Consider the following 106,564-nt stretch of genomic DNA (forward strand, 5'->3'; position numbering starts at 1 on the left):
ACCAATCACATTTACATTTACATTTATGGCATTTAGCTGATGCTCTTAGCCAGAGCGACTTACAAGGTTACTCGTATTACAGAGGTGGGTCAGTGTAGTGTTAGGAGTCTTGCCCAAGGACTCTTATTGGTGTAGCGCAGCATAGTCACCCAGACCAGGAATCGAACCCTGGTCTCCCGTATGGTGTTGTAACCCAGTGGCAGGTAGGGGTGTTATCTGTTGCGCCACACCAACCACCAAATCACTGAACTAATGAATGCATTCCGCTAGTTTTTAGTTGCACCCATTGCTCACACATATGTGCAAAAACACACACACAGCTTGTCTAGTTGTAGAGAAGTACTGCCAATAGAATAGGGTTCTCTGGAACAGATAAACATGAACCATTGGTTAATGCCTAATGCCAAGCTTGGCCTAAAGAGGTAAAGCACCCCGGCATTGAGCTGTGGAGCAGTGGAACTGATGCTCCATCCAATACTTTTGGGAAGAGTTCAGGAGCTGATGGAGATGAGGAGGGACATTTCTGGTTTTTTGTTGTTTTTTTTTTTTTTTATATATTTCCTTGATTTTAGAAATAATAATGAATGAGAAGGTGTCCCAATACTTAAGTCCAAAATGAAATTTTCTCCACAGAGCGGAATTATTGGGCAGGCCAGGACAGCATGTTTGCAACATAGAATTTGATCCCAGTTTAAAAGCAGTTACACAAATGATGTAGATCCACATTTAGTTTGAGTTTAAACAAGGTCTTGTCCACGTCTGTCCAGATTTTGGTTTGTTTAATAAGCTTGTTGCTGTAGATTTTCAATAAATGTTAGAAGCAAATATATTAAAGAAGCATGTCAGATACCAAACATTCTCTTTTTGCTAACTCCAAAATAGCAACTTTACAGGAGAAGGAATATACTTTCAATGGCATTCAGCCCACTCCACCAAAACCTTTTAAACCAGAAGACCCTTTCCCTGCACCTGATTCACACAAGATAGGAGTTAAACACATCCTACTTTTCTCACTGACTGAACAGGCAGGTATTAGCCTGCACATTTTTTTTGGTTCAGGTGAAAAAGCAGACTGTTATACTGGGTAAACTGTTAAATAACCCTCTATAATTAAGGAGGGTTCTGCTCTTTGAAAGTTTGTGTTATGAGACAGCGCTGCAAAGCACTGAAAGCTACACCAATAGAGTACCATCAGTGACTCCTTCTGGACAATCTTCAGCTGCTAAGCATGAGTAGGTCACAAGCAAAGTTCTTCGCATCGAACAAAAATAAAAGGTGGGCCATACGTCATAAATGACGTCCAAAAGCTTTTTTTTTTTTTAAATATACAAAGAATAAGAATGTTTTTCCCCCCGGACATCTGATAAGAACTAGTCATGGTTTCTAAAGAAAACTATGAAAACAAATAATTTTATATACTCCACTGCACCATGTCTAATTAACCAGGACTAATTATGTTTTTTTGTAATGAAACATGCTGTGGTTTATGCGCTTTGTACATAGACATACTGTAATGTCATTTATCATAATAACGATGAACATCCTCATACCTAGCCCTAATTAACCAGAGGCCCTAGACTTATTGAGTTTATAGACCTATTGTTCAGCAGCCACTAATCACTTAGTAACTATTAATTATTTAGAAAGTACTGCATTATAACAGTAAGTAGTGTCTACTATGAATTAGAGTAACTATGAATGACCCAATACCTAATTACCCCATTAACTAATTAATCAATAACTTAATTATTCAATGGCTTTTTTACTCAGCAACTATTATACATGAAGTACTAGTTACTAATAGTATATACTAATTATTATTATTAATTAGTCAGTAGCTACTATGAATGACCCAATACATTATTACTCAGTACCTACAAATTAATCAACTATTTTCATGCAGTAACGACTATACATTCAGTAACTAATTGTTCAATTACTACTACTAATTATTCAGTATATACTATTAATTATTCAGCAACTACTATGAATGACCCAATACCTAATTTACGTAGTAATTACTAATTGTTCATTAACTACCAATTAATCAATAACTGAATTATTCAGTAACTACTATGAATTATCCAGTAAATACTACAGGTTATCCAGTTATTGTTACAAATTTAAAGTTTCACTCACTGATTTTTATTTCTTTCCCAGATTCACAAACAGTAAAGGTCCTCAGGTGTGAAGGTAAATTGTAAGCATACTTACAGCACAAGCAGGTTTTCAGGGATAAGTATAAATTTATTTTGTGTACCTTTGCACACAGACTGCGTACAGTACAAATTCAAACCACAAATGATTTCTGACATTTACTATAAACTGCTGACACACAGAAGCAGCAGGACTGCTTTTAGAACACAGTCTCATGAATCTCCACCTGGAGGCAAAGACTCCATTTGCTGTTGGTTTGTGTGTGAGACACTGAGCAAACTAAAGGTAGGGTCTTCATTTTGAACAAGTCCTTTATATCCTCCAAAGGTCAAAGTCACCAGCAGCAGGCTTTCTGCCCTCAGGCCAGTGTGGCCTAGTCTACTTTTTAAACCGATCCAATGCAGAGAGCTTCTCCCGTTTCAGCTGTTCCTTAGCACTCTCTTTCCTCGCCTTGTCTTTTTCCATTCTCTCCTCCACTGTTTTCCGAATTTCGTCCTGCAGGAAGAAGACAGAACCCACAGGTTAAGCAGAGAGTAAACCAGATGTGTCCATGCTATTGGCTTTATATTAAGACCTCTAACTAATTGTAAGGATAAAGCTTGTATGTATGTAAATATATATAAAAAAAAAAAGTAAATACCCTTTGATCCTCATGGGCTACTTTATTCTTCCTCTTCTCCACCGCTCCAGCTGAACTTCGGCCTCGCTTCCTCATTCTTGGCTTGAACTTCTCATGGGCTAGTGGGTCATAACCCTGGAGCACATATACAGAAAACACATATATAGACAGAAGGTGACATACTTCCCCACTACTGATATGGACAATATAGATAATACCGAAACAATGTTCATATTTGAAAACTATTAAGGTTCAAAACACTTTGCTAAAGATTTGAATAGAAAACTTAAAAGGTTCTATATTCTATTTAAAAAGTTATGCTGTCCAGGAAACTGGCCGTAAAAGTGCCATGCTCAAACACACTACTACTGTAAAGGAAGAAATACAGTTAAGACTGTAGTCTGTTAGAATCTTTTACATAAATAATATAAATAAAATATGTAAATATGTGCCAAATGGTCTGATTCTGATGAGGTTATGTTTTATTGCAAGAGAGTCTGTGATATTTCAGGCTGAATTTGTTACAGAATTTGAACTTTTTTTCCTCTTATTTAACAACAAAAGATAATAGGCATCACTGAAATAAGGACCATACTTAACCATTCCTTTTGAACCACAATATGATTCAACATCAACCTGAAAAGGCTGTAAAAGATTTTCAGTTTTGTAAAGATTGCTTGTTGGTGCAATGGACTATCTTGTCTAGAAGAAGGATGCCACTGCACCAGTTTGGTCAAATTTTGTTTAACAATCAAACATATTATACCAAACTAATTGATCTTAACAAATGATTAAGTTATATTAATAAGCCACCCCAATTGGTTATTATATGGTAATTTTATTAGAGTCAGGAAGGCGTTCAAGATGAACTCAAGGTGAAGTAAATTATAGGTAGCTAGTGCAAAGAGGTACACGGGAAAAGCATCTCTCTAAAGAATTCTAAAGAATCCCTGTAGCTGAGAGGAGTAATGAAAGAGGCGAGTCGGCCATCCTGAACAAGCCTTGGACCTAGTGGTATTTTGACCAAAGCAGGTCACAGTAATTTTTTTGAAAGAAATGTGAACTGTGTTGCCAGAGAACCATTTGCATATTACGCATACAGAACCTTGTTTGTCAGTGTGAACCTCAAAAAGCACATACAGCTCATTAAAACCACACTTCTGCTGCAGAAAGCAGCTTCCTTAGCTGACGCAAAGCTTGCAAAAGTGACTGCTGATAAGGCACTTGTCCACCAAAGCAGGTGCAAGCTCAGTGTGAGACTCTCTCACCCTCCCATGTAACCACACACCCACACAGTAATTAAATTTGGCTATAATACCTGCCCAGCAGAGGGTCTCCAAGAATAAAAACTAGCATCTGCCCACCCTGTATGTCAGTGAATTAGAATATGAGCTAATAAGTATGAACCATAAGCTCCTTATTAAACTGAGACTGATGCAATGATTAGGAAATGCCTGAAAATACAGTGGTAAAATAATAAATACACAGACAGTGAAAATTTTAATTAGCCATGTCTGTGCACTCACCATAGCCTCCACTCTCTCCTTATGTTTCTGCTCAAAGGTAGCCCGGTCCACTTTACCCAGCACCCCTGGGTCCAAGCTGATCAGCTCAGGCTGCACCTTCTCCAGCAGAGCCTTGACCTCCCATTCCTGCCTCTGCTTGGTGCTGCGGTATGGGTTCATGTCCATAGCATCGAAGTTTGGCTCACCAGCACCTAGAGCAGATCCATTTGTCACTTTCACTGTCACTTTTCAGCATGAAAAACTGAAATATCACTGGGATAACAGAGACTGCACATAGTGCTAAAGTTGGATCTCATCTGGTCGCTGGGGATGCATTTTAATGACAAGTGTAAACAGAATCAGGTCAAAGTGTATCCAGGTACTATCCGGATACAAAATGCACATTAATGCCTGGTATAAACAGGCCTTTAGTGTTACGAAGCTTTTGAGAAACTCTCAAATAATAATAATAATAATAGGTCACATAAGTCTAAGCCTAAAATGTCACATTTAAACCCTGAGTATTTCTGGTTTTGTCCATTTTGTCCAAGTTTGGAGTCTGGAATTATTACAGCAGTGAACTTCACATAAAGCTCAAAGTCAACGTCATTTGTGTTATGAAACATTGTATTGATATATTCCATCACAAAAAATATATATAAATAACATTCTCACAGTGACCCCTTTACCCATTTTACTGTACAAGCTGAACCATTCTATCTGTGTTCAGACTGTATTACATGCTGATGATCATAATGAGAGAGTACAGATATTTATTAATGGATAGGTGTGCATGCTGACCTGGCACTATCATACTGGTGAATCCATCTGCGTGTCCAATACCCAGCACGTCCTCAAAGGGGCAATACCCAACGCCCCACACTGTCCCCCTCACCCGATGGGCCATGTAGGGCTTTGTCATGGGACCACCTCCACAAACATCACGGTACACCTGTAAATAAACATGCAACAGTTTTTTCACCAACTTTCCAACTGTCAGAACGTCTATAAAGTAGAATATACTGCCTAATATTAAGTAGGCCATGCACTTGTTCCACCACAACAGATCTGAGCATTTGAGGCATGGACTCCACAAGACCTCTGAAAGCGTCCTGTAATATCTGGCACCAAGACATTAGCACCATATCATTCAAGTCCTGTAAGTTGTGAGGTGGGGCCTCTATGGATCACATCACTGAGCTTTGGGCACCCATGACCTGGTCACATGTCAGAGGAGAATCAACACGATTTTGAAGTTGTTATATTAAGGTAACAATGCTACATAGTGAGCTATTAAAGTTCATAAATGATAAAGACTATAATTATTATAAAGAGCTAGTATATCAATCATCAGCTTTCTTGTCTACTGATAATCAGTATCAGCCCCCAAACAAATATAAGTAGACTCCTACTAAGAAGTGTGTAAATGTCCCTAAACTATATCTCTAGTGGAAGTGCTGAGTTGTGTGTGAAACTGTGCTCACCACCTGTACAACACTGCCAGGTTCTTAGCTCAGTTAATCATTAGACACTGAAATTACACAAGAGAACGGCCGTGTTGATCAAACTTTGTTGTCTCTGCAAATTAGGACTGTCGCCTACGTGTTACTGCTCAATTTATTACCCTCCTCTACTCCACCCATTTATAGCACAACACAACAATAACATGGCAGTGTGTGTTAAACTGGTATAACTGTAACAGCCCCCTCTTCTGTTTGAAGACGACACCATTTCATACTGGACATTGTAACCAACCAAATCCATAGCCATCCAATGTAACTGTAGTTAAGCAAAGGTAGGTATAAACTGGCAACTCCAAATGTGATCAGTGTGTACTGCAGTACTACACCTTGACTGTAAGCACAGAGTAAGGTGTGTATGTATATGTGTACCTGTACTATATCTCCAGTAGCAGCACTGAGCAGTCCTTTCTGGCTGAGGGAAAGGCAGGAGGCTCCAGCAGGAAGGAAGAAGGAACGAAGTGGTTTAAACGCTCTGATGTCATAGACTTTCAGCTTCCTGTCCAGTCCTGACGTCACCATGTACCTGTAACACACATGGCCTCAACTGTTAAAACACACTTTACTGCACACTTTAATGTGTATCTACAAATAGCGGTAAGAAAAAATACAGTGCAGGGAAAGTTATTAAGTAAGTAAGATATTATAATATAATAATAATTATACGTATTAACATAGTATTTTTTTAAATCTGCCACTGCTGTGTTTTTTTTTGCATGTCTAAACATTGTCCTAAATTTCATGTATTGTGAAAATGTATTAAAAATATTGCTACAATATCAGTATTGTACAATATTGTCCACCCCTAGCATCAGCAATACGTACGTTCCAGTTTTGTCCACTGTGAGGGAGCGCACCCCGCCCCGGTGACAGAGCATTTTAACAAGAGGCTCTTTCTGATTGGGTGACCAAAGGCTGACCGTGCCATTGGGGTGGCCGAGGTGAATAACTGCATTGTAGGGATTCTGTGCCATCACATCTAGCCGTCCACACCTCGTGGGGATGGCAGCCACCTCCTTCCCCACAGACACATCCAGATACTGCAGGAAGCCTGTGGCACTCTAAGGGAGAGAGAGAGCATGAGAGAGAGAGACACAAATCACACACAAAAACGGTTTACCACTGAAGAAAGTGAGGAAAGTCATGACTCCATGTATAAAGAAAGTGATAGAGAAACAACATTGAATTTAGCTTAGAACATAGCAACTATTTATTTCCCAAATGTATACCCTGTTTAAACCAACAGAATCAGTTTCATCTTATACATAATTGAGTTTTAGACTAGATGATCTTTTTTTTAAATGAATCTTTCTTTTAAACTGCATGCTGAACACACAACTAAGAAACTCAAGTTAAACTGGGCTGTTATTTTAGGAACAGCTCTTGCTTTACAGACTTTGGAAAAAAGAATAATTGAAGTGAATAATAAAGTCTTCTTACCAGTTTTAGGGTTTAGGGATACTTTGTATAAACATGCCTCAAAGACTACCCTGCACTTATTGGATTTGGTTTATCATTCTGCTTTTAGATTTATAATTACATGTGCCAGTTGTTTTACTCCATTATGACAAACTCTACGAAACGGCTGATTGGGTTCCACTTTCAGCAATTATTGGTCAGCTTCCTTCATACGTGTCTGAATTCTCATCAACAAACAGTCTTTATAAAGATTTATGCTTATAGTACTAAAGTAAGGGCATGAGTCATTTTACTGACGTACCGCTGTGGCCAGCAGAAAGTGGTAGGGGAGGAACTGCATGCGCAGAACATCATTGAATTTTTTGATGCAGTGCAGCTCTATGCCGTTGGAGTCGTAGATGTGCAGCCATTTCTTCTGAGCCACAGCAAACATGGCCTCGGAGTGGAGCCACCTAATGGACATCAGGGGGGAGGGGAAAAAATAGCACAGTGGGACAGTAGAACTGTATTTTAGATGAGCTCATGGAAAACTGAGTACAAGTGAGTGAGAGATGCCTGTGTGTGTGTGTTTGGCATGTTTGATGAGATTTGTTAATGATCTGTGCACTTACTTCACATCTTGGACTGTTTCCATGACGTTTATCTCACACATAAGGTTCTTGGTCTGCCATTCTATGCAAGTCACATGACCTCTCCTTCCACCTAATAACAAATGCCTGAACACAACCAGATCCAGTTTCAAACCAAGGCTGTTAAAGTTAGTTTGGTCAGAGCATATTAGTGCAGAATAAATCATTTTAACCCCGATGACACATTTTTCTAGAGGGACCCATAAAAACATCAATTATAGTTAAGACCAAATGTGCAAGTGCAGCCTCTTGTTTAAAAGCCTTTAAATGATCTATCAAACAAAACTTTCAGCAGTGCTGGACAGTGTCGTGGGAGACCCATCAACAACCAGATACCAGCAGTGGAAATTTTGCACAACCCTAGAAAGCCTCCACTGTATATTAGAAACACACAAACTCTATGAAAATGAGGGCCTTCAATTCTGGAACGAACCAATGAGCCAAGACATTAAGACATAATATGCTGTCGGTCCTGTTAGTGCCTATCTGGCACCAAGAGATCAGATTGGATTTGTGTGTCCGGACTGTATGGGTTGCTGTGGTAACAAAGTAAGCTCTGATGAGCATAATGTTTTGGCTCATTGGGTGTATATAATACAGTCAATGATAATGCAACGCAAACTTAATAAACTATGTGATTAATCAGGGTTAGCTATTTGAATTGACAGTATTTTTACACATTTAAATACACATCTCTTTGCAGCTAAGGGGAACCTAACACACTGTCTGCACGGAATTGTCATCAGTTGATTTTCCAAGCAACATATTTAAAGAAAAAGTTTACTACCACTCACCGGCCAGTCCTGCTGTAATCTAGTCTGTAAGGTCCAAACTGGGTCAGATGCAAGTTAAAGTACTGCGGAGACAAAGAAACAGAAATGGATTTAAAAGGATAACTTCACACATAAAAAAGGACCAAAAATAAAACAACACAACTGAAGACTGTCGTCTGAAATCAATCGAGCTTCCCAAATATAAAAATAAGCTACCCTCATGTGAACAGCAAGGTTCGATAATCATAAAGGTCCTAGTTGAAAGCTTAGGACACTACGCTAATACAAGGTCCAGGACTGTATTAGCAGGAGTATTGGAGCTGGGATTTGAACATGAAACAGTGATTCTTTAATTAGCGGCACTTGTGTGTTCCCAGACTATAAATAAATTCAGATTAGAAATACATTGACAAAATAACAGTCTTAGGTATTACATAGAAAATTACATGCCACCAACCCAAACTCCAATGAAACAATGAACTGCAATAAATTAATTTATTTTTTGAAACCATATACTACAGTCCCCAACACTGCTGTCATTGCTGTACTGCAACAGCCTATGATTTCTGTAAAGAATTTATTTAACCGTAACACTTGTGTCATAAGTAGTAATGTTACTGCATATGTCAGCCATCTGGAAAAATGAGTAATTTAAACATGTATTACATGGAGTATATTCAATATGTGTCATTACCAGTTACAGTTAATATTGTATGAAATCAGCATCTTTTTAACTGTTTAGAAATTAAAGATAAATGCAAACGTAACTTCCTAAAACTTTTTTTTAGTCAATATTATCATAAGCCATCAGCTATAGCGAACATAAAAAAGTAAAGGATGAAAAAGTAGGTGACCCTTAGGAATAATCTGGATTTCTGCACTCATAGCAAATTAATATATAATATTCAAATTCTATATAAGCTCAGTTTTGGCCATTATTAAGTCTTTACTTTAAAACACATAAGCACTTTTGACACAATCAAATAAGCAAAAAGTATCATGAGTGTTTTACTCACAATACTTCCAGGACTCTTTTTGCCATCATTACTATGACTAGTACTAAGGAGCTATTCCGATTGTTTTCAGTAGTAACAGCCCAGTGTCCTAGATTCACTCAGTATCACGTCTTGCCTTTGATCCAGAAGTGATGTCCACAGCTTCTGCTATGTCTTCTTGTGAGATAGTACATGTGTCTTCATCTTCATCTCCCTCCAGAAACCTTTTGACACAAACAAAGTCCACAAGTGTGTTATAATGTTGACGACAACAAGCTACAGTCTAGCTCATAATGACAGAAGAAGAATCTAGAGTAAGTTGCATTACCCAGCATCCTCTGTGAGCAGGAGGTCATATCGTGCAGCCTGTTTCTGAGCCAGGTCAGAGCCTAATTCTGACTTGGTGAGGGTTTCTTTAAGCTTCGATCGCATTTCTGCAGGCTGAGGCCAAGACAACAAGGGTATATTAAACTGGATTTGTTTTACTTGCACAAACGTATATGTATGTGTGTGTATTGTGCAACTGTTATCTACAAAAAATAATAATACTCGATCAGACTTATGCCAATTGGAGATTAAATATCTGCATCAAGGACAAGAACCACTTCAAAGCCCATAAAAATAAAAAGCTTTCAAAGCAGTTTGTCCTGTACTTGATTTTGTGGATGCGAGCTAAAAATAAAAATATGCTCATATTATAAACGTTTTCATTTTAGCTGTATTTTTAGCTTGAATAAATGAATGTACTCAATATCAGATTGCAAGGCACGTGTAACTCACCACTTTTAATTTATTGCCTCTTTGAAACTTCTTCAGTCGCTCCTCTGGGATGGGGGCCTCACCAGGGAACGGGTCACTTTTCTGAAGAAATGATGAGAAAGCGATGAGTGCAACTGTTTTTGATGTTTTTGAAAATAAAAAATTATTATCAGCATTACAGATTCCTGGCAACATCACTCAATCAAAAAGCAAGCTGTTATAAGTGCTGAGGATCCGTATGGAACTGCAGTTTTAGGGGTATTCAAATGCAAGTCACACATTTTATTTGACACAAGCACAAGATATACAAAAAGGCCACAGTAACATTAAACATTACAGCTTTACCAAAATTTTACAGGAACACACCAAGTATAAACACAAGTTTTCAAATCTAGAAAAGACCTAAAAGAAAATAATTTTCTTATAATAGGTTTTTAAAGATAAATAAACTGTTCCAAACTCAATGGTCTACTCACATTCTACAGTCTTGAGAGTGAGCTTTTCCAGTTTAAAGCTGGGGGTAGATTATTTGCTGCACAAACTGGTGACTACAAAGGGAAGCCAGATAGCTCAGTACAGCGTCTCCTAATCTATCCAAGTCTCTAAATTAATATTGGGCTTTGGGTCTTTTGCAAACCACAGTGATGGAAATCACTGTTGTACGGAACTAAAATACCCATTAAAAGGCTAAGATTAAGGAAAACTCCTTAATCTTAATCTAAACAAAATTGTACAATTGCTTTTGGGTTCATGCAAACATGCAATGCCCAGTGTTCAGAATGTGTTTTTGTTAGTTCTGCAGCTAACAAGTGGGATGTGCTGGTTTTTACTATATGCAAACTATCCAAGTTGTCTCCTGAAGATGGTTTAGTTGAGTGGGTAACATATAGAAAAATATAGAGTTTGGGTAACTTCCATTGCAAACGACATTAGCCTTTAGACACCGAACATCTCATGGGTAAGGAAGAAGCAGTGTGAATTAGATTTTTCAGTGAAGCATTCCATTAAGGTGCAGGTCAGGATGGAAAAAAATAAATAAATACCCACCCCTGATATGAACTTTCCATCAGTAGTTCCTTCCTTCTTCTTCTTTCTCCATCCATCACGTGTTGGCTTGCTCTTTTCTTTAGCTGTGTTCTCCTGCTCTGCCTCATCACCGCTCTTTTCTCCCTCGCCATCCTTTTTTTTACTTGCTTCCTGCGTTTCTTCCCAGTAGCGCTTAGGAGCCTGAGATAAAATAAGAACGAAATGAGTAAGAAAACAGCGGGTAGTACAGGAAGACACATAAAAATACCATAAGACCTTCAACATCTTCACCGACAGTGGTCTTGTATGAGACTGTCTCGTCTAAAGAACATGCTATTCACACGCCATTAGAACAAACACATTTGCTATGTATGCGGATGACATTACAGTTCATACATCAACAGACCTTGCAGAGATTTTGAACAATGGATTAAAAAAATATATATTTCCTAAGCAAAAAGAACAGTATTGGGTTCAAATATATCACTGTGTGAGGAACCTGCACTTTACAATTCATACATAAAACACTGATAGAACATGTAAAGGTAAGAAAGTTACTCAGTGTTATCTATCAGTTCGTTTTGACCAGGACTATGGACTGTCCTGGTCAAAATGAACTGATATCATTGTTAAGAAAATGTAGTAAATACTGTAGCATGCACTGAATAAAGAAGGTTGTGGGAACCTTGGTTCTAGCTTAGATGGAGTACTGTACCACCAATTTGTCAAACATCTGGAAAAACTATGCTGTCAACAGGACCTGCCAACAAATGTCCATATAGAACAAAGCCGCAAATATTAACTTTTATTTTTTATATATAGTTTTAAAGACCCATATACACTAATTGTTTCACAAGACAAGTGATGGAAGGATGATTTGTAGTACAATAGACTTATACACTTAAACGCACAACTGTATACAGAGCAACTAGCTAACAGAAGGAGTCACCATACTTCCTCATTAAAGTAAATATAAAATCAACTTAAAAAAAAAAAAAAAAAAGAGTAAAGAGTCTCCCAGGTCAGTTATACAGTTAATCATTGCTATTATATTAATTATTTCTTACTGGGTTGTAGTGTTTTAAAGTGATTGTCCTTTAAGAATATTCACATTTATTTTTAAAATATTTGTTCTTTTATGGGATGCATTTTAACTTAATTGTGATTTTTTTTTTACCCCAGAAAGAACAACGTGTAATCTAGTAAACAATATATAAACAATAAACAAATGCATTTCAGACCATAAACACGAACTTACAGTATGCCAGTTACTATATTTTAGGATAGGTTGTGTCAGGCACTGCCAGCTCTTACACATAAGTAACTATATGCATCTACAATATTTTCAGAGTAATCATATAGTGCTGAAGCTGTCTGCTTACTTAAAACCCCAGTTCCGCATTACATGGAGCAGCAGATACACAAGGTAATGTTACTCACACTGCACTACAGTATAATGCAGATATTTAACACCTAATTTGACTTTCACATTTAGTTTAAGCCTTAGGTTTAGCCTGTGTGAGGAGCTACCGCTAATCAACCCCCGCAGTCACTTTTACTTCTACTTCAACCACAACGTTCAAAGCAACTGTGCCGATTCAGATCACGAACAAGAGAACAAGACACCGCAATACATGATTATATACACTGAGTTAAATTCAGCCTGAAACGCACACATGCCTTTTTCTTCTTCTCCACGTGTGTTCTCTCCAACGCTGCCTCACTGGGCTCCGCCATCTTTGTTGTGTATTTTTTTTTTTGTATTTCCGCCGGTTAACCCTCTCGTTTCCGTTCCTTTCCGAGGAATCTTCAAGTCATGTTGTAAACGTTGTATTTACGAGTTGGGCGAAAACACGGCACCACAAAGTCGTATTTGCGAGTGGGAAATGTTTTTTTTTTGTTGTTTTTTTTTGGGGGGGTTTTTTTTTCATCATTTTGTGAGCCCTGGTTTCGCAGTTGGAGACGTGTGAAATGCACATGATGAAAACGGTATTTTACATTGGATGTATTTAAGGTTTTTAGCTAGAAATAACACATGAGGACTCTATTTAAAATATAAGTCTGTTATCCAATGAATTGTTAAATATTTTGAGCAGATGCAGGTTTTGTTCAACTTCTTTAGAACATTTTCAGACTGGATAAAGTTGATAAGCATTTCTAGATTTTCTGAATTTTCTGTGCTTTTAATACAATCTAAATGTGGCCATCTGATAAATTATATTTTAGTCCTTTCTGTTAATGAAAATATATCGTGACATATTAAACCTGTTAAACCCGTCATAGTCTTATGTAGTCGCTAGATGGCGCTGTAACACAGCATAGTTTTGTATGTGGTTCAGTATAAACCACTGTTCCTTAATAAAGGCACAGTGGTTTACTGCAGTACACCGTTTATATGTAATGCATCGTATTTCTGTTCGATAGTTCTTACAGCTATGCTTTTTTATGATTATATGAGTTTAATGAGAGGGCAATCTCACTGTAGAAAATGCTGCAGTGCTCCTCCGTGGTCGCTAGATGTCGCTGAAACACCGACTCGTTTAATGCTAGTTTAATATGGTTTACTGCAGTTCAGTGTTTAAATGTAATTTTCTGTAATTCTGTGCGAACAAATCACTTTAGTTTTCAAGAACAATAAAATAAAAAAATAATGCGAGCAAAAACGATGGATTGGTTATAGACAAATGACGTCTAGTAAGTGATCAATTATACTATTGATTGAGACTATTGATACTGAAGCTAAGCTTTAGCTGGTAAATGACTGAGCAGTCCAGGCTCACTTTTTAATAAAATATTGTGAACATTGTACATGTAAATATGTTGTTTTTGTTACATCACATAAATTATGTATATTAAATTATGCATTTAATCGTGTTTTTTTTTATAAAATGAAAAAACAAATTAAAGACATTTGAGATTTGGACACATTTGATGAACTGGTAAAACACTCTGCATGGTCTCAATCTTCAGTTTGCGTAGTAATGTGACACTCGCGCGCGTGGGTGGGTGTGTCTGTGTGAAGGTTGGAGCGAGAATGAGCCGCACTTAAATAAACAGTGCTGTGGTGCTGCATAGTTCATGCCCCTAAGGGCAAAGTCATGAGGGTATAGTATTTTGGTCGCTCCCTATGGCTTGCGTGAGACTGAACGGAAGGCCTCGTTTTACTCTCGCCGTATCTGCAGGCCGCAGTCACGCACATTCCTCTGCCACACCTGTATTACCATTCTTTCTCACGCACTTGTCTGTGCACATGCACGCGAGCGCTACCCGCTAACCCTCATGCTGTTAGCACTGTAGGATCATTTGCACGCACACTGGCTGACTGTCTCCTTAAGCAGTCAGTTACACTGATAGATCACTGATAGATCATTAAGCTATAGGCACAACATCCTTTGGCCAAGCTGCACAGTCAACTAGGTCACTCAGTTTTCCAGAGCACTCAAAAAAGAGGCCTAGAAAGGGGCAGAAAAAGGGCCTGCGCTGAGAGACGGGAATGGACACAGTGGTGGGGGAGGGACAGAAAGAAGAAAGAAAGATTTGTGGTTTGGGTAGAAAAATCACTGCAGCTGAGAAGTGAGCAGAGAGTGCGGGCAGGAAGCTTGAAAGCCAAACAAGGGCGTTTTGGGAACCTCGCCACCCTCATGAGACCCTTATAGCATACTGTAAAGTTACACAACAGGCCTCTGAATGACCAGTGGCCTGAGCAGTACAACAAAGTTAACATTAGCATCACCACTCTAATTAATACTGATGCACTGATATGGGAATTCTGGGCCAATAGCCGATATTTCTGATGCACATTTATGCTGATATGTGCAGGATTGATATGTTGCACAATATGATGTCATTCTAAAATGTATATGGATTAATACCATGTAGAAATTTAGAAGAACTGTTGATTGACTGTGCCATTAATGGAGTAATGGATTGCATAGCATTGCAGAGTAAAATGCATGAGTTGGCATTGGATTATAAATGCAGTAAAATGAATAAAACCAGTATTTTAATGCAGGAGGCCTGCATCGCCTAAACAGCCTGCTTTTCCAGAGACAGTTAGTATTAAACACACTAAAGTCATGGTTTTACATCGCTGTGTTTATTAAAACATCTCCAAAGCTCTCCTCATGGGAGTCTAGTATTATTTCTCGTTATCATTCACCGCCTGGTTTGGAATATCAGTGCTTAATGATGTTGGAACAGGTGTGCCGATGGTGGAATTGAACACATCCACATGCTGACTTATGGGAGCGTCCAGGAAAAATCTGGAACCAAGCGTTGTTCTCCAAACTAGCTCACAAGATCCCGACTACTTTCTTTAAAATGTCCTCGCATCTATTCTAATGTGATCTGGAGTTTAAGGTGCCTAAAGCCTCTGCACAGTTTTTGATATCATTGCGTCTGCAATAACAGCCATACACTTGTCTTTAGGCTTTATCTTCAGTACCTTTAGTTAGTGAATGTAATCGTACCACATTAGTTCGGCAGTTGTTGCTATGCCTCCGTTCACTCTGCTAATCATAGGTGTGTTTTGGGCCTAACATGCAATAAACCAATCAGCGTGTCACTCGCCAATCCCTTTAAGAGTCGAGTGCGGCCTGACTTTGGCGGATTTTGTTGCCAAGCTAGCAATGAGCATTGCGATGTGCCTTGTGTATGGTGTGAGATAGGGCCCCTGGTATATCGATTTTATTCAGAAACAGTGGTTTTATATTATTTCTGTTTTATTTCTGTAGGATATTTAAACATGTTTTCTAATCCAGTGTCTGAATATTCGTAATTATCAGAAGTTCATTGCTCTTCAAAAGGACGTGACTGCATTATTATACTATTATATTATCATTATATCAGTGGCATAAAATGGTCTTAAAATGACACATCGTTTATCGCAAACATCGTTTATCGCAATAATTTCTGGGACAATATATCGTCCAAAAAAAAAAGTTATTATGATGGGCCAATTTTCAACACACCTGACCTAACCAATCAGGGCTGGGTTTGCCAAAAGCCTCTCAGCCCATTGTTAAATGGTAGCATCAGCATCACTTTAAACATACTCTCAGCCCATTAGGATGATCTTATTACAACAAAGCTCTTAGTTCCAATCCATTAACAAGCCCTTCCTGAGTTGACGTTGTGTTGGAGAGGGAATTCTCCAGGACCAGGATTGGAAACCAAGTGGTTTAATGGAACACACACACTCATATGCAAAGTTTTAGGCACCCCTGGCCAAATTCTATTAGATTCCTACACAGTTTTGAACTTTTCCTTCTCAGGCACACCTGATTCAACTCACCTGTTAATCGTCATGTTTGGTAGGTGTGTTAAAGCAGGGAAATCAGCAAACTGAGCTAGACTCAGGCCCTCTGTTCCCCACTCTTCCTTTATGGAGAACACTCCTTTGCACAGTTTAAAGCACTATTACTGTAGCTGTCACTGTTATGTAATCATAAAATGTTACATGTGCAAGGTTGTGGCACATTTAATGCTGTGTTTAAGTTGTTTTTTTTTTCAATATGTTAATTTCAACAAATAAATGGACATTGTGCTTTAAAATCTGCCAAACAAATGCTATAATTAGGCCTGTTTCCTGTGCAATTCCTGAGGATTAACATATTTTCACTTCCAAAATCAGCAAAACATGTTCAGGGTTTAGTGTGACGTTATTGTGACAGTGGGAAGCTGGAGTTGATTGAGTGTGTGTGTGTGTGTGTTTTGGAGTGGTGGAAGTGGCTTGTGGAAGGGCGGGCCAAGTCCGCAAGTGCAGAGGCGAACAGAAAGAGGGGGAGGGGAAAGTGGAAGAACAGTGCAAGGCGAGCGAGCTCCAAGCGTAAAAAGGAACCTATCAAAAACAAGACGTGCAAAGAGAAGAGGGTCTGAGAAGGACACGTTTGCATCACCTACTTCAGTCATGGAAGGAATTGATTTGCCTTCGGTGAGGTAACATGAGGATACAAAAATCTTTCCCTAAGATGGTTACTGGAGATTTTAGAAGTGCAAACTGTCAGAAGTGGATCACATATATTGATGATGCTTATATGGACAAGGCTGAGGGTATACATACCAGCAAAAACTGGACACTGGGACGCTGATTGTCCAGTTCTTTAGGCTTGGTTGATGCATTAAAGATCATTGTCAAATACACCCTTGAAAGGGAGGTTCTGCAAGAGTTCTCGAGTAACAGCAATGGATGAATTCTTAAACTAATGGTTACATGTTTCTTTATATGAGCTCTAAACCTTTAAACAAAATGCTCCACCAGTCTAAGACCCATTTTTCAGTAGTCCAGTGCTCCTGTATATAGAATAGTAAGTTACAGCTTGAGATCAGCTGAAACTGCACTGCTGAAATGTTAATGGATAACGAAGTCGATCCGAAACAGATCTAATAACATAGGAAATAATTGAAATGTTAATGTCAGTACGTTGTGCATGAGGTCCACCAATGATCCCTAGAGGTTAGCATGGGGTTAGCATGAGGCAGTGATGGCTCAGCGGTTAAAGCACCAGGCTGCCACTGTTGGGCCTGTAAGCAAGGCCCTTGCCCCTTCCTGCTTCCTCAAGGCACATCAGCCCACCCCTCTGGGCATGTGTGCTCAAAATCACTGTGTGTGTTTGATCACAAGTGTGTACTGTATGTGTGTTCACTGCACGGATGGGTTAAAGGTCGACACAAACGTTGATTATGGTTGTCTACTCAAATATGCCAAATATCTAGTTAATAAACTGTGCCTTTTTTCATGTCACATTTGAAGACGATGAGTCGTCCAGATTTGATTGAGTATAAAGGCATCTCTATGGTCCATTACTTCACTGACAACTGGGAGAAAATTCAGAACTTCCAGGCAAAACCAGATGACATTGTCATTGCTACTTATCCCAAAGCAGGTGAGTGGGGTTCATTAAGGAGAGACTGTTTGACCAAGAATGTGAACATGACTAACTATAAATGAAGGCTAGGTTCACCTAAAATCTAACTTCTAATCTTCATGCAGTGTAGCCTGTGAGACATTAAGGTGTCTTGGATATATTAAAATGTATGGGAGGAGCTGTCTTAGCTGTCTCCTCCTTTTTAACTTTGTCATCTCTAATTCTAGTCTCCACTAATCATCACAAGCAGAAGCTACCTGAACTCCAGCCCAAAGTTCTCTGAGTTCTCTTCCAGATTTTCAGTCTCTTCCCAAATCATCATATGCTGACTGCATGGTGCAAACTAGCATAAGGTTTTTAGTACTCACAAAAATCTAAACCCTTCTTTATTATATATATATATATTATATCATCTTGGCCACCCCCTCTAAAGAAACAGCATTGAATAAACATATTTATGCTCACTGGAAGTAATATATAATTTCATAGGGGTCTACTGTACATATTGGCAGATATCCATTGATTGAACAGAATATCAGTGGTTTTGTATGACCTATGGTACCTCAAACACCTTCATATCCCTCTTCCTTTAGGCACAACCTGGGTCTCCTATATTCTGGATCTGCTCTATTTTGGGAACAAGGAAACAGAGCGTCAGACATCGCAGCCAATCTACTTTCGAGTACCTTTTCTCGAGATGACCATCCCTGAACTGCCTTCCGGTCAGTGGTCCTGATCACTGTGATATAACATACAACATGAGCCTCGTCTTCTTACTCGTGCATAAGCCAGCCATGACACTTGTCTTACTGCTTGTTGTTTTGTATAAACTAGTGGTGCAAGAAAATGTTATGTAACACTTTATCTGGACATGTATACACTTTCTTACTTAACAGAGTATCAGTAACACATTAACAACATATCAGTGCAGTAGCAGCAGTGAAGTCTCTGAATAGACTTCTGTTCTGTTAATGCACTACTGAGGTTAAGTAGATGTGTTGTTGACATGTTACATCAAATAGACTTCTCTTAACCTCAACCCAAAGCCTAATTCTAACCCTCATCCAAGCCCTAATCCTAACCTTCCCCTCAACCAAAAGCCTAATCCTTAACCTCACTCTGCCCCAATCTTAACCTTAACCTCAACCCAGGAGCCTAATTCTTACCCTCATCCTGGCCTTAATCCTAACCTCAACCCAAAACCTAATCCTAAACTTCATCCTGGCCCTAATCTTAACCTTAACCTTAACCTCAACCCAAAACCAAATTCTAACCTGCATCCTGGCCTTAATCCTAACCTCAACCCAAAACCTAATCCTAAACCTCATCCTGGCCCCAATCTTAACCTTAACTTCATCCCAAAGCCTAATTCTAACCCTCATTCTGACCTTAATCCCAACCTCAGCCCAAAACCTAATCCTAAACCTCATCTTGGCTCTAATTGTAATCTTAACCTCAACCCAAAACCTAATTCTAAACATTATCCTGCCCCTTATCCTAACCTTAACCACAACCCAAAGCCTACTTGTAAACCTAATTTTGGATCGAATCGTAACCTTAACCTTAACCTAAACCCTAAGCCTAATTCTAAACCTCATCCTGGCCCTTATCCTAACCTTAGCCGCAACCCAAAGCCTAATTCTAACCCTCATCCTGGCCCTAATTTTACCCTTAGCCTCAAGCCAAAGCCTAATCCTAAACTCCAACCTGGACCTAATCCTAACCTCAACCCAAAACTTAATCCTAACCCTGGCCTCTTAATCTTAACCTAATCCAGTTAAGATCCAGTTCCGGACTGGTGTCAGCAGCAGGTCTATAACAGCTGCTTGAGGATGTTGAGATGGTCTGTATTAGACCTTATAGATTATCAGTGATTTCACAGAAGAACTTTTAATTATATCACAATATATGGAATCACAACCCCTGTATCATGATGAATATAGCATTGCCAGGTTCTTGCCAATGCACAACCCTACCATAAACCAGCCTTGCAATGTCCTTAATAACTAGTTTCATGGAAAGCTTTATCATCCTTTACTAGGGGTGGACCTGGCAGACAAGTTACCCACCACTCCACGCCTCATTAAAACGCATCTTCCTGTTCAGCTGGTGCCCAAGTCCTTCTGGGAACAGAACTGTAAGGTACAGTATGAGAATCTTCTTCTTTGCATGGTTTCAAATGCTATTCCCAATGGCAATGTCTGATATTCATTCCTGAACAAGGATATGCATTTAAATATGTATGTACAAACATATATAATCTTGCTCTTAGTAAGAGATTCAGTCAGAGGTCGATGTGCTGTATGGCTCTGTTTATTGAAATCCACAGTAATAGTAATAAATCCACAGTAATTAAAATCCACATTAATAGTAATAACACTGGCAAACTTGCTGGTGCATTTACTGTGAAAACGGAGTCCAGCGTGTTTCCTTTTATAAGTCCTACAAGCTCTTATCTCACAGCAAGAAGCTCTTATCTTACAGCTACCTGGAACTAGGTGCCTTTGGAAGCAGAGGCCAAGTTGTATTTTCAGGGAATGTGGGAAATTGTCCCCCTACCTGCATTAAGATCATATCTCTCTTAGAAGTAGGACTTCTGAGACCTCTATGTTCTAGAAAGATGGGAATGTACTCTTTCAGTGCTGATCAAGGACTGCTTTGTCCACCCACAAATGAACTGTTACTTGTACAAGTGAAAACCTGGACTCTGATCCACTCTGGTTCTACTGTCAGTGTTAATAGTTATCTCTATCTCACTCTCTCTCTCCAGATTATTTATGTAGGTCGCAATGCGAAAGACAACGCTGTGTCTTATTTCCACTTTGAACGGATGAACTTCATACAGCCTGAGCCGGGAGACTGGAACACTTTTCTACAGATGTTCATGGATGGAAAGAGTGAGTGAGATGATTAGGGGGGAAATGAGTGTTAATGATTACTGCACATGACAGACATAAAAAATCATCCATTTTGGCCTTATAAAATCAGGAGGGGGAGAACATCTTACCCAAGTGAATTAATAATATTGGTCAGGCAATTGTGTGTTGAATCACAATAACATAACATAGTAATTCTGGCCAATCAGGATTAATAATAGTCTGTGGAATATGACAGAATCTTCCACCTAACAGTTGGGGTTACACATGGGGGCCAGTCCATTCCCTGCCCCTATACTCTAATTACCCACTACACCACAAGCTCTTTAAGGTAGGCACCTCCTTTTGTCAGCATGTCAGAAAGTTGTGTATTTGAGCACCCCAATGACATAGTTTGTTGATTTTCTGACTTGTTAAGACTAGTAATTAGAAATTAATAGCTAGTGACAATACCTGAGTGGAATACATTATCTGACTGTACTCAAAATTAAGCAAATTAATGTCTCCAGAGCTGGAGAGTTTAATAAAAAAAAAAAATAGCAAAGCACTTCCAGTTCATAATTTCCACTGTCCGAAATGCATTGGCAAAAAGACCTGCGAGACGGTTTAGCCAACACAGTAGTGTTGGTGCACTATTTTACTGTGCAGTGTTGCTCACAAAAAATGCCCTGCTTGAAAGTCAACAGTGGAGACAACAGAAGGAAACTTTGTCTGTGATCTCATCACAGAAGTCAAGCTCCAGATCAACCAGAAGCCTTCTGAAAACAAGTAGTGTGCAATGATAAAGTACAAATGGAACTTTTTGGCTTTAATCTCCAAAGCTATGTTTAAAGAGACAAGGCAGCAACATTTGATAAAAAGAACCTCTTACCAACTGTTAAGAATGGGAGTGGATCTGCCAGTGGCACAGGACACCGTGCACATTTTGATCGAAAAATGGATTCTTCTCAATAACAGCCAATTCTAAAAGCACATGTAACCCAAAAACTAAAGGTAGAAAGTGACTTCTACAATATAACAATTGACTGAGAATTATATTGACATAATTGCTGCCACTATGACCTGAGGATTGTTAGTTCGAACCCTGGGTCATGCTGCCCGCCGTCAGCAGCCGGAACCAGAGAGAGCACAATTGCCTTTGCTCTATTCAGGTGCCCTTGCTCTCTCTCTCTCACATCACTTCAGTGTGATGCTGGCCAGCATGGGCGGCTACTAGTCGATACATCAGAGCTGGGTACCTGGTGCTCTCCTTCGAGTGTGGTGGTTGCCCGCTGATGCTGAATTGGTGGCAGTCGAAAAGAGGTAGAGGCTGGTTTCACATGTGTCTGAGAAGGCATGTGTCAGTCTTCACTCTATCAGTGTCAGGAGCACTGAGGGTTGGGTAATTGGATATGTAAATTAAATTGGGGAGGTAAAAAGTGGGTAAAACTTTAGAAACATCATAAATATTAATGCTATTTCAAAACTTACATAGATGAACATACTGTAACGTCTTCCACTTTATCTTTCAGAGGTGTTTGGTCCTTGGTATGACCATGTGTGCGGATACTGGGAGAAGAAGCAGACATACTCCAATATTCACTACATGTTCTTTGAGGACATGGTGGAGGTAAGCTAGCTTGGCAGTTACATTTGAGATGAAAGTGATACAAATCTATTTTACCAGATATTGCCATGTTATATTGTTATAATAATTGCTGTAGGTGTAGAATTGAAGCTTTGAAAAAAATCTTTCTTACCTAGGACACTGGACGTGAGGTGGAGCGCTTGTGCTCCTTCCTTGGTTTGTCTACACCTATAGAAGAAAGAGAGAAAATTACAAAAGACGTTCATTTCGATTCCATGAAGAAGAACAAAATGACCAACTACTCTACAATCCCTATCATGGATTTCAAGATCTCACCATTCATGCGCAAAGGTTAATATGCTTTGAATCCCTACGGACACATTGACCTACTTTAACCTTAACCCCTTAAAAAGCCTAGGGCCCACTGGCTGGCCAAAAAGTGTTATTACAAACGTATTATAAACTTCTATTACCAAGGAAAAGCCCCACCAGAAGTCCTTGTAGTTACTGAATAATATGATTGGCATAATATGCCAGTGTGTAATAAGCCTTTCTCTGTTAAGAGGTTAAAAGATTCCAATGGGCTATTATGGGTCATTTTTATTGGTACACCTATGCATAGCAATGGAAATAAGTGGTGTTTTGATCAGAGAGAGATGGGTCCCCAATATTGAGCCTTGGTTTCTCCCAAGGTAACTTATTCCACACTGCATTATATGTGTTCCTGGCAGCAATTGTCTTTTAGTTAGGACTTTCCTCCATTTATTACAATTCATACAGCACATTATTTAAAAAATGTCGCAAACTCCCTGGAACATTCTAGTTTATTGTAAGGAATATTTGGAAATGCAGTGCTTTTGCAGTTTCTTTATAATGTATATTGAAGAATCAGTGTAGACATGTGACAGCAGTCACAGCAGTGGCCTGAAGGTTAGAGACACAGCCTTGTAACTGAAAAGTCGCCAGTTTAATCCTGGCTGACAGGACACCACTAAAGTGCTCTAGTGCTTTAGCAAGGCACCTAACCCCCAACTGCTCCCTGGGCACCACAGCAAGGACTGCCCACCACTCTGGGGAAGTGTGTGCACTGCTTAGATTGGTTAAATGTGGAAGACAAATTCCTGTGTGCAGCACAAATGGTTAAATGGCGAATTAGTGGTCCTTCTTTTCTCTTCCTTCTTCCATCATACTGTAGCTGCCATGTGAAGCCAAATAAGTGTGAAACAATATGAATTTTCAATCTACATCTATTCATAGAAACATCTATGAATGTCACCATCAGGAAACATAGTCAAAATACAGTTATAAATTAGCTCACTGTGTCAGATCGGAAAAGTAACTTGAGGAATGAGTTTATTCAATCTTTGGCTTAATTTTCCTCTTCCTATTTGTTTCTTAAAGGTAAAGTCGGGGACTGGAAGAACCACTTCACTGTGGCCCAGAACGAGCAGTTTGACGAACACTACAAACAGAAGATGAAGAACACCACCCTCCAGTTCCGAACAGAGCTTTAAACCATCATGACTCCTGCACACAGTACATTGCATGCTAATCCAGTTCACTCAAGCTAACATTTTTTGTCTCTGTGTGATTTTTTCATGCTCGTTCTTAAAACGCTTATCCACACTCACAAATCTCATGTTGACACAAATTGGGTATTCACAAACTGATCCTCAAGGTGATCCACATTTTTGGTCCAACCTAATTTGCAACACATGAGAATGAAGCTAAAATGTGGATCGTCTGAGGGGTCCCTTACATTTACATTTACATTTAAGACATTTAGCAGACGTTCTTATTCAGAGAAAAGTGCTTCACTGATTACTCAGAAAATGCCATACACTACACTTCACCTGAGTACCGGAAGAGGAGGAAAAGGTGAGTTTTCAGTCGCCGCTTGAAGACAGCGAGCGGCTCAGACTGTTCGGACACTCAGGGGAAGTTCGCTCCACCACTTCGGTATCAGGACAGAAAAAAAGCCTGGATGCTTGTCTTCCTTGAATCTTAAAAGGATCCCTTAGAACCACTACTCTCATGAACCTTCCACTGAGAGGTTTTGCTGCATTCAATTCTTGCTGTGGACAAGCTTTACAGTACACAGAACAATCTGAACATAGCCAAGAATGTGCTGAGAGGGGCTACAAGGGACAGTCTACAAAAAAGCGGGAGAGAAAGAGATTGAAACCAAAGAAAGAAATCAAGTGACCAACAGAGTTGGCAGACAGCAAGACACCCATTAACATCAGCGTACTGTAAACACCACCACCACCAGTAGAGTCCAAAAGCATATTGTAAAGTTACACAACACAAAGGTACCAAACCAGCTGTCAAATGATCAGGCGCTTCAGTAGAAGAACAAAGTTCATATTGTCTTTATGGCTCTATCACAGGCATTGCTTTATTACTATCTTAGGTACCTATGCTTAAATGCATTAATATTCGTATTGCAGCATTTCTCATTGGTTTAACAGAACCTAATATATATATCTAAGGTTTTCAGAGATTTGAGAAATGACTTTGGCAGTGTGAGGTTGATGTGTCCCGTAGAGGGGCGGTACACAGCACAACCACAACTGTGGCGATTACAGAGGCAAATGAAAGATAAGCTGAGGTAAAGTACAACTGCTAGAGAAAAGAGTGTCAGGTATAATACACCAAAGAACCAAAAGGGAAAAGGCAAGAGTGCAATAAGAAGAGGGGGAAAAAAGGCACTCGTATGCACTACCTATTTCATCATGGAAGGATTTGATTTTCCTCAGGTGAGTTGACTGCACCTTTACATATAGGTGTGCACTGTAAACAAGTGCTGCCATTAGTAGATATTTACTAATATACAGCATATATGGTGTGTTAGTGTATATTCCTGCTGTCCAATGAAAAACATGCATCTCCAAAATGGTGACTTTACAGGAGAAGGCAAAACCCTTCTGAACTTTGAATGTTAATTAATGTGAAATAAAATGTAGAAAACTGACAACAGACAAAATGGAGATGCATGTTTTAATTGCACAGCAGAGATATGGACAATGATGAGATTTGGTGTAGAAAGGCAACTAGGCTGAGGACAAAAAAATCCACCAAAACCACCAACAAATTTTATCTGATGCAAGCAAGCCAACAAATTACTAGAGTATTACAAATGTTTCAGCAAATCACTGTCTCTCTTTTTTGATGCTGACAAATCAGTATTTTCCATTTCCATTTTTCCATTATGAAAAAAACAATTCAAGCTTTTAATGGGAGACTAAACAAACAAACTAATACATAATCAGTCCAACTGTTTAATTCTAGTTAATTCTCTGAAACAGGTCAGTGTACACACTTTTCAGAAGGGTCTAAGCTCCTTTTGTATTTCGTAAATTTAGTGAATTAGAGCACCCCTTGCCAACACAGGTGTTTGACCTCTCATACACAGATATAATGTCCAAAGCAAAGCACTGCTAATCCAATAAGACATTCTGGAGCATTCACATATGAACCTAAGATCTCCATGCCCAAAGTGTCAGCTATAGATGATCCCTAGCGTTGGGCTGTGGAGAAGTTCAACTGTGTTCTCTGGACTGATGGAGCGCCATCCAACACCTCTGAGTTGCATTTATAATCCGGGACTTATCATCACTAATGCTCTTGTGGCTGAAAACAATCAAATCCTCATGAAAAGTAAAGTCTTCCCAAAAAGGGTAGATGCTGTTACTGCTAACTACTAATACTGATCTGATTACAGCAGAAACAAAAGATGAGTAGATGTCTACAAACCTTTGTACATATAGTTTACATTGTCTAATAAATTTGCATGCTTGCTAGGGCCAGTTATCCATTTCCAATGGTGACAGAATTATTTATAATGACAAACTCAATTATTATAATTTGATTGAACACAAAGATATACATAATTAAGTTGGGTTAACAAAGAAAGGTCCTTGGCTTTTTCTTTACCTCACTCTAATTGGGACTGTTTAAAAAATACATGCATAATGTTACATACTTTTTGTAAGTAGATGAAGTATATATTATTTTCTTTGATCTAAATTTTTTTGGTATTACTCAAAATGTCTACATTTTTTGTGCTAATACAAAAGTATGCATTCAAAACAGATAAAATCATGCAAAAAAATACATATTTATTTATTTATTTATTTTATTTATCATACTTATTTTTTATGTTGAATAACTAAATAATGCACATCAGTGCACACTGATGTTATTGCATTCTTTCACAGGATCAATTCTGATCCCCAGACACGTTGCCACACAACTGTATGTATTAAAGTATGAATGACTTTAACTCATGAAGAAAAACAAACTGCTAATATCAAGTAATTTCAATGAGATTTCATTTGTGACCTTATCTAGCCCAAGATTTTAACAGATGAATTCCCCACTGATTTAGGAATTAGCCCACCACTGATATAATCAATTAGACCAAATCTATGTCCAGAAGGCCACTTTCACAACACTTGGATACAGTTTATGAATCTTTAGCAAATGCTATGGTAGATTTGTTTGGTTTCTTCGGTTAATCATTGTAGCAAAAGCCTGATTATTAATAAACTTTTTTCTGTTTTTTATACTACACATGAAGTCAATCAATCGACCAGAGCTGTTTGATTTTGAAGGCATCTCTATGGTCCATTATTTCACGGACAACTGGGAGAACATTCAGAACTTCAAGGCAAGACCAGATGACATCCTCGTCGCCACTTATCCCAAAGCAGGTGTGTGGTCTTTCGTTAAACAGGTCATTTGACTAAGAATGTTCACATGGCTAAAGAAAATTAAAGTATTGCTCTATATAGTGCAGAGCTAGGCCCTGACTATGGGTCATGTCTGGTAACAAATTTGCATTATTGGGCAAACTTTGAGGGGGACTTTAGTTCAAAAATGTCTTGCATGCCAGTTAAAAGACCCTCTACACTGAACCACTGAACCATGCCCTCAGTATTATATCATATCGTACTTCTCTTGCCTTGTAAATTGTCTCTATATAACATTTTTCTTCTAAAAACCTTTTTTTGAAGGTTCCTCAAAGCACCTTAAGAGGTTCCTCCACAGTTTCAAATAGAAGATCTCCAAAAGCTCCTCAAGGATCTTATACTTTTAACAGCATACAGCAGTTTGCAACATTTCTTCCTGGGTCTCTGAACAGTCTGGGCATGTCCTTGGCTCTGTCGACCCTGTTAGTAGATCAGCTTGGATAGTTTTTTTTTTACAGGTGTTAACAATAGTGCATGTGGTTTTACACATACAAACTTAAAGTAAAGGCATGTGTCTCCTAACTAACACAGTGCCCATAAGTATGGACATGATGTAGGATCAAGTTAGAAAGACAAGTAATTAAACTGTTAATAGTAGTGTCTAATTTCATGGCCTACACAGTTAAAAGGATAAGATCCTTGATCCTCAAGGATCTTTTGGAAGTTCTTCAATTTGAATATGTGGAGGAACCTCTTTTTGAAGGAATCTTCAAGGAACCTGTTTCCTCTAAAAAAACATTTTTAAGGTACCTAAAGCACCTTAAAAGGTTCCTCTGGCATTTAAAATCGAAGAACCTCCAAACGTTCCTCAAGGATCTTTTACTTTAACTTATGGAGGCCATGGATTTAGACAAAATGCTAATGAACACTTTGTCACAACAACACCTTCCTTTCTCTCTGTCTAACTCCGATTGCTTACTGTTCTCTATCAGGAACCACTTGGGTATCCTACATTTTGGATCTACTCTACTTTGGCAATACAGCACCAGAGCGTCAGACTGACCTGCCCATCTTCATGCGGGTACCTTTCCTTGAAGCGGCCTTCCCTGGACTGCCTTCAGGTCGGAGGCCTGGCTTCCTCTGACACCACATATATGATCACTGGGGTTACTGTCATCACTGGGGTTACTGTTAGCATTTCCCTCATTTAAAACACTTTTAAAAGCCAGGGATAATACATAAGTAATTGTTTTATGGAGACAGGCCAATAGCCCTAATACAAACAATAAGAAAATGTATGAAGAGCTTTGTTGTCCTCCTCTAGGAGTGGAACTGGCAGACGCATTGCCCACCACTCCACGGCTCATCAAAACTCATCTTCCTGTTCAGCTGGTGCCCAAATCCTTCTGGGAACAGAACTGCAGGGTATAGTAGAATGGACCTTCACTGTATAACCTTAAATTCTGTTCCCTTTAGTCATTAAGATATCTGCACAAATGTTAATGCTCAGGAAGTTCTCAGCATCACATATACTTAGGGGTGTAGTTTAGCTCATATTAAATTTTGTAGTTGAACTAAATCATATATACTTCTCTAATGGCAGCCATAATTATAATGGTGTCCTGACTGATGTCCTTACAATGTAAAAGGAGTGCAATGAGTCGCACAGACGTTATGAAACTAGCCCTTATCTTACACTAACCTGTATCTAAATGCACTAAAGTACATTTGCAAACAAAGGTCAGCAAATGTGAGCACCTGTTCCACCGATACAGTGGAGAATGTAGAGTATTAATCATATTTTTTAGCCCACTATGGTCTATATCAGAGCTGACTATTGTAGAGTCAAGTAAATAGGCCTGCTTTTTAAATTCCTCCAGGTGAAGAATTACCACTGCCTGGACTCATATCTGTAGTTTGAACAGCTTTCCAGATTTCTGCAGCACTATGAAAAAGCATAGTGTGATCCTCAAAGAGAGCATTAAATCATATACACTAGATTCATGCGTTGAGCTTATTTAGATCTGTATGTTCTGTTCAAGCTTATTAGTGCAATCTCTTGTTTTTCTCTCTCCAGGTCGTCTATGTAGCTCGCAATGCCAAAGACAACGCTGTGTCTTATTTTCACTTTGACCGGATGAACATGGGAGAACCCGAGCCAGGAGACTGGAACACCTTTCTACAGAAGTTCAAGGATGGAAAGAGTGAGCGAGACTTACTTACTTACTACATCTAATGTGATGATGTAATCCTATGCTAACCAGTGTTCAGTGATTAATATTACTTTTAAAACATGTCATGTCTTTCACGTTACCTTTTAGATGTGTTTGGTCCTTGGTATGATCATGTGTGCGGATACTGGGAGAAGAAGCAGACCTGCTCAAATATTCACTACATGTTCTTTGAGGACATGGTGGAGGTAGGGAATGTGCAGAGGAAATGTAACCAGCTTGACCTTATATTAGCTTATCTGTTGATGCTGGGCTAAAAATGAGGCGACTGTTTGACCAGTGCTTCTGTCCATAGCCATGTTTTAGCTTAATGGTAAATGTTGTGGGTCTAGAATTTGAACATTTGAGCTCTGAACATTTCTTCCCTGCTTGTGTAGAACACTGGGCGTGAGGTGGAGCGCCTGTGCTCCTTTCTTGGTTTATCTACACCAACAGAAGAAAGGGAGAGAATTACAAAGGGCGTTCACTTTGATGCCATGAAGCAGAACAACATGACCAACTACTCTACAGTACCTTTGCTAGACTTCAAGATCTCACCATTTATGCGCAAAGGTCAGTCATGAATCCCTGTTGGTCTGCTGACTAAAATGTTTAGTGCATGGGTGATCTTGCCATGAATTTTAAGGAAACAAAATACAGAACTGTAGTCAGTGTAGTACATATGGATTTTTAAGGTCTGCCCAAATCAGCTTCTAATTGACTCCCAGAGTTGTAATGCCTATCTGGACTAAGCTGAACTTGTAAGTGACCATAAATGCAATGCTAAGAATAGTACACTGTTCAAGTTTCAATAATAATGGTAGTGACCTGGCAAAAAATCTGGATTAAATTGTTGGTTGCTTCTTCTAGAACATCTGTGCACTACAGATCCTACAACAACATGAAATGCAATAATAAAAGTTTCACAGATTTTATGAAGTATTTTAACCCACTCTGTGACTTTTAGTACACCCTAGGATTACAGGATTACTGTTCGCAATCAGTTACTACATGCAAAACAATGCAAACTGGATGAGTTGTTTGGTGCTTGATAGTCAAAGATAGTATGCCCCCCAATACTCATTACTCAGTGAAGGAGCACATTTTGTATTTGTTGATGAGACAAAAAATGTCTTGGTTCACTGTAAAGACATAATTAATTAGTACCTTTTGTGTGGTCAAAAATGCCTATTAGAAAGAATTTTGAAATATGCAAAAAAAAACAATATCCTATATGCTGTTGTGGGAATTTCTTAACTTTAACGCTTATTTAAAACAAAATATTATTTGTTGTATATTTAGGTAAAACATGTCTTTCATGTCACACTATTTAAACAATTCTTGGTTAGTTTTACAGTGCATGAATACTTTCAATTGAGCGTAGGCGTTTGTTTAGGGTATGTATTGAATATTCCAATCACTGATGACACAGACATTGGAAATTACAGACATTACTTGAATTTCGGATAAGAAATTTAAGTAATGAGAGAAAATCTGATTTGTTTCTGAAGGTAAAGTCGGGGACTGGAAGAACCACTTCACTGCGGCTCAGAACGAGCAGTTTGAGGAACACTACAGACAGAAGATGAAGAACACCACCCTCCAGTTTCGAACAGAGATTTAAGGCATCAGGAATTCTCCATACTGTAGAAAAAACAAAATTTTTTAATGTATTGTTTCTGAATTCGGTTCAGTTTGAGAACTGTTATCTCATGAACATAATGACATGCACAGATCTTTATCCTGACAGTCTCAGATAGTGTTTAAAGGTTTAGCATCTATAGAAGGATGCTCTATAAATCATTCGACAGTTAGAGGAAACAAACTGGAATAGTGGTCAATTAAACAAAAAGGAAAATCCTGTGAAGGGGCATGGTGCTTGGTCCCCCTACTTGGAGAAAGAAGGCCTCTGGGACAATAAATCAGGCAGACCATTGAGAGAACCGTTTTCTGTTTGGTAAAAAAGCACTTACATGACCAAGATACCAAGAGAAAATAAAAAAAACTTGGCAACTTTTAGGAGTGCCTGAGAACATGTAGATTTACACGAGTCGTTGAGAGATTTAGAAGCTTTCCCAGCAATGTGCTTACACTTGCCATTCTGCATTGGTTTAATGGAGATTAGATGTTCTACAAAGGGTCCCAGAACTCTAGAGCAAAAGAGGCTTTCTGAATCATCCACACCAAATGCCAGACTTCTCCAAACACAGCGGGCTCTTCCAACTCACATTACCAACTCTTCTTTCCCTGAATCTGCTCTAGCAAGTTGTGTTTGCACTGTTGCGTTATCTGAAAACCAATAAAACTTACAGACAAAACAACTGTACTGTGTGCAACACGAGAAAGGCACTTTTATCATTACAGTTACACTAATCTGACATGGTAGGCCAGTGTTGGTGTCCTCCTGTTAACTCAGTGTGAGAGTAAGTTCCTTATTAGAGTGTAAAAAAAAAAAAAAAGAAAGAATGCTGGTGGCATGTTTGCTTTAGACTAATGGACATGACCTGTATAGACTAGGTAAACAGTACGTCCATGACTGCAGTGATCCCAGAGTAAGTAAAGAGGAGGAGAAAACTCAAGTACAAGAGCAAAACGCTGCAGGGGTTACTGAATGAGAACCAAAAAAGAAAAGGACGCGTGCAACAAGTAGAGGATCCAATAAAGGTACTTAGCATAGCATTTACTTCATCATGGATGGAGCTGATTTACTCTCGGTGAGTCAACTGCATATTTTGTCTTAAGCTTGTTAATGACAGTTTTAGAAGTGCACTGCTCTTAACAATAGAAACCCATAGAACAGGGGTGAGCAACGGGCACACTGCGTCACACTCACATCTCTATTATAAACATGGTTCTTTATGAAACCAGAAGTGGTTTGTCTATGGCAACATATAATAATGCACCTTTAGTTTTAAGAGTGTACACTAAAATAAATGCATGACATCAAGTCCCAATAAGAACTGGAAACTGAAACAGATATATTTAGCAAGGGTGTAAAAATATAATTTAAAAGCCTCTAATCTGATCAATGAGTGTTTATTTAATCAAAAACTAATATAACAAAAAAGTAGTGGTTGTATGCCACTGTGTTCATTAAAATATCCCCAAAGCTCTCTTCATGGGGGTCTAGTATTATTTATAGTGATCATCCAACGCTTGGCTTGGTAAATCAGTGCTTAATGATGTTAAATCAGGTGAGCTGGTGATGCAATTGAACAAATCCACCTGCAGGCTGGGGGGCGTGTAGGAGAAGTCTTAAAAAAAGCTTCGTTCTTTGTGCTTCGTATCGCATTGCTGAGATAATTGCTTTAAAATAAAGTAAAGTCCTTAAAACGTTTGCACAGTAGTGTATACTGAAATTGGGCAAATGCATTGAGTACTAGACATTTTAGAGCAATAAGAAAGAGAGACATTTTCCTGGCCGTTTATATATGGCTAGTGTCCCAAACTGGACCAACGTCATGAACTAACAGCCTGTAATTGTTTCTCTTACTCTACATGAAGTCAGTCAGTCGACCAGAGTACTTTGATTTCGAAGGCATCTCTATGATCCCTTGCTTCACTTTAAATTGGGCAAATGTTCAGAACTTTCAGGCAAGACCAGATGACATCCTCATTGCCACTTACCCCAAAGCAGGTAGGTGGGCTCCGCTTGTAATAGGGATAAGCTAACTGCACTATGTAACTTTATGGAAGTGGGCAGGATAACATAAACCTAAATATATGTATTTTGGAAGAAACAATAAATGAGCAAGTGTCCCAATACTTTTGTCCATATAGTGTCTCATCTTCTGCCTTTCTACTCCACCAGGAACTACCTGGGTATCCTATATTTTGGAACTGCTCTACTTTAGTAAAATGGGACCAGAGCGCCAGACCTCGCTGCCCATTTACTTGCGAGTACCTTTCCTTGAAGGGTTGTTTCCTGGGTTACCAACAGGTCAGTGGCTCTGCTTTTCTTGTTACAGCACATGCACAATGCAAACCCCAGCACATGTCACAAAGGGGTATTTTGTCCTTTTTTTGAAGGAGTGGAACTGGCAGACAAGTTGCCCACCTCTCCACGGCTCATCAAAACTCACCTACCTGTTCAGTTGGTACCCAAGTCCTTCTGGGAACAGAACTGCAGGGTACAGCATGTGGATCTTCCTCTCTGTATAATTTTGAGCTCACACCATTCTGTTTTAGCTACTGTAATCAGTCATCTCTCTATGTCCAGGTTGTCTATGTAGCTCGTAATGCCAAAGACAACGCTGTGTCCTATTTCCACTTCGACCGGATGAACATGGGACAGCCCGATCCAGTAGACTGGAGCACTGATCTACAGAAGTTCATGGATGGAAGGAGTGAGTGAGATAGTTGCCATTAAGGGATTTTGTGACATCCACAAACAGCGTTCCCAATCCTGGTCATGGAGTACCCACTGTCCTGCACATTGGAGTGTCTTCTTGCGTGAACCCAGTCACAGCCACTTCAACTTAGGAATTGCTTGTTAATTAGTTGAGAAGGTGTGTTGGGCGAATGACAAACACTACAATGTTTAGGAGAAGGAGGTAATCCAGGATCAGTACTGGAAACCTGTGGTGTTGAACATGCCTACACCAACCTTGCAATACTAGACATCACCCAGATTCAAACCCAGGCCCAAGAGCTCCCCCTTGTCAGAGTTCTACAAAACCAGGCTCAAAACTACACTGTGTAAATGTTCAAGGACATATTTAAGCACTGCCCAGAAACATGCTAGCAAGCAATTGGAGAAACATGCAATTGCCAAATTACTGGAGATAGCATCTCTGTTTAAAACATCAGAGGAAGAGGGTGCGAGTAAGCTGCAGGCTGGCAGAGCTGGACAGAATAGTTCTCAAGTTCTAAACAAACATGGTATCTTGAGAGGGGTCTGACTGCAGAGCCGTAGAGCCACCCTTCTACACCAGCAGTTTCACTCCAGCAGTTTCAGGACAGTGGCATTCAGGCATGTGCAGTTGGACAGCGCAATTGTGGCGTGAGGACCGGTTTGGAGAAGGGTGTGATAACTGACTGCTTTTATTTGTTGCCATGCATATTACTGCTCAGGAAGGGATATCTTTATTATTAATAAATAGATCTAATAATTCCAGATAGGCCAGGCTATTCCTCCACTTGTGGAAGTGTATACATAAAGCCCATGTGTTCAACCTTAAATTAAGATCAAATTCAAGGATAACAGAGCGATAATTATTTCAGTTAATTAAGATATAGATTAGTCTATCAAATATAGATTAGCTTTGCTAAGAAAAACCAAAACAAGTGTCATTTAGCGCATAAGCTGAATGTAACTGGCCAAAAACTGCTGCTGGTGTGAAACTGCAGCTCTGTGGCTCTGCAGTCAGATATTATTGGTTATCTCTGGTAACTTAGCACTGAGGTTCTATGCTAATTGCTACTAATAGACTTTGCAAGGAGACACTCATATTTCATGCTGCATCAGTGGAGATATTAATAGTAATGAGTAATTTTTCTCATTACTAAATTTCTAAAGTAAATTAAGTAAATTTCAGAATTGAAAGAAATGAAAGACATGTAACACATTTTATTGTACCTTCTAGAGGTGTTTGGTCCTTGGTATGACCATGTGTGTGGATACTGGGAGAAGAAGCAGACCTACTCAAATATTCACTACATGTTCTTTGAGGACATGGTGGAGGTAGGGAACATACAGTACTTAACAATCACTAGCTTAGCTATTTTATTCTTTTGACCATGTATAACCAGGTTTTAGCTTGATGTTGATCTCGGTGGCTTTGAATTTCTTTACTGCCTGTACAGGACACGGGACGAGAGGTGGAGCATTTGTGCTCCTTCCTTGGTTTGTCTACACCTATAGAAGAGCGAGAGAGAATTACGAAAGGCACTCACTTCAACACCATGAAGCTAAACAAGATGACCAACTACTCTACAGTCCCAGTCATGGACTTCAAGGTCTCACCGTTCATGCGCAAAGGTAATATGCCATGAATCTTTATGGGATTTTGATTGACATCTATAGGACATGGATAGTCCGCACATAGACTCTTAGAAATTCCAACAACTGTGAATATTTAAAGAGTGATTGTGTAGCTTAGCCATTGGAAGGCATCTATAACCACATGCTGGATAGCCGTATGTTGTCCTGGATGCTTCTGTAGTTTGTCCCCTCTTCTTTTAATGGGATGGCTCATAATGTCTGCATCTTTGAGTCATTTTTTCATTGCTATGTGTATAAAAACATACAAAAAACATACAGTTACCTGCAATTCAATACATTTCACAGACACTAAAGATATTTATTAATGAATCAGTGAAAGTGTACAGCTTAAGACTCAAGTAATAATCCTCTCATATTTCTGTCCATATTTCTTCATATCGCTCCACTGAAGGTAAAGTCGGAGACTGGAAGAACCACTTCACTGTGGCTCAGAACGAGCAGTTTGATGAACACTACAAACAGAAGATGAAGAACACCACCCTCCAGTTCCGAACAGAGCTTTAAGGGCTCCACATCATGGGAAAAACATTTTTTATGAATGTGAATTTGCTACCTCTATAATAATATGACAAACATGGATGTATAGTTATTACTCTCTAAAATACATAAAAGTAAGTAAGACAACTATCCCATGCAATTAGCTTGTTCAGACTATGGCTTGTTCACCGTCATTGTTGGAAATTGCAGGTGCAGATTTCAAATTTCTATAAACCCTCAAACTCATCAAATCTTGTACCAACAACTAGCAACCATTGGCTCCTCAAAGCACAAAGCAGAAGAATGCTCACAAAGCAGAAGAATGAATGCAGTTACAGAATCAGTTGAGATCAAGTTAAGGTCTGAAAGACTAAGAACACTTTTAAAGGGAACTGCATAAAGGATTGCTAGACCCCTCCAACAAAAACACACAAAACAGGTGGGAGACTGTCATGAGAAGAAAACTTCTCCAACTGTTAAGCATTGAGTGGATTAGTCATGCCTTGGGCTTGTGTTGCAGCCAGTGCAAGTCACTCCATTTGACTGAAGATTACAGGGAAACATCAATTTAGTCTTTATTATGCCCACTTCCCAAATAATATTTAGGCCCATGGTTAGACTGTGTTAATACACCTATGTAGTGAGGTCATGAGGTAGGTGTACTAGTTAGGATGGCCAATCAATGTAGGTATAAGGTAGGTGTAGCTCATGAGCTGAACATTCGGTGTATGAAGCAAAATGTGTATGCGTATAGAGGTATGATATTATTTGCCAATCTGAAAACATAGCCACTGTGTCCTGAAAAGTACACAAGAAAAACTGTAAAAGGCTTTGTTTGTCATGCCATCAATACTAGGGTTGGGAGGGTTGCTGTAAAAATGTAGCCCCCCCAAAAGTTGTTTTTACCCAAATAAATGAAGCAGGTGTGACATTGCAATTTGTGATTAGTTAATTATATTAACTGATCCCTTACCTTACAGTGAGAACAAAATCCAGGGCTGGCAACTGGATTGTCTGTCTTCATGTAAATATATTTCATATATAATTTAATATATTTCTAATACACTCATTAGTGTGTACACACACACATTAGTGTGGCTATAAGTACACTTTAGTGCACTGTAGCAAAACAAGGTTTAGCAAACTTAAAAATGTTATAACTTTAATGGAGGAGGGTTTTATTACAGTACCGGCTGTTTATTACAGTGTAAGTTTTATGGTACTATTATATTATGCATACTTGCAAATCTTGCAAATCAACTCAGTTGATCAACTCAAATGGACAGCGATTCGACCCACTTAAGCTAAAAACGGCACACACTAAATAATAAACTGCACTGATATTGAGTTTAATCACCTCTCCCATACTCAAACATGTTTCACGGCAAGTCCAGTAACTGAGTCAGCTGTGATGCTTTAGTAATATACAGTGTGTGTGTGTGTGTGTGTGTGTGGAATACAACCTCTTTGAGTAAAACTCTACTTTCCCATTGGCATCTGGCACCATCTATTTGCATACTGGGCATGCCCCCCCCCTTTATTCACCATCAGTGTGTAGTGGTTCCCCCCAGGCTACCCTCCCTCTATGTGTTTACTTATAATCTATATAGTGTTGTACCAGTCTGCCCTTAATGTTGAGGGTTGTTGTGGACTTTGTAATCCTTGTATGACACTATGTGGCAAATCAATTATAATAACTGATACCTGAACCCTGATAATACCTGAAATCCAGGAATGGAAATTGGATTGACTGTGTTTTAATAAAAAAAAAAAAAATCAAATTTATATAGAATATGGATTTAAATACATATGCAGTAATATATCTAAAGCCTGTCCAAGCATACTTAAAATATGAACACTTTAACACACATTAACTGTGTTAACCACACTACCCATTTCAGGCCTGAAAGGAATGTGCCCAGAGTTTGTGTTTGTATTTTTGGGTTGACTGAAAGCATATGTAACTTCAACAGCTGTACCATTTACATGACTGACAAATCTCACTCATCAGGCCAGTTTTGGCATCCTCCTGGTGTAGGAGTAGGGAGTTCACTGAATCCAAACATTCTTATACTGCAAAGATTACAGTGGCAATGCTTGTGTGTGCATATTATAAACTCTGGTGGGATTGACCTGTGTAGAGGCGGTACATAATATAAAGTGGGCAAAGATCAACTGTGAAAAGTACAAGAGTAGGGTAAGCGAAAAGATTTCCAGACCTGCTATCGGAAGGAGAACCAAAAAAAAAAAAGAAAGATAAACCAGAGAAATGCGATAAGAAGTGGGTTAAACAAAAACACTTTTGTACTTCATGATGGAAGGATCTGATTTACCTTTGGTGAGTCAGCAACTAATCTTTTGCAAATCGCTTCCACTTCAATATACAGTATAATATGTACTTTTCATATGCTTTATTTGAATTCCCTTTTTTTCATGCTCTACGTGAAGACTAGTCGTTCGGAGCTGATTGAGTTTGAAGGCATCTCTATGGTTCACTTCTTCACTGACAACTGGGAGAACATTCAGAACTTTCAAGCAAGACCAGACGACATTTTAATCACCACTTATCCCAAAGCAGGTGTGTGGGCTTTGCTAAAAGGAAGGGGGGTTACACCTCAGTTACTTGGTTGGTCCTTAGTTAAGCATGTCTGTTCTATAGCTGTCAGCCAAGGCAGAAGAGAGAAGACCACGTTGAGTGATAATATTGTCTGCAAAGAAAGTTGGACTGTTGAGGAGCCCAAAAAGCTTGGTCAGGATGTTTCACAGCATGCAAATTACGCGACCGCTTAGGCCCCCAACGGCACCAGAGGGCCCCCAAGAGCACCAACATATCATAATAAAAAATACATATTTTAAAAATAACATCAAATGATTTTAATGATTAAACTATATGGTATTACAGTGGGGAAAAATATTTAGTCAGTCACCAATTGTGCAAGTTTTCCTACTTAAAGAGATGAGAGAGGCCTGTAATTGACATCATAGGTAGACCTCAACTATGAGAGACAAAATGAGAAAAGAAATTCAGAAAATCACATTGTCTGATTTTTAAAGAATTTATTTGTAAATAATTGTGGAAAATAAGTATTTGGTCAATATCAAAAGTTCATTTCAATACTTTATATATCCTTTGTCTTTGATCATTGTCATGCTGAAAGACCCAGCCACGTTTCATCTTCAATGCCCTTGCTGATGGAAGGAGGTTTGCACTCAAAATCTCACAATACATGGCCCCATTCATTCTCTCATGTACACGGACCAGTCGTCCTAGTCCCTTTGCAGAGAAACAGCCGCATGTTGCCACCCCCATGCTTCACAGTTGGTATGGTGTTCTTTGGATGCAAATCAGCTTTCACTCTCCTTTTGTACCAAACAGTTCTACTTTGGTTTCATGTGACCATAAGACATTCTCCCAATACTCTTCCGGAACATCCAAATGCTCTCTAGCAAACTTCAGACGCGCCCGGATATGTACTGGCTTAAGCAGGGGAACATGTCTGGCACTGCAAGATCCCCTGGCGAGTCCCTGGCGGCGTAGTGTGTAACTGAAGGTAGCCTTTGTAACGTTGGTCCCAGCTTTCTGCAGGTCATTCACTAGGTCCCCCTGTGTGGTTCTGGGATTTTTGCTCACAGTTCTTGTGATCATTTTGACCCCACGGGCTGAGATCTTGCGTGGAGCCTCTGATCGAGTGAGATTAGCAGTGGTCTTGTAGGTCTCCCATTTTCTGATTATTGCTCCAACAGTAGATTTCTTCACACCAAGCTGCTTAAGCTGCTTGCCTATTGCAGATTCAGTCTTCCCAGCCTGGTGCAGGTCTACAATTTTGTTTCTGGTGTCCTTCGACAGCTCTTTGGTCTTCACCATAGTGGAGTTTGGAGTGTGACTGTTTGAGGTTGTGGGCAGGTGTCTTTTATACTGTTAACGACTTCAAACAGGTGCCATTAATACAGGTAATGAGTGGAGGACAGAGAAGCCTCTTAAAGAAGAAGTTACAGTTACACCATTATTTGCAAATAAATTCTTTAAAAATCAGACAATATGATTTTCAGAATTATTTTTCTCATTTTGTCTCTCATAGTTGAGGTCTACCTATGATGTCAATTACAGGCCTCTCTCATTTTTTTTAAGTGGGAGAACTTGCACAATTGGTGACTGACTAAATATTTTTTTCCCCACTGTACATAAGTAAAAGCCATTTTATATTTATTTAATTTCATAGCACACCAATACTAGGTTCAATCAATTTCTGCTGTTGGCTGCTGCCACAATTGCAGGACAGTGGAGGGCCTGTGGAGTTGTTGGAGTTGTGTGGCCCAGTGTAATATCTTTTCATGGGGCCCAAAATCCCTGGCAGCGCCCCAGACTCTTAGTATCTTAGCATTAGACCACTGACTGACCACTGACTAAATATAATGCTAAATATAATGTTCGTCTCCAACAGGGACTACTTGGGTGTCCTACATTTTGGACCTGCTCTACTTTGGCAATGCAGCGCCGGAGCGTCAGACCTCCCAACCCATCTACATACGGGTACCGTTCCTTGAGGCAACCCTCCCGGATATTCCTTCAGGTCGGTGGTCTCACAGAGTCATAGCACTTCCAAATATTCCCCCAAAAAGTAAAAAATTGCTGGTAGACCCCAATATTTCCAATACAAACAGAAATGCAATAGAGGTGTTCTTGTGCTTAACTAGGGGTGGAGCTGGCAGACAAGTTGCCCACTACTCCACGCCTCATCAAAACCCACCTTCCTGTACAGCTGGTGCCCAAGTCCTTCTGGGAACAAAACTGCAGGGTACAGTATGTGAGGCTTCTTCCCTATATGTTCTTGGATGTTGTTCCCAATGTGAACAACTCAGTGAGGTACCTCCAATAATAGTCCTAATTACCATAATTACTATGATGTCTTTACTGTGGAAAAGGAACATGGAATGTTCCCTTTCATAAGTCTTGTGGTTGTTGTGTAACAAGCCCTAATTCTGTTTTACAATAACTTCAAAGTTCATAAATAACAAAGTTAATTTGCCAAGAGAGCTTAAACTGAACTCTGAGCAGGTCCTACATTACCAAAACAAATGACCAGGCCTTAAAAAGTAACAGTAAGAGTAAAGAGTAACAATTTTATGTCGTATACCATATATGCTATATATAAAGGGTATGGACGTGGCGTGACAGACTGCAGACATTCCCACTGAGTGGCAAAAAGGCAGACAGAGTGGCAGCACTATTTTTTTTTTCAACACAAGACAGGAAAGAGTTGTTGTGCGATTGACTGTACAAACAAATTCAGCAGGAATTCAGTGCCAGCCTCTTACAGACTGCTGGAAGCTCAGAAAAAGAGAAACAAATGGAGGTTGCAATTCTGGAACCCATGCACTGAAACTTATGGGAGCTCACTGTGTGGTGAAGTAACATGTTAATTGCAAATTTAGCAACATGCTAAGTTCGAAAACAAGGTAAAGCAAGCAAACCCAAATGAACCAGTGTACTAAATGTGCCTGAAAACACTTTCAAGACCATTCACAACTTTTTGCTTTCAGCTATTCAGAGGTTTCATATTTGATTTGAGCCTTACTTTGCTGGACGTTCCTGGTCTCTGTCTCTGTTTCGAGCACATGGTTCTTTGGTAATTGGGTTGGATTGTTGCCTTTGGAGTCCAACTGCCTTTAATTTGAGCAGGCAATGTTGTTTCTTTGCCGGTTTTGCCATTTTTAAATTAATAATTAATGCAGCCATGTTTTTTCCACTTAGTGTCAGTGAATACCCTCCATAGGTTAGCAGTATTATTTATCATATTTCTCTGCAGGTCATCTATGTAGCTCGTAATGCCAAAGACAACGCTGTGTCTTTTTTTCACTTTGACCGGATGAACTTGACAGCACCGGATCCGCAAGACTGGAACACTTATCTACAGAGGTTCAAGGATGGAAAGAGTGAGTGTGATGTAAATTGACCAGTGGTAAAGTAATTTATGGATATTAATTAAATTAATTATGTTAAATTAATTAAATTAATTGCTAATATGCAATGTGATATCTATCTGTATGTATCGGTTACCTATTAGCCGTGTTTGGTCCTTGGTATGATCATGTGTGCGGATACTGGGAGAAGAAGCAGACCTACTCAAACATTCACTACATGTTCTTTGAGGACATGGTGGAGGTAGGGAAAGTACAGTAAAAAAAAACATTTGTTAGCTTTGTCTTACACTCGCATGGCTAATAAAATGGCATTAGGATGACCATAAGGTGATCATTAGTCCAGCTGTACTATAGACTAGTTATACCATGCATAGCCATGGTTTTATTTGATGGTAATTCTTGTGGATCTCTGATTTTGTGGACCTTGAGTATTTCTTTCCTGCTTGTCTAGGACACGGGGCGTGAGGTGGAGCGTTTGTGCTCCTTCCTTGGTTTATCTACACCAACAGAAGAAAGGGAGAGAATTACAAAGGGCGTTCACTTCGACACCATGAAGCTGAACAAGATGACCAACTACTCTACAGTCCCAGCCATGGACTTTAAAGTGTCCCCATTTATGCGCAAAGGTTAATATGCTTTCAGTCTCTTGATCTTATGATAGCCTAGCGCTGTACCACTAGAGCCCTAGTGGGCCCTGGTGGTACTGCTAGGAGGTCATTCATTGTCTTTATCTTAAATAAAGACGTAAGAACAGGTAAAGACTTGCAAATTTTGCATGGTTCTCATACAAATAAAAACTATGACAAATTTAAGAATTGTAGATTTCTGTAGATTTACTACCTGTCCAATTGTTGAGATCGACTGTTAGCTGAATGCTAAATTAGAATTATAACTGGGAATAAATGCAGCTTTAATCAACTTGTTATAACCTCAGTGTCAATTTTGTAGTCCAATGATTGGACTACAACTGAAGAGCTCAGTCTGATGACCGCTCTCTATTATGTTTATATGTTTTGATATTGTGATATGACCTGCTGTGGTTTAACGAATGGAACTATGGCATCATTGCTCTCATGCAAAAAACGTATACCTCAAAAATCATTTTGAAGCATTTCATTTGGTCCATTCAACGTGCAAGATTTTACACAATGTAAATCAAATCATGTCAAAACTGAGAAAAACAGCAGATTTTATTTGCATGAAATATGTCAACAGATTTCAGCAAATTGAGCAAAAAGGCGGTGGCGTGTTTGACTGCCTCATTATTCTTTCACATCTAGATTATTTGATTTAAACTTTTAACAACCATTTTTTCAGAACTGATTTTTCCCATGTTGATTATGATTGTTCATATATATTTTATGTTTATGTATATTTGAGTTTCACAATATTATGTTTTGCAATAGTATAAACAGCAGTACTGCGCAATTCTCAACAACGTAGTATCCATTTTTATTTGAAAGACTTAAATATTCATTTGATTTAATTAACATAAGGAGATTTGTGGCAGACAGTGATTCATTTTGTGTTGCATTTACACTCAGACAGCTGGATAGCAGTGTTGTACTCTCAGATCTTCAGTCTTCAGATCCCGCTGTTCTGATTAGATAAAAAGTAAATTTTTCTTTTACTTAGATTTTCTGCATATGATGTTGTGTTTCTCATACTATGACAGTTTTCCTAAACCGATATATATCATATTGGCAGGTTCTTCCAAATACACAACCTTATTTGTTGCATTAATTTCAGATTTGTAGCCCCAAAGACAGTAGCAACATTAGTAGTAACAAATACTAAGTCATATACTGCCACAGAGTGCGAGGTCAGAAAAGAAATGCAATGCTTGAGAAACTGGTCCTTTCAACTGCATAATGCGCTCTATATTTGTTTCTGAAGGTAAAGTCGGGGACTGGAAGAATCACTTCACTGTGGCTCAGAACGAGCAGTTTGACGAACACTACAAACAGAAGATGAAGAACACCACCCTCCAGTTCCGAACAGAGCTTTAAGGCATCATGAGTCCTCCATATCGTACTTTACAGCATACGTTGTTCAAGCACACTGTTTTGTCAGCATGTGTTGGTCTTTCTCTCACGCACAGCATTCAGTCCGACAGCTTTTCTCCCACGCACCTGCAAGCACAAACACGCAAACCTTCATTCTAAGAATACCATAGTAGTGGAACGAGGTCACATGAGTTTATCTAATGCACATAAACTATCACACAGTTGGGTAGAATTACTCAGACTGAAAACCAACTTTGTGCAGAATCCTTTAAAGGTAGTCACAAAAGAAAAATTTACACACAAACCCATCTACTCTAAGATTGCTATATGCAAACAAGTCAAGCAATACAGTAGTGTTTACATAAAATATACATAACGATTGATTAAAATGAAAAAAAAACTTATCATATTTGGCTACTAGTCCTAAATAGGTAGATATAAAACTAGTAGCCACAATAAGACAATAAGAATGTATTGTTTCAAAAGTATGAAACAATACAGCACAATAAGAAGATGTATACGGATAGCACAGTGGAAGAAAACTATAGAAAAGCTAAAGTAAAAGTAAAGTAAAAGTTCTAAGCTGCTTTTTAAAATGTTAAGATGCTTAATGGAAACAGTATTTTTTAAAACTATACAATCTTAAAGGATTGGGCACCCCTGTCAAAGTACATGACCTACTATGTGAAAATAACGTAACACTTAATATCATAAGTTGCATCACTTTCAACGGCACATAAAATACAACGCTACAGAATGCCACAAAATCTGGCAAACTAAATAGCTACTAAATAACTAAATAACAATAGTATCATCTTTAGGATTAATAACTGAATCATTAACTTAATGTTTTAAGAAGTTAATACATAATTACTGTTCATTTGCATATTGTAATATGTTACATTCAAAAGGGAAACCTATAATTGGTATGCAGAATGGTTATGTAATTTTGTTTTTTGTTTGTTTTTATTGTTGTTAATAATAGCAAATAAGTTGAAATTGTGCTCTAAAATATTTAAATTTCCTGTAGAATTTTTTGGTTTGTTTGTTTGTTTGGGATTTCTGTTTTGTTTTGTTTTGAATAGTTTTTGCCTGAGACCAACGCCTTACCACTTGGCCACCATGCTGGGTTGGCCTGCTATGTAGTGCCATGACTCCATATCTAGAAAGGTCTACTGACAATTCTTTGCTGTTTCCATTAATAAAATCCTTGCTAAATGCTCAGTTAGAACTTTTAGCAAATGGTGGCATGCCCTTTGATTTAGTACACAAAAACCTTTGTAATCTTGTTATGGGCATCTTGCAACACGTGGCAGAATGTGTCTAAAACTAAATTCCTTGTTTGTGATTCTCTGAAGTTGCAAAGAAATAGTCTAAAAGGTAGGACAATGGTGAAAAATTAATGGTTACCATTGTTTTAAGTTGCAAAGAAGCAGTCAATCAGGTTATAATGTGGAGATGCAGGATTTAAATTTGATAGGCCTGAAAGCACAGGGCAAATGTACCTTTTTGTTTGTTTCTATGTTTGTACTCAAAATTAAAATGCCAAAATGATTGATTGCAGAGCATGGTTTAAGTTAACTCAACTAAGTTGATTAAAATGTTTTCCTAACTCACATTTTTACTTCTGCATCTCATTTGATCAACAGTACACTTTAAGTTGAGCCTCCAAAACATGAATACATATTTTAAAGCTATTATAAAGAATGGGAATCCAAGCAGTATCTACATAACAGTATGCACGTATCTGTATGTCCAAGAAAGGACGGAAAGTGTTTTATGTAGTGTTATTTTACAGCTCTAAAGTGGCCCTACAACCAAACAGCTGCTTATCAAGTTTGAGGAAATAATAAGTTCAAATCCTCAGCGATACATTGCCAAAAGCCTCCCAACCTGGGGACAACTGGGGAAGATCTAACCTACAGATGGCAGAGACAAACTATGTGAGCAATTTCATCTGAAGTTTATTTACTAATGTTTTAGAGTTGGCTCAGTAAGTATTGTTGTTCATGCAAATCCTTACATTCTTCTTCTTGGTAGACAAAGTCATCCTGTAGGAACTGAAGAGTGGGTTGAGACAGTCTGCAATGCCTCTACAGAGGGACTGAGAAAGAAAACAGCAGAAAGTCTGCAGTTGTAGGAAACCACTCCCACAAAAAGATCAAATGATCAACTGTGGACAGAAAGCAGGAAATCCTAAACAGACTAGGAATACCACAAACCTCTAGAGAGTCTAACAGTGCATTGTAAAGTTGCATAATAGGCAACCGAATGACCGGCGTAACCTTAGCAGAACAATAAAAGGTTCTTTTCATTGGGCCATAACATGAAGTGACATATTACTCTCACATATCGTTGCCCTATATGAATATGAAGTCATTATCTTTATTGTAGTGTTTTGCATTGATTTTTTATATGTTTTTCAGAACATAGAAGATATTGCACTACATGTTTCCAAGCCAGAACTCAAGAGCCCTCCAAAGGAAAAGGCTTGTGTGAACATTTGAGATACTTTTTACTCGATCCACCCAACCAGTTTTTCTGGTATGTGCCATGGCATCTCATGACAACCAATTGGCTAAGCAGTGCTTGTAATGTTGGGTTATCTAAAAGCTAAAATAACTTCAAGAACAATAGGCACGACAAATTGCCCTGAAAATAACCCCCTTGGTGTCCTTTTGTGAGGCTAGGAGAATTCTTAGAAGGCAGAAATCACACCAGCAGGGTTTGTGCATGCACATTCAGGAGGGGTGGAAGTGGCCCATGGAGGGGCGGGACACAACACATCTGTGACTGCAGCGATTGCAGGGAAAAAAATACAAAAGGGGAGAAAGATCAGCTATGGGATGTGTAAGAGCAGTGCAGGAATAAAGAGCTCCAGGCTTACAAGTTATTGAGACAGAAGTGAAGAAGGAAAAAGCTTCATCATGGAAGAATTTAATATACCTCTGGTAAGTCACCTGTGAATCTTTCCTTCTACTTTGTTAATAAACTTTTTAGAAGTTCTTATTTGCAGATATTGAGAGCTATAAAGGGTGTGAGGGTATATAGTCAATCAGACTAAAGACAAGTCAAGCAATTGCAAAAAAACTGAAATAATTAGTGATAGAATTCATTTTTGCCCAAAATACTCTCTTAAAACTGAAGATGCTTAAAAAGGTTCTTTGAGGGAAGCCATAGAAGAACCATTTGTGGTTCTATAAAGAATCATGTACAGTATAGAGATGTGAGTGTGACTGTGAATACTCTTTAAACTGATATAGTATCTTTGCATCAAGTGAAGGTTCTTTAGACCTTAAAAAAGTGGTTCTTCTATGTCATCAGAACCAACTGAAGCTCCTTTATTTTGTGTAAATGTTCAAGATATACATTCTACATTCTCTCTTATGTTCTTGATGCAGGTTGATAACATTTCAGTTTACACCTGCAATTCTTTAGACCTAAAAATTACTCCTTGAAAAAAAAAACACAATAGTATCAACAGTGATTCCTATTTGTCAGTGATTTTTAATGAAAATAAAGTTGACACCAGGAGAATTTGACCATAGTTGTAACTCCTTAAAAAAGCTATGACACGCTGGCAGGCCAAAAGTGTTATTACAAACTTCTATTCTACCAAGGAATAGCACCACCAGGCTGTACAGAAGTCCCCGTAGTTACTGATTAATACACCATAGTGTGTAATAAGCCTTGTTGCATTAAGAGGTTAATAGAGGGAGACATTTAAATATTACCTGATGATATGAATGCCTCTGCTGACAGCACACTTGCATTAATTGCATTTGACTGACGCTATTATCCAGAGCGTCTTACGGCCGAATCATGTCACACTAGTAGGTAAATGTAGAGTTGGGACCCTTACCAAGGATTCCTGTTGGTGTAGCATGGTGTGCTTGCCCGGCTGGGGGATCACACACTAGGCTGCGACAAGGAAGGTGTTATCATCTACACTACACCGACCACTGCACCTATATAAGCCATATTTGGTGCCACAGAGTGAATCTGGAATGCAGAGCGATACTTAATAAATTGCTGAATGTTTATCATATATCCAACACTTGAGGCTTGTGCCACAAAATAGATAACGCCTAGGCCAATACTAGAAATGTATAGTGGGTGGATTTAATGCAATCACTTAAATCTATGTACTATGGGCTGGCATACTGGGGACTGGCTGTTTGGTCGTGCGTCTCCTATACAGAAATGTATATATGGCAATTTACAGATTTCAAATAAATTACATGTGTTAGAATATATTAAATTCCCTTATATCCAATGTCATTGCCGTTATGCAAAAATCTCCATGTTTTTACCCAGTGTGAAGCTGGCAGTTGGCATAATGTCAAAATTCCATGATGAATGAGCTAATAGAAATGCTTCCAAAAGGATTAAAAGTTGAAAGTTAAAAAGGCAATTCACTATTCAAGGCAAATCACTTCTGTAAAGTTGCAGTTTGTAGATACAAGGCTTTTGTGTGACAGCAGATAGATTTGTGTGTATTGTTAGAAATCCGGCATACAGGAGACAGATTCAGGATTTAGATTTAGCGTTGGAGTTTATTTACATGCAGACAGAAAATCATACACGGGCACAGCTTAGTTGATCACGGTCAGTCTAGTCTAGTCCAACCATGTCTAGTCTAAACCAATCCAGTCTGAACCAATCTAGTCTGATCGATTCCAGTCTGAACTAATCCATTCTAGTCTAATCCAGTCTAAAACAGAATCCAGTCTAAAACAAATCCAGTCTAAAACAAATCCAGTCTGGTTAGGGATATTTAGAGAGAACCTTATATACTTTGGGAACTGTGGGAGGGGAGATGATGATGAAGAGGAGTTTAAGGAGGGGTAGGGATGAAGGTGAGGGCACTTGGAGTATCAACAGTAGGGGGTGATAGTTATCACTTTAAAGAAGGGTAGGAGGTAGGTGAAGTTGAGGGGGGTTGATGGTCATCACACATCAAAGGTCATCGGTATGACCACTTGGTTGTTGTCACCTTTGGAGGGTTATTTGAATTACCATATACAAAGAGAGAGAGAGTGACCACTTTAGGCCGGCAGACGAAGGGCAACAAAAGGTGAGACAAAGGATTAAGATAACCATTTGATAACAAGTTGAAACCACATGAAAGTGGTTTTTCTCTCAATTCCCCCTTTGATTCTCCCTCATGGAGAATCACAAAACAATATTAAGACTACTAAGTACAAAACAATAGTACAATAAGAAGTCGAAAACAAAAACAAACAAAAAAACAAAATAAAAGGCAATAACTATACAAAAACAGGGCAGTGCCTATTTCTATATTATTATGCTAAAGAATGTCATATTGAAGTTGTCCATGGCTGCAACTTCCTGTAAAATACCATAGAGAGTCTGTGAGCAGTCACAGTGTGTGTCCAAGTTATGTTTGTGAACATCAGCCGATGGTAGATCATCCACGTTTGCACAGTGGTCAGTTGGTTCTTCGAGTCTGAAGCTTGGGTGCAATGTGTCAAAAACTATTCTTGCCATTCTCAATGAACAGGAACACAGAAGTAACATTGCGCAGTAAACTGTTCATTGTTGTTAAGAATTTTTTTTAAGCATTAGTTTACCTGCTCATCCATACTATCTGTCCCTCAAAGGAGGCTGCTATTGTAATGCATAGTGTGTTGAAAGTCTTCACCAAAGGGTTGGCCCCTATGGCATAAAAACCATAGTTCTTCCCTGAGGCTCTGTGCATTACCCACCTCTTCTCTTTACTGACCCTATTATTTAGCTCTGATGAGCAGATACAACCTTACAGTAGAAAACATTTCACTGCTGAATCAGTGATTAGCAGAACCTGAAGTGGGCCACCCCATCAAGGTTTTAAGGACTGTTCGTCATTTTTCCTCACCAAGATCCGTTGACCATCCAGCAAGTAGCACAGTATTAGCCAACTAATCTTGTTAGCTTTATGAACTTGGCATCCCTCCAGAAGTGTGAAAACTTCTGCTACACTAGTGTGACCAGGTAGTGTGATGCTAGTCTCACATCATCTGGAGAACTTTTCACACCATTGTTTAGTCATATCTATTATCAGTAATTACACAGATCAGTGATTCACTCTAGTGTTCACTCTAAATGTACAATAGGCCCATGTTGCCCAGGGTTATCTTTAAGCAGATCGTATAGTGGTTTTTAAAATATTTAGCAAAACTGACAAGGCCTAAGAAAGCTTGGCAATTAGTGCTCTGTGCTTGGCAGTGCCATTGTGATAACTGCAGCTTCTCTAGAAGGCACAATTCCTCTAGAACCCTGGATAACAAACTGTCCTGAATATGTACACCAGCACAAGACAACTGAACTGCATCAGGACTGACCTTGTGTTCCTTGCTTACATAAAAAACAGTAAAAAAAAAAAATCAATAAGTGCATTTATGCATTTGACATGCATTTTCCCATTCACACTACTGGGGTGTCATTAACATGCTACAGTAAGTATGGTGAGTTCAATTCTGTGGACCGTTTAGTTTAAACCACAGCAGGAGGAACTGTTGATGTCTCTATGACTCCCTGTATTGCATTGAATATCAGAAACAACTGCTCTGTGACTCCCTGCAAGGTCCTTAACGTCAAAGACAATTGCTCTTGTGAAATCCCTGCTGGGCTTCCCTGTGAATACCCCCCAGAAGAATTTCCCACTAGGTTGTCTCTCAACCTTGCACCCATATTGTGGCTATCTGCCCGCTTTTTGCAACATACTCTAGAAAAGTGACCAATTTGATGACAGTAATGACACTGTTTCCTCTGATTAGAGAACCCCTTGCTTGCGTCTGAGTTAGAGCTAGTCTCTGTGAGGACATGGATTGATGCTGGAACATGGCATGGTTCTAGATCAATGTCCAATCGATCAAGTTCATTCTTAAGGTCATTCCACTTAGTTTGCCGCCAATTTGGAACAGCAGTCACCAGAGCTTGTTTTAGATCTGTCCGTAGTGACTCAACCAGCTGTCCAAAATGGGGACCATCAGTTGTACGGTCAATGTTATCACCATTGTATTGATGAATACCTGAATGACGCAAAAAGACTCAAACCTCTCACATAAGTCTGCTGCAGACTCTCCCTTTCTTTGTCTACATTTGGTTATCTGTCTCCACTCAGTTGTTTTATGGCATTGACAGCTTGACAGGTTCTGGCCATTGTTACCCATAGCATTCAACACCTTTTTAGCAAGCTGTCTACTGTCTGCAACGTTAAGTACCTTGCTTGCTATAGCTACAGCATCATTGGGGTGCAGAGAGTAGAGATTCCTTTTCTTATGCATGAGGTCAATGAAATCAAGCCCCATTTTCCTTGGATGATTAAACTCCTTGGACAACGTGTCCAAAGTATCTGCATCTAAAGGAACATGACCAATTTCTACTCTGGTTTCAGTACCTCTGCATTTTGCATGACTAAGTACCTCAGAAGATACAATGGTTACAGGTCTTATCTGAACTCGCCTTGCACTAGCATGTTCAGAACCCTCGTCAGAAGACGAAGATGAAGAATGAAGAATGAAGATGAAGAATGATGAATGTCTCATTGCCTTTGTCGTTTATAGATAATTCAGGATACAGCCTTACTGTTACTTGAGAATCTCCATCCTCTGTGTAACATGGCTGACCTGCTGGAGGGGCAACAGAAGGACACTGGCACCTTGATTTAGTTTTACAACTAGCATGCTGCTGTTCAACTTCTGTCAGGTTTTGCTGAAGTGTCTTACATGTTCTTTTGGCATTTATGGTAGCTGTTTTATGCCGTCTGCATTCACTAATTAGTTCTAAGATCTTTCCCTGAGCTTCCTTTAACTCATCTTCCATAGACTTTAACTTGCATTTCCAATATTGCTTAATTACAAAAAGACACTTCTTCACTGAGTCATGCTTAAGGCCATAACCTAAAGCTACCTTACACTCAGCAAAAGTCCATTCTCTATCAGCAGAGAAACCTTTGGATGAAAAGTACTGAGTTATCTTTTGCTCATTAATATGTTTCTTCACTATGCCATTGATTACCTTTTCAAAATCAGAATCAGTCCACTGAGGCATTTCAGTCCCTCCCTTAACTAAGGTGCTGCTTTTATAGTTAAGAGGCTTCCATGAGTCTTTACCAAGATTCTGAGTATGTTGGCCTTTTCTGGACATGGTGAGGAAAAAGGAGAACAAAACCAAGTTTTCTTCTTATTAACTAAACTACAGAAGAACAAAAACACAACTCAGTATGTTAGTATGTTACACAGTATGTTAACATTCGTTTATGACATATATACCAACATATCAGAAATTGTCCATTTATAAAAACATATATTTCAGCTGTATATCATATATTTGAACATGTATGTGTAACACATATATTTAACAATATATGACAGAAGATTCTCGTGGTCACACAACAAAACATATCTCCAAGGAGAAGGAGAAATTCTTAATACATTTGAATGGAAAATAATTATGAACATATTGAACATATTTTAAAGGGCCACTGCCAGATTCACATCAAAAATGTTACGTCAAAAAGGGAAAAACAATTTTTTTTTGTAAAACAGTATGTATTACATACATGTAGCACATAAATGTTGAATAGATAAAAAATAAAATGTTATATGTTTACTACATATGTGTACATAAATGCATTTACCTACCAGTGAAAAAAAATTATTTGCATTGTAGTTTTTTAGTTTTCTCCATGGTTTGAACCCTGTAACCTGTGTAAATTTTAAAAAATGCCTCTCTGACTCCGATTGAAAATGCCTCCAATTCTGGATGAATAGACCACCAGAAAGTATCTAAATTACTTGGTATAAACTCTTAATTACATTGACATCCATTGAAAATCATTTTTGCCTTTTACTGTAAAGTCATCATTTTGGAGATACATGTTTTTCATTGGACAGCGATGATACGTACAGTATATGTACATATATTGTGAAATATATACCTGAAACTGTAGTGTTTACAGGTCCAAATCTGTGTGTGACCAGTTCAAAACACATGATGGAACTGTGGAACAATTGGACTGATGAGCAAAACCAGTGATTTTAGACTTTACTAATAGACTGTTTTTTTTTTCTCCAAAATACAACACATATGAAGGACTTCAGTCGACCAGAGCTGTTTGATTTTGAAGGCATCCCTATGGTTCATTATTTCACTGATAACTGGAAGAACATTCAGAACTTCCAGGCAAGACCAGATGACATCCTTATAGCCACTTATCCCAAAGCAGGTAAGTGTGCTCCATCAAATCATTTGACAGTAATGTTAACATGGTCAATGTGACGGCACTGATCCTGCATGCTGAACCACTGATTCTGCAGATTTGGATGATAAACTGATATGGTTGGAGACAGAGAGATAGAGATTAAGCCTAGTCTTGGACTGCACTTCTACACTTCTACTTTGGATGCTTAAATGGTTCTTAGCCCATCTTTTTTTCACCCTATTCTGAGCTCTACTACTACTTCTCAACCCTTCACCTAATAGTTGTCCAGGAATCCTTTTTTTACAATTATGCACATGCAAAATTTTTAGGTAATCACACAGCGGGAAAAATAAGTATTGAACAAGTCACCAGATGTTGGTAACAATCCATTCAGTCCACACATGCAAGACATCAAACCATAGATCTCCATTGATTAAGTTAATTGATTAAAAATGGATGCGTAATAGTGAGAAGTGATACATGAAAAAAGTATTGAACACATGAAGAAAGAGAGTTGCATAAAATCAATGGAAAGTCATGACAGCAGCTGAAATCTAGTAATTAGAAAGCAATCCCACCTCTTAGTACAAATTAATATCAGCTGCTTCAACTGATGGCCTATAAAAAAGGTGTCTCATTACCATGGTACCACATTTGAAACATCTCACGATGGATAAAACCAGTGAATTCTCTCAAGACCTTCGCAACCTTATTGTTGCAAAACATACTGATTGGCATTGGTTACAGAAGAATATCTAAATTTCTAAAGGGTTCCACTGAGCACTATTGGGGCCATATTCCGGAAGTGTGAAGAACATCATTTAACCAAAAATAAAGGCGCTTTGCGTATGTGGATTGAATGGGTTGTTACTGACATCTGGTAAGAACTTGTCAAAAGCAACTTTTTTTGTTTAATACTTATTTCCCCCACCACACTTAAAAAAGAGAGGATTCCAGTTCTTCCAGTTGCACTCAATACGTATTTGACTTTTTGCACTTGGTGCCTCATGTCAAAGCAGAACACAACTGTGGCGAGCACAGATCCCAATCTGTGTATGACTGGTTGACCAAATGTGATGGAACACTGGGACACTCTGGTTGACAAGCAACATCACCAGATCTCAATCCCAGTTTTTAGCTTGAAACTGATTTGGAATAGACTCTAGCTGATATGTGTATCCCAATCCCAAGACAAAATAAACTAAAATGGACAAGAACTCAATCTCAAGTGACTACCTGCCAGGACTGACAGGACAAGGCATTTATAAGCATGTATTAGTGAAGATATGATGCATGCATCTTTGTTTCCTAACAGGCACCACCTGGGTATCCTACATTCTGGACCTGCTCTACTTTGGCAATACTGCACCAGAACGTCAGACTACTCTACCCATCTACTTGCGAGTACCATTCATTGAGGCGACCTTTCCTGGGCTGCCTTCTGGTCCGTGCCTTCAGATCCCACAGTTAATGCAGCACAAAATAGGAGTGAACACACTGGCATGATCCAGTTGTGATGCTTGCCATGTCACTTATTGTTGCTCATCTTCATAGACAGGTCAAACAATGGACATGATACAAACACTGACACATTTCATTGATAACCTTTTTGTCCTTTACCAGGGGTGGATTTGGCAGACAAGTTACCCACTACTCCACGCCTCATCAAGACTCATCTTCCCTTTCAGTTGGTGCCCAAGTCCTTCTGGGAGCAGAACTGCAGGGTACAGTATGTGGGGATTCTTCTCAATGTGTTCTTGGATGTTATTCCCAACACTGGTTCATGGACTTGTGTTTAACTCATGATGTCTCTACTATGGTTTACATTAGTTCTTCTTCCAGTATTGATCAAAAAGACATGCTTTCTCTGTTTATACTACAATCTTAACCATTACAGAGGACAGACTAGTCTCAGTTCTACAGTTTGAGCAACATCACACCCTCTCCAGGGTCTTACAAATAGGATATATTCACCTTTCTCACTTATTCAGTGTCATTGATAATCTTTCTCTACATCCCTCCAGGTCGTCTATGTAGCTCGCAATGCCAAAGACAACGCTGTGTCTTATTTTCACTTTGACCGGATGAACATGGGCGAGCCTGAGCCGGGAGACTGGAACACTTTTCTGCAAAACTTCATGGATGGAAAGAGTGAGTATGAGTACGCAGGGTAGGCTTTAGTGATATCAATATGAATACTATTACAAAAAATCATCATCTTTCATATCACTTAGGGGGATTCGGTCCGTGGTATGATCATGTGTGCGGATACTGGGAGAAGAAGCAGACGTACTCCAATATTCATTACATGTTCTTTGAGGACATGGTGGAGGTAGAGAACATGCCGTAATTCACAGCCCTAACTGGTATTTACAACCAGCTGATCAAAAAAGTAATGTTTTAGAATTTCTGTAGGCCTCAAATCTGTATGCTAATTTCCTTTTCCTGCCTGTCTAGGACACGGGGCGTGAGGTGGAGCGTTTGTGCTCCTTCCTTGGTTTGTCTACACCTATAGAAGAACGAGAGAGAATTACAAAAGGCACTCACTTCGACACCATGAAGCTAAACAAGATGACCAACTACTCTACAGTCCCAGTCATGGACTTTAAAGTGTCCCCATTTATGCGCAAAGGTTAATATGCTATCAGTCTCTCGACCTTATGATAGTTTAGAGCTGTACCACTAGAGCCCTAGTGGGCCCTGGTGGTACTGCTAGGAGGTCATTCGTTGTCTTTTTTTACCACAGAATTTCAAAAATCACACGTTTAGGCTGAGCCAGCTATGTTTACATTTTTTGTGCAAGTCCAAAGTAAAGCATTTATTATGATGAATAAATGGACAGAAACAGAAAACCCTTTAGTGGTCAGTTGCTTAGGCTGCAAGTTGCAAATGTTTGGGAATCTCAGGTCTAAAGGTCATCGGTTCTGGTCCTGCATTGTTTCATGATAAACACAAATAAATATGATTAAAATATTACTTAAAATTGATTGACCCCGTGGTCAAGATGTTCTTGTTTAACTAATTATTGGTGAAGTATGAGGAGTGTTGTACTGGGACACAGACAGAATTTAGAGGGGTACAGCCTAATAATGTTACTAGTGAATAATAATATAATAATAATATAATAATAATAATAATAATAATATGTTGTTGTTAAGAAAAATGTTAGTAATAATATTTCTAGTCTTTATTACATTATATTAGAATATCTCTTGTAAAATCAGCTGCGTAATATTTCTCCAGGTAAAGTCGGAGACTGGAAGAACCACTTCACTGTGGCTCAGAACGAGCAGTTTGACGAACACTACAAACAGAAGATGAAGAACACCACCCTCCAGTTCCGAACAGAGCTTTAAGGCATCGCCGAATCTCCATATTGTAATATGTATCCAGTTTACTGATGAGAACTTGATCATGTAGTCTAAAGAAAATTGAGAGATTTTGAGAGAGAACTCAGTTTCTCTTTTTTTTCAAATACAATGAATTGTTTAGTACGTCTGTATATTTAAAATGAACCTTTTTAGTATTCCAAAAGCTTGTGCATCAGTGTCATAAATTAGTCAAGTAAATTAGTATAAAAATATTTGCCGATGATGGTTGTTAACGACATAAGCTCAATTATTTCTGCCATTGTATAGTGTGATAATATCTATACATATGTAATATATAATTGATTTATTTGTACAAAAAAAATAATAAAATAATTTTAAAAAAATCCTAAAGATCCATTAAGTCATAGTTTTTGACTTGTTGCTTCTTGGGGTATTTCTGTGTGGACGCTGGTTTGTATTTGCTTGTAATGCAAATTCTGTTAATATTTTGTTGTCTAAAAAAGGACCAGGTAGCAGAAAATCACATTGTTGCTGTCTTTTTTAGTTGTCTGCATCTTTTAAGTACAGCAGATGCTCTTTATTGTTTGAAGATTTCCTGATAAATGGACTAAAAGAAATGATCACATCACATTTACTAACATTATAAGGACATTTTTGCTCTCTCTTAGAGAAGTTGCAATTTTGGAGATATGTTTTTTCTTGGACATCGATGCTACAAAGCAGGGCTGCCAACTTTTACAATTTCCTTGCTGTGAGATTCAGGTTGATCCAGCCCTGAATGGGGGAGCTATTAGGATTTTGGATTTAGGTTGATTAGGTTTTTGATAGTATTTTTAAAGTATTACAACAGCATTACTGCAAAATGTGGAACTGTATATAAGGAAGCACGCTCTTTTAACACCATGTTGGTTTAAGTAGCCTAACTTTAGTCGTGATTAGTTTTGATTTTACAGTCATTTTATTTAAGAGCTGTATGATTATTGATGGTGTTTAGTTTACTGATGAAGTTCTCAGCCATGGTTAGCAAGAGTTAGCTAGCGCACTCTACCTTCTCTCCTTCAGAAGGCCCAGGGTGTGTTTAATCAGTGAAATCTGGAGTGGCAGCAGTAGGAAACTTTATCAGTGGTCAAATTCACCCGGAGGTTATTTTGGAGGGAAGCAAAGGTCATTAAATATCTGTGGGAAATGGCAGAAAGTGTGGCTGTGAGAGTGGGAGATTAGAGCTAATAGTGTGCAAACTGCACACTACACTGCTCTCTGCACAGATTACACTTAAAGGGACGATCCCACCCATTACACCCATGGCTTAGGAGTTTGAATGGAAGTAATGAAATACTGTTGGAATGTCTACGTATACTCTGAGGCAGTGTTGTAAGCCAAAAATAATGGAAAGAGAGCCAGTGGGGAGTGGTCAAGCATACAGGAAGCAGGCAAATGATCTGTGAAACATGGAGGCAAAACAGTGAGTCAAACCACTTATGCCTTTAAGAGCCTTCTGTTATTGGGTGAACATTCTGTTAGCAATTCAATACCCTGCTCTGTGACTGCTGGTTTACTGGCCATAGGTCAGGACACGTTGCTCTTCTCCAAAACAACAGTGCAGCTATGTTTAGAACTCATTTCTGAAGCTGTTGCATTAAAAATGAGGTTAGACATGTTCTGACTGTGTTCTGAGTTGTTACTTATATTTGGAGAATGGACACAGTCTGAGATATTGGGTGTATGGTTGGTGATATGGAGTAGCAGTTCTGGCTTAAGTAACGTGACATCTTCCAGTGAAGAAGCATTTAGTCGTTCCAGCAATTTCTGCCCCAGATGGAGCTGCCTTGTCCAGAGCTCTTTGACTTCCATGGTGTCTCTATGACTCATTACTTCACAGACAACTAGGAAAATGTCCAGAACTTCAAAGCTTCTCGTTGCCACTGACCCTAAAGCAGGTACTGTACCTTAATCTGTGATACAGAATCCAGTAAATTCTAGATATAACAGTTTGGTAATGGTGTCCAATAGTCAGTAAGGCTTTTCCTAATAGGTTATCACAGTGTAAAGCAGGGGTGGGCAATGAAGGCTGATCTCCAGCATAACTCCAGCACACTATAATAGATGTAATAGTGTTTTTCAGCAGGGCTGGTGGGCTCTGAATAAAGAAACCTGTTGACCTAAGATTGGATTCCTTCTGATCCTTATTTTGATCACTTGCTTACGAATATCAAACCTGATTTGAAATATCTCTCTCTCGCTTTCTCTCTCAGGTACCACCTGGGTTTCCTTCATCCTCAACCTGCTGTATTTTCTTCAGACACTTCCTGACCACGAGGTCACTGTCCCAATCTATGACAGAGTGGCATTTTTGGAGCTGTTCCTCCAAAAAAACATGTTTGTGAGTGATCAGCTGATCATCTGTACTGTACTGGATTAGCCAGTACAAGTGCAGGACTTGGGATATAGTAGTCACTAGTCCGTAAGTACAGATCCATCCAGGTGACCCTGGACAGTGGTCCTGCTGTTAATGTTACATCACTGCTTTTTAAGAGATTCACTTGAAAATAACTAGACACATTGGAAAGATAAGTCATAAGCTAAAACCAAAATTGAAGAAATTTTATTGGTTAATTTTTACACATGGTATATTAATATGAATTATTGCTTTATCTCACACAGGAACAGAAATGGCAGATATGCTAACTACCTCTCCTCATCTCTCGCATCATCAAAACTCATCTGCAATATACTAATATTCACTGTGTTGTTCTGTTAGTGGTGTTTGGCTCCTGGTATGAGCATGTGTGTGGATGGTGGGAGAAGAAACAGGCGTACTCCAAAATGCATTACATGTTCTCTGAGGATCTGGTAGAGGTGAGACTTCCATTTCATTATGAGGTTTTAGATGAGGTGTTTAGATTACAAACTAATTTAGGGGCAATAGGACGAACCAGCCAATCAATTTGGCACAACCAGAAAATGAACGTTACAGACTTTGTTTATATCTCTCATTATGTCTCGTCAATAAAAATCAATCAAATCAAATTTTATTTGTCATATACATAGTAATACACAGTATAACTTGCAGTGAAATGCTTTTTTGACAGTCTGCCCACATCAAAGCTGTTAAATAAAGATCTAAATTTAAACTTAAACTAAACCTTAACTTAATGAAATAAAGTGCAAAAATGCAAAAAAAAAAAATAAAATAAATAAAAGTTACATTTAAGTTAAATTAAGTTAAAAAATATAATATAAAATATGAAAATATAGAAATATAGAAATATAAGAAGCAAAAATATATACAGATGGAATAAGAGGTTCTACAAAGGTTTCTATACAGAAGCATAACAACTTAAAGAATCATTTGGATATTTAAATAGTTCTTTGCCTAGGTAAAGAAAAGGAAAAATTATTCCATATAGCCCAAAAAGGGTTCCACTACTGTTATGGGTCAAAGAACCTTTGTTTAGTATTATATAGGATTCTTTTTGCTGAGAAAGTAAGACCAGAATAGTGGAATAATACCATCTCTCAATACATTGTGTGTTGCTCCTTCAGGACATTGGACATGAGTTAAAGCGCCTCTTCTCCTTCCTCGGAGAGGAGAAAATCAAAGGAGACGTTCAGTTCGGAGGACTAACCTTTCTGATGAGACAGGTTTTGACTTCAGTGTCTCTCAGCTCCTGCGGAAAGGTAAAGTTAAGACTTGCATTGAGATTTATAAAATGATTAGTGTATTTGGCCTTTTTTCCGGTCCTGCCTACAATACAATGACGTTTCAGGTAAAGTCGGAGACTGGAAGAACCACTTCACTGTGGCACAGAACGAGCAGTTTGACGAACACTACAGATGATGATGAACACCACCCTCCAGTTCCAACAGAGATTTAAGGCATTATGAGTCCTGTAAATTATATCCTACTTCCTACCGGCCCAGGACATTATACCTCCCAGCTTGTCTGTGATAACTCTGGATGCTATTGAAGAAAAAAAGAACAATTTGGAAGTAGGCAATCTTATTATTATTATCATGTTCTAATTTAATTCTGAAGATTCAGACACTGCTGTTATCAGCTTTTTTCTCCATGTGTTCTGTGTGTGACTTGCTAGATGCAACATGAAGAGGACTTCCTCATTTGCATAAAGTTGAACTCTGCAAAACGTTTTTAACCTACAGTGAGACTGCGTTTGACAAAATGCAACTCGTCTTCATTGAAATAAGTGGGATGTAGCGACATATACTGGACCCATACTGCTGGTTAAAGGCATGGTAAATGTAAAGTTTTCAAAAACACTGTTATGCATTTTTTATGCATTAGTTTTTGCTGTACGTTTTTGCTGCCTGTTTTAGTAAAATACCATAATAATGCAGAATGTGGTGAGAAGGGCACATACTAAGCATGATAATAGCCACAATAACAATATAACCCTTTAAAAAAAGTAAACCATTAATTAAAAATGACATGGTCACGCATATAAGTACAGCACACTTAATATTTGATGAAGTGTCCTGTAGCAAGTTGCACCTTGACCTGACACTTTTTAGCCATTACAAGTCCACATATTTTCAATAGGGTTGAGGCCAGGCTCCACTGAAAGCTTAATGCTAGCCTGCTTTATCCACAACCTCCTTTGACGTGTGTTTGCGTTCACTGTAGTTTTGAAACATTTAACTCTCTCAACTGCCTAACTGCTGGTTTGAGGTCATGCTGAAGAATTGTTCCATCCACTTTGTGCTATGTCCCAGTTCCACTGCCATTAAAACAGCCTGATGCTACCACCACCATGCTTAACTGCTGGTACAGTATTCTTAGGGTTAAATGCCTCGTCTTTATGACTCAACTCAATCATTGTCTCATCTGTCCCGTTGTTCATGGTCAGCAGCAATTTTTTGTTGAGCTTGAAGGTCTCAATATTGGAGCAGGAGCTTCTTTCTTATGTTTTTTATGTATTCTCTACTGAAAAGGAAGAGGTGAAAGAAATAGTTGAAAGCTCATCAATGCCATGACATTCAGGCCATGATGATTATATGTTACCTTCCAACCACAAATGTTGGTGCATGCAGGGTTGTTAGACAAAACAGTCCCCAAATAAAGCATCTATTTTTCAAATTGGATTTCAGTTTTTGGCTTTGTCTGTTTTACATAGCAAATAATGGTTATATTCTAGACATACTGACCACTGATTTCTGTTACTGACATTGTAAGACAGTGTCATAAAATAATAGAGAATTATTACATTAAACCATTAAGCATCAAACTACTCTAAATGCCTGTTAACATATCAATAATTGGATTATGCAGGAAAAAACTGCCTGACTGCAATAATACTGTATATGCCAAATCTTTTGGGCAGACCCTTTGCATTTGTCAGGTGGCTTTGCAGAAACCCGAACACTGAATTCTGTGCTTCTGCCACCTAGTGGTTCCCTTACGTTTACTCTAAATTCACCTGTTTCCTGTTCAGGTGTGTCTACTCTTCTATCTATGTAACCATGCTCAGTATATGTGATTGTGTGGTTGTTGAATGTTACAAGGATCCTATTTTCTGTATGCTAGCTATGATTGCCTCTTCTATTACAGCAAAAACCCCTCAGCGCCCATTCCTCAAGAGTTTGAAAGGAAGCGATGTAATGCAATACGGTTGGAATGTGGAGAATCCCTCAAACACACTCTGACCCAGCACTAATGTAAATAACAGAACCACATAGAGAGGCGGTTGGAGATGCGGGGGGGTTGGGTTGTGAGAGAGAACAATTAAACACAAAGGAAGTCAGAAAAGGCTCTGTGACCAGCAGAAGCCACGACTGAAGAGATTGTCACACACTTTTAAAGAGTAAGTCGCATGGTTTCAATGCTGTTGAACTTCAGATTTTTAAATGTGCAGTGTAAACATGCATGGATTTGGCTCATGCATAGTTTTCAATGATTAACCTACAGGCTTACTGCTCTGATCACTGATTCAACACACCTCCGGACACTGTACCTTTGGAACTCAATACTAAACCTGTGAGGATTTGTGACTGTGCAACGTTCAAAAGGATATTTAAAGCACACTTTCCAGAGGACTGAGGGAGTCTGGGATATCAGTCTGAGATATTCAGTGTCAGTGCAAGCTTGAGGAACGTGAAATCCTTCAGTATAGAATGGTGTAATTGTACTCTACACAAAAAGCCTTGTTCCAGTGATTTCTGCTTGCACCAGATGGAGCTGCCTCGTCCAGAGCTCTTCGACTTCCATGGTGTGTCCATGACACATTACTTTACGGACAACTGGGAAAATGTCCAGAATTTCCAAGCTAGACCAGATGACATTGTTGTGGCCACTTACCCCAAAGCTGGTAGGTACCTCTCTGTCTCTCTTTCTTTCTCTCTCTGAAACGAAAGAAAACTAAATGGAGCTAGGCAGAGAAAACTGGCTTCCCTGAGCTGTGCATCTAAAATGGTCATTTGTTCAAAGCCAAATGTTACAGATACAGCAGTATGGTGATAGCATAGACAAGGCTGTATTAACCCAGGCTTTAGGGGGCTGCAGCCACCAGGTTTCCCATGCAAGTGAATGAAATGGAATAATAGTAAAAGGCCTGGTAGGTCACAGCATTAAACAATGGTGTCAAACTCATAATTCATACAAGCATACAAATTATTAAGTCAAGTCAAGTTAGATTTATTTAAAAGGTGCTTTTTACAACTGTTGTCATCACAAAGCAGCTTTACATAATTAGTAATTAATAAAAGACAGAGACAAAAAAAGAAAGAAGAGATAACGTAAGACATGAAGGATCAAAGACCCCCAGTGAGCAAGCCAACGGCGACAGTGGCAAGGAAAAACTGGTGCTGGAGGAAGAAACCTTGGGAGGAACCAAGATTCACAAGGGGGACCAGACCCATCCTCCTCTGGTCAGAACTATTGAAACATTATTAATAAAAATTACCAAACCAGATACAACAGATAGTTAATAGTGGTGATATTAATAGTGGCAGATAGTTATGAGTCCATTTAGGTTTTAACATGGTCATTAAACAGGTAGCAGTGGTAGGAGGGTGTGCCGCTGGTTTGCTATGTGTGGTGGTGGGTGGGGGGCCTGCTGGTCTGACTGGTAGGTGGCAGCTGGTCTGACGCAGGTAGAGGGGACCTCAGCGAGCAATCTATTAAAGCAGTGCTCCAATTAATGTTGAGTTATTTTTAAAAGTATACTCCTTAATAAGACGCTAAACCTAATTGGGAATAAATACATATATAACTACAACCCTATACATTTTATTTGGCTTAAAATCAACTAGATTGCATAGTTGCATGTGTGCTGTACTAACTAATGAGTGATACTGATCCTAATGCAGGTATATATTAGCGTAGTTGTGGGTGGTTTTGTTTTGCAGTGAAATTAACATGTTTGGATGTTGACTGTAAACACTGCTTGATCTCATCTTCTCTGCTCTCTGTTCTTTTCTCACTCTCTCTCAGGTACCACCTGGGTTGCATACATTCTTGACCTGCTGTATTTCCGTCAGATGCACCCCGAGCGTGAGGCTACCATCCCCATCTATGACAGAGTGCCATTTTTGGAGATGATCATGCCATCCTATCCTTTAGGTCTGAAAAAAAATCTAAGCATGCAGACACCTGAGGGTGTTACATTTCTATGCTCAAAAAGTCACATTATTAGGAACATCTACTAATTGCAGTTATCTAAATAGGCCAACCGTGTGGCAGCAGTGCAAAGAATAAAATCCTGCAGATATGGACCTTCAGATAATTTTCGAGATAATGTTGGTTCCAGACAGGCTGGTTAAAGTACTAAAACTGCTGATATTCTGGGATGGGATCCAGTGATTGGCAGTTCAGTAGACAGAAACGCCTTGCTGATGAGAGAGACCAGCAGAGAATCGTCAGACTGGCTCAAGTTGGCAGAAAGACTATGGTAACTAAGATAACCATGTGAAAAAAAAAAAAAAAAAAAACATCTCAGAATGCACAACACATTGAATCTTACAGATACGTTACAACAGCTGAGGACCATGATGGGTTCCAATTTAGTCTGAGGCTGCAATGAACACAGATTCACCAAAACTGGACAGTTGAACACTAAAAAACATAGCCTGGTCTGATGTACCTCGATATCTGCTAATGCGCACAGTTGGCTGCATCATTCTGCCTCGTGTCAACAGTCCAGGCTTCTTGGCAAACTTTGGGATTGTTGCTTGAATGCCACAATCCCCTCATGGCCACCATGCACCCATCTTCTAATGACTGCTTTTAGCATGACAATACACAATACCACCAAGCAAAAGTCAACTCAAACTGGTTTCATGAACATGACCATGAGCTCAGTGTTCCTCCCAGTCACCAGATCTGAATCCAGTAGAACACCTTTGGGATGTGGTAGAATGGGCATGGAAGTGGTCCTAAAGAATCTGCAGGACCCTTGACATATCCACAACATTTTAAGCATAACATCATACAGTTTTATCTCACACAGGAACAGAAATGGCAGATATGCTGACTACCTCTCCTCGCATCATCAAAACTCATCTGCCTGTTCAGTTAATTCCTAAGTCCTTCTGGGAGCAGAACTGTAAGGTACAGTCTGAAACATATAGTGAACAGATTTCCTAGAGTCATTTTAAATAAAATCCCCTTCATGAGAACTTAACTATCTCATACCTTGTGGAATATGTGTGTTGTAAGGATGTCCTGATCCAATTATCCCCCAAGTAGTGAATCCAAGTCTTTTAATGCTAAATATCAGCCAATACTGATTCGATCTTTATGTTTGTATAAATAATACAGCCACGGTTTAGATAAGATGTGCTGCTGATTAATACTCAAGTAAATCCCTTTATTTTTAGTATCATTTTCTATATTGAGACATTCTGAACTGATTGTTTTAGTTTAGTAGAGACTTTTCTTAAAATGACTTTTGTAATGTGTTTAATATCTTAAAATCCAGTCTGACTCCCTCCCTGACCAATCAGCTCCCAGCTCCTTTCAACACTGCAGCCAAGTCACACTCTGGACTGATATCTGTTGTTGTTTGTCGCCTCCTGGAGTACAATAAGTGGTTTGAATGTGGGTGAATGTGGGTGAATGTGCTGTAATTTGGGCTTTTGGTGTGTGTTTATTAGCATTAGCGTTAGCTTCAACTCCAAGTTCTCAACATGTTCTTCAGTGCTGGTTTACAAATCAACAAAAGGCCTGCGGTTCTCCCGCTGGCAAAACAGAGCGTTTCAGTGATAGTTTTACGAAGGTTCAGATATTATGGTCTGTGTTCATGTTCCACTGTAAAATAGCTCCACACTGCAGATTCTACACTCTTTTTATTTTCCTTCTGAAAACATCCTTACTGCTGCAGGCTGGGAATAATGTCTGTTATTGGTGTCCTGAGGACACTGTGGTTAACACAGACTTGTACTTCTGCTTATTTATTATACTGCAAACCTTACATTTTTTTTCACTGTTCTGTCTCTAGATTGTCTATTGCGCTCGCAACGCCAAGGACAACGCTGTGTCCTATTTCCACTTTGACCGCATGGAGAAGCTACAACCTGAGCCTGGAGACTGGAGCAGTTTTCTGCAGAGATTCAAGGAAGGAAAGAGTGAGTGAATGAACGAATGAATTCCTTGTGAGGGTGACAATGTCCATGAATTAGACTACTGGGGTAAAAAAAATAACTCCCCAACCCTCACACTTGGGCTCAAATGTGTTCACCGTTTTAACACCCTCGTAGACATCTCACAACTGGTCAGGGTTGGGAGGGTTTCATTAAAAAATGCATTCTGTAACAGATTATTATAAAGATATTCGTAAAAATATATATATATACATATGTATGTATGACCAAGCCTGTTCATGCTGGTCGACCAGAAAATGGAACACAGAAACACACCTGAACACTCGTTTAGCAACAGAAAGATATAGACAACACAAAATAAAGAAGTAGAGTAAAGCAGAGAATTGGGTTTATGTCATTTCATGCCCTCAAAAAAGAGTTTAAGGAATGTCCTTAATGATTTCCATCAGCAAGTTGAATATACAATCTTTATTTTTGGACTGGTATGTCAAAAGTGGACTTTTTAAGTACATCATTGTGACAATGCATATAGCATGTAAATAAAAAATATATAGTGTAATAAATACCATATTAAATACCTTAAAGTAATGAACAGCTCAGCATTTTAGAGAGGGTTCTTCTGAAGATGAACAGGTAATGAAATGCATCGAGAGACTCCAGCTAACGCCCTCTTTCCTGTTCTTCCTTGTATTCTACTAATGTTCACTGTCATGTTCCATCAGTGGTGTTTGGCTCCTGGCACGAGCATGTGTGTGGATGGTGGGAGAAGAAACAGGCATACTCCAACATACACTACATGTTCTTTGAGGATCTGGTGGAGGTGAGGCCCTTAGTTCGTCATGAGGTTTCATGTGAGGTGCTTGGATTGCAAATGAAGCCTGAAGCTTAAGGAGGGGCTCCCAAATGGGGCAGGCGTATAAGCTTTGGTCCAGTTATTGGGAGAATGCAGGTTTGTTCCCTGTTGAGTCCAGAAAGCACAACTGGCCTCACTGGCTCTGGGTAGGTGGGTAGGATGCCTCCCCCTTCTGCCCTCTGCCACACTCGTCAACGGACAGCTTCTGACCACAGGACTAAAGCCCTGACTGGATCTGTTGCTTGTGCAGATTGTGCTAGTCAATCCAACGCTCACAGTGATTGTACAGTCTAGTCTGTCTATTATGAACTTTTGTTGTCAACATTTATAAGCAGCATGGCTGTGTTGCTCCTTCAGGACACTGGACGAGAGATAAAGCGCCTTTGCTCCTTCCTCGGTTTGTCCATGTCAGAAGCAGAGAAGGAGAAAATCAGAGGAGACGTGCAGTTTGATGTCATGAAGGCCAACCCGATGACTAACCTTACTGAGGACAATTCTTTAGATTTCAGCGTCTCTCAGTTCTTGCGGAAAGGTACGTTATGTTGTTTTTTTAAGTAGACGCATTCATTTTCACAAAAAGGTTCACCTCCTCCTTCATTTAGGAGATACAGCTGTAAGACAGAATGCTTTTGTATATACTGTAACTCTGCTGTCTGAAGCCCAGTTTAAGCTACTTCTGGAGATGCTAGCAACATACATGGCAAAGCACAATGCAAATTCCTTTTGGCGTGCGTTAAAAGGTTTGGGTTGTTGTTATGCCATTGTCTGAAAACAGCAGTTGATCAAGTGGGATTATTACATTTGCAAAAGTTAATACTAAGCGAATAAAATAATGTCACACTTTGTCACACATGGAGGGCGAGTCCCCCCTTGTGAGTCTTGGGGTGTTTCTCAATACCAAGAACTTGTGTTCTTGGAAAGAGAAGGTTCTTACAATATAAGGAGGACACCTATAAAGGTGTGCTGTATACTTGCTATTGCACAATACAATGAGCCCAGCTGTCAGTTACTATTATCCAAAGCTAACCAGCCAAGCTAAGGTTGGTATACAAGTCTCACAACATAACAGACTAAGCTATCTTTGTTTGTATTAAATGAACTAAGATTTGACTTTTCAACCAATTTTTCGCCTCATTTTCTAAAAGCTAAAGAGGCGATCTGTTTATTTTCTTCTTTTGGGCTAACTGCAGTTGTGCAGAACAACATGGGGTGCGTTCCCACCACCTACTAAGCGGCACCATTTATTTAAAATAAGAGAACTAGCCTCTTCTGCCTCTTGCTCACCAGGGGTATTTATTTTTTATTGGTCTTTTGTTTCATTACTGGATTCCTGTAAAGCTACTTTGTGACAACACCAGCTGTAAAAAAAAAAAAAAAAAACACTCTACAAATATTAGATTTGGCATTTTCACCATTTAGGATATATTTCCTTAAAGCTGTTTTATCCAACTTTAAATTCTGAAGCTGTTTGGCAAACTAGTCCAGTCTCTAAAATAAGATATTATACAGATTTACAGCTTAATTTTATAAATTCATTTGGCTGAAAGTGCTCAACAAAAACGTATTTTACGCAAACAGGGAAATAGAACTTAGCATCTGCCTTATAGTTTCTAAGTGGGTTTGAAGTCTACAGGTTACATTCAAATTATTGTCCATCACTACAGATGCAGCAAATAGAGCTGAAAAATGTTGGAATATCATATAAAGTGATTCGTTTATTTGATCTGTTGCTTATTGATCTTTTTCAGGTAAAGTCGGGGACTGGAAGAACCACTTCACTGTAGCTCAGAACGAGCAGTTTGATGAACACTACAAAAAGAAGATGCAGAACACCACCCTCCAGTTCCAAACAGAGCTTTAGAATTGTTTATTTTGCACGTATGTCCTACAGAGTACACTTACATAAAACTATTACTAACACATAATAACCCAATAGTAGCAATTATTGGTAATGTTTTCTTCAGACCTAAAAAAATGTCATTAAATATCACAAAAGCAAACAGCAAACACCTGATACTGTGTATGAGATTTCACCCAAAACCTGAATGAGGCTTCAGCACAAAAATAAATCAGCATTGAGAGAAAGAGGGAACATGTTTCAGTCTTCAATGATCATGATGGACTCGAAAATGCTACATAAACAAATTGTCACTGAATTGTTAAAATGACAATTACAAGAAGACTAGAAAGATACACTCTGTTCTGTAGTCGCGTGTAGAACAGGTGGAACTTTTCACAGTCTGATTTTCTCAACTTTCTAAGTAAGAGAATGTCTCCATGTTCAGGCACTAACTAAACAGAAAATACAAGACACAACTAGAAGATCAAGATAGGATCACATTGTGTTAAAACTCATTGTAACAGAGGGGCTAGGTGCACATTCTTGGTCTTGTTCCTGACTTGGACTCAAAATATTTGTGTCTTAATCTTTGAGATCTTGCACACCTGCACATTTTAGTCTGGTTAAATCGACTCAGGTTCGACTCAGGTTCGGTTTCACCCTTGGTGAGACCTTTGAAAGGTAGTGGTCTTAGTCCGGGTCCAAATAAACTCTGGAGCTTTCCCTAGACATTTGCACTAGTCCAGAACACAGGACCTTCTTCTTGTATTCATTTTCTTGCTCCCGCCCCAGACAGATCTGACCAATAAGTGAGGAGGACGTTCTTGCACGGTTTGTCGTGATGCATTTTGGGAAAACACTCCAAGTTTACTCAATTTTGCCCAGAGCACTGGAAGGAACTGTAGAGGTGCAAACGCCCTCAGTCTTCCCCAGTTCTACCTCCTATCTTGACTCTTGTCTTAACTACTATAGAGTCATGGTCTTGACTCAGATTGAAGCGTTTGGGTTTCGGCCTTGTTTCCTGGTCTCACCCATGACTTGTTCTTGACTCAGACTTGATGTGCCGTCTTGGAGATTTGGAGCCAATTTCCCAAGAGAGATTTGCAGGAATACCATGAAGAAGAGATTAAAAAGAGCTGGAAATGTGAAGAATGAGAGTTTTCACCAGTTTGACCAAACCAAGAGGGTATTAAACCATGCCATGTTGTGCGTACCTAAGGCAATACTACCTATAATAGTAGTGTTTATCATTGTAAAATATGAAATTTATGTTGCTCAAAAATATGGTCCCTGCTCTGATTTTCACATATTTGGAATGACACACTTGATTGTAACCAGTACATCGCAATATTTTATTTTTGTAAAGATACTGATTGTACTGTAAGACGACCTGACCTGCAGTGACAATAAAAAAAAAACAACTTTTCTTGCACCTGTCTGATTTTCATATTTCATTATGTGGTCATTGTATGGAACTAGGATCCTTTACTTCTTATATTAGATCAGGAATCCCATTACATAATAAGAGAACTAGTAAACATACAGGACGTCAGAAAAGGCTCTATGACCAGCGGGATCCACGATTGAAGAGACTGTCACACACTTTTAAAGAGTAGGATGCATGGTAGACATGCATGGATTTGGCTCATGCATAGGTTTTAGTTTAAGTTTAGGCTTCAGATAATGAGTTTACTGCTCATTATATAACACTGATTCAACACACCTCCTGACACTGTACCTTTGGAACTCAATACTAAACCTGAGAGGACTGTGCAACGTCCAGAGGATATTTCAAGCACACTTTCCAGAGGACTGAAGGAGTCTGGGATATCAGTCGGAGATATTCAGTGTCAGTGCACAGGAAAAGTGGAAAGTGAGGAAAGTGAAATCCTCCAGTATAGAATGGTGTAATTACACAAAAAGCCTTGTTCCAGTGATTTCTGCCTGTGCCAGATGGAGCTGCCTCGTCCAGAGCTCTTCGACTTCCATGGTGTGTCCATGACACATTACTTTACGGACAACTGGGAAAATGTCCAGAATTTCCAAGCTAGACCAGATGACATTGTCGTGGCCACTTACCCCAAAGCAGGTTGGTACTGTTATGCTTGACATGTGGGTCTCTTTCTTTCTCTCTCTTTTGAAACTCTTGGTCATTGGCTCAAGCTGATGCTTTAGATGTTATATACAGATATCACAGTATGTTCATAGCATGGCCAAGGTTGTTTTAGCTCAATGAGTTTTATATAGACGAATGCAGTCACCAAGTTTTCCCAAAAAATTGGGAAAGCAACTGGATCATTCCACGCCAGTTCACCCAGGGCCTGGTAGCTCACATCATAAAAAAAATCACGTATAGGCTCTGAACCCAACAATTACATAGGTGCTTCCCACCTGTGGATAAGATTCAAGTTGTCCGCGAATCAGAACTGTAGGGTTTAGCTTGCTGACGTTGCAGCATCACATCTGATTTGATTGGCTTCCCTCTCTCAGGTACCACCTGGGTTTCCTACATTCTTGACCTGCTGTATTTCCGTCAGACACTTCCTGAGCGTGAGACCACCATCCCCATCTACGACAGAGTGCCATTTTTGGAGCTGATCATACCACTGGAACCTTCAGGTCTGAGAGATTTGACAGGATGCACAAATGTAAAGATGTTGTTTTTGTATGCACAGGGGTGCCACAGGGGGGTAGTTAGGACGATTCTAAGGGCCTATTGTTGACAGGGGCATTAAAAACTATATTAATTCAATATTTTGGCAGAATTCTTCACTGCAGAGTCCTGGCAGTGCCCTGTTTGTATATTCAAAACGTATAGAGATATACTGAGCAGCCATAACATTAATACCTAAATCCATACATCCTTGTTTCCACACTCACTGTCCATCTGTTTCTCTGCATACTTTGTTAGTCTCCTTTCACCCTGTTCATCGATGGTCAGGACCCTACAGGACTGACCGCCATAGAGCAGCTATTATTTGGTTATTATGTGGTTAGCGTGTGTTGCGCTGGTACGAGTGGATCAGACACAGCGGTGCTGCTGGAGTTTTTGAACCCCCCAATGTCACTGCTGGACTGAAGACTGAAAGTCCACCAACCAGAAACACCCAGCCAACAGTGTCCTGTGGTCTAGGTGAGTTGACACAGTGCTTAAAAACTCTGGACACAGCAGTCTGAGCCACTTGTATCAGCAACACCCACTAACACTCCACCACCACATTAGAATGACCAACAACCCAAATAATAGCTATTCTGTGGTGGTCCTGTGGGGTCCTGACCATTGAAGAACAGTGTGAAAGAAGGCTAACACAGTATGCAGAGACACAGATGGACTACAGACGGAACTACAAAGTGCAACCATATGGTAAGTGAAGCTGATGAAGAGGACAATGAGTGCAGAAACAAGGAGGTGGTATTAATGTTGGGGCTGATCAGTGTTTTAAAATCCAAAAACATTTCTCATATATGTTTTTATTTTTGCATAAAAAACACAATATAGATAAACTTTGTATGAGCTGAATGTGAGAAGGCAAACCAGAACTAAAACATCTCATAAACATTGCATTTTAAGCATAAGCTCATACAGTGTTTTCTTACACAGGAACAGACAAGGCCAATACGCTGACTACCTCTCCTCGCATCATCAAAACTCATCTGCCTGTTCAGTTTATTCCCAAGTCATTCTGGGAGCAGAACTGTAAGGTACAGTCTGAAACAGCGCACAGGTCTCCAGGATGCAGATCAACTTTTTGACAAAAAGTCATTTTAAATAAATTCACCTTCATGAGAACTATAAGAGTATTTCATAGACTCCTAAAAACAAAGGCACCACAAAAGATTCTTTGAATAACGCCATAAGAGAATCACTTTGGGTTCCATAAAGAGCCATATCTGTAATACAGTGTAAAGAACCTTTGAAGGCCTAAAAGAACCTTCACATAAAGCAGCAGTATGTAGCATTTGTATGTTAAAAGAACAGTTTCAAAATCATGTGGATGCCACACTGACTGTAATAGGAAGCGTGGCATCTCTATTATTGCCACTCCAGTCTCCAAATGCTGCTAACTGCATTATGTAACTTTGGAGAGGCAGGCATGGCAACACTTGGGAGAACAGAATAATTTTGTGTAATGCTGTGAGTCATATTTGTGTAAACTTTTAATATTTCTCTACTGCATCAGTCCATATGCTTCTTTTTCATTTTTAGAGAAGATTCTGTATCTGTCAGATTGTCCAGAAATTGTCCAGTAAAGCGTGTCCTTCAGTGGTTCTGTAAATTCCACTTCTTGACTGTAGGGGGAGCCCAGGAGCAAGAAATGCTAGTTCTTGCATAATGTTGCTTTAACATAAAGCTTCCTTCCCTAGTTAAAGATTGTTCACACTCATGCCTTACTATTACAGAAATGGTTCTATATGGAAGAAAAAGTGGTTCTTCTATGGAATTATTTAAAGAACCTTATGTAGCACCTTTATTTTTTTTAAGAGTATACATCTCAACCACATATACATCTTCAATCTTCATGTACTCCCTCTTTTTTCTTTTCTGTCTCCAGATTATCTATTGCGCTCGCAATGCCAAGGACAATGTTGTGTCTTATTTCCATTTCGACCGCATGGAAAAGATACAGCCTAAACCTGGAGACTGGAGCAGTTTTCTACAGAGATTCACAGAAGGAAAGAGTGAGGGAACGAACGAGTGAATGTCTGAATATTTTTTAATACTTTAGTAAAAAAAATACCAAACCATATTTTAGTATATCCCTGCCCAGGCTTGCTGTTAGAACTATAATAATGTGTTGGGGCATGTTCTGGACCTGGAGTTACACTGATCAGAGCGCAACACGGGAAGTTGAGAAAGCAGGGGGTGGAGCTTATCCATTTTCTTTCTTGTTCATTTTCTTTGGTGTGATTTTTATGTGAAGAGGAACCAGCACAGTAATGAAATGGAGCCACCGACTCTTGCTCATTGCCCTTTTTCCTGTTCCTTCCAAAGTTCAGCTGCATTACACTAATATTCACTGTGCTGTTCTGTTAGTGGTGTTTGGCTCCTGGCACGAGCATGTGTGTGGATGGTGGGAGAAGAAACAGGCATACTCCAAAATACACTACATGTTCTTTGAGGATCTGGTGGAGGTGAGGCCCTTAGTTTGTTAGTCTTGAGGTTTTATGGGAGGTGCTTGGATTGTAAATTTAGCGTCACTGATTGAAGAATGAAATGGTGACCACAGTAAGAAGTGAAACTTCATGATAAGTGGTGCCACAGCCACACATGACTAAGAGTTTTAGTGAGGACTGGCCTGGCTCCTTTTGGGTAGGTGGTTAGGATTGCCCACCCTCTCCCTTATCACCAGTACAGGCTTCTGCTAGATGTAACAGAGCTGGCAGTTAGTGTTCTCCTCCAAGCGTGTTCAGCTGTCCAAAGAGGTAAATTTTAAAAAGAAATGGTTGGCTGGCTTCATGTGAGTCCGAGAAAGCCAGCACTTTGTTTGATAGGGGAGTCCTACACAGACAACATGCTTATGTGGCGTTAACCTGGGTGAAACGTGGGCTAAGTGGATTCCAAGCGGGCATGGGCTCTGAGCAGGTTTATACATGTGTTTTGACTGGTGTTGGCGTAAAGTTGGTACCTAGATAACATGCCCTTGCGGGGCCTGGGTAGCCCAACTGGGAAACAAAAAATTGCCCCCAGGGTCATTGATGAGGTTAAACATGGGCCCCATTTGGGTTGTACTCTGCACCTAGGGCCTAGATGAGACCCATGTCAGAATAAGGTGGGCTGTAACGATGGGGCCCAACACATGTACAAACCCACTCAGAGCCCATGTCCACCTAGAATCCCCTTAGCCCATGTTCCACCAATGTGAGCCCCACATGAGCATGTTGGCTGGGTTTCTGATCATAGGACTGGTACCGACCACATTTTGGTGGCATCGTCAGGGCACAGAAAACCTTCCCTTTTAGGTCCACCCTGTTCGTGTGGAGTTACAGACTATATCCCTGATTGGATCTGTTGATGTGCAGATTGTGCTAGTCAATCAAACGCTTACAGTGATTGTGCAGTCTAGTCTGTCTATAATGAACTGAAATGTTATTTCCAACATTCAGAAGCAGCATCAATGTGTTGCTCCTTCAGGACACTGGACATGAGCTAAAACGCCTCTGCTCATTCCTCGGTTTGTCCACGTCAGAAGCAGAGAAGGAGAGAATCAAAAGAGATGTTCAGTTTGATGTCATGAAGGCCAACCCGATGACTAACCTTACTGATGACTGTACCCTAGATTTCAGCGTCTCTCAGTTCTTGCGGAAAGGTAAGTTGAGGAAATAAAACACAAGCTCAGCCTGCTGCATAGGTATAGTATGGTTAGCCACCACGAGCGATCACAATACCAACCCTGTTTAATGTGTGTCAACAGATTTGGGTTGCTGGGACACAACCAATCATTCCTTCAGGTGGTTGCTATGCTAATAGCTCAGACGTGACAGGAATTGGTCATTGTTTTGCAGAAGTTGTAAATAAAATAATGTACCATTTTCACTGCCTGAAAAATGGTTGGGTTTGAAATATATCTCAGTTATACCCGTGTTTGGGTTTTAATATATTGACAGCAAAAGCACACCTTTAGAATCAGATAAACATAACAGAATGCTTTCCCAAAGCTGTTATTATTTAGCCAGTGTTCAAAATCCTGAAGCTGAAGATATCTGGTACTCATGTACAGTCAGGCAGATTCTACCAAGTCTTCCTTTTGGAAAACTCTGAAATAACGAATTTTACAGATTTACAGCTTCATTAATAAGGTTCTATAGGTTCTATATGGGTTACATATGGTTCTATATAACCCAGGTTCTATAGACACATGCTTCACATTAACATACACTGTTAAAAAATAAGCTGATTCCAATGGTTCTCTGAGTGATACCCTAGAAGAACCACTTCTGCTTCCATACAGAACTGTGAAAATATAAAGCGATTAGATCATTTCACATCTATCTGTCACATATTCACACTTTTTTTTTTTAGGTAAAGTCGGAGACTGGAAGAACCACTTTACTGTAGCTCAGAATGAGCAATTTGATGAGGATTACAAGCAGAAGATGAAGAACACCACCCTCCAGTTCCGAGCAGAGCTATAAGAGTGTTGTTTTTTGTATGAAAGGCCTACAGAGTATACCTAGTTTGTAGAGAGTAGAGCATATTAACACAATAGAAACATTTACTGGCAGCTGTTTTCTTCATACATGTAAAAACGCCATCAAATATCAAAAAAGCAAACTTCAAACCCAACCTACTGTTTATCAGATTTAATCCAAAACCAAAACAAGGCTTCAGCACAAAAATACATCAGCATTGAGAGAAAGAGGGAACACGTTTCAGTCTTGGTGGATTTGAAAATGCTCTGTAAGCATGTCGGTACTAAACACACCCACGCACTATGGCACTGGATTGTTAAGATAACAACTACAAAGATACTGTGAATAAGTGACAAGAGACCAACCCATCAGACAGTTGGGACAGGTGGAGTCAAGACACCATCTGACAGCACAACTAAGACGTTTAACTAGGAAGATACTCTGAGTTCTGTAGTCGCGGGTGGAACAGGGTGGAACAGAGTGGGCGAACTCAAACCAGTCACTGTATTTTCACTGATTTTCTCAGCTTTCTAAGTAAGAGGATGTCAGCCAACAAGAAGGGGAACAACTAGAAGATCAAGATAGGATCACATTGTCTTAAAACTCCCTTTTTCATTACGCTTAAAGTACTGTAGTAGAGAAAGCTAGGGGGATCAGCCCCAATGTTAAAAACTCTGCAGTCCGATGTTACTAGAATACTCAGTTATATAGTTTTGTGCATCTAAAAAAATAATTGAGTTCCTTTAATGCCAGTCCGGGTATTCTGCCTAGAAATACACTACGCAGGATTGTCGTTCACAGTAAATACATTTTCATGTAACTCCAAACACAGCATATTCTTATTTACAATCAACAAAAATAGCAGTATTTACATTTTCTTATGATACACATACACTTCTGTTGTTGTTTTTTTCTCGTTTTCCTCAGGCAGACATCATTTTGTTGTTCTGCACAGCAAATGCAGGCATCTTTGTGCATATACAGACTGCAAAAAGCCACATTTCTAATTTTGAGATTTAAATTTTGTTAATTTTACTATCTTTATGCAAGATTCCAGACTTAACTGAATTCAAGATTGTTCTCCCTGACAGCTGTACACTGAGAAAAGGCATCTTGTCAAGTGAAACCATCTTAATCTAGAAATATAATATTGTAATATTGTTAGGGATGTCCCGAATCGATCCAGTGACAGATCGATAGGTAACAGCTTTCATGGTTTCTATCCACTTCCGATCCTTAGGTTTGTAGTAGCAGAGTACCATCTGGCGTCCTCTGGGCACTATGAATAGACATGATCCTCAGCTGCTGCGGGTGAACTTCTCATTTTTTCGGAAACTCCCCCGAGACAGAGCTTTATTTGAAGTGATAAATGGGGTGACATTACCAGTTAGCAGGCAAAACAATTCTAAACTTCTAATTCAAACTGACCATTCCATATTAAAGAGTGTCGCAATTACCATGTGAACATCTGAACAGCAGGACGTATCTGCTGCATTATTTAAGGTGGAACGGAAAGTTCAGGGAAGAGGAAAACTTTATCTTAGAGATAGCTCAGAGCCTCGCTGTAAATGTGACATGACAAACAACAAATGCCACACAGAACAGCAGGTAAAAAGGGTGTTAGTTCAAATGTCAGAAATGGAGAATTAAAGCTCTTTACTCTTCCGTAAAATGTTTGTCTATTTTCTACTGTTTTTGTCCACGCTGACAAAACCACCCAGTTTGTTTGTAGTTGTGACTGAATTGGATCATCGGATCGGATTGGGTAGTCAGCATTAAGAGACTCAGATCAGGGGGTTAAAAACCTTAAAAACACCCCTAAATATCTATGTAAACTATAAGATTAGTTGACTTATTTCTAGTAATTTAAAACTTAAGTTGATTAAAGCTACATTATGTAGCATTTTTACCTAAACATAACAGCTTCAAAGTCATGGTGATGCTCCTCTGACTTGTACTAGGGAGAATAGTGTCTACCACTGCTACTCCGGGCTCAGCATGCTGCTAACATCTCTATGTAACTTTGGAGAAGCTGACAGGACAACGCTTGCATAACTGTGTAACCCTAATGTTATTTGTGTAAAATATTGTAATATTCCTAACATTACTTTCAAAGTGATGGTTTTGTATCTCTCAGCTTGCCCAGAAATGCAAGTGTAAGGCGTGTCCTTTAGTGGTGGCTTAAAGCATGAATTACTGGACTGTAGGGGGAGCTGAGGAGCAAGAAATACCAGTTCTCGCATAATACTGCTTTAATCTAGTAAAACTGCAATTATTAACTGGACTTTCAGCACACAAAGGTGTTTCAAATGGTAAAAAAAAATCCAGAATGATGTTAAATAATCAATAAATGAATCAATTACACAACATTTTTAGAATATGTATACTTCCATTAAGATGACAAGATATCATTTTCTCTGTACAGCTGTCTTTCAGGAGAATAATACTGAACTCAGCAGACTAAAGACTAAATTACATCATAACATGAGAAAGCAGATGCCAAGTTTGCTTTTTCAGTTGTCAACATCATGCAATCACGAGCAGAAGCAGCATGTATAACAGCGCAGTAAACATAACCTCAGAGCTCTTTGTGGTTGAAATAATGTGGCTGTTGGTTTGAAATGATCTCTGGTCCCCAATGAAACCTTGCTACAACAAGGGCCAATTTAAGAATGCATGTGAATGGACTACTACACTACCCTTTGTGCTGTTGTTTATGGACAGGACTGCTGCATGTATAATGCTTCATCAAAGCAAATCAAGTTCCAGCTTTAACATCAATAAAATAGGTTCTCCAGAGGTTCCACTTTCATGTCTGAAACAAATCACTTCCTTTTTGCCCCAGTGAAATTTTTACTGCCTCGAGAAAAGCTGATTTTTCCATTTCATTTTCCCCCATGGTGCTCTTTTGAGCGTTAAGTGGTCAGCGAAAAAAAAAGCAGGTTGCTGCATTTGGCACATTTTCTATATTTTCTCAGGTTCAGCATCATAAAACGTAGCGCGTGCAACATCTGGAACGCCTGGTAGTTCAAAAAAGCGCTATAGGACGCAACACATCATGAAATGTCATGTAGGAATAGAGGCTACTTCTTTAAAACTGAATCTGAAATCTTGCAACCACAGCTGCCTGTGTTGGTCTAATGCTAAAAGCAAAAAAATGAAGGGCTCGTGTTTGCTTCAGTGATCTTACAGTAGCATTATAATCTGCTATTGTAATACAGGCTTTAAATCAAAGACATAACCAAGCCCAAATCTCTCACAGATGTTTATATATGTATATATCTCTGTATAGAGTTTCAATCACTTACAAAGAAGACCAAGCCAGCCGGAAAAAAGCCAGGACATGTAGTTATCAAGCTTCTCAAAGAAAAAAAAAAATGGTTATAGAATTCTCAGAATGATGCTAGTTTGTAGTAGTTTTAGGCATAGGAGTTAGACTACATGATCATCATTCCTACAGCATAAAAGCACTCAACTGCTAACAGCTAGGAGTTGCCAGAAGATGGCACTAGTGAGACAGCAAAGGCAAGCAATTGCTGGCTCAGTGATTAGAGCACCGGACTGGATTCAGTACCTGGATTCAGCTATGCCCCCAAGTGGCACTGCAATCCGGGCACGTGTGCTAGCTGTATCACAGAGTGCTTTAGAGTCAGTTTAGGATCAGAATTCATGACTGAGAAGGGAGGAGAGGAGGTGCAGAAACCTTATCATGGAAAACCAAAGGTAAAGGATGGTTGGTGTGGTGCAACAGATAACACCACTACCTGCCACTGAGTCACAACACCATGTAGGAGACCAGGGTTCGATTCCCAGTCTGGGTGACCAATAAGAGTCCTTGGGCAAGACTCCTAACACTACATTGGCCCTCCTCTGTGATATGAATAACCTTGTATGTTGCTCTGGATAAAAGTGTCTGCTGAATGCCGTAAATGTAAAGGAGGGAATTAATAGGATGTTCGATTAAGAGGGGGAGGAGCTTCAGGCTTGTTCCTGAGTTATGTCTTAACTCTATAGTTGGCTGTAAAAGACATGTTGCTGACAGTAAAAACACTGTTTTGTTTTAACCCCCTATTTTTACCTAGATACATTAGTATACCAATATATATATATAAGTAGTATAGGAATGTATATATAATTAATAAATAATTACCCACAAATATGAGTATGATGATGATTTTAATTTCAGTGGGACATTTTTCCATTATAAATTCAGCTATAAAATGACATCATGTTTACGATTTACAGATAGGAAAGTCATTTTCATTCATTCAGACAAAGAATGTCTGTAGTCTTTGTCTTGTAGTGGCTTTTGTCCTACTCCGAGTCACATGTGAACCTATAGTACAATTCCTAAAGTTGAGAAGCTTGGCAACTACAGGCCCTAAAAGTGTCTTTGCGCAACAGCTGACCTCAAAATCAAATTTGCAAAGTAGTATTTGATTTGTGCAAACACTTTCTGTCTGTTTGGACATTTGGAATGGATAGTAATAGGAAATTCTCCCTTCCTTAATGCAACCTTTTCTTCATATTTTGTTCTTTCATGTTGCTCTCTAAGCTGCACCTACCTCCAAGTGTGTTGGAATGAGTATGTGCAAGACAGAGAAGGGTACACTGCATGAACAGGCACCCCCAGAATCAGCAAAGTCACCGATGTAGAGTAACTTACTGTTCAAAGGTACTGTTTAACTGTTCAAAGTTCAAAGGTCGATTATGTCACTGCTGACACTGGCTGAGTCATCCTGGCGACTGACTTTTAGGTATCTCCGCCCCCCTCTGCTATCAGGCTGTGACCCTGCTATGTCCAGTTCAGGGGTGAGGAATGGCCTGGTGTCATCTGTGCTGGGGGTTGCAGCTCGGCCTGCACTCGGGGAGGGGTGCAGGGAGACGGGGCAGGACATGGAGGAAGGCACAGGAGCTTCAGAGACCCAGCGTGGGCCCTGATGGGTGGGTGTAGGGGGAGCGGTGACCTGTCGACTAGGCACAGCACTGGGGATGGACCGATCCAGGGCAGCAGAGGACTCAGTCAGCAGGGTGTGTTCGTCACTGCTTTCTGAAAGTGTGATCTGAGGGTCACTGTTCCTGCGCATCCAAGGCTCAGGAGATGGAGGTGGCGAAGGCAGTCCCAATGGGCGGAACAAGCTTCCACCCCTCAGGAGATGCTCTCGGTGCAATGCTTCGTCGATGCTGCGGCTCAAGTCAATGGGTGAAGGAGGACGCAGGTCGAAGTCATACAGTGAGATGGCCGACTCTTTGTCCCGGTCCAGGCTGCCGCTCAGAGAGCACTGGCGTGCCTGGCCGAGTGCTTGTAATCTTAGCAGTGACCCAGCCGATGATTCAGCGCCGCTTCTCTGGTTGCGACCGCGGTTGCTTTCTTTGGGTGGGTCCCGGTTTCGTATGAGGCTCTTGCTAATATCTGCTCCCGAACGTTCTTGTCCAGCCCAATTATTGGGCAGCTCTCCTAACACTCCACTGCCATTTGCACCTCCCACTCCATTACTGTCAGATTTCCTATGTGGCCGCCCCTTCAAGCTCTGCACAATCTTTGCCCAGCAAGTGTGTGTGTGGGAAGAACTGGAAGATTGACAAGGTGAGGGGACTTCCCCTGCAGCAGTCCCTCCCTGCCCTGAAGCTCTTCGAGTCTGTCCCCCTCGAGGTCTCCAGAAGACCCAGGAGGCCAGAAGCAGCAGACAAAAGGCCCATCCAAGTTCCAGCAGTCGTGCCCAGAACTGACATAACCACCAGGTCCAGCGGAAGCGCCTCCAGTCCCCGAGCAAACCATATAGCCACAGACAGGTGTAAGCATGCAACAAGCAACACAGTGCTCCAAGGAGAGCACAAACTGCCAGCACGCGTGCCAGTACCCTTAACTTTGAGCCACTTACTCCTTTGTCTCCTACATGCCCTACCTGGCGACTCAAGAGACGTGGCAGAACCAGAAAGAGATAGCCTAGGCACAATACCAACCCTGCTGTTAAGGTGAGACTCTGCAAAACCACAGGTACAGCGGGTGAAAGTGCGGGAGACAGCAAGTCAGCAGCCAGCAGTAGAGTACACTGGAGGATGGCTAGCACACCTAGAAGAGGAGGTCGCTGAAAAGAAGGAGGCAGCAGAGCCACCTCAGCCCCTTTAAGTACCAGCACCACCATTGCAGCCTGCACCCATATTAAGAGAGGCAGTGGCAAGGTGTACAGGGCAGTGGCAACAGGTAATGGCAAAAGCAGACGAGAGCCGTAGGGATCGAGCAGGAAGTAGGCAGCTCGAACTGCACCTGCAAGAAGCAACAGACCGTTAGCTAGCGCTAGTGCCCCACGGTGGGGACAGTGCATGCTGGGAGCAAGGGCCAAACCCAGGGCAGAGCCAGCAGTAAGGAGCAAGAAGAGGGCAGCAGATCCAAAAACATGCAGTTCCCAGGCAAAGGACAGCGTGCGACTGAGATCTGCCCACACCAACAGGCTCCCGTTTGAGGCGCCGAGTTCACTGAGCACGTTTGGGTCTTTAGGGGATGCACAGGGGCCCAAAGAAGAGTCACAGGGTTCCTTAGAAATGTGAGTCGTTGACGCGTCAGAGCCTGGTTTAGCTGAGGGGATGTAGCCCAGGGACAACTCCTTTTCTACATGTCTTGCTTCATTCTCCACTGGTACCACACGTCCACGTCCCTTTGGAAGGGGAAGAGTTGTGCTTGGAGAAGTGGTTGTATCTAAGGAAACAGAAGAAAAGATAGCACATTGTCATGGCAGAACACCTCATGTAGCGTGTCTAAAATTACAATAATCCTACAGAAAAGCACATCTCAGCTAAAATAAGCTGTGTAAGGTGATTAGGAAGAGTTGTGTGGATTTTATATGGATATAATGAACAATAGCAATGTTTTTAGTTGTCTACAGATACATGTAGTAAGGTGGTTCTGCCAGCAGATGGAGATGTATCAGCACACAGAAAAATCCAGATGCTGACCAGTGTACGGGAGAGAGCTATTCTGCACTTGAAATGCACTGCTGTGCATGAAACAGCAGATAACATACAGCCAAAATTTCAGTCCTGCTTATACTGATACCTTTAACAGTAGTAAATATCATTTGTTCACCACATCAAAAATCATATAAGCACAGTAATAACCCAGCCAACATGCTGGGGCTCAAATGGGTGGGACATGGGCTAGGTGCGTTCCAGGAGGCCCCATCATTACAGCCCACTCTAATCTCATTATTTAACCCTCATGTTTAACCCCTCCTGGTCCTATCACTTACCCTACTTGGACCCTGGTGGACTTCTATATGTGGACAAAACTTTCCATGTTTTGGTTCCCAGTTGGGCTAACCATACACGTGACAAAACTACAGTAAAAAATGAAATGCTGTACAGCACAATAGGGACGCTGAATCAAAATGAGCCCAAATGAGCACAAATTATGACCATGAACAAACAACACTGCTTCAGGCAAAATGGGTATGAATCTGATAAGGTTGGGCATTACTTATTTGTATTTGTTTTTAAGTACAAGGAAAACAAACAAGCTCTTAGTTTCTTAACACTAATGATTAATCTACCATTGTAATAAAGCGCTCCATACTAACATAATCAGAAATGGACCAATTTATTCAATCTTTCCATGAACAATTTCAAAGAAATTATTTTACCCATTAGCATTAGCATGTGTTATTTTAATATGGAACTGGTCTGGAAAAATAGATTTAGATATATATATATTTATTTGGCCCTTTGCAGTGCAGGTTCCCAGGTCATAAAGGTTTGCCAAACAATAAGAAGACAAATATAACTTCATGAGCTTCAAAGCAGGATTTGACAATGGCCAGTCCTCATGCTGCTAAACAACCTGGGTTAGCTGGCAGGTAAGTGGCTATAGGCCAGCTCAGTTCCAAGTTCTCCTATATGAACTTTGGTGAACTCATCCAGGCTCCTCCTATCACGTCCTAACAGAAGCTCTCAGCAGTCTTCAAATTACAGGTTCTCGTTTTACTTACTCATACATACTGTATGACATAATTAAATCTACCAATCAAAATGTATATGTTGTATCTCTAAAGATTAAAGTGAAAATGTGTGAAACATAAAAAAATATTTATAGCAATGGCATCAGCGTATGGTTATTAGGTGTCTGAGAAAACCCGTTTGAAAAACTGCTCTCCAGACTGGCTTCTTGTCCATGTTTACACTGATCTCTTATCTCCCTTTATGAGACACTCCTCAACATCCCATAACTCCACTCTTATCTCAACACCCCCTTAATCCACTGCCATCTCCTCAACACCCCATTTCTCCCCATCTCATCTCAATGTCCCTATACTCTAGTCCATCTCCTCAATTTGCTGTTACTGCACCCATCTCAACACCCTCTTACTCCACCACCATCTCCACAATCTCATGTCACTTCACCCCTATCTCAATGCCCTATTACTCCACCCATCTCCTTGACTTCGACTTACTCCATCTCCATCTCAACGTCCCTTTACTCCTCCCCATCTCCTCAATGCCCCACTACTTCTCCCCATCTCAACACCCCACTACTCCACCCCATCTCAACACCCCACTACTCCAACATATCTCCTTAACCTCCAATTATCCAATTTTCATCTCAACGCCACATTACACCTATCCATTTCCTCAATGCCCCACTACTCCACCCCATCTCAACGCCCCACTACTACACCCCATCTCAACAACCCACTACTCCAACATATCTCCTTAACCTCCAATTATCCAATTTTCATTTCAACGCCACATTACACCTATCCATTTCCTCAATGCCCCACTACTCCACCCCATCACAACACCCCACTACTCCACTCCTTAACCATCACCTTTACACCCCTCTATACTTTAAACCATCTCATCGCCCCACTACTCCACCCCATCACAACACCCCACTACTCCACTCCTTAACCATCACCTTTACACCCCTCTATACTTTAAACCATCTCAACGCCCCACTACTCCACCCCATCACAACACCCCACTACATCACCCCTTAACCATCTTCTTTACTTCCAATTACTCTATCACCTTAACACCCCTCTACTTTAAACCATCTCAACACCCCACTACTTCACCCCATCTCTTCAACACCCCTTTACTCAACCTGATCTCCTCAACTTCCTATTACTCCACCAATCTCTTTAATAGCCCATTGCTACACCCCATCTTTTTTTTTGCTCTTTCTTGGTCACAGAAATGCATGTGGTTTTAAAGCTCTAGAGGCAACTAGGGCAACTGTCTAACAGCCTTATCATCATGAGATCATACATTTGCTGGAAATGGAGATAAGAATGAAATCTGGAAATGCTGTAGCCCTATGTGGTCAGGAGTTAGGCTTAACTGAACAGAAGTTACTATAATAAACACTGTGTAACCAGTTAACTTATCATTTTAAGTTGACCTGTTTTTGTACTGTATGGCTGCCTTCCATTGTTCCTAACAGAACACAACACACACACACAAATATTGATATTGATTGTCAAGTTTGCACAGGGTCAATATATTTACTTTTCTCAGTTAAAGTAAAGGTTCTGAAGAAACACGTCAAGATCAAGTTGGAAAATATTCCTGCCAGACTTCTGACCACATGGTTTGTCATAGCAGAACAGGAAGTTGGTTCCAGGTGTTGCTCTGATTACTTGTCAGGTCTTACTGCCAATGCACCCATGTGGCTCTCAGTGTGAGTTGTTAAATGTCAGCTGTTAGGTAACGTTTGTTGATCTGGAGCAGGAGGTCTGACTTTATGTAGAGACCTGGGGTGGATATGATGGCCTGGGTTTATACATTATGCTCTCCCTCCCTCTCTCTTTTATACACAAACATGTTTGTTTTTATACAGTGTCAGGACATGATGATATGACTCATAATCACAGTACGTGTTCCATATTTTCAGAGTATTGTGCAAAAGTAACATTCTTTAAGATCCACAGTGTTTAGAGGTCCTCTTACAGTTGATGAATAGGCAAAAACAACTGTGGTTTTGCTCCAAACTTAAGCTCATCTGGTGGGGCAGTTTTGGTGGTCTACCAGGTCTTGCATGATGGTTAGAAAGAGACCCATTTCCTCTGGATAGAAATTTGAGAACGACCTTAATAACCTAAACTTAAAGCAGCATTATGCTTTATTAAGCATAATATTAAGCATATATTTCTTGCTACTGGGCTCCCCTAACAGTTAGAAAGTTTTTGCCACCACTAAAGCACTAGTTATTCTGGACGACCTCAGAGACACAGATACTTTGTTGTCTTTCACTGAAAGAATCATGTGGACTGAGGCGCTACAGTAATATAATACATATACTTTAATACACAAATACTAACCCTAGCCTGGCATCATTTCAGATGAGGCCAATCATCTAACCAGGCTAACTGACCAACAGGATATCAGCACAGGTAATCTGGTAAGACACATGTTGGATAGACAAAATGACAAATAATAAGTACAGTGTTCTTGTTACAATGCTAATGTTAGACTAGACTTGTCTAGACTTGATCGTGTGTGAGCCATCACGGTGCTTCGCTGTAAACCAGCCAATCAGAGCAAAGCTTTTCAAATGATTTATGATAGTAGCAAGTGCTTTTTTTTTGTTCTGTCTGCAGTGAACAGCTGAAAATAAACACTATATCTCACTGCCTTTTCATCCTTTTTTCATGCAATTTATGAAATCATGGTGAATTGGATGAGCGTTTTGTTGGAGGATTTTGTAGCTTTTTCCCACTGTACCGAAATCTGACTTCAATGCACCGTTACGCCCCTAAAACACACACGCACAAGTAACAGGGATGTGTTTTCTCATGGCTTCTGCACACACCGTGTAAACCTCTTGGCATGCAGCTCAGACAAAGCCTATAGAAGTAAAGTCAATGCTGTAGACTTAACCATGAGGCCACATCCTGAACAGGAAGTGAAAGCACATGGGAGCAGCTGAATGGAAAAGGAGAGTGTGGAACTTGTCATTTTTCATTGAAACCACCTTTTGGATTATTCCCTAACCAACCAGCAGGCTTCAGGAATGGCGATGTAAACCTGCTCACAAACTCACAAATGTCATATCTCAAATCTTCTCCAGGCTTTTTTTTTGGGACACATTCATATACATGTACACACACACAGATACACACCCACTCCTTATAATAAATGACAATAAATGTTGTAGCTTTGGGGCAAAGTTGGAATTTGCATTAAACTGAAATTAAAATGGCTTTCCAGACACACTCATGGAAAAAACATGGAACACTTCAGAACACTCTCACATGGCCTAGGGCACACACACTCAAACACACACACACACACACACACACACACACACACACACATAAACACAGATCTTTTAGAAGAGAAAGTAACAGATGATAGATGACAGAGAAGCGTCTTGGTGAAAGTGAACAGGAACAGACTATTCCCCCCTGAAACTTCATGTGCTTTCAGTTAGAGCTGCCTATACCCCCACCTCCACACGCACACACATACACATGCACACACCCACACTAACTCACTCGTTCATATCTACAACTAATTCTTGCCTGTGTGCAGATGCCAAAGCTTCATGTGAGCGAATGGAAAAGCAGACAGACGCACACACTTTCATTAACGCGTGTTTAACTTCCTTTGACTGTGGTCTGCTCCTGAACAGCAGGATCCAGACATATCCCAGATGTGCCGATCACATTTCACAGCTGGAGGCATTTACGCACATATATACACATACACACCCACACCCACCCACACTCTCTATCCCGTAATACATATACACTATATGTCCAAATGTTTGCGGACACCTCTTCTATTGAATGAACGAATTTAGCTATTTTAAGTTGCACCCATTAGCTGACACAGATGTGCAAATGCACACATACAGCTTGTCTAGTCCCTGGAGAGGTACTGGCAATAGGACTCTCTGGAGCAGATAAAAATGAACCTACTAGCGTGAGTTGGGGATGAGGTGGAGTGGTGCTCATCCAAGATCCTATATATGGATATGTGAGAGTATACATTTAGGACAATGCCCTATATCATAACAATTTGGCCTGAAAACAGTTGCATGTGTTGTAAAGGTCTTTCTGACTTCTGAAACTCAGAGACAACAGAGACACTGACCCTAACTTCCTTACTGGCACCCATAACGCTACTGCAGCTTCTGCACCACTTTATTCCAGCCGTCTCCTCCCTTCCCTCCTGCTCTCTATCCATCTGGTTCTCATCACTCTCTGAACTCCCTCAGCTCACTCCCCTCTTCCCGTCTTTCCTTCCATTTACAAAGTCATCTCTTTTCTTTGTAATACTATCTATCAGTAAACCTTGAGGAGCTCTGCTATTTTGGGCCTTTGTTTTCTTTCATCCTTGCTCACTTCATCCTTCACCGCCCCTTACTGTCCTCGCCTCCCTCGGTCCCTCTCTCCATCCTCCAGTGCATATTTTTCTCCGAGTCTGACCTGTCTGCATCTCACAGAAATGTATGTTTTGCATCTGTCTGTTTCTCTCTCTCATACTCTCTCTCTTTCTTTCTCTGTCTTTCCCACTCTCTCTTGCTCTCACTCTCTCATTCCCTCCCTCCCTCCCTCTGTTTCGATTTGTTCTATTCTCCCTCATTTCCGTCTCAGCCTCCTGCTGTCTCCCCTTTTCTCTCTTTCAGTATGTTCATATCTCTTTCTCTCTCTCTCTCTCTCTCTTTTCCTTCTCAGTTTCTTGCTCTTGCTCTCGCTCTCTTGTGTTCTCTCTCTCTCTCTCCGTCGGGCCCTCATACCTTTGAGCTTTCTCCAAAGTCTTCCTGCAAGAAACCAGCTGTATAAATAATTCCGCTTGGTGCCAGAGACTTGCACGTCATCAATGCGACCATTGTTTCCATCACCACTAAGAACTACCAATCCCACGATGCACCCACTTCAAACAGCTCCTACCTGTTAGGCTCTGCTGATTTGTTGTGCTTGCAGGGGGCAAGCTTTTGAAGATTTTGATCTCTGGTCTCTGTGGACTGCTTGTGCTAGATTCTTCCCAGTTTGGCTGTTGATTGGTTAATTTTGTGACGGTTGACGGTTGAGCTGTGTTTCTTGGCTGCGGATTGGTCGAACTGGCTGGAGTTTCGCTCGGACGCTGGCTTCTCATCCGTAGGTTAGTGGTAGTGCTTTCTCTAGGTGATGGCGAATGTGATGGAGGTTGTGAACGTGCTTGTGACGGGGGTCCTGTTGAGATGGTACTGCTTGAATTAACTGATGAGGCAAGAGCAAAGAAAAAAACACTGTAAATAAACATCACACTGAACCGAAACATACAGATATCTTTTCACCTAAGTAAGAATATGAGCTGGCATAGAACTGAGCTCACTGAACATCAAACAATAAGGTAACAAGAATAATGTGTGTCAGTTTCTGTTGATGTACTATTTGAAATTCAACAAAAGTAAACATTTAAGGCAAATAAGGTCACTTAGCTGGTTAAGTAAGAAAATTCTGTCATACGAAAAACCTTGAAATGCAAACTATACATGAAAACGAAAAACCTTCTTATCCTTTTAACACAGAAAGGTGTATTATTTTTTTTGTAACTACAGGGACTTCTGTGGAAACTGGTGGGGCTATTCTTTGGTACTAACACTTTGGCCCATCAATAGGCTGTTTAAGGGGTTAACTTTCAATGGATGTCAACATAAAAAGATTTAATTTTATTATTATTATTTTATTCTGAACAAATGCTAAAAAATATTCTGAGTAAATGCTATGAAACCCCTGTCTTTTTGTTTCCATTTTCCCAATTGTACTTCTTCTTTAAAACTGCAAATAAATTCAATGATAAATGATAAATTCAATCATAACTTCAGTATTGATACTTTTAATCAATATGACACTTTAAATTTAATAAACCTGTTATGAAAGTTATTATTTTGCTTGGAAAAAATGTGACATTTTATCATTTGTTGAGAGAAAAGCATAGATTCGACCCAATGCAGAATGTAAATGAAATGAAAATAAAATATGTAATTAATTGCAGAACTATTTAAAACATGTTGCCAAAGTAATGATGTGTGATATGCTTACAAATACATATACTACATATACACTAAAACATTAGCTAGAATAAATCTTTATAACGTTAGAGGCAAGTTTGTAGTCAGAGCATATATTGGAAGGGACGTGTTCCCTATAATATTCTCAAAATGTCCCCTCATTTCAATTTTTCAACTATTTTACAATAAATGTAAAAGTGGGCTCCTATGACAAACATGCTTATAAAGGGGGTTCCTCTACATTTAAATACCATTCAACAACAATTCGACAAGAGCAATGCTAGAAGTGTAAGGGTTAACTCACCTTCGCTCTCCACAGCAACCAGACTGGCTGTCACTCTTGAGCTCTGCCCGTTTGAAGCTGACGTTGTTGCAGATTTCTCACTGACCAGTGTAGTAGTGGAGGGTTTGGGTTGGGACACTGAGTTTCCATTGGACATGGTGGTCAAAATGCTGTAGGCTGTTTGAGCTTTTGGTCTGTACTGGGCACTTTCAGCACCGTCTCTTTCCATAGTCTCACCTGAGGACTCCACTAAGCTAATAACAGTGGGGATTAAAACGTCCAAAGTTGACCAGTCCTGTTCACTGGACTCATGAATTGGTTCTTCCGTCGTTGGCTCTGCCTCTGCTACTGCATCACTGTCTTTGAGCAAGGTTTGGTTTGAGCCTCGATTGGCAGGTGGAGGTTCGGTCGTCGTCTTTTCAGAATGGTCTCCTGTTTGTTGTGTTTGTGGGGTGGTAATGAGTCTCACTGGGGGCTGCTGAGTTTGGGTTGTGGCTCTGGTGTTAGGAGATATGGACTGGGTTGTAAGTTCAGTTTTAATATCCACATTTGACAGGGATGTTGACCATTCCTCCATCTTATTATGGAGTGTGTGTTCCTCTAGATGTCCATTTGATACATTGTCTCCTGGCTTAGAAACTGATGGGTCTATTGTCTGATTGTCTATCACAGTTTCTTTCTTAGCACCTATTTCTTCATCCTCCATCCTGCCTGTGGGTTGGGAGGGCCCCAGGTTTGGCTGTGGATGATCAGCCTGTTTCGGAGCTGAGGCATTTCCATCGTATGAGGAAGAGTTCACGTACACTTGGCTTGAAACTGGATGGGCAAGAGCAAGAAGCAGGGGGAGTATGAGCAGAGGCATCATGGTAATGCTCTGCCTCCCTGAGGCGTGCCTGATTGAAGATGAGCTGCAGTCTCTCATGGCTTCTCCTGTAGAAACACAGATACATTAGATTAACGTTAAAGTCACACTAAACGTTTACAGCAAGACACAACAAGGCACAAAAAACACATAACTGATTCTAATGAAATCACCTTTACCAGGTAAAACACAAAGGGTCCTATCTTAAACCCTGCGCAAGGCGCGTCACAATGCTCATTGCTATCTTGCACCCCTCCAACAGTCTATTTTCACGCCTTGGGAGTAATCATCAATGTGTTCAGCTCAGCCAAGGAGCTAACTTAGCATATAGTATCCTAGCTAACTCGATTACCACAAACAGTCAAATACAAAAGTGAGCATAATGATGCTATATAATTACATACTCACTAAGTTGTATATATATTTATATATACTGCTGTGTTCGGGGCAGTGGGTAATTTGTGTGCCAGCTCCTCTCAGCTGAGAAAGTAACTTGGTGATTAACATGCTTGCTAGCTCGCCTAAAAAAAACAGTATAATAACAGAAATATGATAATACAGTCTCCTGACTGACTGTGTGCAGAGTCTCTCTTTTTTATTAGTCTATTTAGAGTCAGTGGGAAAGAAATGGTTGTTCTTAGACATGGCTAACATTAGCATATCCTCTGTTTTGGGCCTTCAGTGCTGCGCTACCTCTTCAGTGATCAGCAAAGCCAAAACAGGCTCAATATTGGTTATGGGTGTGAATTTGTGTGATATGAATGATGGAGAATCATTTATCACTGCAAATCTCATTGAAGTAGACAGTAGACAAGTAAAAACATACACAGTACACATCTGAACTTCGGTGTCCGAAATTTGCTTCTGGAGACACACGGGTAACAAATTTAAAAGCGTATGACCCCCATTAGCATTGTGTAAACTCCACGCCAATATCCACGATGGGTTCTAGGGTTCTGTTTTGTTACATACTAGGTAATAGCATGCAATACATCTACCCCAATTTCGCCACTGGCAATTTTTACCCATTAGCTAGAACTCCCCATCACATAACCACGGCTGTCTGGCTGGATAGTAAGCTAGTTAGTTAGCTAGATATGTAGATAGGTAGATGGATATGTAGGTGGATGTATGGATGGATGGATAGATGGATGCTGCACCTTCCGGGCGCTGTTTCTTTTCAAACTGCTGCTGACACAACAACATTTGACAGCTGAACACGCCTGCAGGAGAACACTAACTGCCAGTTCTGTTACATGAGCTAACAGACGCCCATGCTTGCTGGCATCAAGCTGTGTTGTGTTGGGAGGGGACAGAGGGCCATGCTACCCACCCAGAGAGAGCAAAACCAGTTTTTTTGGATTCCTGACCGCAGATTGGAATGGTTTTGCTAAGTTTGCCGCCGGATGGTTTTACAAGCTGCTTTGACCTCTTTGTCTTGCTCAACAGGTAATGTTGAGCAACACCACTAATTAAGCTTAATTCAATCAGGAAGGCAATGAGATGAACATAACAGGAAACAGAAAGCTGCAACATCCCACTACAAGTCACAGACTGCGACACTCCCAGAACATGTGTAGTCATGCCAGCCATTCCAGTATGGTATATATGGCAGCGGTATGGACGTTAGTGTCATTGACTGCAAGTCTACACCGCCTCTTGTTGACCTCCCTGTGGTACAGTTTGGATCTCTGAGATCATGAAGTGACCTGCCCTCAGAGTAAACAGAGTCTCCAGTCAGACTCAGGCGCGCACACTTAGCCCTGACCGTTCTAGTATGTAAACAGACTCAGGAACACAGCATGCATTTGGAGATTTGGATACTCAACATGTCCATGTAACATGTAAACAGAATACATGAGAGACTCAACTGAGTCCACCGAGTGCTTATGTATATGAGCACTATTTGGTTTAATATAATAAATTGGCTAATTAATTATCACCTCAGCTCCAGATTTCATTAGCTCTCAAAAGCTGCTGTTGTCACCAGCAATGAAAATTGTTTGTAAATAGAAGAACTATTTGACTAGTTTGATAACATAACTGTCTTGACTAATATTATTATTATTATTATTAATATTAGTATTATTAACAACCCCAAAATTTACAAATATCTAACCCACTAGCGAAAGCTTTTTAAGGCTAAACTCAATGCCTGCTTTAGCTGAAAGGTAATACTAGGTCAACCGGAGAAGGAAAGGTGGGTGCTAGACTAAAAGCTAACCTAGCCAACTAGCTACAACTAGCTAATCTAGTCAACTATCTCTTAAGATAGCTAACAGCACTCGAGGACAGCAACAAAGACAGCAACACTATCCGGTAAGATAATTTTTACAGTGCTAAACTAGGCAATACAATAAGGATACTTGTGACTAGTCTCGGATCCATCGACTGAACCAGCCAACAAAAGCAGGCCATTTAATGGTTTCGCACAATCCCACTATAAAAGAAAATCAGTGTGACATTCAGACGTAAAATAACAGGGTATTAGAACCATTACAGGGCTGATATCCACATTTTAAATGAGACAGGTTGACTCCTGACCCTGCACCAGAAGATTGATGGCTCAATCCCTGGTGAGGCTACATCTTTTGGGTGGGAAGGATGTGTCCCCTCCCCCTAATTTTCCCCATCATTCTGTGCGATGCTGATTAGCTGATGTAACACAGCTGTCAGTTAATGTTCATCTCCAAGCACGTTCAGCTGTCCAATGACTGGCTTCACATGATTTGGGGGTAACACATGCTAGCTTGGAAACGACTAAAAAAATAGATAAAAGCTGAATAACAATATAGAAATGAAACAGGTGGGTTTTTTTGGTGCCTTTAGGACTGATTTATGTAAACAACCTCTCTTTGGATTGGCTGACCTGTACGTAGGTCTAGGTTGAAACACTCCTTATAACGTCAGCTAGCATGGATGGGGTTGAACTGCTGTAAGTTGCATAGATGGATATTTAAAAGCAAAAACCTCATATCTCCCAAATGGTAATTTTACAGGAGATGGAAAAACCTTCTTGACTTGAAATTCAGTGATTTTTTTTATTTCAAGTAATTTTGGAGAATTTCTATTGGTCCATTCATCATGACACTTTCATATAAAGAACAACTGCCAGGTTTAAATGATGACAAAATGGAGAGTGGCATGCGACAATATATAAATATATTTTGTGACATCACACAATCAATGATCAAATCAAGCTGTTTCACCTGTAGATACATAATGTACCTGTAATTGTATTACTAATGTATGTAACAGTGTTAATAACAATGTGATTCAACATGCAATAATTAAATAAGTACTTCTACTTCTACTACAATTAAACAAATTACTGAAATTACAGAAAATGTTAACTAATTAGTCAGATTAGGAGGTTTATTAGAAGACATGTCAGCACATGGCTAAAATAAATATCTGTAGGCACAGCTATACCCTCACTGGACCCATATGGTACATCTAGAACGCAAACAGGACCCTCATTCACACGCAGGGCAGCTTTATTTAGACGCTGAATGTATGCAGTGTCTAGACGGAGCACCCAACATGGCAAGACTGCACACTATATGTCCACGTCATGACCAAGGCTAGTGCAACGCAATCCGAAAGACACAACGGCGCTCCCACCGACGTGACTCATTCCAGCTTAATAACCTCTGGGTTCCTAATGATGACATCACCACAGCTGTTTTTATTTCAGCAGATTGTATGTGTCAAACGTACGCCAACCACTCGAGGCTCGAGCTAGAAACGCCCCAAAACCCATGAAACACCTGTTACTGACCACGTCTAACATCCTGCCCATAATGCATCACCCTGAGTGACTAAAAATACCTCCCCCATCTGCTCCCCCACCACCCATAATGAATTGCTGCATCACTAAGAAGCAATTTGGCAAAGCCTTTGGACACAGTACGCTGGGGATGAGCGGTATATGAGAGCAGCAGTCATAACGCAGGAGAGGAATGAAGGACATCAATCAATTTAAGCACTTAACATAAACCCAACCTTTCAAAAACATTAGAGAGGTCAGGACGAGGAGTGTGTGTGTGTGTGTGAGAGAGAGAGAGAGAGAGAGAGAGAGATGTGTAAACTTGTGTAAACACAACGCTGTACTATATGTCAGAAAGAATAACTCTTGGCCTAGAAGTACAAACCTTTTAAAGAGTGCAGATACACTGGTGGTTTTGGATAGTAGACGAAATGACTATACTTGTACTGTAGACATATCGACCCCTGGTACTTATAACCACTGCAAATAAAATAGAAAAGAAAAATTGTGATTTGGGTTCTATAGTGTGTGTGTGTGTGTGTGTGTGTGTGTATTAGCATTAGCCTCCACTCGGTTCTGAATGCGCTCTTCAGTGCTGGTTTAAAAACAAAGAAAGGTGTGCGGTTCTCCCGCTGGTAAAACAGAGCATTTCAGTGATAGTTTTGTAAAGGGTCAGATATTATGGTTTGTTTTCATGCTGAACTGTAAAACAACTCTACACTGCAGACTCTACACTCTTTTATTTAGCTAGCTTCTGAGTTCCAAGTGGACATTTGAACCAGTACATTCAACTGGAATGCCCCACAAATTAGATTTCCTACTTGAAAAGTTGTGCTAACCCAGGACTAACAATGCTAACAATGCAAACCTGAAACATACAAAGTTGGAAGATATTTTGGGTAGATTCACCACAAAACACCAGTAAAGAATGGTCAAACCAGTTGGGGTAAGTCTTAGCTAACTGTTTGGGTATTTTGAAGTAGTCTGCAATTATCAGAATGTTTAACAAGTAGTTGTTCAACATGGATGTGGCCTGGATTGGGACGTCTTTATAAATTATTAATTATTCTATACTTGACAATTTGGCAAACAGCTACATAGTCTAACATTACTCTGACAGTTTAAATGCTGATAGAAAAAGTAACTGAATTAAAAATAAACAAATAAAATGTTTGTTAAACTGTTTTATATATTTAATTATTTTTTTGTTTAATCCAATACACATTTTAGCATTATTTGCTATTGTTTTGTGATACTACATTAGCTATCAGTATCAGTATCAAAATTCTGGTATCAGCAACACGTCGCTTTGTACAGAATTTATTTTGATTTTGTCACAAACTACAGTTTGGTAGAAAGTAAACATATATGAATAAGAACATACTTTGCATTTCAGGTTTTAGAGTTTTTTTGTTCTTATGACGGAACTGATCAATAATAGGCTCTTTTAGTGATTTAGTGAATCTGACTGCGTACTCACAGTTGCTCAGAAATCACAATGCACCCAACAATAAAGGCAGCACTGTGCTTCTTTTACACAGTGATGGAAAACACTGCAGTGCACGGAAAGCTCCCACTCCACATTTACTATACCCGGTGAGCACATTCACATGTTCCAACTCCTCTGGACACTCTGGAATTTAATGAGATTTAGGGAGAGAAAGCCAAAGTCTCTGAAAGCACCACTGACAATGTGTTAGAGGCAAGACAAGGTTAACCAACAGATAAGAAATAAAGCAGAGAGGAAGAGAGAGGGAGAGGAGGAGAGAGATGTGGGAGGTGTCTGTTTCAATCTTCGCTCGTTCTCGCAAGGCCTCTCTCACTTTTTCCATCTTTGGTCCTGGCTTTTCATCCGTCTCCCTGCGTTCCTTCTCCGCTCTCCTGTTCCTGCTGTGGTGAAGTCCATAGGAATGGTTAAGACCATAAAGATAGAAGAGATAAGGAGGACTAAAACATAGTGATAAGGGAAGGCAGGGAGAGGCCACGAACAGGGCAAGAAAAGAGAGAGAGAGAGAGAGAGAGAGAGAGAATGGGTAGAGTTATATTATGCACTGATGTGAATTTAAGACTGTTATTATCTCCATGTGTGTGAAGCTGCAGTAGTGTGTGGGCGTGTGTGTGTTTACTCTGCCTGAGGGAAATCAGATTCAGTCCGTTCTCCTGGCAGGTGTTCCATGTATGTGTGTGAGTGTGTCTTTGTATGTGACCATATAAAAGTTTGTTTTTATAATGTGTGTGTGTGTGTGTGTGTGTGTGATGAGATCAATTCTGACAGTGATTCTGACAGTGATTCATGGTGTTTCTACTGTCTGACTATGAGCCATAATACTGAAAACGCTCTCTCTCTCTCTCTTTCTTTTTACTATTATCTCTCTCTCACACTTATCTCTAGGACCACAGTAAAGGCCCTTAAGACCCAGAAGGTTTGAAGAACGGGTATTTTTATCTACTAACACGTCCCTGAAGGCAGAATGTCATCACATGTTCTCATACACTCATTTATTTGTCTTTTCTAACATCTCTCTCTCGATCTCTCTCTCTCTCTCTCTTATAGTGGCACTAACAGAACCTGTTTGTTTTGTGCATGGATGCATACACACATTTTAAACATACACACACACACTTTCTTTTCCTCTCTTTCTAATATTCTTTTTCTGTCTCTTTCCCTCTCTCTTTCATCTCTATTTTTCCCTCACTCTCCTCCTTTGCTCTTTCCCTCTCTTTTTTCCCCCCATATCTCTTTTCCTATATTCTTGTTCTTTTTTCTCTCTCCCTCTCTTCTCGATCTCTTTCTCTTCCAATCTCTCCTCCTTCCCTCTCTTTATTCCTTCTCCATCTCCTCTCTCTTATTCCCTCTCTTTGCCTCTCCTCCTTCTCTATCTCTCTTCTCCTTCCCTCTCTCTTCCTACTCCACCTCTCTCTCTCCTCATTCACTCACTTCACTTCCTCTAGCTCTTATTTCTGCTCTTCTTTCCTTCTCCCCCTTTCTCAATCACTTATTCCCTCTCTTTGCATCACCTCCTTCTCTCTCTTCCTCCCTTCTCCCCCTTTCTATATCTCTAATTCCCTCTCTTTGCCTCTCCTCCTTCTCAATCTCTCTTCTCCTTCCCTCTCACTTCTTTCCTCTCTCTCTCTCTCTCTCTCTCTCTCTCTCTCTCTCTTTCTCTGTCTTCCCCTCTCTCCTCCTTCCCTCTCTTCCTCCCTTCTCACACTTTCTCTATCTCTCATTCCCTCTCTTTGGCTCTCCTCCTTCTCTCTTATTCCCTTTATTTTCCCCTTCTCCCCCTTCCCTCTCTCTCTCTCTCTCTCTCTCTCTCTCTCTCTTACACACACACACACACAGACTCACACACAGGTCGACTCATTCCATGCAGTCAGACATTTCCGTTAATTTCGTTGAATGTTTCCAGGCCCAGACAGAAGCTTGTTTGTAGACAGTGGGATCAGAGCAATGTCCTGCATACCTGTGTGTGTGTGTGTATGTGTATGTGTGTGTGTGTGTGGATAGGATAGGGCAAAGCTAACCGATCACTGCATTACTGAATTCCACTGGGGTTAACATACATGTGCATGGCTTATTTGTGTAGGATTTGTGGGAAAGGTGAATGTGGGAGAGGTGAATGGTGAATGTATGGGTGTGTGTGTGTGTGTGTGTGTGTGTGGAGGATAGGGAAGGTACGGAGGTGGTACTGGGCGCTATAACTGAAACGATTCCAACCTTCTACCCATAAAGAATGTAAACAGTCTTGACTATCAGGGCAAACCTAACTCTCATAAACCAGCAGGGAATGCCCACCTTACACAACACGAGAGTAAGACCATCAAAATATACCCCATTCTACTGTTTCACGCTTCCTCTCTCAATCTAATTCAGTTTTAGATTCCATTCAAGTTCAATTCAATTCAGTTGAGTCACACTGAATAGAATTCAGGATAAATTCAGATCAGTTCAGTTCATTTAATCTCAATTAGAACCAAGTTCAATTCAGTTTAGTTCAGGTTAAATTCCTTCTAATGACTGAATTCAGCTACTTTAAGTTTCACCCACTGCTGACACAGATGTGCAAATGCACACACACAGCTTGTCTAGTCCATGTAGAGAAGTACTGCCAATAGAATAGGCCCTGAGAACCATTCCATTACTGTATTATTAGAGTATTATTACAGTGGTTTATTAGATGATACCAATGAAGGGATGAGGGATGGAGGCAACGCAAGTGTTGATTTAAAAACTGCAACAATCAATCTGCTGTGTCCAATCAAAAATACAAAAAGTGTGTGAAATGAAATGTAAGCAATTTAGAGAAATTACAGTATTTTACAAACTCTCTGATGATTTTCCACACAAACCCACCACATGCTAAAGCTTACATGTGCACATCTCTTTTTCTTAGTTTCTGTTTAGGTGGGCTTGTCTCAGCAGGAACGCACTTGAGATTTTCAGTTTCCTTATTGCTAGTTACTGAGGATTCATATTTCCACTCTCTCACTCTCACACACACACACACTCACATACACAGTACCATCTTTTCTAATCCAATTAAATTACCGTCTCACACACATACACACCAAGGGTCAAGCCCAGGTCTTGACATCAGCAAAGGCCAAAGTCCAATCTGGCTGACTTATATACACTTCATACAATCCTAGTAAAGAATGCTGGTGGCCCCATGAGACCATAAACTTTACTACAGTATTATCTTCCTCACAAACAGTGCTGCTTTCCCTGCTAACTCGCGTAATGCTCTTAGCCTCGTGTCTTACTCCACGGGTGGCCGTCAACACCGGCATGCCCTTAATCTAGCCGGGCTGCGGCACAATATCTTGCTGTAATCTAACAAAACTATAAAGGAGAGCCCATTTTACTCCCAACTGGCAACCGCTCGCACCCCACCCCACCACCACTACACAGACAAACACATTGACTTAATTTTCATTCTGCTGTGTGGAAAATGCCTCAGCAGTTTGCTGGCTGCTACACTGTTCCCAGTTGGCCCAGGACCAGTTCGGTAGCTCTGCTCACACTTCTATTCAGTATTAATTCAACCACTGTGGCAGGAAGCCTGTAAACCGGCTCCATTCTCATCTCTGAAGAAGAAGGATTTATCAGCTAGCGAGATAACGTCAGCCTGAAGCCAAACATACAGAACATCCCCAAACTTTGGGCCTACAGGGAACGATACTTTATCAAACTGTGATTATATCAGAACCACTTACCAGCCCCACTGATTTTCGTGCCAGTAATATATCACCAAAGAACTATTTGGCTACCAAACACTAATTTAAAATAAAGTCAAGATCAGCCAAATAGATGCAGACATCAAAGACATTTTACTGGCTTATCCAACTTTGTGAACCATCCTCTGAAAGGCCCAGTTAAAAAATCTTCAATGTTAGCACTAATATTTGCGTCTGTTCTTATTATCGCCCACTTCTGGCAAACTAGCCAGTAAATCGTCTAGTATGCGACGCCTAAATATGCATGTCAACACTTTCATTTATGATGCTACAGTGTCAGCTATGACATCATAGTAACACTCCCCATTCAGCTGTTTGGTCACGCCCCCAATAACAAAGATGAGCCACTAACTTTGAACCCAAGTCTCTTAGCTGCAAAGAAAGATACTTTCTTAAACTTTCTTAAACATTCTCTAACAGAAGCTGAAGCAGACCTCAAGAGCATTTTACTGGGTCACATCTGTATTTTTGTAACCCTGCTTTGTCAGTCATTCCCAGAAATGCTTTTTAAAAGTCATAGAAAATATTTTTTTTTATCTTCTGTCTGTTTTCATTGTCACCAAATTCATTAAGCTAGCCAGATAAAGGGGTGGTGTGTGATGAATGACTGTCACAATTATGACCATCACCATTCATTTGTCAGTGGTCGGTGTGGTGCAACAGATAACACCACCACCTACCATTGCGTTACAACAACACCATGTGGGAGACCAGGGTTCGATTCCCGGTCTGGGTGATTGTGCTGCGCTACACCAATAAGAGTCCTTGGGCAAGACTCCTAACACTACATTGGCCCACCTCTGTAATACGAGTAACCTTGTAAGTCGCTCTGGATAAGGGCGTCTGCTAAATGCCGTAAATGTAAATGTTTTCAATTTTTTCACCAAAACCACCAATAAGAATGATTTTTTCTTTTCCTGCAGATGTGTTGAACCAGATTAGATGTAAAGCCAAAGACATATCAAATATATAACTCCTAACAACCGTTCAATCTGGTAGATCTGGTAGACCACCAAAACGTCCCTTTTCGATAAGCAGAATTTATTTTAGGTATTTTCTTTAAAAGAGAATCCTGAGGTGTTTCTGCCATCCATCCTCCCACTATAATAACAATGGCTTGACCACTCCAGTAACAACCAAATTCATACCAACAATACCAAATTCATAAAGCTAGCCAGCTAAAGGGGGTGGTGTGCGATGAATGACAACCACAATTATGACGCCACAGTAGCCATTATGACATCACAAGAACCACGTCCGTTCTACGTGTGGCCACGCCCCCAACAACGGTGAGTCACTGTGCAGAAGTTCGAGCGTGTTTAGCGTAAAAATGCGACTCTGCTTGGTCTAGCTTTGTGATTTACAGACGGAACAGGTCTGGGTTTGGGGTGGACCCCCACACCCCTCACATGGATATGGAAAAGCTGTGAGTCACAGTCACTTTACTCTTCTAGTTAAAAAAAAATAAAAAAACAGAGGGGCGACCTCTGAGTGTCGTGTTCGCTGCTAGGTCATCAATCGTAGCGCGTCTTCTTCGTGTCTGCACTGGCTAGCATAGTCATCTTCCTCCCTGCCCCTGAGGTGGTGAGGTGAGGTGAGCGACTAGCTCGCTAACTACAGCTAACCAAAACTCCCGCTCCTTTCCAAATGACCCTCGAGCCTGGCGTGACGGTAATGGCTCCTTCTTCTAGCACTCCACACTTCCCCCGTCTCCTTGCTGTGTCCGACACTCTTCAGGTAGCTAGCTAACAGAAACGATGAGAAGAGGTCGCTGGTGTGAGCGGTCGCCCTTTACCTCGGTGGTCAGCTCTCTCATGTCATCGCGGCTCGCGCTGCTCTCCCCCGCTGGCCTCGAGCGCCTTTACCGCATCGGCTCCTCCGGTCCAGCACGAGCTTCGATCACAAATCAGCCTTCGGAAGAAACGGAAAACCACCCGGAGTCAGTCTGAAACCCCCCGGGTTGCGTTTCTGCGTGAGAAACCGAGACGCTGTTTGCTACTCGAGCGCGTGTGAAACTGACTGCGCAGGGAGTCATGAAGACATCTCACTACCTACGCTCTCTCTCACACACACACACACACACACACACACACCTACACACATACGCTCGTGCCCGTCAACGCATGCAGGCACGTATTCAAAAACCTCAGATGCACGCTTGTAGCCTGTATGTATTTGTAATGCATTAGCAGAGGGAAGAGTGTGCATGATCTACCTGCACCTCCTCGTCCTCTCCTGCTGCTGCTGCTGCTGCTGGATGACGAGCTCTACCGCAGAGGCGCCCAGCTTTCAGCTGCTGATCCGCAACCTGAGTGGACAGTGGTCAGAACCGTCCACCAGAGTCGATTAAAATGCAGTTAGCTCCTGTCTTCATCTCTCTTTCTCCATCTCGGCTCCTCTCTCTCTCTCTCTCTCTCTCTCTCTCTCTCTCTCTGTTTCTCGAGCTCCCCCTCCCTCTCTCTTTCTCTATCTGCCCCCCCCCTCCTCCACTTCCCTCTCCTTTTTCTCTGATATCTCTCTCTCTCTCTCTCTCTCTCTCTCTCTCTCTCTCTCTCTCACGTGTGGATCAGCATGATCGCTCTCTCGCCCCGCGGTTCTGTTGCTCTTACACAACAGCGCGCGCTGCTGCTCAGTCACTCGGATTCTGCCACTATTCACATAGGCTTGGTGACGTAGGCAATATTTGAGGTAACCTACAAATGGCGCAGTAGCCTTCTGAGTGTGTGTGTGTGTGTGTGTGTGTGTGCGCGCGCAAAACAGTGAGAGAAAGAGAGACTCTGTAACCTGAGGGTTGCTCCAAACTGTAACTCCAAACCACCTTGCCCTTGCCTGGTTGTGCCAATTGCAAACACACACACACACACACACACCAATGTGTGTGAGCACCAGGTCACAGGTGTGTGGTTGGCACAGATGTATGGGTAACTCTGCCAGCTTCAGCTCAGTCCAGACAACAGAACACACAACAGCCAGTGGCTGTCAACTGACTTATAGCTCAGTAAAAGTATGCACATTGTTGCATATTATTATTATTATTATTATTATTATATTGTTTTCTCTACATTTACCAAGAGCACCTACTTGGTACCTATATAAATTGTTTATGTAAACTCAGTACTGTGCAAAAGTCAGAGATCACCATTCATTTCTTAAAGTTCTTCACCAAAACCACCAATAAGAACATTTTCTTTTCTTTTTCTGCAGATGTGTTGAACCAGATTAGATGTAAAGCATCTAAAACACATAAAAATAGAACTCTTAACAACCGTCCAAGACCTGGTAGACCACCGAAGCGTCCCTTTTCGATAAGCAGAATTTATTTTAGGTATTTTCTTTAAAAGAGAATCCTGAGATGTTTCTGCCATCCATCCTCCCACTATAATAACAATGGCTTGACCACCCCAGTAACACCCCTATTCATGTGAGGTCACGCCCCCATAATTATAAAGGTGAGCCCAAGATACTGCTGATTCTGCTCATTTATAAACAAGAATTTAAGCATTTAAGCAGAAGTCAAACATCTGTCCAACAGATACAGATAACAAGAGCATTTTACTGGGGAAATAGTGTGATACATCTACTGAAATGTAAAAAAAAAATTTTTAAATAAGTTTTTCTTCTTTTTTATATCCATCTTCTTAGTCGAGGCCACAGAGGGTCTGGAATCATGGAATCATTGGGCACAAGGCTCTTTGTGCACTGTGTCACCCCGTTTAAACATCTGTAATAATATATTTACTATGTGTTTTCTGAAAACTGTTCTTCATTCTGAAACTGTGGAGGAAGCTCTGAAAGTGCTTTGAGGAACCTCTAAAAAAAACTTTTTTACTGGAGGTTCCTGAAAGCACATTAAGAGGTTTCTCCACAGCTTCAAATTGAAGAACCCCTAAACATTCCTCAAGGAACTGATACATTTCTAGTGTAATAAAATATATTTATAATAATATATAAATTAAATTAAATTGAATTATTTATTTAAATTATTTAATTATATTAAAATAAATGGAGTGTGGCCTCTGACTTTTGCATAGTACTATGTTTAATACCTGAATTTCAGCATCCCTTTTTTTCTATCTACAGTTGTGCTTGAAAGTTTGTGAACCCTTTAGAATTTTCTATATTACTGCAGACAATTCACCTACAACTTTGTCAGATTTTCACACAAAGGACTACCAAATCAAACTAAATTACTAGACTAGTTCATTTATTTATTGAGCAAAATGATAAAATATTCCAGATCTGTAAGTGGCATGTAAGTATGTGAACCTTTAGAATTTGATTGGCAGATCATTTTAGAGGCAGGGCGGCAATCAGGTGTGACTGGGCACCCTGTTTTATTTAAACAAAAGGGTCTATCAAACTCAGGAACAAACAAAATAGATTTCTGAGGACCTCAGAATAAGAGTTGTTGATGCTGAACAGGCTAACATGCTCAAGGTTACCAACAAAAATAAAGTCTCTAAAGAATTTGGACTCAACTGATCCACAGTTAGACAGACTGTGTACAAACGGAGGAAATTCAATTACCCTCCCCAGGAGTGATCGACCAACAAAGATCACGCCAAGAGCAAGTTTGCGATAGCCTGCAAGGTCACAAAGGAACCTGAGTCAACTTCGAAGCAACTAGAGGCCTTTCTAAAGAACTCTGAACAACAATGTTGTTCATGGCAGGATTGAAAGGAGAAAGCTGCTGCCCATCTGCAGTTTGCTAAGGTTTGCTATCACATGGACAGAACACAAGAGACCAAAATAGATGTTTTTGGTTTAAATGAGAAGAGCTGTGTTTGGAGGAATGAAAACATGGCAGTCCAGCATAAAAACCTTATCCCATCTGTGAAATGATGGTGATGTGATGGTGGTAGTATCATGGTTTGGACCTGTTTTGCTGCATCTGGACCAGGATGGCTTGCCATCATTGATGAAACAATAAATTGATGAAACAATGAAATTATACCAGCAGTACCAGTCTGTGAGGTCTGATTCTCAAGAGTGCATGAGTCATGCACCAAGACAACGACCCTACCAAAGTTATTCTACCAAAGAAGGGTTACAGAAGAATAAAGCTAATGTTTTGGAATGGCCAAGTCAAAGTTCTCATCTTAATCCTCACCTGAAGCAAGCAGTTTGTGGGAGGAAACCCACAAATCTTATCTGTCTAATCTAGTCTAATTTGTTGATATCATCATTGCACTGCTCAGTGAAGTATAGGAGAGATGTGTGTTATGATGTACAGACACATCCCATTGTGGCCAGGAACCTGAGTGAAGCTTGGCCAGGCCACCAGAGAAACCAAACATTGTCTGCTTCCTTCCTCCAACGGCCCAAATTGCAAATTACTGCAGAAGCAGCATCCCAGGGACTGGAGATTATATGTTTAAAGGTCACTGCTGGACCTCATGCTAAATGAAGAAACCAAAGTGCTCTCAATCCATCCAAAACAATCAATGTTTGCTACAAAAAAAGATAAGTTTATAATGTATGTAATAGATTTAAACCTTTCTCTATCCAGCAGCCTCATTACACAGTTACTTGCCAACGCTTAAGATAATAGAAAATGGTGGACACTTCTAACTTGGCAAATTAAAAGGAATATGCTTACAACTTTCCAACTCCTCCTTGAAAATGCAAGGAATGGTCTCACAAAACGTACACAATTTACCTTTTATCCCGAACATAGTAAACCAGCCAAGGTAAGTTATTTGCCTCTGTAGTTTTCCACTAGTGCTGTGACAGCAACTGTTCACAAAATGTTAAACTAATTTCCAAAAATTGTATAAATGTAAATGGGAACTGATCAGTGTTGCCAGAAGCTACTGTTTTGTGCTAATTCCTTTGTTACTTTGGTACAGTACAGTCTTGAGTCAATGACTCAAGCATTTATTTGCTGTATTGAGAGGAGTTTTGGCAGCCATTTAGCCATCTGTCAGCTGTATATTACTGTACGTCTGTTTCAGTAACGTCACCAATTCTGTTTCCATTACCATCTTTCACATTTCACAAAAACATATCCACCTTCAGACCCACCACTTCCGAGAATACTTGGACAAATAGCAGAGTACTATGGTCACCTTATTGACTTGTGCTTAGTAATGTCTAAAGCTTAGAGGTATCTTTGAACTATTAGTCTATTCTAACTAGCTGAGGTTATTCTTGGGTAAATAGCAAAGCACTTTTGTAAGTCGCTCTGGATAAGAGCGTCTGCTTAATGCCGTAAATGTAATGTAAATGTAGTACATGTAAAGCCAGTCACCACCTCTTTTTTGAATGGCCAACATTGCTTAATAGTAGCGAGGGGAGAGGGCACGGCCAATTGTGCTCTCTAGGACTCAGAATACTGATGGCAAAGCGGCAAATTCAGGAATTCAACTCACAACCCCTGGGGCCATAGTAGTCCCGCATTACACCACTCAGCCACTCAAAATTTGCTCAAAAAAAAGTGTTGAATAGAAAATAAAAGCTTTATCAAAACGTCTACT

General features: G+C 40.0%; 9 protein-coding genes and 1 pseudogene across 11 annotated transcripts; 8 read left to right on the forward strand and 2 right to left on the reverse strand.

Moving 5' to 3' along the window:
• Positions 1 to 2,226: 2,226 nt before the first annotated feature.
• Positions 2,227 to 13,139, reverse strand: wdr46 (WD repeat domain 46). Its single transcript, XM_072681036.1, has 14 exons — positions 13,083 to 13,139; positions 11,424 to 11,603; positions 10,398 to 10,478; positions 9,946 to 10,058; positions 9,754 to 9,841; positions 8,644 to 8,705; positions 7,832 to 7,936; positions 7,522 to 7,672; positions 6,627 to 6,862; positions 6,174 to 6,327; positions 5,083 to 5,233; positions 4,303 to 4,493; positions 2,798 to 2,911; positions 2,227 to 2,652 (listed from the first exon to the last, which is right to left on the reverse strand). The coding sequence occupies exons 1-14, from the start codon at positions 13,137 to 13,139 to the stop codon at positions 2,536 to 2,538; spliced, it is 1,800 nt and encodes a 599-aa protein (XP_072537137.1). The 3' UTR covers positions 2,227 to 2,535.
• Positions 13,140 to 17,206: 4,067 nt separating this feature from the next.
• Positions 17,207 to 24,293, forward strand: LOC140557621 (cytosolic sulfotransferase 3-like). Its single transcript, XM_072682236.1, has 8 exons — positions 17,207 to 17,334; positions 18,154 to 18,286; positions 18,862 to 18,990; positions 20,310 to 20,410; positions 21,039 to 21,165; positions 22,656 to 22,753; positions 22,888 to 23,062; positions 24,113 to 24,293. The coding sequence occupies exons 1-8, from the start codon at positions 17,311 to 17,313 to the stop codon at positions 24,223 to 24,225; spliced, it is 900 nt and encodes a 299-aa protein (XP_072538337.1). The 5' UTR covers positions 17,207 to 17,310; the 3' UTR covers positions 24,226 to 24,293.
• Positions 24,294 to 27,284: 2,991 nt separating this feature from the next.
• On the forward strand, positions 27,285 to 31,832 carry LOC140557622 (cytosolic sulfotransferase 3-like). Its single transcript, XM_072682237.1, has 7 exons — positions 27,285 to 27,426; positions 28,398 to 28,526; positions 28,730 to 28,830; positions 29,483 to 29,609; positions 29,727 to 29,824; positions 30,014 to 30,188; positions 31,127 to 31,832. Exons 1-7 carry the CDS (start codon positions 27,288 to 27,290, stop codon positions 31,237 to 31,239), a joined length of 882 nt encoding a protein of 293 aa, XP_072538338.1. The 5' UTR covers positions 27,285 to 27,287; the 3' UTR covers positions 31,240 to 31,832.
• A 473-nt stretch (positions 31,833 to 32,305) lies between these two features.
• LOC140556930 (cytosolic sulfotransferase 3-like) lies at positions 32,306 to 36,180 on the forward strand. The gene is made up of 8 exons (XM_072681038.1): positions 32,306 to 32,329; positions 33,120 to 33,252; positions 33,427 to 33,555; positions 33,645 to 33,745; positions 33,835 to 33,961; positions 35,201 to 35,298; positions 35,421 to 35,595; positions 36,011 to 36,180. Exons 1-8 carry the CDS (start codon positions 32,306 to 32,308, stop codon positions 36,121 to 36,123), a joined length of 900 nt encoding a protein of 299 aa, XP_072537139.1. The 3' UTR covers positions 36,124 to 36,180.
• Positions 36,181 to 38,410: 2,230 nt separating this feature from the next.
• Positions 38,411 to 44,027, forward strand: LOC140556931 (cytosolic sulfotransferase 3-like). The gene is made up of 8 exons (XM_072681039.1): positions 38,411 to 38,434; positions 38,545 to 38,674; positions 40,539 to 40,667; positions 40,792 to 40,892; positions 41,904 to 42,030; positions 42,162 to 42,259; positions 42,470 to 42,644; positions 43,915 to 44,027. Exons 1-8 carry the CDS (start codon positions 38,411 to 38,413, stop codon positions 44,025 to 44,027), a joined length of 897 nt encoding a protein of 298 aa, XP_072537140.1.
• Positions 44,028 to 46,877: 2,850 nt separating this feature from the next.
• Positions 46,878 to 56,907, forward strand: LOC140557623 (cytosolic sulfotransferase 3-like). Its single transcript, XM_072682238.1, has 8 exons — positions 46,878 to 46,975; positions 53,124 to 53,256; positions 54,548 to 54,676; positions 54,856 to 54,956; positions 55,257 to 55,383; positions 55,467 to 55,564; positions 55,690 to 55,864; positions 56,476 to 56,907. The coding sequence occupies exons 1-8, from the start codon at positions 46,952 to 46,954 to the stop codon at positions 56,586 to 56,588; spliced, it is 900 nt and encodes a 299-aa protein (XP_072538339.1). The 5' UTR covers positions 46,878 to 46,951; the 3' UTR covers positions 56,589 to 56,907.
• Positions 56,908 to 58,379: 1,472 nt separating this feature from the next.
• Positions 58,380 to 60,402, forward strand: LOC140557626 (cytosolic sulfotransferase 1-like; annotated as a pseudogene).
• Positions 60,403 to 62,318: 1,916 nt separating this feature from the next.
• LOC140557624 (cytosolic sulfotransferase 2-like) lies at positions 62,319 to 70,197 on the forward strand. Its single transcript, XM_072682239.1, has 8 exons — positions 62,319 to 62,383; positions 62,488 to 62,887; positions 64,012 to 64,140; positions 65,027 to 65,127; positions 66,017 to 66,143; positions 66,842 to 66,939; positions 67,330 to 67,504; positions 68,721 to 70,197. Exons 2-8 carry the CDS (start codon positions 62,752 to 62,754, stop codon positions 68,831 to 68,833), a joined length of 879 nt encoding a protein of 292 aa, XP_072538340.1. The 5' UTR covers positions 62,319 to 62,383; positions 62,488 to 62,751; the 3' UTR covers positions 68,834 to 70,197.
• Positions 70,198 to 70,740: 543 nt separating this feature from the next.
• Positions 70,741 to 75,946, forward strand: LOC140557625 (cytosolic sulfotransferase 3-like). The gene is made up of 7 exons (XM_072682240.1): positions 70,741 to 70,901; positions 71,303 to 71,431; positions 72,414 to 72,514; positions 73,366 to 73,492; positions 73,848 to 73,945; positions 74,946 to 75,120; positions 75,834 to 75,946. The coding sequence occupies exons 1-7, from the start codon at positions 70,766 to 70,768 to the stop codon at positions 75,944 to 75,946; spliced, it is 879 nt and encodes a 292-aa protein (XP_072538341.1). The 5' UTR covers positions 70,741 to 70,765.
• A 153-nt stretch (positions 75,947 to 76,099) lies between these two features.
• Positions 76,100 to 102,521, reverse strand: LOC140557627 (uncharacterized). 3 transcript variants are annotated; one of them, XM_072682242.1, is made up of 5 exons: positions 102,304 to 102,521; positions 101,884 to 101,999; positions 90,241 to 91,149; positions 88,834 to 89,142; positions 76,100 to 82,640 (listed from the first exon to the last, which is right to left on the reverse strand). In XM_072682242.1, the coding sequence occupies exons 3-5, from the start codon at positions 91,139 to 91,141 to the stop codon at positions 80,641 to 80,643; spliced, it is 3,210 nt and encodes a 1,069-aa protein (XP_072538343.1). In that variant the 5' UTR covers positions 91,142 to 91,149; positions 101,884 to 101,999; positions 102,304 to 102,521; the 3' UTR covers positions 76,100 to 80,640. The 3 variants fall into 3 exon arrangements, with proteins under 3 accessions (XP_072538343.1, XP_072538344.1, XP_072538345.1); XM_072682243.1 differs by having other exon boundaries at positions 101,884 to 102,056; XM_072682244.1 differs by lacking the exon at positions 101,884 to 101,999.
• Positions 102,522 to 106,564: the final 4,043 nt, after the last annotated feature.

Source organism: Salminus brasiliensis, chromosome 6, assembly GCF_030463535.1.
Source record: "Salminus brasiliensis chromosome 6, fSalBra1.hap2, whole genome shotgun sequence".
NCBI classification, from domain to species: Eukaryota; Metazoa; Chordata; class Actinopteri; order Characiformes; family Bryconidae; genus Salminus; species Salminus brasiliensis.

What these genes read in the sequence shown, in the direction of transcription:
- LOC140557627 (XM_072682244.1), bottom strand. Translation starts at nt 91,141, where the DNA reads ATGAGAGACTGCAGCTCATCTTCAATCAGGCACGCCTCAGGGAGGCAG. An exon ending in GGTTGCTGTGGAGAGCGAAG is followed by an intron (nt 89,143 to 90,240) that starts GTGAGTTAACCC and finishes TTGCCTCATCAG; the next exon opens with TTAATTCAAGCAGTACCATC. An exon ending in AAATCAGCAGAGCCTAACAG is followed by an intron (nt 82,641 to 88,833) that starts GTAGGAGCTGTT and finishes CTGTTTCCTTAG; the next exon opens with ATACAACCACTTCTCCAAGC.
- LOC140557625 (XM_072682240.1), top strand. Translation starts at nt 70,766, where the DNA reads ATGGAGCTGCCTCGTCCAGAGCTCTTCGACTTCCATGGTGTGTCCATG. An exon ending in CATACCACTGGAACCTTCAG is followed by an intron (nt 71,432 to 72,413) that starts GTCTGAGAGATT and finishes TTTCTTACACAG; the next exon opens with GAACAGACAAGGCCAATACG. An exon ending in TCTGGGAGCAGAACTGTAAG is followed by an intron (nt 72,515 to 73,365) that starts GTACAGTCTGAA and finishes TTCTGTCTCCAG; the next exon opens with ATTATCTATTGCGCTCGCAA.
- LOC140557624 (XM_072682239.1), top strand. Translation starts at nt 62,752, where the DNA reads ATGGAGCTGCCTCGTCCAGAGCTCTTCGACTTCCATGGTGTGTCCATG. An exon ending in TCTGGGAGCAGAACTGTAAG is followed by an intron (nt 65,128 to 66,016) that starts GTACAGTCTGAA and finishes TTCTGTCTCTAG; the next exon opens with ATTGTCTATTGCGCTCGCAA. An exon ending in TCTTTGAGGATCTGGTGGAG is followed by an intron (nt 66,940 to 67,329) that starts GTGAGGCCCTTA and finishes TTGCTCCTTCAG; the next exon opens with GACACTGGACGAGAGATAAA.
- LOC140556931 (XM_072681039.1), top strand. Translation starts at nt 38,411, where the DNA reads ATGGAAGGATCTGATTTACCTTTG. An exon ending in CCTCCCGGATATTCCTTCAG is followed by an intron (nt 40,668 to 40,791) that starts GTCGGTGGTCTC and finishes GTGCTTAACTAG; the next exon opens with GGGTGGAGCTGGCAGACAAG. An exon ending in TCTTTGAGGACATGGTGGAG is followed by an intron (nt 42,260 to 42,469) that starts GTAGGGAAAGTA and finishes CTGCTTGTCTAG; the next exon opens with GACACGGGGCGTGAGGTGGA.
- LOC140557621 (XM_072682236.1), top strand. Translation starts at nt 17,311, where the DNA reads ATGGAAGGAATTGATTTGCCTTCG. An exon ending in AAGGAATTGATTTGCCTTCG is followed by an intron (nt 17,335 to 18,153) that starts GTGAGGTAACAT and finishes TCACATTTGAAG; the next exon opens with ACGATGAGTCGTCCAGATTT. An exon ending in TGCTACTTATCCCAAAGCAG is followed by an intron (nt 18,287 to 18,861) that starts GTGAGTGGGGTT and finishes CTCTTCCTTTAG; the next exon opens with GCACAACCTGGGTCTCCTAT.
- wdr46 (XM_072681036.1), bottom strand. Translation starts at nt 13,139, where the DNA reads ATGGCGGAGCCCAGTGAGGCAGCGTTGGAGAGAACACACGTGGAGAAG. An exon ending in ATGGAAAGTTCATATCAGGG is followed by an intron (nt 10,479 to 11,423) that starts GTGGGTATTTAT and finishes TCATTTCTTCAG; the next exon opens with AAAAGTGACCCGTTCCCTGG. An exon ending in GATTACAGCAGGACTGGCCG is followed by an intron (nt 7,937 to 8,643) that starts GTGAGTGGTAGT and finishes GGTTGTGTTCAG; the next exon opens with GCATTTGTTATTAGGTGGAA.
- LOC140556930 (XM_072681038.1), top strand. Translation starts at nt 32,306, where the DNA reads ATGGATGGAGCTGATTTACTCTCG. An exon ending in TCTTTGAGGACATGGTGGAG is followed by an intron (nt 35,299 to 35,420) that starts GTAGGGAACATA and finishes CTGCCTGTACAG; the next exon opens with GACACGGGACGAGAGGTGGA. An exon ending in CTCACCGTTCATGCGCAAAG is followed by an intron (nt 35,596 to 36,010) that starts GTAATATGCCAT and finishes GCTCCACTGAAG; the next exon opens with GTAAAGTCGGAGACTGGAAG.
- LOC140557622 (XM_072682237.1), top strand. Translation starts at nt 27,288, where the DNA reads ATGAAGTCAATCAATCGACCAGAGCTGTTTGATTTTGAAGGCATCTCT. An exon ending in CTTCCCTGGACTGCCTTCAG is followed by an intron (nt 28,527 to 28,729) that starts GTCGGAGGCCTG and finishes GTCCTCCTCTAG; the next exon opens with GAGTGGAACTGGCAGACGCA. An exon ending in GAAGTTCAAGGATGGAAAGA is followed by an intron (nt 29,610 to 29,726) that starts GTGAGCGAGACT and finishes GTTACCTTTTAG; the next exon opens with ATGTGTTTGGTCCTTGGTAT.
- LOC140557623 (XM_072682238.1), top strand. Translation starts at nt 46,952, where the DNA reads ATGGAAGAATTTAATATACCTCTG. An exon ending in AAGAATTTAATATACCTCTG is followed by an intron (nt 46,976 to 53,123) that starts GTAAGTCACCTG and finishes ACACATATGAAG; the next exon opens with GACTTCAGTCGACCAGAGCT. An exon ending in CTTTCCTGGGCTGCCTTCTG is followed by an intron (nt 54,677 to 54,855) that starts GTCCGTGCCTTC and finishes GTCCTTTACCAG; the next exon opens with GGGTGGATTTGGCAGACAAG.